The sequence below is a fragment of the Mesoplodon densirostris genome, chromosome 3, assembly GCF_025265405.1.
Source record: "Mesoplodon densirostris isolate mMesDen1 chromosome 3, mMesDen1 primary haplotype, whole genome shotgun sequence".
NCBI classification, from domain to species: Eukaryota; Metazoa; Chordata; class Mammalia; order Artiodactyla; family Ziphiidae; genus Mesoplodon; species Mesoplodon densirostris.
Window position 1 is genome coordinate 107,095,344 of NC_082663.1, and position 143,763 is coordinate 107,239,106.

The 143,763-nt window shown below is 41.8% G+C and overlaps 3 protein-coding genes and 2 pseudogenes across 3 annotated transcripts; 4 read left to right on the forward strand and 1 right to left on the reverse strand.

Annotated features, from left to right (window-relative positions):
- Positions 1–19,023: 19,023 nt before the first annotated feature.
- On the reverse strand, positions 19,024–55,969 carry ALDH7A1 (aldehyde dehydrogenase 7 family member A1). The gene is made up of 18 exons (XM_060093297.1): positions 55,769–55,969; positions 54,225–54,278; positions 53,612–53,677; positions 47,229–47,309; positions 46,531–46,654; positions 43,737–43,869; positions 41,996–42,040; positions 38,716–38,793; positions 36,491–36,588; positions 33,302–33,343; positions 31,270–31,364; positions 29,218–29,302; positions 27,989–28,095; positions 25,714–25,830; positions 24,526–24,623; positions 23,843–23,916; positions 20,894–20,969; positions 19,024–19,296 (listed from the first exon to the last, which is right to left on the reverse strand). Exons 1-18 carry the CDS (start codon positions 55,958–55,960, stop codon positions 19,242–19,244), a joined length of 1,620 nt encoding a protein of 539 aa, XP_059949280.1. The 5' UTR covers positions 55,961–55,969; the 3' UTR covers positions 19,024–19,241.
- Positions 55,970–56,296: 327 nt separating this feature from the next.
- Positions 56,297–64,501, forward strand: LOC132486827 (large ribosomal subunit protein uL14-like; annotated as a pseudogene).
- A 237-nt stretch (positions 64,502–64,738) lies between these two features.
- Positions 64,739–78,086, forward strand: PHAX (phosphorylated adaptor for RNA export). Its single transcript, XM_060093298.1, has 5 exons — positions 64,739–65,267; positions 67,113–67,726; positions 69,813–69,933; positions 71,579–71,662; positions 76,811–78,086. Exons 1-5 carry the CDS (start codon positions 65,172–65,174, stop codon positions 77,078–77,080), a joined length of 1,185 nt encoding a protein of 394 aa, XP_059949281.1. The 5' UTR covers positions 64,739–65,171; the 3' UTR covers positions 77,081–78,086.
- Positions 78,087–79,229: 1,143 nt separating this feature from the next.
- Positions 79,230–83,416, forward strand: SPMIP10 (sperm microtubule inner protein 10). The gene is made up of 3 exons (XM_060091897.1): positions 79,230–79,479; positions 80,066–80,171; positions 83,207–83,416. Exons 1-3 carry the CDS (start codon positions 79,394–79,396, stop codon positions 83,414–83,416), a joined length of 402 nt encoding a protein of 133 aa, XP_059947880.1. The 5' UTR covers positions 79,230–79,393.
- Positions 83,417–88,760: 5,344 nt separating this feature from the next.
- On the forward strand, positions 88,761–89,199 carry LOC132485383 (large ribosomal subunit protein uL24-like; annotated as a pseudogene).
- Positions 89,200–143,763: the final 54,564 nt, after the last annotated feature.

The following is a 143,763-nucleotide window of genomic DNA, read 5'->3' on the forward strand; positions in this document are numbered from 1 at the left end:
TAAATATCACTTTATTAGGTAACTTAAGAACTTCATTCTCAGTCAAACATACTAAAAGGATTCACAATATGCCATCCCATTTGGGCATAAAAATTATTTTGCACTGAAGGCTTTTGAGTCCCTGAAATCCCTTATCTACCAAAAAGCAGAGCCTCCCAAAAGAACTAAATTGTCATAAATTCCCTCTCTGAGAAGAACTCTAATCTAATCACATCCAAACAGACATTGTTGCAAGACTAGCATATCTCCATCTAGTCTCCTAAGGGTCCATTTATCTTTCCAAAACTTCATTTGTTTTCCCCTGAATGCCTTTTCTCTCCCTCCCTTTCTCCTACTAAGCTAGGTATATAAGACTCCAAGTCTAACTGCTTCTTTGGGGTTTTCGCTTTTTTTCTGTGAAGTTCCTCATACATGTAAAATTATTTACATCAGTAAAATCTGTATAGCTTTTCTCCTGTGAAGCTGCTGTTTATCAATTTAATTCGCAGGTCTCATAGACTAAACCTACGAGGGTAGAGGAAAAGCTTTTCCTCCTCTACAATGTCAAGTAAAGTCCATGGAAATTCATGCCATTCATCCAGTAGAACAACAGCAAGAAGAATTTTGCATTTTTAGATTAGAACTGGCCCAGCCAAAGGGCACTGATCTTCTTGATATTCCCAGGAGTTCTTGGAAAAGAGAGATACCCATGACGACAATATTCCTAAACCCAGTGACTCGTGATCTCAAAGGCAGTTATCAAGTGTTAAGAGCATAGATTCTGGAACTCAAATCTCTACATTCAAATTTTTCTTCTGTGACTTACTAATAATAAGGTTTGGCAAAGTTCCCTATCTTTTTGGCATTAGTCACACTGCCTGCAGTCGAGATAATGGCTCACAATTCTGCAGGCTTGTTGGCAGCAGTCAGTGAGATAACGAGCACAATGATTCAGTAACAGGGTCACCGAGTGCTTGGCATTGCTGCTGTTGATGGCATCATGGGAAGAGAGGCTGAGCCTCACCTACCAGGAATATAATATGCATAAGTCCCCCTTTATGATTTTTTTCCCTTGATTAAGGATCACTTGTAAGAGCAGAATGAATGATGTGCCCTACCCTCCCAAAAAAAGATCACTTCTGTTGGAATTGAGCACCTCATAATTTTTTTTTTTTTTTTTTTTTTTGCGGTACGCGGGCCTCTCACTGTTGTGGCCTCTCCCGTTGCGGAGCACAGGCTCCGGACGCACAGGCTCAGCGGCCATGGCTCATGGGCCCAGCCGCTCCGCGGCATGTGGGATCCTCCCGGACCGGGGCACGAACCCGCGTCCCTGCATTGGCAGGCGGACTCTCAACCACTGCACCACCAGGGAAGCCCCAAGCACCTCATAATTGAATGTAATTAAAAACAAACCCGAGGTTTCTCCTTATGAGTGACAAATTATATGAACGTTGTCTTCCTCACGCAAATAGTAACAGGAACTTGTCACAAAGCTCTTTTTTATATAATATGCCTTCAAGCCACAGAAAAATCTGGCCAAAAAATTCATTCCCATATTAGTATTAAAATTTTACAGATGAGGAATCTAAATTCTGAGAAGCTAGATGACTTTCCCAAGGGACTAAACAGCGGGGAAACACACTTGAATCCAGGTGTTCTGATTCAAAATCCCAGCCTCTGCCTCTACCATATGCCATGTCTCATGAGTTTATCCTAAATCCAGACTGCAAAGCCTTTTTTAAAAATAAATTTATTTATTTATTTATATTTTTGGCTGCATTGGGTCTCCATTGCTGAGCGTCAGCTTTCCTCTAGTTGCGGCGAGCGGGGGCTACTCTTCCTTGTGGTGCACGGGCTTGTCATTGCAGCGGCTTCTCGTTGCAGAGCACGGGCTCTAGCATGCGGGCTTCAGTAGTTGTGGCTCGCGGGCTCTAGAGCGCATGATCAGTAGTTGTAGTGCACGGGCTTAGTTGCTCCGTGGCATGTGGGATCTTCCCAGTCCGGTGGTCGAACCCGTGTCCCCTGCATTGGCAGGCGGATTATTAACCACTGCGCCACCAGGGAAACCCCAGACTGTAAAGCTTTGAAAAATCTCATAACCATTAGGAAAAAAAAAAAAACTAATTCCAAAAGATTCTCAAAATTAAAATTACTGTGTAGGGCTTCACTGGTGGTGCAGTGGTTGAGAGTCCGCCTGCCGATGCAAGGGACACGGGTTTGTGCCCTGGTCCGGGAAGATCCCACATGCCACGGAGCAGCTAGGCCTGTGAGCCATGGCCGCTGAGCCTGCTGCGTCCGGAGCCTGTGCTCCGCAACGGGAGAGGCCACAACAGTAAGAGGCCTGCGTACCACACACACAAAAAAGAATATATATATGTATAACTGAATTACTTTGCTGTACACCTGAAACACAACACTGTAAATCAACTATATTTCAATAAAAATTTTTAAATATATATATATATCAAAATACAAAAAAAAAAAAAAAAAGAGAGAGAGAGAGAGAGAAACAGCCTAAAGAATAACCAGAAATACAACTTTTGGAGGTTTATCGGAAGAGAAAGAGCATTCTGGTTTTCCGATGACCAGGACTGGCTCTCTATATAAAGGCCATAAAGTAGTGGGGAAACAGAAGATGATTAGACAAAAAGAGCAAAGGAAATGAGAAACAGCTGCTGCTGGAGAGGAAACAGTGAGTGCTAGGGAGCCAGGCAGTGTCCACTCAGCAGAAAAGAGATCAGAGGCGCCCCACTGAGAGGGTCCCCCTCTCTGAGTGGATCACCCAGGCTTCTACCAGCCCTGTGGGTGCCAACACCAGAGCAGGGAGGTGCCCTGAACTTGGCACATAGCTTGGAGGCCAACCAGTCCCCACTTCACTTTGGGAGGAAGGCTGGGAGCCAGACCAGGCCAGGAGAGACCTCAGACTACAATGTAAGTCTGAGCCCAGGGAGGAAACACAGAGAATGTTGGCTGGAACCATCACAAAGGGTGGGTTAGGCAAAGCCGTCAAAGAGTCCTTAGTTCAAAGTGGCAAACAAAGGAGCTCCATGTGGCCCAGGATTGGGTCTGCCCCATATCCCTGCCACACTCAGTAGGCTAGGAGCAGCCGTGGGCACCTGGCCTCAGGGAACCTCGGTGACGGATGTCAGAGCACAGTGGCTGGGGCCCTTGGTCAGTTATGCTTTCTGCAGCTGGAGGTTTGCAAAGCACTTCCTAGTGGCCACCACGTCCCCCACCCCATTTGATAGGTAGTGAAACTGAGTCACAGAGAAATTAAGTAATTTCTCAAAGGTCAGGGCTAGTTAGAGGAACCAGGGATTTGATGCTCTGGTTCCAGAAGCCATGCTGCTGACCACTACGCTAGGCTGTCTCCTGTCTAAACTCACATTTTCTGCACCTTCAGAAACTGTCCAAAGTTCACAACATTGTCTTTAACAGACAACTGCACATGCTTCACTGGGAAAACAGCATTCAAGGAAAAGAAGTTGTAATAGTTTCAACAGATGTCCAAGCAAAGCACAGTTAATATGTTCACAAACGACCAAATTAGGAGATTATTTACCAAGCCTAGATAGAGCAATCTAAAAAATTACACATCCGGGCTTCCCTGGTGGCGCAGTGGTTGGGGGTCCGCCTGTCGATGCAGGGGACACGGGTTCGTGCCCCGGTCCGGGAGGATCCCACGTGCCGCGGAGCGGCTGGGCCCGTGAGCCAGGGCCGCTGAGCCTGCGCGTCCGGAGCCTGTGCTCCACAACAGGAGAGGCCACAACGGTGAGAGGCCCGCGTACCGAAAAAAAAAAAAAAAAAAAAAAAAAAAAAAAAAAAAAATTACACATCCAGAATAACTCCTGGGCCCATAATATGGGATAATTGAAATTATCACTCTCTTTTTTTTTCCATCCCACCCTCTCTCCCCCTTGGCAACCACAAGTCTGTTCTCTGTCGGTCACTATTGCTTTTTAAGAGCACAAAAACATCAGTAAACTCTACTATTTCATTAGGTTCCTCAAATCTTAGAATATCTGAAATATGTTTTCATTATCTAGGACCAAATGAGACCAAACTCTGAATGAGAAACCAGGTAAATAGTCCTGTATCACTGGATGAGGCTTTTCTTTGTAGGCTTGGAAACATGACTCGACACCCTAAGTTTACTTCCTAAAAGTAAACATTTCTAGAAGAGGTTTCTTTTTCAGAGAAGGGACTACAGAATTGAAAGCGCTGGCAACAAAAGCTGCACAAGGGCTGCCCGGGGCCTTCCATCTCATCTCGGGCTGAACTGAGTCCGCCTGCCACTTGTTGTCCGGCCCCAGCTCTGGAGGTCAGGGCAGGCACCCTTGGCTCCTGCAGCAGCACAGGGACCCTCATCTAATTCCCTCTGAGGCCGGGATTGCACAGCCAGCACCCAGTGCCCTGGAACCAAAGACGTAAGGAACCAAAGCTGCTCCTCATTTCAGCCTCACACACAGGAGTTCCAGGGGCCCAAACTTCCCATTTCTTTAGAGTCTCCTGGGAGTATAAATCCATTAAATTGTTCAAGAATCCATTAGAGTGTTCAAGTGAAAACTCTCTGGGTTTTTCTAATGGTGAGTTTCCTGTTATTGGGCGTTGCTTCTAAGTTATCCCAAATAAGTAGAGTCTCCTGCATTTTTGGAAGCCATTCAGTGGAGAAAATCCACACTCTGGCTTCTATCCATCCATTCAGATTCTGCACCCGAGAGCGCCCGTTTGGGAATTACCGCTTCACGAGATTCTGACTCTTACAAATGGCAGGTTTCTTGTCCTCTTTCTGGGCCTCAGATTGCTTTAATAAAATATATTTCAAATGTCTTACTCCTTCCACATGGGACAGACAACCAGGAAACTTAGGTTTTATATAAAGAAAATGCACTAAAAGCAAAACCCTCTTTGGATTAATTTGATGTTTTTTTCCTTATGATAATTCAGGAAAATACCTGCCAAAAATACTGCTCCCAAATCCTCTAAATCTCAACCTGGTCTGAATTTGCAGTGTATGTGGCCACGCCCCGCCTGCCCCAACAAATCCACACCAATCACGGAACGTACTGGGCTCATGAGACTACAGCTGGAAACAGCTGTCCCATCTCAGATCTTAGGTTTCACCAAAAAGTGGATCAAGCGGGGAATTCTAGCTGGGTGGGGATTGTGAGTGGTTTTCCCCCTCAGACTGTGTGTGTGTGAGAATGCAGGGGTGTCTTTTTCTCACTATCAACCAAGCAAAGCTTTCCAATGCACAAACAAACCTGAAAAGAATTTCTCTTCTCTGACACCTGTGTAAACCCTGGGAAATCACCCACCTATTAAAAAACATCCCTGGCTTATTTTGTTTGTTTGCTTTGTCTTGGGTAAACCTACCATCAAGTACCACCTAAAAAACGCCAATCATTTTGGCTGTACTTGCCTCTCAAAACATTGTCTTTTTCACTTGAGCCTATGAAGTTTGACTAGTCAGGACTGGATATTGAGATTCCCAGTGCTGAAACTCTGAAAGCAACTCATGTCCCAGGTTGGCACATGCCATAATCCCTGTGTCCCTTTTGGTGATTATCAACTGACAATAGTGACAATGACAAAAAAGAGCCTAGCGATGCAAAGCAAACAGACTATCTCCCCAAATGCCCCACGGATATACCAGCTGAAGGGCAGAGGGGCATATTAATTTCTCAGAGAAATCAGAGTATCACTCTGACTAAATACCGAGTTATGTGAGATTCTGAAGAAAATAAGAGTAGATAGATAATGTTATTTTAAGGTGTTACAATTTAACTAACAGTGTTAATACTGTGTACAGGACTTCTCTGGTGGCACAGTGGTTAAGAATCCGCCTGCCAATTCAGGGGACACGGGTTCCAGCCCTGGTCCAGGAAGATCCCACATGCACAGAGCAACTAAGCCCGTGCGCCACAACTACTGAGTCTGCGCCCTAGAGCCCGCGAGCCACAACTACTGAGCCTGCAAGTCACAACTACTGAAGAGTAGCCCCCGCTCACCACAACTAGAGAAAGCCAGTGCGCAGCAACGAAGACCCAACGTAGCCAAATATAAAAATTAAAAAAAATATACTGTGTACAAATTCAATTTTATCCTCTGTCTGGGCTTCAAAGAAGGCAGGAGACAGGCCAGTAACAAAAAAGAATCTTTTCCTATCAGGAAAACGCCCATTTGTGGGATTTTACTCCGTTCCAGGGGAACTACTTTCATAGATGCATACACAGGAAAGTGGCAGCTTTTCTCTTTCCTAATTTGTTTTATATTGGTAGGAAAAGCTAGACTAGTTCTCTCTCTTACAAAGGCAGTAAGGGAGCAGGAAACAGGCTAGGGCTACCTAGGTAAGGACACTCGTGCATCAGAAAGACTATGGACCCAAAACACAGGTATAGATAATTTCAAAGAATAAGTCACAAATGATTATGGGTACAGAATTATTCCATTTTTGCTTTTAAAACTACATATATAATTAATGTCCCATGGGACAGAATTCCAGCTCTCTTCTGAGTCCATGGAAGTGTACACCACGGGTCCCAGTCCACACCCCCTGCCTCACTCCAGACCAACCACACTGGCCTCGCCTCCCTCCGCCTGGAAAGTCTGTCACATATGCCAACCTCCTTCCTGCTGGAGGGGAGGAGGGCCTGCTCCCCCACCGCCTCAGCTTCCGTAGCTGGGGCCTATGAACTGAACAGACAAAAGAGAGATTAACAGTAAGAATTCCCAGGCTTCCCTGGTGGCGCAGTGGTTGAGAGTCCGCCTGCCGATGCAGGGGACACGGGTTCGTGCCCCGGTCCGGGAAGATCCCACATGCCGAGGAGCGGCTGGGCCCGTGAGCCATGGCCGCTGGGCCTGTGCGTCCGGAGCCTGTGCTCCGCAACGGGAGAGGCCACAACAGCGACCGGCCCACGTACCGCAAAAAAACCAAAAAACAGTAACAATTCCCGAAACGACCAACCTAATGACCCAATCTGCTTTTGAGGCAGGGGCATGCAGAGGTAAACGTTCTTATTTTAATGTTCCATGACTCCAATTAGATTGAGAAAGTTCCCAACTTCATGATTGTCTGAGCTTAATGGGAATTCCTGCAGGGGGGACGGAAAACATATTACTCACTTAAAACTGAAGGGAAAGCATTTTCTCATAGAGCCATGGCTCACAAACCTGTTCATCTAGAGGTATAGCTCACAGACTGCCCCCTCTACACTGTCTGCTCGTCCCCATAGCCACCACTCCTTGAAAAAAAACAGAATTTCCTTGTTCCTTTATGGTTAAGGTGAGTGAAACATAGTTTAGACAACCAGTCTATATAGGAAACAACTAGTTCACAAAATAAGGAAACATACCATTATCAAGAAGTTCTTATTCATATGAGCTAAATTAGACTAGGCAGTAAAGAAATTCAAATCCTGTTAAGGACACCAGGAAACAGAAATTGCTTCTGATGACATAAATATAAAAGGGGAAAACCTTAAAACAAAAAAAAAGTAATTGCTTGCTCTTTCCTTATGCCTAAAGTGAAAAATACCAAGATGGGTATATCAGACTTCTAGCTTTGTTGACAGTTGTAGGTGCACAGCTATTTTCAGCCTAATAGGACACACCAATATGTCCACATTTAATGTACTAATTTGTTACTAATATTTCTAATCCAAAGGCTAAGAAGGAAAGACGGGACATAATCCACATTGGTAAGTGGATAAATATGAAATAAATTACCAAAGAAAAATAACCTCAGCTGAAGCTGTCATAAGATTCAGAACACCTCTAACTGGCATGGTTTTCTATGATCATCCCAGCTAGATTTAGATTTCTACTCCCAATCTTTCCCTCGGAAATGCAAATGTTAAACCAACATACCTGTTACAATTAGGTGTGGCTGCAAGTAATAAAACGCCAAAATTACAACAGCATAAACAAGATAGAAGATTATCTCTCTGTTTCAGAAGAGCCTAGGGGTTGGCAGTTCAGAGCTGCACCTAAAAGTCCTCAGGAACCCAAGCTATTTTCACACATGGCCACCCCTTGTTGCAAGAGACTAGAAGATGCTGTCTGTCTTTATTCTAGGCAATCGTGCCACTACAAGAGGGAAAGGATGGATGTTGGATTAGGAAATGAGCCGTCTCTACTACATCCAAATTCTACCGAAAACATGAAAGGGATCACAATATGCCACCCCAAAATATGTCACTTTGGCAGAAGGATTCTTTGGAGCTGAAGGCAGTTGAGAAAAAGCAGACACAGGAAAAGCTCTCTGTCCATCCCCCATCTGCCTAAAAGCTTAACTTGACTTGTGAAGGTGTCCTCCTCTCTCATACCCGGAAGGAAAGAACAACCTTCATCACCAGAGGTAGAGACAGCACCCAGATGAGTCTGCATAAACTAAACCTTACTAGATAACCCTTGTCTTCCATGTTTCCCTCGTATACTTAACATTCCACAATTTACTACGCCTAGAAGCCCAAACCCTTTTCCTTCATCTTGTCACTTCTCTACAATTTATTGCCCTTGGTTAAAATGGAATGTAGGGACTTCCCTGGTGGCACAGTGGTTGAGAATTCGCCTGCCAATGCAGGGGACACGAGTTCGAGCCCTGGTCTGGGAAGATTCCACATGCTGCAGAGCAACTAAGCCCTTGAGCCACAACCACTGAGCCCACGTGCCACAGCTACTAAAGCCCGTGTGCCTAGAGACCGTGCTCCACAATGAAGAGTAGCCCCCACTCGCCACAACTAGAGAAAGCCCACATGCAGCAACGAAGACCTAATGCAGCCAAAAGAATAAAGAAACAAACAAATAAATAAAAATTACAGGTACGTCATAACCATGGGGGTGCAAAAAGAGGGAGCAGTTAATTTCACATTGGGGTGAGGATGATCATAGAAACTTTTCTGTAACCTTCCTTATTGTTGTTAAGGAACACAAGGAAAAGAAATAACAAACCAGAAGTAGACCTTGTAAGTCCAATAATAACCCTGAAGCGAATTTCCTGTAGTGATTCTTTGACTATGAGCCACAGAGCGGCGGCCCTATGCTGCTTAATAGTAAACAAAGGCCAGCCAGGGAGATTTCGCTGGAGGAAATGGTCTGTCCAGTTAAAAAGCCCTTTTTGTTTCTGGAAGCTACTAAAAATCCAAGCCCTTCAAGTCATTTAGGCAACTTAGAGGGAACAATTGGGCTTTTCCCTTCTTCAGAGGATGTACTTTACAGAGATGAATCCTGCTGGGGGAGAAAGAGGACAACACACTGACTAGGTTCTTTATAAAGACCCAGGACTGAGGGGATGTCGTGACTCCAATCACTTAGCCTGAGCAGCACGTAGGCTGTAACATCTTGATGGGGTGGGGACCCTCTGTGGTGGGGAAGCCCTGGGAGGCCCGGCGGAGAGTGCTGCCGGGAAGGCCATAGCAGCCGCCAGCGTGGCTCTGGGCTTCTGTGAGAAAGAATAAAATGAAATCCCTCAAGGAGAAAAGGAGGCAGTGTGGTCACGAGCAAGTCCTTGGTAAATGTGTAGAGGTCAAACAATACAAATGGGGAATGCGGGCTCAGCTTACCTGTATTCACAGGAGATACTGGAATGAGTTGCCACTTACTTGGCAACTAAGGCCAACGGCAGAGGTAGGCAGAGGTGAGAAGACGTCTTCTCTTTGACTCCTTGCTCAGGGCAAACTGCGGGAATAAAAATTCACTGGGTCATTCCCACAGGGTCTACGGTCCAGAAGCTGTAGAAAGTTCCTGGTACTTTTTCCTTAGAGGTTCTTTTCCATTTCAAGAGGTTAAAATCATTTGATCACTCTGTTTTGGGTAGCCAGAGTCTGGATTTAAAATACCAGGAAATATTGCAATGATTATGCATAATTTTTTTTAAGTTGGGGCAGATCATTACTTCAAGGCAAGAAAGAAAAACCTTCAATGAATTGTCTTGGTTATTCTTAACAGTTTGTTGTATTTTTAAAGTGAAAGCTGTTAATTCCGAGGGAAGTAGTATAAAACTAACATCTGATTCTCCAAGTTGCAATTTGAAATAAGACAAGATGTATCCCTAAGACACTGGGCCCTCATGTTATCCCCAGAAAAGATAAGGCAATGTGTCATCTCCTCCCCAAAAAAGGACACGGGCAAAGCCTCTCTCACGGAACATGAGGCTCACAGGCTCTATTTGAGATGAGTGAAGCGCATTTCCTGGCTCACAGCTGAATGTCCTCATGTTAATTGCATACTTAAATGATCCCTAAACTGGAGAAAATGTCTCCTCTTTCCACTCAGAAGATTTTTGCAGCTGAAAGCGGAACAATTTGAATATGAGTTCACCAGCTCAAATCAGGTCAAAAGGAGAGAAATTCAGTGGTATGGTATTTGGCTCACTGCAATCCAAGATCAGACCAGTTCCAGTCATGGTTCTTGGGTTTCTCTCAAAAGTCCTGGGCTAAGATTTCCTTAAAAAGACTCTCAGCTCATCAGAGAAAGCACTGGAGATCCCACCACAGGTACAGGAGCCCAGCCTAACATGCTTCTCTCTGACCATACACCTGAAACATGCCCATCTCCCCCTCCTTTCCAGATAGGTGTCTACTCTAACAGCCCAGGTCCCAGACCTGCCAAATAGGGGCTAACCCCCCCAGACTATGTCATTTCCCCCGACCCTATTTGCCAAAGGAATGACCTCTGAATCAGGAGTGACCCCCATCGGTCCCCCATCAGTCCAGACCACTAAGCCTCTCTTAATTAAATCAGAGCCCTTGGGCTGGCCCAGGCCTAGAACAGCTCCACACAGAACACAGGGAGCTCCATCACTTCAACCAATAATACCAGGTGTCTATTACACTTTACCCAGAAAGTTCTTGTATCGATATTGCATTTGTATTTTACAATAGTTCTGGGAAAATAAGTGTGGTAGGAAGATTATGCCCATTTTACAGAGGAAGATGGGGGCCTTAGTCCAGAGTTGGGAATCGAATCCAGCTCTTCTGACAGCCCCAATGTGATAGATTAAGAATCCAATGAGTCAGAGTAGAAAAATGGAGCAAAGAGGTAATGCAGAAGAAGCTCACATCTGGTTCCCACCCAGCCCCTCTCCCATTTCCCACTTCTCTTTTACCAGCACTGACTTTTCTAGGTCCCACTCTTTCCATTTGGCCTCTTGGCTCCCTACAGGATTGCCAATCTTTGCCAACCCTACCTCCAACTGTCTCATTTGTCCAAACTTACCTCTTGCACCTCCCACTCTGTCCTAATTTTGAAATTTCCCTGACTGGTTGCTTTTGGAAGCTGATTACTTCTATTTTTTTACCAAAGGGATGAATAACGGATAACCCTGGGAAATGATAGCAGGATCTAAATGAATTCTTAATTGGCTGATCATCAGATAGCACAAGGAAGTAAAATGACATGCGACAGAGGATATTCCAGACAGTGTGAGGAGAATATTTTTAACAAATACTGTGGGGCCTCCCTGGTGGCGCAGTGTTAAGAGTCCGCCTGCCGATGCAGGGGATACGGGTTCGTGCCCCGGTCTGGGAGGATCCCATATGCCGCGGAGTGGCTGGGCCCGTGAGCCATGGCCGCTGGGCCTGCGCATCCGGAGCCTGTGCTCCGCAACGGGAGAGGCCACAACAGTGAGAGGCCCACATACCGCAAAAAGAAAAAAAAAAAAAAAAAAAAACAAATACTGTGGTAGAAGCTGCTAATTTTCCCAGTATCCATTCTGTCCTCTCTCCCTCTCTCAACATAATAGAACACCCCAGTTTTGTCCGAGTACACAGCTCCCAAAAATAAAGGTTTTTTTCTCAACCTTCCATTTGACAATATAGTATGTGCTATGTGACTAAGTTCTGCCAATGTGATGTGAGTGGAAATGAGGTATGCAACTTCTGGGTCACACCTTTAAGTGGAAGAGTGCCCTCCCCTAATTATGTAGGTGGTAGCAATGAGCCATCTTCACCAAGCAGAACAGCAACCAGAAGAAGCTTAAGGCCCAGACACCATGGGGTCACCAGTCCACCCTGGACTACTTACACCTGGACTGTTAAATAGGAGAGACAAACTACCTTGTTGAGCCTTCATTCTCTGTAGTCTGTTAGAGGAGATAAAATCATATCCTAAATAATAGCAGGGCCCTTATTGGAAGTCTATAGGCTGTTTCGCTCTTCGTGGTAGAAACACTGTCTTTAGCCAAGAGGGGTTAGAGTTGGGCAAGCCTGATTCATCAGAGCCTAAAGAATAAAGCCATAGATAGACTCCTTGGGCTGGAAGGAGATGTGTGAAAATGGAAAAGATCATCCGAGCTGTGGCCCACCTGTAGCTAACTGGTGTGCACAGCCTCCATCTAAAGAAATTTAAATTTGATTTTTTCTGAAAGCTAACTCCCAAGGATGACTCAACCACTTAACCAATTGTGGCCCATGGACACCAGTTTTTTTACTTCAGATTTGGTCCAGACTATTCATTTTGCAGACAAGAGAGCTAGGGCACGGAGAGGTCAGATTACTCCTCTAAGAGCATCCAGCCCCTTAGAAGCAGAGCTGTGCCTAGAACTCAGGTGTTCCACCTCCCAGACCTCTGCCACCCATTTATCTGGCTGAACCCCTGGGCAGCTCAGCTCCCGGACAAACAAGCGAGGTAGGGGAGAGTCAAGTAACATTTTAATTCTGACTAAAAATTCTACATTTAAGGAAAGGCCAGTTCCTCTTTCTCTACCTCATTTCTTCCAGAACAGTTCTGGCCTAAAGCCATTAGGTGGGTGAGGAGGACATCCATGTGGGAGATGAGACCAGCACCCTCAGAACCAGAAGGTGAGGGAGGTGTCCTCAGAAGGGTGGGAAACAGGTTATTCCAATGAGAAAGTACATCAAGGGTAATGAGAGGCAGTTTCTTACTATCAGAGATAAGAGCTGCAAATACTGAAAAGGAAAAAAACAAAATGAACCCTGTAATGTTGGGTTGAATGTGGAAGTTTTGATGTGAACTCCTGGCTCTCAGTATAAGCAGATAGACTCAGAAGTAAATATAGACATACTTGTGTGTACAGTTGACCCTTGAACAACACAGGCATTAGGGGTGCTGACCTTCTGCAGAGTGGAAAATCCACGCATAAACTTATAGTTGGCCCTCTGTATACAAGGTTCCAATTCTGCAAGTTCAACCAACCATGGATTTTGCAGTACTGTAGTAATGACATTGAAAACAATCCCAGTGTAAGTGGCCCAGTGCAGTTCAAACCTCTGTTGTTCAAGAGTCAACTGTAGGGGGGCTTCCCTGGTAGCAAAGGGGTTAAGAATCTGCCTGCCAATGCAGGGGACATGGGCTAGAGCCCTGGTCCAGGAAGATCCCACATGCCGTGGAGCTACTAAGCCCATGCACCACAACTACTGAGCCTGCACTCTAGAGCCCACGAACCACAACTACTGAAGCCCGAGTGCCTAGAGCCCAGGTTCCACAATAGAGAAGCCACCGCAATGAGAAGCCCGCGCACCACAACAAAGAGTAGCCCCCAGCCAAAAATAAATAAAATTAAAAATAAATTTAAAAAAAAAAGTCAACTGCACATGTATTTCCCAGCTCTGTCCTCTGTGAGGACCTAGGAGCAGTGACATCTTCATGTCAATAGGCATACCTACAGCAGATCTTGGCTCCTAAATACGGTTCTTGACTAAATGGAATCAGGGCTCCTGGGAGAAATGGCTGATTCCGGGGCTGGAGAAGGAAAAGTACAAGAACCACCTGAGACATCTTGTTTCAAATAGCAAAGAAAGAGCCCAAAGAATGGGGACACATCCAAAGAACACAGAAGCCAGCTTGAAGGGAATCCTGCTGGCCAAATCAGGGACATCGAAGTACATTCTGAGCATCCAAATAAGGAATGAAATAAATGGATTATAACTTACTGGATAAAACAGGAAAATAGAGACAAATAAGTGGATAAATGGAAAGTTTGAGGGAGAACTGAACATATAGTTTCAAAGTGCCTCCCTACAAGACATATTAATTTACAAAGGAGAAACACTTCACAATGAGAAAAGCTGGTGGACACCACTCTAGTCAAGATATCAATGGTAACATGAATAACAGACAAAACGCAATCATGCACCACCTGATGGGACTCAGTTAGGGGAACATGGCACCATTTCTGCCATCGTACTGCTAAAAGCGCACAACCTGAACCTCATCATGAGGAAACACCAAGTTGAGGGTCATCCTACCAAGTCAGTGGTCTGTAACTTCCAAAGTATCAAGGCCATAAAAGTTAAGAAGAGACTAAAGGAAACTAAGGAGATATGACAGCACGGCTCCTTTTGCTATAAAGGACTCTACTGGCTCAAACGACACGTGACTGGATCTAAGAATTAGGATGTTAGTAACATCAATTTCCTGCTTTTGATGCTTGTACATGGTTATGTAGGAAAATGTCGTTTGTGGGAAATATACACTAAAGTATTTGGAGTTGATGTGGAATCAGGTCAACAACATATTCTCAGTTTAGGGGGGAAAAGTTCCTTGTGCTGTACTTCCATTTTTAAGTTCGTGATTATGTCAAAAATAAAGAATAATACAAAAGGAAAAAGGAAATATCAGCAATTGAGAAACAGGCAGGCAGGGAAGGAGGGCATTGTAAGAGCCACAGTTTCAGGGACTGCAGTTCCTATCACCAGAGCACTAACCTGGAGCCAGACTGCTTGGGTGCCAATTTCAGCGCCCATCGTTTATCAGTGGTAAGACCTGGAGAAAGTTGCTTACCCTCTCTGTACCTGTCTCATTAGTAAAATGAGGATCGTAATATCTACTTTGTAGAATTGTTATGAGAATTAAATGGGTTTATATTTAAGTGCTATGAAAAGTGCCTGGATCATGGTATAAGTAAAACACAATGTCCCCTGGAGTTGTTAAAAATGGAGTAACCTCACATATCTGCTTACTGTGGGGAGGGGGGGAGTAGATGGAAAATAAAGCTTATTTAATATTTTAAATTTAAAAGACACTACTCGGATTACAGCCATTGTTTTTTCTCTGATATTTCGGGGCTCATGTTTTACTTAAGCATAGTAATCAACTGCAGCAGAAATGATCCGTGTAATCAGAGGGGAGAAGGGAAGGCGGGTAACCAGTAGTGCTGGAATGGAAAGCAGCTCAGAAGAGTGGGACATTAGGGCTTCCCTGGTGGTGCAGTGGTTAAGAATCCGCCTGCCAATGCAGGGGACACGGATTCGAGCCCTGGTCTGGGAAGATCCCGCATGCCGCAGAGCAGCTACGTCTGTGTACGACTATTGAGCCTGAGCTCTAGAGCCCTTGAGCCACAACTACTGAGCCTGCACGCCACAACTACTGAAGCCCACACGCCTAGAGCCCGAGCTCCGCAACAAGAGAAGCCACTGCAATGAGAAACCTGCGCACCGCAACGAAGAGTAGTCCCAGCTCGCCGCAACTAGAGAAAGCCCGCACGCAGCAACAAAGACCCAACACAGCCAAAAATAAATAAATTTAAGAAAAATAAAAAGGACACCCAGTTAAAAAAAAAAAAAAAAAAAAGAGTGGGTCACTGAGCTTACCACATCTGCCTGCTGAACGCAAAACCTTTTCCACGGTGACTTCCTGGAGAGCAGAGTCCACACAACTCTCGGCCCTGCCCAACTGAGGCGCTTGCTCTGACCAACAGCACCACCTACAGGTCAACACCATGAAGACAATTTGATAGTATCTGATTCCCGGCCAGATTTCTAGAACCCTGTAATTGCCAGTGAAAAAGCCTTCAACCAGCAAACAGCAAACACTGAGGAATTATTGGATCTGTGTTCCTATTTTCATACCTAATCTACCTTGGAAAATAAATGGCCTCTGCGATAATTCACACGAGGGAAATCCAATTGACAATGACTAAAATTATAAAACATATAGGAATAAACTTAAAATAATTTTGCCAAGAATCATAAGTATTTGAATTCAATGTACATACCATATACCTAGATTTTAAAAAACATGAGTATTGTAAATTGGTTCTTTCCTATTTATAAATCTGTGATCCTGATAAAAATCTCAAAGAACTTCACTTTTCAGAAACCTGAAAAATGCTTCTAAATTTCACTTAGGAAAATAGACAATATTTAAAAGTGCAGGGGCTTCCCTGGTGGTGCAGTGGTTGAGAGTCCGCCTGCCGGTACAGGGGACACGGGTTCGTGCCCCGGTCCGGGAGGATCCCACATGCTGCGGAGCGGCTAGGCCCGTGAGCCATGGCCGCTGAGCCTGTGCGTCCGGAGCCTGCGCTCCGCAAGGGGAGAGGCCACAACAGTGAGAGGCCCGCGTAACGCAAAAAAAAAAAAAAAAAAAAAAGTGCAAAATACCCCAATAACACTTATTGAGCTCTTACCACTGCCAGGCACTATGTTACTTTTGTAATTTTTTCCTTTAATCTTTACAGTTGTTTAGGATGGGTGTTATTACCATCCCGTACACTGGAAACGCTAATCACAGCCACTCAGGTCCACTGTGGGAGCTGGGAACTCTGGCAGTATGGCTATAACACCGGATGCAGGCAGGGAGGGGCAGACAGTCACAAGGGGCTCAGTGTAACCAGTAACCAGCAGTACAGGACTCCCAGCACCTAAATCACATGGCCAGGAATAACACACACAAATGCAAATTTTAACTTCTGTGGTTAAAAATACTAATAAGTAACTTTCATTAAGTCAGTAAAAAACAGAGGAACATGTAAGGCCAAAATTTTTTAATAAACATCAATGACAAAAAATGTCCTTGGGCTTCCCTGTTGGTGCAGTGGTTGAGAGTCCGCCTGCCAATGCAGGGGACACGGGTTCGTGCCCTGGTCTGGGAAGATCCCACATGCCGCAGAGCAGCTGGGCCCGTGAGCCATGGCCGCTGAGCCTGTGCGTCCGGAGCCTGTGCTCCACAACGGGAGAGGCCACAACAGTGAGAGGCCCGCGTACCGCAAAAAAAAAAAAAAAAAAGTCCTTGTTGCTAGAAACGTGTAGAAAACTTGTGAATTAGTTTCAAAGAAACCTTTCAGAATCAGTTTAACTTGACTTCCATACCTAAGATTAGAGTTGCCAGTCCCCCTCTCACCAGTGTACTAGAGATTATTATTCCATATTGGCCACCATGGCATGGCTTTAGCAAATACACAGGAGGATGGAGAGCCTCCTCATTGGAGAGAATAAATACCTGATTGGAGAGAAATTATAAATGTAAAAATTGAAAAAACACCAACACAGCTCATGTTTCGAAATACTTTTTAAAAAGTAATATGCTTGGAAGAACCAGGATATAAAAAAAATTTCAATAGAAATTAATCTCGATTTCACAAAATGAAAATAGCCTATTACTACATGGTTTCTAAAAACGTTTTAAATAGTGCTTTACTATTTTCTTCAGACATTATTATAGACAGTAAAGACAGGGCTACAATACCTAACATTGTGACTTACAAAGAAAAAACACAGCAAGGTTTTTTTTAAACAAATGCCCAAACTGCGTAATTTTCTTAAGCAATTGCTTGTATTAATCTTGTATTGATACACATATACTTTTTATCTATTTTGTACTTCAACACATGGAAGGAAACTTGGCTTTCAGCACAATCCTTTCATGAGATATTTAAAGAGTCCCTAGTTGAATAACGGGAAGCTCACAAGTGTGCAGTTTGTGTGTGCTGGGGAGAGGGGTGGTGGAAAGGGGATTAGAAAACATATGATTCCAAGCACCTGATTCTCTGACATCATTTTTTTTGTTGAATTTTTAATCAAAGTTATACATTCTCTTGATTTATAGTCAAATAGCTCTACAAGACTTGTTATGGAAGATAATCCCTCCTGTCTCCATGCCCCACCCCCCATTTGCCCTCTCCTGAAGCAATGATATTTTCAGAATTTAGCTCCCTATCTTTTATAAGCCTATGTTTCTATTTCTTGCTTCTGTAATTTTAGGCATTATTGATTCTCCACTACAGAACATAAACTGCCTGCCTCTCTGACCTAACTTCAAACCCTGAACTTTTCCTGCCAACATGCTCTCAGAAGGCCTATCATCCATGTTTGGCTTAATATTCAAGGTTGACAATAGCATACCTGGGTGAACACTAGTCCCAGCTGGGCCATGGAACATGTTATACCTTTCCTTCCCTGATAAATTTATAATTGCCTGGTTTTTTCATTTGCTTGCTTCTCTGCCATAACTTAATCCCAGATTCTTTGCCAGTTGTCTAAATCTCTCCATATATCTTGACACATCAGGTCGTCTACAGATGTCATCTTCTTGCAAGGCTTCTGTCCCAGTCCAGTCTGGCAGGAGTCGACGGGGTGGTGGCTGCTACCCATCAGGGGAGTGAAGGCTGCCAGGAAGACAGAACTGCAGGAGCCAGCATGAGCTCGACAAGGCCCTGGGCTGAATCACTCCAGTAGCTCCCGGGCAGCTTCTCAAGAGAAGGAAGTGGACTCCCAAGAAAGAAAAAGTGAACTATGCTGAGTCCACTGCGAACACAGGCTGCTACACACTTGGTTATTCTGAGAACAAACCTAAGGGCAACTAAAGAAGCCTAACAGCTAAAGAAGATGGTCTGAGGTTGCATAAGAAATCCAGATGTGCTCTGCATAGAATTCCACACAGTCTTCTGCAGGTGCAGGTTCTAGGTAGGGCAGGAGCAAAATCTCCATCCGCCCCCCAAATTTCTTCTGTGGTGACACAAGCCATCCTGAGCAAGAGAAGCTGTGATAATGATGAATGCCCTCAGACATCTTAAACAGCAAGTCGTTCCACAGGGATACTGTGCTATGGTCCTCCATAAACAAGGGACACTCCCTTCAATCACACCCTTTCCAACACCTGCTGAGGAGGGTGACGTGAATCAATACTTGCTACCGATTTCTTTACTTGCTCAGGAGACGTTCCTGCACCTCCTGACAAGACTTCTATTTTCTTCCCTATTATGTTCTATACTTTTCAAATTCCTACCATGGCATGCACTGTATTTTTCTAAATTATAAAAATAATGCTAAAGCTTAAAAAAATCAGTAACTACTAGTAACATAAAAATCCATCTAATCTATCTTTTATTACTTAAGGTTATGACATGAAAATTTTTATTTTTAAAAAAAGTCTCTTGATTTAGGCTTCAGAAGCATAAGGGATTAACCACTGTCAAATTCAAAATGATCCATTTATTCAAGGCAAATAGTAATTTTCTTCGTCTTCTTCAGAAGAAAGAGATGCAACAATGCCTGAAACCCTTGAAATGTCAGCTGAAAGCAACTTTACTGAAACTTGATTCCTTGGGCCAGAGGCAGGTCCTTACTGTAGTTGATGGTACTAAGGGGGGCGGGGAAAAAATGAACAAAATTAAATGGATAGTATACCCGTAATAGAGGAAATTTTATGCCATTAAAAAAATGTGTCGGATCTGCATATATTAACAAGGTCAAATATTCAAGTTATAAGCTAATGAAGAAAAAAATTAGGATACAAGACAACGTTAGTATAGATCCAGTTTTATAAAAGAAAAAAATGAGAAACAAAATTCTGGAAAGACACACAGCATATGTGTTAGTAATGGTTTCAGGGCACAAGAATATGGGGATTATAACTTCATCTTCTTTATGTCTCTCAATAACTTGTACTGAATTAGGAGGAAAAATACAGATATTCCCATTTTGATAGAAATAAAATAAAACTATAATAATTTGGAAAATAAAAGATTCCCTCTTAGTCAGCCATCTGGCTTTTCTCCTGAGAGGAAGTGTCTCCATCAGATGGGTTCCAAAAAGGCTGCAGCTACATGCTTGGTCCCCTAGATCTCAAGTACAAGAAAAGTAAAAGGAACATAACTGACTTCAACAAATGGGAATCAGGCAAAGAGCATGCATGTGTCTGAGAGTAAACAAGCCATAGCCAAAGCAACTCAGGAACTCCTGATATATACTTGAAATTTGCTAAGAGTAGATCTTAAGCTCGCTCTCTCTCTCTCTCTCTCTCTCTCACACACACACACACACACACTGTTGTGAGGTAAAGGATGTGCTAACTTGATTGTGGGAATCTTTTCACAATGTATGTGTATGTCAAATCATCATGTTGCACACTTTAAATATATTACGATTTTATTTGTCAATTATACCTCAATAAAGCTGGAGGGGAAAAAAAATTCCTAACAGACATGCAGTTGCTGAGGAGATAATGAGCGAAGCTGTAGGAAATCCCCCTCCCCGAGAGGTTCCAGAGCCAGTGAGAAGCAGTAAATGAGACAGACGGTGTCCTGGGTTCCTCACCCTGTGCTCTTTCTACAACCTAACACAACATGGGCCTGACCCCACACACTATTTTACTGCTCTTGGATAAACTGATTTCTACCCAAGAGGGAGGGAAAACAGAAAACAAATAAAAAGCAGCTCCTAGCCAGAACGTCCCAGCAACAGCTTCCCTTGCCAGCTACCCTTGTGCTGGGTGAACGTGCTAATTCACTTTCAAAGCTTGTGCTAACTACTCCCAGAGCTGTATCCCCCAGCTCGTTAGCCAGGGCCGCAGCCTGCCTGCCCACCTGCCCATCTCCATGTCCTACTGCCCTGGCAGCCTGCAGGGGTGGTAACTGTACCCAAGGAAAAAAACTGAAAGGACAGCCTCTTCCACTTTCTCCTGCTGGTTGACCCCAAGTGTCCTGCTCCTGTGCTGTCTCTAGACAGAAACCACTACCGAGATGGTTTCACAGTCAGGCGCTGGGCACTAGCTGAAGCTGGACAGATGGGTAGGAAAATAATAGCACCAAAGAGATGCTCTGGGAGGGGAGAGCTGTGGAATGTTAGAAACATAAAATCAAGAGAAACTGCACGAACACAGAGCAGACAGTAGGAGACTGTAGAAGCACATTCCAGAGGCTGTAAGGCCAAACCATTTTCCCAAAGCCTTTTCTTACCAAGTAGATCTTCTCATGTACTGTTTCCAGGCATCACTACCAGACTCCCTGCCACCGCCAGTGTGCTTCTCTCCTCCTAGAGAAATACACAAGCAGCTCATGAATCTTGCGCAGTGCCTCTGTGTGGGCTCCTACTCAGGATCACAGAAAAGAAGACGCCAGGAGACCAGAGCTACCTGACCAGTTACCTTATGGGTAGCCAGAGTATCCCCTCTGCAAACAAATAAATAAAAGACAGAGACCAAACCAAATGGGAAAAAGGGAACTAAGTTGGAAAATAAAGTAAAAGGAATTAACCAGAAAAACAGAAATGTCAGGAAGCACCTTAAAAAAAACCTTACCATTAGACCAAGGTGTTAAGAGTGGAAACCTCTAAATAGTGGAAATGCAATTTTATTTTCCCATTTATGCTTATCTGTATATAATTTTCTACAGTATACATAAACTATTTTATAATAAAAATTTTTAAATGCCGTATTATTTTTAAAGGTTACAAAAAGATAATGATTCCATAAAACAAGAAAAGGGTACTGTTTAAAAGCGTGCCATCAAAGCACACTTAGTATCATTTTTAGTAAGAGCAGGAGAAAAAAACAATAGAAGTGTTAGAAGAAAAGTTTGAGGAAATCTCCCAAAAAGACTAACGAGATGGAAAATAAGAGGGGAAAAAATAACACAATTAGATAATTCCTCAAGAGATAACATTCAAATAATAGGAGTTCTAGAAATTAAAATACAGAAAAATCAAAGGGAAAAAATTGTCAAAGAAACACTATCAAAACAAAATAAAACTATCAAAAACTTCCCAGAACTAAAAACTGTGAGTCCCAATGCTAAGGCCAATTACTGGCCCATTGACTGTCCAACAAAAATGTTTACCAAGACCTCCATTGAGGCATATTACTGAAGAATTTCAGAACATCAGACATAAATAACAGACCCCCAATTTTTTGAAATGGGGGAAAAAAAGACCAGAAATCAAAGTGGATTGGGCTTTTCAACCACAGTAATGGAAACCAGAAGATAAGTAAGTTATAGCTTCCAAAGGCTGAGAAAAACTTACAATCTGTGCAAAAAAGACATAGCAGGTCTGCTTACAATGTTGTTGGCATCTGGAAACTTGTAGACTAAACAGTTCCCTACACTGTCTCACTGAGCAAACAATGTGGTTTATGTTAAATACCTGCTTTCCTTCAGGGAGTCTGGAATTTGGGTGCTTAGGCAGAGGTTGCCTGTGTGACTGACCCCCAATAAAAGCCTTGGGTACTGAGTCTCTATGCTTTGCTGGTAGACAATGTTTCACATATGTTGTCACAATCCGATGCAGGAAGAATTAAGCACATCTTCTGTGACTACACTGGGAGAAGACTTAGGAGCCAGACACTTAGTATCTGGTTTCCTCTAGACCTCACCCTGTGCAATAATGTCTCACAGGAAAAGAGAGGGAGGGTTTAAGAAAGTTAATCTATGATAACAAAGGGTCAGTACATAATGTCTAAAGTTGTGAAAGAGCAGTTAAAGCACATTACTTAGAAAAACTGAAGTAAATTCAAAGGTCAATTTCCTTTTTCCTTCAGTAAGAATCTCAAAGTAGCTGCCTCCGGGAAAGGAGGAAGAAAAGCAAAGTATGGGGCAGAACTGCTCTTTCCATTATGAGACTTTTAAAAACTTTAGAAATTAACTCTAAAGGCTGAAATAAAAGAGTCAATTGGAGAGAGAAGGCATGGGCTGGAAACAGGGATTGAGGGCCTACAGAAGGAACAGACACTCACTTAATAGTGGAGCACAGAGATAAACGGCTAAACTGAAATCAGGAACGTTTATCAATGTCTGTACACTGAATAGTAATTGCCCTCTGCTTTAAAATGTATAGAAGAATGCTTCAAAAAAAAAAAAGAATGCTTCTAATTATTTAAATTTTACAGGTATTAATGTATGTTTGTTTTACCTCTCTCTCTGTGTGTATATATATATAAATAATGCAATCTGTTTTTACTATATTTTGGATAATTTTTAATAAGTTAATACATGATTGTTGGGAAGGCCTTTAAAAAAAAAACAAAAAAAAACTTTTACTATTAGTGCTAAGTTTAAGCATCAAGAGCCCCAGGCTCATTAAGAGAAAAGAGGAGCTGGGCCCAATGAAAAGAAACAACTCAATATTTTATCTAAGATAAAAGATAATGTATAATATTTACTATGCCCACTTTGCAAATAAAAACCAGAATTTTTCATGTGAAATTTTCTGGCTTTAGAGCAGAGGTTCTTAATCTTTTTGGGGTCTTCAAGCATCTCCCAAGAAAACAGATGCCATTTCAGGGGTTCACATAATTCAGGTGAAAGGCCCCTGTTCTAACATGAGGCTGCATCTGAGAATAAAATGTAGGACCTTGGACAATAACTCTGAATATAGAGCATAAGCTCTCTCGAGCATGTCAGACCAGATAAGATTATTATTTCAGTGTCTTGGTCAAACTTTTCTGAAAGACTAGTGCTTTTTCTTTGCCACCTGTTATGGACTAAATTGTGTTCCCCTGCCCCAATTTCATAGGTTGAAGCCCCAACCTCCAATTCCTTAGAACGTGGCTGGCTGTATTTGGCAACAGGGCCCTTAAGGAGGTAATTAAGGTTAAATGAAGTCATAAAGGTGGGGTTTTAAGCCAATAGGACTAATGTCCTTATAAGAAGATAAAGAGACACCAGGGATGTACATGCACAGAGAACAGGCCATGAGAGGACACAGGAGGAAGACGGCCATCTACAAGCCAGAAGAGAGGCCTCAGGAAAAAGCAAACCTGCCAACACCTTGATCTTGGACTTCCAGCCTCCAGAAATGTGAGAAAACACATTTCTATTGTTTGAGCCACCCAGTCTGGTATTTTGTTATGGCAGTCCCGGCAGACTAATAAACTGCCCAACATGAAAAAGGAGAAAGGATTCTCTACGTACCAAATGCACCTCCAATCTCAGCCCCACTCGTTGGAATGTTGATGTTTACAATGCCACAGTCTGATCCTTTTGGGCTGTGTGTGAAAAGGGAGGCAAAAGGAAAGCAAAATATGTGAAAGTAAAAAAAAAAAAAAAAAAAAAACACAAACACACAAAACAAATATACAGAAATGAATAAATAACCCAAACAAAACCTCTGAGACTCTCAATGCTAAACAAAAAAAATAATAAAAATAAATAGGGGACTTCCCTGGTGGTGCAGTGGTTACGAATCCGCCTGCCAATGCAGGGGACATGGGTTCGATCCCTGATCCAGGAAGATCCCACATGCCACGGAGCAACTAAGCCCATGCGCCACAACTACTGAGCCTGTGCTCTAGAGCCTGCGAGCCACAACTACTGAGCCCACGTGCGCCTAGAGCCCATGCTCCGCAACAAGAGAAGCCACCGCAATGAAAAGCCCATGCACCACAACTGCTATGAAGCGTAGGCCCTGTGTGCTGCAACCAGAGAAAGCCCGCGTGCAGCAACAAAGACCCAACGCAGCCAAAATTTTAAAATATAAATAAATAAATTTATTTTAAAAAATATTTTCACCTATGATGGTTTCATTTTCTTTTTTTATCGTCCATTCACCACACAAATCAGACTTACATAAGTTTTCAAAATAGACAAAGTTATACCCAAGCCAGCGAAAGATTCTGCCCAAATCCTTGGTAAATATGCTACTTGAAAGTCCCTGTTTTACTTCATTATTCCATGCAAAGACCTCGTCTTCATTCTAAAAGGACAGACATTGGAAGCTGTTAGATGATACACACTGTTCTGGTCCAAACTGACTAATAGTAAACTCATTTCGTGAAATTTACCAGTATAATTTTAGTGCACAAAAGGAAACTAAGGAGTCAACATCTTCCTAATTCTGTTTATCTTGTACAGTGCTTTGTGGGATTTTCCCCTTACCTGAACTTTGAGGAAAACATGAGTACATTCTTCCATTCAAGCCACTACGTATAAGAGCTGTTATTTACTGAGCTCTTACTATGTGCAACACACTGACCTAGGCACTGAGCATGCATTTATACATTTAATCCTCACCCAGTGACACAGGCTCTGTATTATCCCTAATGTACAGATTAGGCAAGAGAGGCTAAATGATTTGCTCAGGAACTCACAGTCAAACACACAGACACAAGACAAAACATGAAATTACACTCTGTAGTCACATTATGTGAAACAATCATAGACAACTTAAAGCAAGATTTTAATTAATGCAATCATATAATTGCAACAAGGTGTAAGTCTCATCATCCTTTAACTGTTAATCATGGCACAACCAAGCCTTGATTCAATCTCTAGACATCTGCTGGCATGGTAGAGCCTGTCACGTGCTGGGAAGGAGACCCTCTAGTTACCTTTATCTGTTAAACCCTCCACAGTCTGTCCTCTGATACAAGTTGTAATTGTATGTCTACAAATTGCCCGTGTATCTTCTCATTTTGTCCACTGATACTTAGCACTCAGACTATCAAACTACCTGGTCTCTTTTGTGCAGAAGCTGACTTCATAGTCCACACAGCTCAACTGTATCAACACAGCTGATACAGGTGATGAGGGCCACATTCTCCATAAATTTCAATGTTGGCCCTCTACTTGTCTTAATTCCCCTGGCAGCTAGCTTATGCTCTATTGTTTAAAGTGTTCATCTCATCATACTTTGTCCTTAACCTTCAAATCTTTACTAATCGGAGTGACTTTCTAAAACCTCCCTAAAGGCTGACTGAAATTTAATATGCCTTTATTTTCTCCTAGTCTTCTCATTTGTTTCAACGTTGAACTAGAGAAAAGAGAGAAGGAATGCATTTTTTTACCTTGAATTTAAAGACATAAAGAATTGGGGCAAAAGTCTCTGTGTGTACAATGGGCGCGTTGTGGTCAAGGCCTGTCACAATTGTCGGTTCTACATAATTTCCAGGGCGATCCATAACCTGCAGTAGAGAAAGGAAATAAAAACAAGAGCATTTTGTTTTCTGGTTCTTGGAGTCAGAGGATACCATCTTTGTTTATAATTTTGGGAAAAAAAAATAAACACCATTTATAAGTGAATTATTTCTCCAAAATAACTTCCCACCATGAATGAAAATTTTCTCTGCCTCTTATTGGTTCTAACTTAGTTGGTCAGAAAAGAAATAGAATAAAGGAGTCAAGGATAGAGAGCTGTGTCATGCATCATGAGCAAGTTACAGTGAAAAAACGCTGTTACAGGTGGTTATTTTTAACTTCACATAATTTTAAAAGAGGTAATCTATACCTGTTCTGTTACAAACTGTATTGTGCCCATACCCACACCCCCAAATTCTTATGTTGAAGCCTTAAACCCACCCCACTCCCATTATGAATAAATTTGGAGACAGGACCTTTAAGGAGGTAAAGTTAAATGAGGTCATGTGGGTGAGGCCCTAATCAGATAGAAATAATTCCTCATAAGAAGAAGAAGAGACACCAGGGACCTCCTCTCTCCAGGCAGGGAGGAAAGGCCATGTGAGGACATGGAGAGAAGGTGGCCGTCTGCAAGCCAGGGACAGAGGCCTCACCAGGAAGGATCAACCCAGCCAGCACCTTGATTTGGGACTCAGCTTCCAGAACTGTGAGACAAATTTGTTGTTTAAGCCACCCAGTCTGTGATATTTTGCTATGGCAGCCCTAGCAAACTAACACATTAATAACACAGAAATCAAAAGCTCTAAAAGGGTATACTATAGACACTCTCCTAACTAACCTCCACATAACCAAATTACTAGTTCATCTCCACTTCTATAAAATATTCTGATGCCTGCAGCAAGCTGTTTGGCTGGTGGTCAGCTCTCCAAGGTGACTGTGTAATTCTGCTCTCACCCTCTGAGCTGTACGTTTACCAAGAGTCATCTGTATTTACTCCCAACCCTGTATGTGGCAGCTGTATTTGTTATTACAATACCATATTGCATTATGTAACTTAAGTAAATATTACACAAAGGGGAAAAAAGAGCTACTTCTAAAAATTAAGTTAAAATGCTTAAAAAAACTCAAGGTAAGTAACAAAAAGTACAAATACACATACACATCTCTATCCAACGAGATGTGGGTATGTCAACGTTGAGAAACTAGGGAGAAGGATTCTGCTTCTCAGAGAGCTTTGCAAGAGACTTTTCAGTGATTTTTAAAGAAGTGAAAATAAATTGTAGATAATAAATTATATATATAGCTTATTCAAGGATGAAGACAAATTCCTATCATACACGAAGAAAACACGTTGAATCTACATCTCAAGAATCAAACAAATATAGTGTGAAATGAAATTCATATTTTATGGCAAGACAAGAAAAATTTAAACATCAAAAACTTTCTCTGCCCTATGGCCTCCTCTCTCCCCTCAACTGGGCACTGTGTATCTGTATCATGCACCAACCAAACCTCCCCATCGGCAGAAATACCTGCTCAACCATAAACAGCAACATTCTCCTAGCACTACCAAGACAACTCCTTAAAAGGTAACATTCCTTATCTTGTAAGGGGCCATGATGACCCTTAGATCTAGATTGTGTAAACTGTCAAAGATACGTCATTCAATGTACAGTCCTCTGTCTAAAAAACTTATATAAATGCCTTGACTTCTAACAGGTAGAATGGTTCTCGGAGCTTTCTGAGGTGCTGTTCCCGGGTTATAATCCTTGATTTGGCTCAAATAAAAATTTCCATTTCTTTCTTAAATCAACTAATTTTTCATCGATAATAGTAATATGTGTTAAAAATGCTTTTGGTATGTATTTTTTTTGATTCCCTGCCTTAAATGACTTAATAATCACTACTAAACGCGGATTTTCAATTGCACTAAATACAGTCTTCCGTACCGTGAAAAAGAGGTCTCCCTTCCATACAAATTCCCAAGGACTCAATTCAAAGGCAACCCTGGCTCTGAGCTGTGTCTTTCCAGAAATGTTCCATTCATGTTACATTGTCATTCTTTAAAATATGTATTTCCCCGTTATAAAGGGGATGGAGAAAAGAAAAGTGGCAGTCAGGCACCCTTTATCAATTTACCCAGAGCCCTGCTTGTGCGAAAGGAAAAGAAAGAACCTGTCACTCCTGATCTCAAGTTGTCATTACCTTGCCACCATAGACCACGGTGCCACCTTCTTTCTTTGCTTCCTCCACTGCTCCAAGAAACATGCTCACTGCCTGTTTGGTGTGGAGTGGCCCATAGAGAACATTAGCTGGAAAGAAAAAGGAATGCTCTTCATTTCACCCTAACTGGCATCATTTTATAATTAAACAGCTTTCCCAATGAACCCCTTCATATATTCCCTCAGTTTAGAGCAGGAGTCAGCAACCTTTCTCTGCAAAGAGCCGGACAGTAACTATTTAATGCTTTGCATGACATGTGGTCTCTGCCACGACTACTCAATTCCGCCAATGTAGTGCAAAAGCAACCACAGAAGATATGCAAAAAAGAAGGTATGGTTGGGTCCTCATAAGCTTTCTATACAGAAACATGGAGGTCCAAATCTAGGGAAAGAGCTATCAATTCATCAGAGTACTGCAGTACAAATATAGGCTCTGCTTATTTATTACAGGGTGATCATTCTCTAAGAACTTCACAGAACCAGCAGTCAGTGAACAATTTAAGGGGAAGAGGCTGATGCTCCCTCTGTATGGCTGCCAGAAACCAGAGCATTAAAGGTGACCGTGGGACAGAGTAAGAAGTAAGATATAAGTAGGAGGTGGGAAGGGCTGGGCAAAGAGCAGTTCCAGCAGGGCAGAGCCTGGAATGTCCAGAGCACTGAAAGAAGGTTGGAGAAGCTGGAGCTCAGGGAGCAACAGGGCAAATGGTGCACAGCTGGTCCAGAAGGCGGGCAGGGACGCAGCCAAGGTCAGATCACAAAAGACTGTGAGCCTGCAAAAAGGTCTCAAAAGGCATCCAAGTTTTAGTCAAACAGCAGTGAGTGTTTTTAGCAAGAGAGTGAATTATTTAATTACATTTTAAAAAATTACTTTGGTTATGGTGGAAGGCAGAAGTGGAAGCAGAAAAGTCAGGCAGGTGACTCTTGTAACCTTGCATGAGGGAGGATGGTGGTATCTGGGAGGAGGGAAGTGAAGAGGGAAAAGCTTCTCAAACTCATCCCATCTCAATACCATCTCCCAAGCTCACCCACCAGCCCATGTCAAGCACTAAGATCCTAACCTAGGAGCAGACTTGTCACCCCAAATGCAAAATAAACTGCTTTGTATTCCCTCAGGCCTCTCAGGAAAGGGAAAAAAATAAAAGTAGAAAATCACAAACTCTTATAACACCATCTGTCAAAAAGGAACATCTTTGGAATCAACCAGATACTCACAGTCCCATGGGTTCCCAACACGGACCTGTGCATAGGCCTTTTTAAGTCTATTAACAACTTCATCATGAATGCTTTCATGTAAAAACTAAATGAAAAAAGAAACATTCAAGGGATTAGTACATATAAATGGACTATTAAATAGTACAAATAAATGTATGAAATTGTTAAAAATGCACAATTTTTATTTTTTTCCCCAGCCTTTTTTTTTGGGCCGTGGTGCACAGCTTGTAGGTCTTAGTTCCCCAACCAGGGATTGAACCCACATCCTCAGCAGTGAAAGTGCGGAGTCCTAACCACTGGACCACCAGGGAATTCCCTCAATTTTTCTTAACAGTACTGATTTATACAGTTGACCCTTGAACAACATGGGTTTGAACTGCATGGGTCCACCTGTATAAGAATATTTTTCGAGAGTAAATGCTACAGGACTACATGGTTCCCAATTGGTTGGATCTGCAGATTTGGAAGAACCATGGATACAGAGGGCAAACAATAAATCACAGAGAGGTCCATAGTACTGGAATGGATTTTTCTGTATACCACTACAGTTCCTACAAAAATTGATTTGGGTTATGACTAACAGTATCCTCCAATATTTGACACTAAATATAAAGCATGGCTATGTATATTTGCTCCAGGACACAAAGGAAAAATAAAGGTTGACCAAATAAAGAAATGCTTGACTTTAATGTCATTTCATAGTTTACCATGTAATTAAGATTATAATCTTTTGGAGTACCCCTGTTTCCTTCTTAGCCTTAAGGTAATAAATGTTTAAGGTGAACAAATTCAATAAATTGTAAATACAAACATCATAGTTTAGATATTCTATCGTAGTAGGCAGACAAGGTACTTTATTAACTGGTATAAGATGATGCCTTTAGAAAGTGCAGGCTCTGGGTTTCTGCCGGTTAAATCCACAGAGCAACATTTAAATAAATAAATAAATAGAAAAAAAAGAAAGTGCAGCAAGAGAACACTAGAACTATCCCTGTAAACAAGCAAGGTCATACTGCAGTTCATACCACATCAACTGAGTAATATAAAAACAAAGGAAAGATACTCATTCATTGTAAAATACAGGAAAAAGTGAATATGAAAAGTTATGGCAAAAGTCAAGACTTAATTTCCCTATATTTTTTATCTATTCTAATTAATTTAGATTATGTCAACCTTATAAAGAATTTGTTCATACTCATTGTGGGTAAGAGGAAAAACCCAAAGCCAATTCCTCCATAATTCAATTGTAAACTGTTTGTTTGTTTTTTAAATTACAGGAGGAAAACTCAACAATAATAATTTTTAAAAAGGAAATTGTAGCCAAATTTTCTACCTAATCAAAATTTGTTTGGCCCAGTTTTTCAATAGCATGAGTCATGAAAATCAAGGTTGTACCTCATACAAAAACATTTTAAAATCCAGCTCAAATCTAAGTGTGGAGATTAAACTTCCCAAACCCCGAACACTGAAGCGAAACCACTCTCCTCACATGCACTTAATATTTATGTGTCCTATATATATGCATGCAGACTTATACACTTATATAGAGAGAATACACATATATTTACTTTCCAATAAACTACGTCACATCAAGTCAAATCTAAGACTTGATCTATAAGCCAAAAATTTTTAATTTTTTAAAATATTTTACTACTTAAAATGTTTTTACAAGACAGTTAAGACTGTCTACCTTTTAGCAAACAGTTGTGAATTTTTCAAATGTTTATCTTGTTTTATTCTCTAAGTGACATGGGACTTTGTCCACATTGTTCTAGGTGTAGGATTGAAAGCAGGTCTCATCACCCACGTCCAACTCCAGTCAATGAGGACTGGACCACGTTCAGCTTGGGGAGGGAAGGCAGAGTCCCTCACTGACCAGCAGCATCTGCCAGGAGCACAGAACAGAGCAGCAGGGCCACATGTTTGCCAACCACATCCAGGGAATACACGTTTCTAGCAGTGTATCTACGACACCTCCTTAACAGTACAATGTGTTGAAAAGCAGCACTGGAAGAGGAGGACACTCTCATGTGCCCATGCAGACACACTCACCAGGCGCCTCGCAGTGGTACACCTCTGGCCGGCTGTCCCCACGGCTGCAAAGAGAGCTGAGGGAACGACTAAGCTGAGGTCCGAATCCTCAAAAGCTTAGGGAAGCAGAAACACACCCATCAGTGTCGTGAGGTAGGCAGACAAGGTACTTTACTAACTGGTATAAGATGAAAGCGCAGTGAGAGAACGCCAGAACTATCCTTGTAAAATAAGCAAGTTCATACCGCAGAGGCAACTTTTCTCCCAAAGAAAATGATATGAGAATAGAGCAATGAGCTCCCCCTCCTCTGACCTCTTCATCTTTCACCTCTCTGAAGTTTCTGATGCTGACTGAGCCTTCTCTGCACCTTCATGTGGTCTCTTCTCTAAGAACACCACCGTCTTTGTCAGTTTTACTTGCCTTCAGTCTCAACTGCACCACCCATTTAGATGGCAGCTTCCCTGGGCCCAAAGAGAAGTCAGTGGGATCCTTCTGATTTATTACCGTCATCAAACCAAGCTCTCCAACAACCTCTGCACCCTCATCTGCATCAGTCCATTCCCTAAAATGCCTCTTGTTCTCCCCGTTACAGAAGCTTTCTCAAATGTCTCAAACCCCTCCAGCCCTTTAGTCCTGCTCCAGATGACTTCACCCTTTACTTCGAGGAAAATCTCAAAGTGATCACACACAAGGCCCTTTCCTGCTTCCTCTGAATCTCTGAAGAGATCAGTGCAAAATCACTTTCAGATTGCTCTCTACTTTTGTCTATTCCTTCCTCCTCCTCTTCTGCCCTCCGAAGAAAAAACTAGCATAGTCTTTATAAGGTTACCCTTCCATCGATCCATTGCATTACTTATAATTCCTTCCTTTCTATCCCTTCCATAAACTTACAGTCCCAGTTCCCTCTTACATCTTCAATTTTCCCCTGTCCAGTCTAAGAGCATTCTCAGACTAGCATGATGGTTAAGAAGGTGGATTACACAACCAAACAGACCAAAGTTCTTATCCATCACCACCACTTTTTCATTGTGTTATTTTAACCTTTTAAGCCTCAGTTTCCTCATCCATAAAATGGGATAATATTATCTGGGGTACTAATGGACGATAGTAAGGAGTTTTAGGAAGAGAGCTATGCTCTGGGGTCTGATTGCCAGGATACAAATGCTGGCTCTGTCACTTCAGGCACATAATCATTTTAAGCCTCAGGGTGTAACCTTCAAATGAGATTAATAAAGGTATCTGCCTCATGGGGTTACTTTGGGGATTAAATGACATATTGCATATGAAAAAACTGAGCACAGTGCCTGACACATACCCACTGATCAATAAACGCTAACTATATTTTCTAATCAACACTCTCACGAAATCAGAAGTTCATCCAAAACAAACCCTTCACCATATAATTTTTATATTTCTGGTGTACCCCACAAACACATAAGCATTTAAACATGATAATGATGGCAATATACAATTAGCAAGTTTTTACCATAAAAATTCATGATTTTATGAAGTCTCAACCAACTGATGTTCATTACATTATCCAGAAGTTAGGCTGGTAGACTATTTCCTTTTGTGTCAAACAAGTGAAAAAGAGAATTAAATAATCTCCAAGGCTATAGGTAAATGATAAAATGCCTTAAGGAAGTGTTCCTTCCCAATGTAAAAGCACTCAATACTCCACTGAAGACAAACTAATGTTTTTAGAAACAGCAGGTCACATAGAGTTACTTACTCATTTATTCTAGAGAAACATGTGGCCAGTTTTCAAAAAACAGAAGGAAAACAAGAAACAATGACACATTAGAAACTCTCATACACAGATTCTAAGCCCCAGGTAGCATTTTCCGAACATGAACGCCTTTCCCTCCTAGTTATCTCTGCCTTCAAACCATGTGTCCTGTCTCACAAGCAAAGTTCCTAAGCATGGGAATTAGATCTTAGACACACACACAACATAAAAGGGATGAGTTCTTACACAAGTTCTATACATTCAGGATGGCTACTGAAGATATTCTAAACAGAAATCACTCAAAGAAGAAAAGACAGCCTTACCTATAATTGCATTGTTTCCTCCAAGTTCTAATAAACTTCTCCCTTTAAAATATATAAACACAAATTAATTCTTATTTCATTGTTTAATGCACACAGCTACACGGCCTCAAATCATAGCCTATCCCAATTGTTTTATTTTCTGATTTAAAACATCGCATGAACATAAATAAACTGTAACTCAATTAAAAAAATTTTTCAAGGGAAAAAAAAAAGCATGAGCATCGCATCAATGTCTAGTTTCCTGATTTTAATAATTGTATCATGGTTATATGATAGAATATCCTTGTTCTTAGGAAATACACAAAACACATTTAGTGGTAAAGGAATACAATGTCTTCAATTTTCTCAAAAGGTTCAAAAATATGCTCTCACAATATATGTGTGTGTGTGTGTGTGTGTGTGTGTGTGTGTGCTACTAGAGAGAAAGTGATTTTAAAAATGGTACAATTGGTAAAACTCATTAAAGGGGGGCTTCCCTGGTGGCGCAGTGGTTGAGAGCCCGCCTGCCGATGCAGGGGACACGGGTTCGTGCCCCGGTCCGGGAAGATCCCACATGCCGCGGAGCGGCTGGGCCCGTGAGCCATGGCCGTTGAGCCTGCACGTCCAGAGCCTGTGCTCCGCAATGGGAGAGGCCACAACAGCGCGAGGCCCACGTACCGGAAAAAAAAAAAAAAAAAAATTCATTAAAGGGTATATGGGAATTCCTTGAGTTAGTCTTGGAATTTCTCTAAGTTTAAAATTATATCCCCCAAAACTCCAAACAGTTAGTATAAAATGGTGCAGTCACTTTGGAAAATTGTATGACAATTTCCCAAGAATATAGTATTACCATAAGATCTGACAATTCCATCTGTACCTTCCATATCCTTCCAATTCTCTATGTGCTCCCTAACCATGTTCAAAACCACCAACCCCCTCCAGGAAAAGCACCTACAACTTAAGACAGGCAGATGCATCATTTAAAAATTGTAATCCTACTAATGGTACTACTTATAAGAGAACTACAAACTACCGCTTTGAGTTAAAAGGAGGCGTAGGGAGGAGGACAGTTTCTGCTACTGGGAGAAGCAGGATTAACGATCTTAAGCACTACTGCACATACTTACTGGACACTTGTTTATCTTTGAAGAAATTATCTAATCAAATGCTTGCCCATTTTTTAATTGGGTTGTCTTTTATATTACTGAATTGTAAGAATTCTTTATATATTCTAGACATAAATCCCTTATCAGATAAAGGATTTCTAAATATTTTCTCCCATTCTATAGGTTGTTCTTTTCCCTTTTTTGATGGTGTGCCCTTTTTAAGTTTTTTTTTTTTTTTTTTTTAATGTGGACCATTTTTAAAGTCTTTATTGACTTTGTTCCAATATTGCTTCTGTTTTGTTTTGGTTTTTTGGCTGCGACACATGTGGGATCTCAGCTCCCCGACCAGGGATCAAACCCATGCCCCCTGCATTGGAAGGCGAAGTCTCAACTGCTGGACTGCCAGCGAAGTCCTGATCCTTTTTTTTTTTTTTTTTTTTTTTTGCGGTACGCGGGCCTCTCACTGTTGTGGCCTCTTCCTTTGTGGAGCACAGGCTCCGGACGCGCAGGCTCAGTGGCCGTGGCTCACGGGTCCAGCCGCTCCGCAGCATGTGGGATCTTCCTGGACCGGGGCACGAACCCGTGTCCCCTGCATCGACAGACGGACTCTCAACCACTGTGCCACCTGGGAAGCCCCTGATCCTTTGAAACAGAAAAGTTTTTAATTCTGATGAAGTCTAATTTATCTATTCTTTCTTCTGTTGCTTCTGCTTTAGGTGTCATATCTAAGAAACCACCGCCTAATCCAAGGTCACAAAGACCTATTCCTATGTTTCCTTCAAGCATTTTATAGTTCTAGCTCTCACCTTTAGGTCTTTGATATATTTTGAATTAATTTTTGTGTATAGCGGTAGGTTGGGGTCCAACTTCATACATATGTTATGGTTATCTAGTTGTCCCTGCACTATTTGTTGAAGACTATTTTCCTCATTGAAATGTCTTGGCACCCTTGACCATAATTGTAAGCGTGCATTTCTGGGCTCTCAATCTATTCCACTGATTTTTCTATCTTTACGCCAGTATACATAGTCTGGATTACTATACTTCTGTAATAAATTCTAAAATTGGGAAGTGTGAGTCCTCTGACTTTGTTCTTTCCAAGACTGTTTTGGCTATTTGGGGTCCCTTGCATTTCATATGAACTTTAGAATCAGCTTGTCATTTCTACAAAGAAGCCAAGTGACATTTTGAAAGGGATTGCATTCAATCTGCAAATCACTTGGACAGTACTGATCTTGGGCAGTAATAATATTAAGTTGTTTCCAAACAGTGAAAACGGGAGGTCTTTACATTTATTTAGGTCTTTTAAATTTTCTTTCAATGATGTTTTGTGGTACTCTGTGTGAAAGACTTATACTTCTTTTGTTGAATTTATTCCTAAGAATTTTATTCTTTCTGATGCTACTGTATATGAAAGTTTTATGAATTTCATTTTCAGATTGCTCATTGTTAATGTATAGAAATACAACTGATTTTTGTATCCTGCAACCTTGCCAACCATGTTTATTAGCTCTAATAGTTTTTAAATTCCTTTTTAAAAGAATGCCCATATAGCAAAATAGCTGACAGATTAACTATTCGAGTCTCATCTTATGCTAGGGTTAGAGTCTAAATCAGCAAAATAGGCAAAAATTAACCATCAATATTATCCTAGAAAACCTCTTTAATGAGCCATAAAGTACAGCATACAAAGCTATGTCTTACAGCCCTTTTCAGTCATATATGCATGAAACAGAAATGAGAGAAAAACAGATGTAAGTCTTCTACACCACATTCACTCTAGGTCCTGTACTCTCACTGGTCCTGCTTAAATGTCAGTTTTCTTTTTTATTTGCCAAATCAGTCTGATAGAAATTGATAAGTACATTTGATATGATTCTACTATGGTCATTTAGGGAGGGAATGACATCCTTTTCCAAATTATGCTATTAAATCTGCTATCTCCCTAATATTAAGCCACTATTAACTGTACCCTTCCTTTTACTTGGACATTCAAATAAACACAGCTGGTGTCTCTATGGAAAGGGTCAAGGAAAAAAACCCAACCTTTGTTTCATATCCATACCTGAGGGAATTAAAAGCTCGATATAAAGCCAACACTTACCAAACCTCTCCTGCACCATAAGAGCCACTTGTTTTCCCACCTGAGTGCTCCCAGTGAAGGACAGCAGGTTCATTCGCTCATCTTTGGCCATGGCTGTGCTGCAAGGGGAACAGACACGGTCACCCGAGCAGAGAAACCCAGCAATGGTGGCACTCGACGGTGCCACGTCAGAAAACTCTGAAACCCCTGTCATGGAAAGACAGTCAGTGAAAGACACAAGGATCTATCCCAAGGGAGCAAGGGAAGGTCTTCATGAAAATGATTTTCACAAGAAGAACCATATAGCAGAACAGACTAATCCGTTCTGGGAGCTCTCCGTAAACAGAAGTCACCACAAGGACGTTGTTAAGGAAGACATTCCTTCTTGTACTGATGGGTGACTGGACAATACGACCGTAGCAGTTCCTTGATGAGCACCCCAGTTATTTTGCAGTCTCTTAAAACTGATTCCTTTAAGGACTAAAAGTTTAGGGACTTCCCCGGTGGTCCAGTGGTAAAGAAGCCGCCTTCCAATTCAGGGGGTGTATGTGGGTTCAATCCCTGGTTGGGGAACTAAGATCCCACATGCCACGGGGCAACTAAGCCCACGTGCCACAGCTACTAAGCTCGTGTGCTTCTACGAGAGAGCCCATGTGCCACAACTACAGAGCCCACACGCTACAACTAGAGAGAGAACACCGCACGCCACAACTAGAGAGAATCCATGTACTGCGAAGAACAGCCCGCATGCCGCGACGAAGACCCAACGTGGCCAAAAATAAAAAATAAATTTTTTAAAAATATGTAAAAAAAAAAAAAAAAGAAAATTTTAAAGACTGTAGGGAAATATCCTAAGTATCCTTCTTGGAAGCTGACTCAGAAAGAAACTATTTCCAGTTTCTAAGGAATGTAGACCAGACACTACTGATCTGAACCTTCTTGCTCATAGTTCAGTGCTTCAAAGGGCTTGGTGTGGGCCAAGCAAGGCAGCCACAGCATCAGACCAATGCAGGGCTGGAACTGTGTGATCAGACAGTGCATGTGGGCTTCCCAGGTCAGCCCAGCACATGTGAGCACCGACACTCAAGGGAGTTGCTGTGTAAAGCCCTTCTGCACACATTACTGTCATTATCTGAGCTATTCCAAGGCCAACATGAAGGACTGCATGCCCAAAGTACAAGAACAGAGCGGGTCAAAGGATAGACTATTTGTTTTAAATGACAATTTAGATAATACTTCACTATGCACTTTTTATGTGGGAGTTGTATTTTCTAAATAAAATTTCTAAAATTTTCTCACTTATCTAAAAAAGAGGAGTCATGTGTTACACCTTTTTGAGACTGCCCATGAAGTACAATAGTGCGGTCAAAGTGCTGGAGAGGGACTAACACGTTCATCACACCTGTAAGCGTTCTAAGACCTGACTCCTATGAAATGCCATCTAATCAAAGTCAAGGCTGCTAGAACCAGCTTTCACCATGGTTCAGAGACAGTACAGTCCATTCCAGCTGAAAAGATGCTATGACATTCTGCCAAGTGAAAGCAGCTGGATACAAAGGCCACATGATTCCATTTACCTGAAACACCCCGAAGAGGCGAACCAACAGGCATGAAGTCGATGAGGGGCTGCCAGGGGAAGGGGAGGGGGAAATGACTGCTAATGGGTACCAGGTCCCTTTGGGGGTAACAAAAATGTCTGGAATAAGGTAATGGGGATGGTTGTACAACATTGCGACTATTCTAAAAACCAATGAATTGTACATTTTTAAAGAGAGAACTTTATGGTATGTGAATTACATGACGATTTTTAAAAAACAATAAATTAGAAGCTGTGTCTCCAGGGTTCCCTTCTTTGGTCAGCTGAAGAACCCAGAGAAGAGGCTAGGTCCTTGGTGAGGAGTGAGAAACCAGAGCACAATTCCATAGCTTTGCTTTGTAAGTGAGCACGTTGATAAATCAAGCGTTAGGAAGCCATGGGCTGCACAGTGGTACAGCAGGGTGTTATTTTAGGATATAAACACCTTACAATAGTAGCTCTGGGCAATGAAAAAGACAGTTCTCACTCATCCTCCAGCAGACGCTACACATTAATGAAGTAAAGCCCAATGAGATCCGTAATAATGATTCCAAAAAACCACTCTCACATCCTGAGCTATACTGAGTTTCGAAATTCTAGTAAAGCTGATTCTAGTTGATCAACCCAAGCCCTTCAGCAGAAAGACACTCTGGGCCTATTATTGACCTACCCAATATCCGCTCCACCACAAGTCAAGGAACAAATCGCACCAGGCAGCTTGTTGTCCTCCAGAACCTTGGCTATTATCCTAGGGGAAAAAAAGCAATTACTAAGGGAGAGAGTGATTTAATTTCTTACCATTTTTTGAAAAATAACAATAAATTCCAACTATGTGACTACTTTCTTTTTTCAACTTTCTCTCCCATCCCTCAAATATCCAGGCCTAGATTTCTCCTCACATACTACAGATGAGGTTTTCAAACACTTAAAAAGCAGGACTCTTTTTTTTTTCCTAAAAGAAACTTAAGAAGACATGCGAAATAAACAAAACACCTAAAGCACTGGTCAGGAAGTTCAAGTAATCACTGTTCTCAAGTATTTTCTGCCAAACTATGAAGACATATCTGGTTCAAGATGGTAGACTGATTGCAGTGCTTTTTTTTTTCTTTTTTGGCTTCTCACCACAAATCCACTAAAATGATGTTAAAGAAATAAAAAGGGAAACATGGAATAAAACCCACAAAGATGAAGAAAATGAAAGATAGCTCCCATTAGCAAATTAGAGGTTTTGACGCATCTCTGCCAAGCAGAGCCAGCCAGAGAAGTGGTAAAGGATGAAAAGGGAAAGAGGCTCACCAAACCTAGACAGTATGCCGAGAAGACAGAGCAGAAGGCACTGGACCTGCCTGCAGAACCCCATAGAAGTTCAGGACTAGTTTCCACTGGCTTCCCGCCAACCTCTTAGTCAGGGAATAGTGCCCTCCAGGCTAAAGTAAGGTGGACAAACACAGCTTTTTCTTAATTAGTCTGCTTACAACTTAGGCTGTTAAGAGTCAAAATGAGAAACACAGTTCAATGCTACTTAAATCTGATTTTAAGTTGTAAAAAACGGCTCCAGTAGTTCTGATTTCTCTGGAACAGGGTTCTTTCATTGATTTTGAGCTTCCTGAGGAGCATGGGCCTAAATAGAGCAAAAGTTCTTTCGATCAATCATCCCAGGCTACTGGCTACTTTCTAATTAGCTTAACTTAAATTTCAAAAGGATCCAAATCCTATACCCACTTCCATAAAAAAGATACCATTGTCATACCTAAGTAAATTCTCCAATTGTCCCCCAAAATATCCTTTACAGCAGTTTTCTTTCCTCCACCCAATCAAGGACCACATACTGCAGTTTCATGTCTGAGACCAGGTGTCAGGCTGTACAATTCTCTCCAGGGACTCAGGGTGTATCTACTATCTGTACAAGTAGCTGACTGCTCCAGAAGGGTTGTTATTTTGCTTTGGCCTGTGAGTAAAGGTTAACCAAACCCTCTTCCCCTAATGCATGAGAATCTGACCTTGGGTTAACTCTTTAGTTTTGTTCCTCAAGTTACCTGATAAATGTCAGAGTACCAACAATGCTACCTAGACAATATGGCTCATGGTAAAAATGACCCCTGACTGGTCAACTCAATCTAAACTGGAATAACGACCTGAGAACTACAACTGGGAACCCTCATGTTTTTGCCCTTCTCTGAGCGCAGTGACTCCTGTAACTGTATGTCCCTGGTGGGTGGTTGAAAGCCATGTGGACAGAATTGTTACAAGACATTTTCGCACATGTGGGGCATTAGGCTTTTAAGACAGGGCAACCTCCACACCTGTCCAGTATAGATCTCATCTCCTTTGCACTGAATAAACTGCTACAAAGACACTGAATCAAGAGGAATACCTGATGCTATCCTCCTAGCAAACTATGTTCCTGTCCTATATCCTTCTGAACATATCGAGGTACAATATGTGGTCATTTTATGAGTCTGAATATTAGCTGAATTTTAAAAACTCCCAGTGGACACTGCAGCACCCTTGGTTAATTCCAGCACAACTTAGCATCATTTTACTTATTGTATTACATTACAAAATCAGATAATATTCTCAGTTACCTAAAAAAAAATCATCCATGTTCCTATGAACACCTCAAACCCTTCAAAGGTTTAAAGTAAATAAATAAAGCAAATATTTAAAAGCACAAGGCAACAGTTAACTTAGAACTAATATCAAAATTAATAATAATTTAACCAGCTATTAATAACAATTGGCAAGTCAGTTCACTATGTCCACATTAACTTTTTTTTTTTTTTTAAGGATTATTTTTAAAAATTGCCTGTGGGGCTTCCCTGGTGGCGCAGTGGTTGGGAGTTCGCCTGCCGATGCAGGCGACACGGGTTCGTGCCCTGGTCCAGGAAGATCCCACATGCCGTGGAGCGGCTGGGCCCGTGAGCCATGGCCGCTGAGCCTGAGCGTCCGGAGCCTGTGCTCCGCAACGGGAGAGGCCACAACAGTGAGAGGCCCGCGTACCGCAAAAAAAAAAAAAAAAAAAAAAAAAAAATTACCTGGGAAATCTCATCATTTTTATGTGCTTTATATGTCAGTGTTCTTCTTAATATTTAATTTGAACAACTTTGCCTTGAAAGATATTGTTTCCTCAATATCACATATTCCTTTCAAGTAAACACTTAATACACGCTACTCTTTTTTTAGCCGACCTTTCACTTCCTAAGCCAGTGTTCCTAAAATGACCTTCCAACATTAAGGATCCTCTTATGTATAGAATCCATCACAAACTCTCTACCAACAATTCTTTAAATCAGAGAATGTAGACCACGCAAACAATGGAACATCAAGGGCCCACTGTCACCCTACATGGGAAGGCACTCTCTTCTATACATTCTCTAAATTCTGGAATGATAAATTAGTAACACTGATTTTATGACCTAATCAAAGTTGTCACATTTCCAAATAGGAATCAATAAAATAGTAATTTTTTTAACCGAAAGATGAAATACATTTTAGATAGTGTCAGAAGAATCAGTGCAATAATATAATAACCCTTTCTTTCTGCTTTGCTATTAAACAAAAGCAGTAAAAGTATCACAGGTGAGTAGAAATCAAGACCATTAACATGCTGAGTAGTTATAGCATAAAGCCCCTAAATTGCAAGACTATTTCCTTTCCACTGGATTTGTTTTTGTTTTGCAAGTGACAAAAAAAAAATGTTATAAGAGTTCAAGTTCAACATTTATATCAGTATCTGGCATGTTTCCCAAGACTTAAATGTATGGCTCTGAAAAAACTCTGTAAACAGCCTAACGATACAAAAATGTTATTACAACCAAAGAAGAAAGAGTTTATCCAAACTCCATGCTAAAATAAATGACACTTTCATGTCATATTAAAAATTCAGTGCCTATCAATCACCCTTTTAAGACTCTTCCATACCCAGAAAGAAGAAAGTCATACATACTTACTTTGTGACAGCTACACTAATGAGAGAAGTTGTTGGAGCTCCTTTCCTTATAAGGGTAAAAAAACAAAACAAAAAAAAGGCAGTTTAATTTGGTGGAAATCATTAATACCTTTTATTTTCAAGCAGAAGTCTTTGTGAGAAAGTCTTCTCCAATTAAGCAACTTAGCCTAGTAACTGAAAGAGAACTCTATCCTTCAGCTTGGTGCCTCTGGGACCTAAGGAACTATAAAACTTTTATAAATAGAAAAATGGCACCAAGCAATTCTGAACTTGCTTGCTGCACTGATCACAGGAACTGTTACATTAACCTCTGCCAATTATGGAAACTGAGTAAAACAGAAATCAATCAACATGAACTTTCATTGGAAGGCTCAGAGGGCTGAGAAAAACTATACAACTAGCCTTTGGTAACATGGTGCCAGATCATTAATCCTCCCAACTATGCCCTTGCTTTCATACAGTCTTTGAATACCTTCAACTGAATACAACACTAAGATCAGTACATATTAGCGGGACAGATACAAAAGGGGCAAAGACAATTCTCCTGGTTTTCCCGATCTAAGTTCCTCCATTGAACATGAAAGCTAAAAACAAGCAACTGTTTTGCCATCTATAAATACTGACATTATCCCAGCTAGTTTTTACTATCACATATTTTATAGCGATGTAACATTTAATGCATCAATGGTAATATGGCCAAGTGCCTCAGAATCACTTGGGAATTCACTATCAAATTTTACTGAGTTAAAAAAAAGAATCGAATTTTTAAAAGAAGGTTGTGACGTATCACAAGTATCACTTTTTTTCCCTCCTACTTGTTCACTTAGTTTTCTGTTTGTTAGTATAGTATAAAAAAGACTATCTGGTTTTCACTCCCAGTTTTCTGGCACACCCTGTATCAACATCCCTTGGAATTTTCCGAGTGATAGAAGTGTCTTTGTTATGCTAATGAGGTGACTAGTGGGCCCGCCCCCGGATGGGTACTGGTCATTGGTCACCAGAAAGATCAACCATGGGGAGGGGAGGAGGGATGAAGACTTAAGTTCAATCACATGTACAATGATTTACTCAATCATGCCAATGTAATAAATAAAACCCCCATAAAAATTCTGGACACCAAAGCTCAGTGGAGCCTCCTGGTTGTGAAGGCGACGTGTCCTCCCCTCACAGGGACAGAGCAGGGAAGTTCTGCGTCTGGGACCCTTCTAGACCATGCCCTATATGTATCCTTTAAAATAAAACTGCCATCATTAAATATTGTGCTTTCTTGAGTTTTGTAGGCCATTCTAATGAATTACTGAAACCAATGGTTCACAGGAACCTCCAGATTTGTAGATGGCTGGTCAGAACTACAGATGTCCTGGGGACTGGGAACATCTGCAGCTTGCATCTTAAGTAGGGGCAGTATTGTGGAAGACTGAGCCCTTAAACAGGTGGAGTCTGACACTGAGTCCAGATAGTTTCAGAATTGAATTACCGTACACCTGCCTGGGGTGGAAATAACTGGAAGGAACAGGGGACAAGGCTGTGTCAAAAAAAAAGGAGGTCAAAAAATATAAATTTTACCAATGGTAAAATTTGTAATAATTAAAAATCAGCATTTCACAACTACCAGGTGTGACTTAGCTATGTTAATTGAAATAGTAGAAAACATTTCAATACATTTGCAATACTTTCAGTAGTACCTGAAAATAGCTAATTTTACTATCTAACTACTGGATAAGAAAATGAGCCCTTCTTACCAAAGGCAGGCATTCCCACAGATCATGGCGATGGCATTGTTCCAGCCATACACCGCCACAGGGAAGTTGAACGCAGTTATGATTCCAACCAGGCCTACAGGATTCCACTGTTCAATGAGCGCATGGCCAGGTCCTGAGGACAGGGAAAGCATGCAACATGCTTAAGCACATTAATTTCCTGCCTGTCAAGGTAATAAGAACAAAGTCTGCAATCTTTCATTTTCAGAACAAAGGTGCACCAGACCAGGTGGGGACTCCAGATGCCTTGTAGCGGATCACTTTACACAGCTGTGGGATGTTGGGACATTAATTAGCATACAACAAAAGCTGTTATTACTACTACATTATCTTATAAACCATGAGGATATCCATTATGCCTCTGCTCATAGGAACTCGGTGTAGATCAGGGCAGTTTCAGTCCCATCTGGGAGACAAGGAAACTTCAGAGAGTAGATGAGACGTGTACTAGGTGATGTGATTGCCAAGGGCAGGGCACGGCCACAACACAGGAGTCATGACTCTCAGGGCCGTGTTCTTGACGTTCTGATGAAGCCCTCAGCTAACCTCTCTAAGTTCAAAACAAAGTGGCTCCCATACAGGGAAAAAAGTTATAATAATTATAAAAATGTTGAATGAATGAATTGCACAAATCTTTTCATACATACAGGAAAACTGAAAATACAAATTGAACCATTTGCATTTTATAGACAAACTTTAAAGACACCATAATCCCACAAGGGCCTTATTTTAATCAAAGGCAGCTAGAGCAGTGAAGAGCCAGAGCAAGGAGTGTGAAGGTTCACAAAACCTGGTTAAAAGCACTAGGAAGGTCACGCTCCCAGCCATCCACCTTTCTGGCCATGCTCACACTGCTAGCAAAAACAGGGAACCCACCACTTGCTGCATCTCATTCCCAGGCCCTTCCTTAGTCTAGGAACCCCAATCTCCCTGGAGATGAGGTGCTGGTACAGCCTCACAGGGCCTCTTCCTACAGGGCCTGCCTCCTCTTCTCTGCCCCTCCCTTCTTCATCCTCCCCCCAAGTAGGCCAGTGGAGCTCTTATGACATCCCTCCGTAGCTTGCCACACTTTGGTGTCTGGATCAGTACTGGAGCTGCCCTCATGGTAAAGTCCAAACTCCATGAAAAGTCCCTACCCAAGGTTCCCTCTCCACCCATCTCTCCCCCTCACACTGTGCCCTCCAGCAGTGCTGAAGTTAACACAGTTACTAATGGCTAAAGGCAATCGCTATTATGTATCTAATTAAAGACAGTAACTGTACATTTGAAAAGAATCCCCTAACTTCCTACAAGCAGGGAATTTGCCCGATATTCTAAGAAAAAATAGGAAAATACGATTTTTTGGTTTTTTTATTTTTATCTTTTTTGCGGTACGCGGGCCTCTCACTGTTGTGGCCTCTCCCATTGTGGAGCACAGGCTCCGGACGCACAGGCTCAGCGGCCATGGCTCACGGGCCCAGCCACTCCGCGGCACGTGGAATCTTCCCGGACCGGGGCACGAACCCGTGTTCCTTGCATTGGCAGGCGGACTCTCAACCACTGCACCACAACCACCAGGGAAGCCCCGGAAAATACGACTTTAAAAAAAATTTCTTTTCCTGATTATAAATGTAACACAATTCCCATTGTGGAAACTTTGGAAAATATAGAAAAATATAAAGAAGACAATAACAACATCAATAATTCTGCCGTGACAAACAACCAAGTAACAAAGTTACTAGTTTGGCAGACTTCCACCCTGGTACTTTTTCTTGTCTTCATCATTAAGTACAAGGTTGGTCCTTGCAGCACAGTTTAACAACCAAAGACTGAAAATACCCTAAATATCCATCTTTTAGGAACTGGCCATCCTTACAACAGACAACCATAAAAAAAGATGAAGGAAGTACCTTATTGGAATAATATGAAACAATTTCTAAGACACATTAAGTAGTAAAAAAAAAAGTAGAGAACAGAACATACAGTTTGCTAATGTTTATGTTCCTAAAAGACACATATTTGCCTGCACGTGAATAAAAGCTCTAAAAAGATACACAAGAAACCAGAAACATTCGATACTTCCTTGGAGATACTATGGAGTATCCCGTGGGGAGGACAAGAACTTTTCATCCTTTACCCTTTTATTACTTTTTAATTTTGTGATATGAATATATTACCTCTTAAAAAAAATTAAAATAATTCAAAAATAAGTAAATACAACTTTCCTATAAAATTTGGGGTAGGGGAAAGCAAACTTCACGATTTTTTTAATGCCTGCTAATAGACTGCCAAAATTATTTACTCAACTTTTGTCATAGGACTTGACATGTAGGTCATTTCTAATGTTTCCTATTAATAGGACAATGAACATCTTCACACAGGAACCTCAGTCATATTTCAGATTATTTACTTCAATTAGATTCTGGAAACTGGTATTAAGTATTTAAGGCTCTTTGGATAGATATTTTTCCAAATTGTTCCCCAGACAGACTGGTGATCCACATTGCCAAAAGTCCCCATAAAAGAGTGTCTGTCTCACCCATGGACTTGCCAATTTAAAAAAATTTTTTTTTTAAGTTTAAGCATTTTAATCTGATGTCTTCATCTGTTTTAATTTGCCTTTCTTAGTAAAGAGATTAAAGTTATTATCATATCTATGTATTACCTGAAATTCCTTTTTTGCAAACTGCTCACAGCCAGAGAAATTTTTGGAGCTCTCTGTATTAGAGTATGAAACTATTAAAAATAAATAAAATAAAATAAAAAGTCTCTTAACTGAACTGACTTCATTGCTTACTTTCAGAAGGCAGGATGGGTCCCCCAATCATCCGAGATAAGCCAACAGCATAATCACAAATATCCACGTACTCTTGAACTTCTCCCACACCTTCCACTAAGATCTTCCCCATCTCCAAAGACACCTAAAAATACAAAAGACCAAGCCGCATTTTTCCAATAGAATTCATACTTTAAAGATTAAATTTATGGTGGGGAAATCTAAACATATTTTGTTTCTGTTTTGTGATGCTCATAAACTTCATAAAGTCTGTTCTTATTTTTCTGAAGAATTTTAAAACCCAAGAATTGTCTTCACTTTTTCCTGTCCATCTTGTTAATCTTCCCTCTAAAGAAAAGATTTTTGAAATATATAAATTACTCTTCTTAAAAATCACAACCTTGGGGGGCCTCCCTGGTGGCGCAGTGGTTGAGAGTCCGCCTGCCGATGCAGGGGATACGGGTTCGTGCCCCGGTCTGGGGGGATCCCATATGCCGCGGAGCGGCTGGGCCCGTGAGCCATGGCCGCTGGGCCTGCGCGTCCGGAGCCTGTGCTCCGCAACGGGAGAGGCCACAACAGTGAGAGGCCCGCATACCGCAAAAAGAAAAGGAAAAAAAAAAAAAAAAAAAAAAAAAAAAATCACAACCTTATACACAGGAGGACAAGATAGCCTTATTCCTCACTCAAAGGATTGTATATTTACTACAAAAATACTTTACCAAGCTTCCTAGTACTTGGATCTTCTCCCGCAAGGCATCACCAATCTGTCTCACTACTTCTCCTCGCTTTGGAGCAGGAATCTAAGAAAATAATGGAACTTTAGTGTCTGATTCAAAGTGTAAGCTTGTGTCTATAACACAGTAAGTATTAGATAAATGTGCAATAAGAGAACAAAGTACAAGCACATCAAAGACAACTGTTTTGATCCCATCAAGACTGTGACATGGCAGGCCCCAAAGCCCATACCAGAGACCAAAAAAATATCCAGATGATACCTTCTTGGTGAGCCAAGGACTGTGTGCTAAGTACATAGAGAAATTCAGATTGAACACAACTTTTTGGGATGGCTCCAGAAAGCTCAGAATGCCTTACATACCTGTAATCCTTTATGATTCCCAGAGGTATTTTCATATGGGTCAAACTGACTGCATGCCCAAACCCTAAATTCAGCTTACTTACAAAGCTGGTACTCAATAATCCATTCAAATAGTACCACTCGCTCACCACATACTTTCTGAGCACCTACATACTATGTGACAACAGTAGTACTAGGCACCAGGGCTAAAATAAGTGAGGCACTCATGGAGCTAATTATTATTATCTAGCAGCAGTCATCATGCTTAATAACGGGCGGGGAGAGGCAACAAATAATTACGAAAAGCCACAAGGGCTATAAAGACCAAGGAAATAAAGAGGGTTCTAAGACAGAGAAAACAGCAGGCTTGGAGGATAAATGGGTACATTACTTTACCTAAAAGGCTTGTCAGCCCAAATCTCCAAGGTGAGATTTAAGCTGAAACCTAAGGTTGGGAAAAGTCAACCATAGGAATATTCTTCCCAAGGAAAAGAAAAACGTGTAAGAGACCCACGGAAAATAAAAGCCGATCATATATGAGGGGCTGACTGAGAAGGACACTACGCCTACAGCTAGAAGGAGCTTTAGGCATCTGAATTTTACTCCAGGTGCAATGGGAAGTCTTTAATGGTTTTTAAGAGGCAGAATAAGATGATTCGCTTGAACTTTTCTAATATCAGTGCCTGATGGGTGTAGAATAAATTGGAGGGGAAAAGAGTAGAAGCAGGGAGACCAACTAAGAACATGTTCTACTAGCCTAGGCAAAAAAAAACTGGTGACTGAGCCTTAAGACAGAAGCAAGGGAGACAAAAAGTGGATTCAGAATATATTTTGGAAGTAGAATGGACAGAACACACTAATGGAACAGGTATGGGAAATGAAAGCACTATGGATGACTCCCAGGTCTCTGGCTTGAATAGCTAGGTAAATGGAAGTAGAATTACAGGGATGAAGATAACTCAGAAGAAGCATCAGGATCTTTTTTTGGAGGTGGAGTACAGGTTGGGCCATATTAAGTTTGAGATGTGATGCATGAATGGAGACATACTTTCGCCACCTATGATGTCACCCTTTCTCTCCCTTCCAGCTCTTCCTGATTTATTCCACCTCTCCCTCGAAAGGCAACTAACAGGACCATTCCCACACCCTCAGGCTGCAGCCAGTCCCCCCATGCCCTCCTCACAGAGAGGCCTCCCAGAGCTTGACCGTGAGTTCAGGGCTCTTCTTCGCTCTCTCTCCTTCCCAAATGTACCCCAAATGTCTTAGTATAGCTTTTCTGAAGGGTAGCTTGGTATTCTATTAACATTTAAAATGTTCCCTGCTTTGAATAGGCAGTTCTACTTCTGGAAATTGAGTATATACATAAGTGTGCAAAAGTAGAGGTACAACAGCATTTACTGCAGTGCTGTTTCCAGTAGAGAAAACAGAAACCATCTAAATGTCCATCAGTATACGATTGGGTAATTATGGAATAGCCATAAAATAGAATGCTTGACACTCTCTAAGAATAGATTTATAAGGAAAAACTTTTAAAAGCCATAAAAATTGCGAGATAAGCAAAAGTTTACTTACCATATGCATTAAGTTTGAAGGAATATAAAAGATATTAACAGTTGTAATTTCTGGGAAATGGAATCATAAGAGACTTTCATTCTCCACATTTTGTATGTGGATATTTGCCATTTTTACGATACCTGCACACTTTCAGAAACAGTAAACAAAAATTATAACATTAAATGAAGTAGTACAGATCCTTTGTATTTTCTAAGGCATGGAATGGGTTTAATAATGTTTTGATTGAACTTAGCCCACACATTTATACACTTAGTAAATTGGTTAATTTCAACTCAGAATGGCCAACTCAGTACACATAGCTATTCTAAGCACATTTATTCTATCAGTCTTTCGACCACCACTTACTGCACACGTTCTATGTGCCAGATATTGTGTTAACCCCTGGGATACTAGGGAAACAAGTCAGCTACAATTCATGCCCCCTAGAGCCAATGGTCGAGTGAGGGTGGTAGAAACAAAACAGGAGATTACAATTTCATGTGATAAGCACCGTGATGGAGCTAGACTGCACAACTGGACGACCTATGAGTGTTAACCTAGCATTACTTGGGGGCAAGGAGGTGGGGAGGAAGGAGGCTTTTTAAAGAAGTTGAGAGTTTAGACCTAAGACCTAAAGCATGACTGGTGTTTACCAGCTGAAGAGGTAGAGAAAGTATGGGGGACAGGGAGCATAACATACGCAAAGGCTAAAAGACAAGAGAACACGGTGATTTTGGAAAACTATAAAGACTTCAAAGAGGTAGGAGAGGAAAGTAGGGGCCACACTGCAAAGGACTATGTAAAGGATCCAAAGAGCAGTGGAGAAATCACTAGAGGGTTTTATATGGTGGGGAGAAAAATCACAGTGCTTTTTAAACTACCACTCTAAATGTGGTATAGAAAATGGATTGGAGGGAGAAAAGACTCAGGTAGGAAATGAGGCCAGACAAGAGATGGTGGCTGTCTGGACCACAAAAATAGCAAGAGAGAGAAATATAATCCAAAGTGTTTAAGACTTGGTAATTGATCAAGTCTCAACCCTGGCTACATATTAGAACCACCACCCACGGTTTAAACTACATTCCATCCCAGACCACTCAAACCTGGCTTTTTTCTTTTTCTTTTTCCTCCAGCTTCCAAGATGATTAGTAGGAGCAGCAAGAGATGAGAAGAAAGGCAGGATTAGGTATGAGGTGAGGTATGTGAGGTGGGAGCGGGAAACCAGGAATACAGCCATATTCCCCGTGTGGGCTTGATCAGTCCCAGCGTGATGGGGCATCAATAACCTCAGACCCTCCTGAGATGGGAAATGAGAGTCCTTATCCCTACACACCTCACCGTGAAGTCAGATTTAGAATGAGCATCAAAGGCAGCCATAGGAGAGAACTATGAGCACTGAGGGAAGTATCAGCTGAGCCCTTGGGGAAGTACTACAAAGACACCCACCCATGTTGAAGAGTTACCAAGTATCTGGTATCCTTTTATTCAGCTAGAGAAGGCCCATTCACAGTTCCTGTCATCTCTGGCACTTCCTCTCCAGAAATGGAGAGAGAAAATGATGACACACACAGCGGATGGAGAGAGGCAGAAACAGGTGGCATTCAGACTAAATCTAGCTCATGAAAGAAAGCAACAGAGCAAGAAGTCCCAAACAGGTTCCCTGTGGTTAGTTTTAGTTAAGAGAAAGAAATGTTTTTATAACTACCTTTTCATATTTTCATATTTTTTTTTAAGGAAAAAGGAGACAAAGTTCCCTTTGAAAAATTCCAGGTTTAACACAAATGAACTAAATGAAACCGTGGTTTGTCCTCACAGGCAAGGCCATCCAGAAAGGTCAGGACCAAGCAGAAGTAGCCCCACATGAGTGAGCATCCAAGAGGAAAAGTGTATATACCAGGAGGGGATCAAGCTTTGGTCTGTCCTTATTTGAGAACCAGCAGCCCTGCTGGCAGGAGTCCAGAGGCACAGTTAGGAAAGGCTCTGCTTCTTCCCTAAACTTTGGACTCAATTGCTTAACTCAAATTCTAACAAGTGGGATTCCCGACCGATTTTACCATCACCCAGGAAAGCCACCTGTCCCCACTTAGCACCCTGACTCTACTGAGAGGTCTAACAAGTAAAAGCAGAAATAGTAAGAATGTTAGGTGCAGAGGCCGGCCCAGTTGAGTAAAGAGCAGGCACCAAGTAAGAACCTGAGTTCAAAAGTAGCAACAACAACAAAGTACAGCACAATATTAAAGAAAGACATCACAATTCCAGCTGCCACCGCCTCGGGCAAAGCCAAGACTAACCTAAAAGCCAGTTCAGGGAAAGAAAAGACCCTGAATTCACACAAATCTTTTTTCAGACAAGATTGTATTTACTGTGGGTAAAGACACACATATAATGGAAGTTTCTGGTCAAAAGTTTCACTAGCATTCAAAATAGCACATGCAAAGAGTGAATCCTAATGCAAATTATGGACTTGTTAATACTAATGTATCCATATTGGCTCACCAATTAACACGTACCACACTAATGCAGGGTATTAATACAGGAAACTTGCAGAAGTGATGGAGAGTAAGGAACTCTACACTTCCTGATCATCCTTCTGTTGAAGGGGTTCAAGCCACCCCAGAATGGGCCAGTCTGGCATGTTCTTTGGCATTATTTTGAGCTAAAGGCAATCAAATCACAGCAGACTCGGAAAAGATTTCCAACTCCTCCTTAACCACCTACAAGAACTTAGAAAGGGGACCTATACCAGGAGCTACCGCCAGAGGTAACTTTTTATATCTGACTTATCTGCATGAGGGAAAACATTTGTTACCAAACACTTGCTCTTCTCACGTTCCTGAGATTTGTCCTCCTCTTCTTTGAAGCCTCAGGCCCCCATCCCTTCCCTTAGATCAGGATGGTATATAAGCCTCAACTGCCTGACTGCCTTTGGGTCTCATATCTTTGTGTCTCCCCCTCATACACAATTAAAATTTGTTTTTCTCCTGTCAATCTGCTGTATGCTGATTTAATTACTAGAACAGCCAAAGAACCTAGCAGAGAATAAAAAATTTTCCTCCCCTATAGTTTCACCCTAAAACTGCTCTAAAATATAAAGTCTATTAATTAAAAAAAAAAATACAATTGTCCTTCAGTATCCACAGGAGATTGGTTCCAGGACCCCCACGGATTCCAAAACTTGTGGATGCTCAAGTCCCTTACACAGAGTGGCTGAGAACAGTCAGCACTCAGTATCTGCAGATGTGAGACCCACATAGGTGGAACCGGCTGACTTAAAATAATTTGACACAGCTTTGGTCACAATTCTCTATCCTGCTAAGGTGAACTTTACTTAGCACACTGCTTACTTTTGGAAGTGGTATTTTCTTTGTTCAAGGATATTTTTGATTGGATATAATGGAACCCTGAGCATAACTTACAGCCACAATTAAAGAGATGTTCTTCCTGCTTTGCACAGAGGCGGTCTCTTGGCTGACAACAACCCTGCATCCAACCCAGGGCTCTCCTGGAGAGTCTGCCCTTCCCCAACTCCCCACAGCAATCGCGGATTCAGGAGAAAAACAAAAAACCACTGAGGCTCAGCAGTCACAAACCCAGCAGCACATGGTTCCAGAAATCAAGCTCACAGGTACGGAGGTTTGCCCCCATCTGCAAGCATTTTAAATGATTAATTCATTTAACCCTTACAATAACTCGAGAGGTAAGCACACCTGGTCTCCCCTTTTTACAAGACAAAGCACACTAAGGTGAAGTAACAAACCCAGGGGCAGAGCTAGGTTAACCGACCGGATATTCCTGCTGCTTCGGGCCTTCAGCTGAAGACCAAAAGGGATATTCAGGGTGGGGGAGGTGAGGCAGGCCTGAGAGATCCAGGCTAGGCCAGTTCTTTACTCTCCCCTCCTCCAGACCTAAGGCCCTTATCTAGTGATAGCTCAGTGTGGCCCAGCCCAGCTGCAGTCAAAATCCCTACACCAGCTCACAGAACTCCTGGTGGAGACAGACAAAGAAGGCAGAACCGGCCGCAAAGCCTCATCAGACTGTTGAGGAACTGGAGCCTAGGCCCGGTAAGAGGGGCCACTGCCACCACTGTCCTTTGAACCAGGAATGTCGACCTAGTGCTAAGATAACCACCACCCCCGAAAAAACTGGCAGGAAGAGGGAGAAGGGGCATACAGGTATTTTTAGCATAGATATTCCTTTCTCTTTGCTTAATTATAAATTCAAGTAACTTCAGTTGGAGAGTAAAGTGTTCACAGATCAAGTTTATGCCACATTAGTAGAGTTCTATTCCTTTTAAAATTACCGAATTACTGAAGGCCAAATGTGGAAAAGGCACTACGTTAGAACTACAGCAGAGGAGATAGTCGCAGCCCCCAGGAGCTCCTGTTTCAGCAAGGGGGCACTGGCCTGCTCATCAGATGTCTCTTATCTCACCGTCATTACAGTAGGTAATCGTGCCATGGCCTCCATACTTACATCTGCCCAGATTCTCCATGCTTCTCTTGCTTCCTTTACAGTTTCTTCATAGTCAGCCATGCTGGCCTAAATAAAGATTTGGAGGGAGATAAAGGGTAAAGGAAAGGGCAGTGATGATCTTCTAAGAACACAGATTTTTGGAAAAGAATTGTAAAAATCTCTGGTTGACCCTAAGATTTGTGGTTTAAAATGATTTTCACAGCCTACACTTCCAAAAACTTGCTGGAATTCAGTAAGTTATAATCTGTGCTTTTTAAAACCTTGCTTCTCAAAGCGAGGTCCAGGAGCCTCATCTGTGAGCAATACCTGAGGTGTATTAGAAATTCAGGACCTCAGGCTCCAACCCAGATTTAAGAGGTCAAAACATTCATTCTAACAAAAGTCCCCAGGTGATCCAGAAGCATGGCCTTCAATGGACCCCCTCCCGAGTCCTCTCTAGGGTTCACCTTTTCTGGGGCACACACACCCCCATCAAGAGTCTCCCTCAGATATTCTTAAATGTTACATTAAAAAGAAACATTATTCTTTGACTTTGTAAAGTTGTATTGCTCGTCATCACTGGCACAAACTCCCAGTGGGCATTTTGCATTAAAAAAAAAAAAAACCCACTTACCTGTCGGACTCTCGCTATCGGCTCATTGTTAGCAGGACAATAGGTGGTGATAACCTTAAAACAAAAAGATGACCACCATAAATAGAAAATGCAATCCCAAACCGGGGGAGCAGATGAAATGGGGAAAGAAAAAAAGGGAAAAAAAAGACTAAGACACAATATTCAAACTCAGAACCTTCACATTAACTTGTTACAAATAAGCGACTCTACAGAGCTCTTTCATTTTGACCCGAACATTCAGAACAACCTTTTCTGCAAAACCCCCTTCACCATTCTAAATATTAGGTATTTAAACAAAAGCCTAAATGTAATCCATTATTTTGCCTCTTTTCCCATTAACAACAGACCAAAGTTACAAGTTTAACTTATTCCCTCTCTCCCTTACTCTGCCCACCCTCTGATAAGGGGTGAAATGTCCAAAGCTAGACAACCATGGGAAAAGCCTGTGTCCACACAAACGGGAGAGGTCAATTATAAAGAAAAAACCCAGGTGTAGCTTTAAAAAAGGCTTTCAGGAGAGGGTATTTATCCATGAATCTAATGATTGGATACCACAGGGAAAACAGGCTGAAACCACCAATGGGGGAGGGGGGATTTGGGGAACAATTAAAACCACCTGCATCCCCTACTGTCACAGATAACTAAAAGTTGTGTTTCCTCTAACAAAGCAGGTTCATTCAACAAACTATCAGAATGTTACATAACATTTTCTTTAAAAAGCTTTCTTTTGTATGCAGCTCTCAAAAACATCTAGATGATAATAACCTAACCTTTCCATCCTACTCTATAAAACATTTTATTGAACATTAACTGGGTGTCAAGCACGGTGTCAGGCTCTGGAAATAGAGAAACGCTGAAAACCCAGCCCTCAAGGAAGCTCAGAGCCCAATGAAAACATCATAGGATTTCAGCAAGTCCGAGCTTGCATTCCAAAGGATTTCAGAAAAGAAGACAAGATAAAACTATACTGTAGGGCTTCCCTGGTGGCGCAGTGGTTGCGGGTCCACCTGCCGATGCAGGGGACTCGGGTTCGTGCCCCGGTCCGGGAGGATCCCACGTGCCGCGGAGCGGCTGGGCCCGTGAGCCGTGGCCGCTGGGCCTGCGCGTCCGGAGCCTGTGCTCCGCAACGGGAGGCCACAACAGTGAGAGGCCCGCGTACCGCAAAAAAAAAAAAACCCAAAAAACTATACTGTAAAACATTACCTGTGGCGCACCTCACATGTGAGGAGCCACAGTCAAGCACAAAATTCCGATAATTTCCACCGCTAAGCGTGTGGCATTTCTCACTCTGGCATTTCGAACTCTGCCGGCACGGTTTCAAGTATGCGTGGGAACTTCAACCCCAACCAGCTTCAAAATGAACTCGATTCTCCATAACATACGCGACCTAAAATCTAACGGCATTTTTAAGACATTCTACGTGAGGAAACTTTTACTGTGGACTTCAAAACTTCCCACCCAGTACAACCGCTGACAGCGTCCGTGCCTGTCCGACCTCCCGGGGCGAAGTGAGGCCGCAGAGATTGCCCGGGACGCCCGCATACCTCTCCCCGGCCTCCCCAGCTTCCATTATACACGCCCTCGTTTTCCTCGCGGAGCCCCAGCTCCTTGAGCCAAGCATACTGGGGCTGATTGATGAGCAGAGTGGACATGAAGGCGGCAGGCCTGTTCAAAGGTCCCGTGAGCTTGCTCTTCCTTGCGACGTACACGCACAGCCGACAGGGAACACGCCACATACTGAACCAGGGAGGCGCACTGCGCCTGCGTTCCGAGGAGCAGCTGAAATAGGGCCCCGCCCCCCACCCGGAGGAACCCATTGGGCAGGCCCGGTCCCGCCCACAGGGTCCGCCCCCTCCCTCGGCATCTCCCTGCCTATTTGGATCTTCCGCAAGAGCCCGGAGCTGTAACCCGGAGCTTAACCCCGGCCTGAAACAGTGGGGCTGGGAGGAAGTGAACGGGCTACTGCCATCTGGTGAAAGAGACTGGGAACAGCGGCACCAGCTAGAAATTTTTTTTCCGCAAAATATTAGCTCTACAATACAGTAAGTTAGAGCAGGCCTTGTCAGTCTGAAATGTGCGAGTAATCACCTGGCCATCGTGTTAAATGAACATTTTGATCTGGTGGGTCCAGACTGGGGTCTGAGAGTCGGTATTTCATTTTTTTTTCTGCTGTATTTTTTTTAATCTTTATTGGAGTATAATTGCTTTACAATGGTGTGTTAGTTTCTGCTTTATAACAAACTGAATCAGCTATACATATACATATATCCCCATATCTCCTCCCTCTTGCGTCTTCCTCCCACACTCCCTATGCCACCCCTCTAGGTGGTCACAAAGCACCAAGCTGATCTCCCTGTGCTACGCGGCTGCGTCCCACTAGCTATCTGTTTTGTATTTGGTAGTGTATATATGTCCATGCCACTCTCTCACTTCGTCCCAGCTTACCCTTCCCCCTCCCCGTGTCCTCAAGTCCATTCTCTAGTCTGTGTCTTTATTCCTGTCCTGCCCCTAGGTTCTTCAGAACCTTTTTTTTTTTTTTAGATTCCATATATATGTGTTAGCATACGGTATTTGTTTTTCTCTTTCTGACTTACTTCACTCTGTATGACAGACCCTAGGTCCATCCACCTCACTACAAATAACTCGATTTCGTTTCTTTTTATGGCTGAGTAATATTCCATTGTATATATGTGCCACATCTTCTTTATCCATTCATCTGTCCATGGACATTTAGGTTGTTTCCATGTCCTGGCTATTGTAAATAGAGCTGCAATGAACATTGTGGTACATGACTCTTTTTGAATTATGGTTTTCTCATGGTATATGCCCAGTAGTAGGATTGCTGGGTCATATGATAGTTCTGTTTTTAGTTTTTAAAGGAACCTCCATACTGTTCTCCACAGTGGCTGTATCAATTTACATTCGCAAGAACAGTGCAAGAGGGTTCCCTTTTCTCCATATCCTCTCCAGCATTTATTGTTTGTAGATTTTTGATGATGGCCATTCTGACTGGTGTGAGGTGATAACTCATTGTAGTTTTGATTTGCATTTCTCTAATGATCAGTGATGTTGAGCATTCTTTCATGTGTTTGTTGGCAATCTGTATATCTTCTTTGGAGAAATGTCTATTTAGGTCTTCTGCCCATATTTGGATTGGGTTGTTTATTTTTTTTATATTGAGCTGCATGAGCTGCTTATAAATTTTGGAGGTTAATCCTTTGTCAGTTGCTTCATTTGCAAATATTTTCTCCCATTCGGAGGGATGTCTTTTCGTCTTGTTCATGGTTTCCTTTGCTGTGCAAAAGCTTTTAAGTTTCAATGTGACCAGATTGGGCGGGGCGTTGGAGTTGAGATCTCAGTGTCCTTTATACCTACTTCCTTTTTGGCCCTTTCTGGCGTTCAAGATGTCAAAGCGAGGACGCGAGGATGTGGTGGGTCCTCTGGTGCGAAATTCCGGATTTCGTTGGGTCTTCCGGTTGGAGCCGTGATAAACTGTGATGACCGCACAGGAGCCAAAAATCTGTATATCATCTCTGTGAACGGGATCAAGGGACGACTGAATAGACTTCCTGCTGCTGGTGTGGGTGACATGGTGATGGCCACAGTCAAGAAAGGCAAACCAGAGCTCAGAAAGAAAGTACATCCAGCAGTGGTAATTCGACAACGAAAGTCGTACCGGAGAAAAGATGGTGTGTTTCTTTATTTTGAAGATAATGCAGGGGTAAATAAATAAAGGCGAGATGAAAGGTTCTACCATCACAGGACCAGTTGCAAAGGAATGTGCAGACTTGTGGCCCAGGATTGTATCCAAAGCTGGCAGCATTGCATGGCTCTTTGGTGTATTTGTAAAAGAAAAAAATGATAATAAAAATTATTTGCTCCAAAAAAAAAAAAAAAGCTTCTAAGTTTCATTAGGTCCCATTTGTTTATTTTTGTTTTTATTTCCATTTCTCTAGGAGGTGGGTCAAGAAGAATCCTGCTGTGATTTTTTTTTTTTTTTTTTTTTTTTTTTTTGTGGTACACGGGCCTCTCACTATTGTGGCCTCTCCCGTTGCGGAGCACAGGCTCCAGATGCGCAGGCTCAGCGGCCATGGCTCACGGGACTAGCTGCTCCAGGGCATATGGGATCTTCCTGGACCGGGGCACGAACCCGTGTCCCCTGCATCGGCAGGTGGACTCTCAACCACTGCGCCACCAGGGAAGCCCCCTGCTGTGATTTATGTCATAGAGTGTTCTGCCTATGTTTTCCTCTAAGAGTTTTATAGTGTCTGGACTTACATTTAGGTCTTTAATCCATTTGGAGTTTATTTTTGTGTATGGTGTTAGGAAGTGTTCTAATTTCATTCTTCTTCTTTTTTTTAAAGAGAATTCCTTTTACTTTTATTTTTTAAATTTATTTATTTATTTTTGGCAGTGTTGGGTCTTTGTTTCTGTGCAAGGGCTTTCTCTAGTTGCAGCAAGCGAGGGCCAGTCTTCATCACAGTGCGCAGGCCTCTCACTGTTGCGGCCTCTCTTGTTGCGGAGCACAGGCTCCAGATGCACAGGCTCAGTAGTTGTGGCTCACGGGCCTAGTTGCTCCACGGCATGTGGGATCTTCCCAGACCACGGCTCAAACCCGTGTCCCCTGCATTGGCAGGCAGATTCTCAACCACTGCGCCACCAGGGAAGCCCCTAATTTCATTCTTTTACATGTAGCTGTCCAGTTTTCCCAGCACTACTTATTGAAGAGGATGTCTTTTTTCCACTGTATATTCTTGCCTCCTTTATCAAAAATAAGGTGACCATATGTGTGTGGGTTTATCTCTGGGCTCTCTATCCTGTTCCATTGATCTATATTTCTGTTCTCGTACCAGTACCATACTGTCTCGATTACTGTAGCTTTGTAGTATAGTCTGACGTCTGGGAGCCTGATTCCTCCAGCTCCGTTTTTCTTCCTCAAGATTGCTTTGGCTGGGCTTCCCTGGTGGCACAGTGGTTGAGAGTCTGCCTGCCAATGCAGGGGACACAGGTTCATGCCCCGGTCCAGGAAGATCCCACATGCCGCGGAGCGGCTAGGCCCGTGAGCCATGGCCACTGAGCTTGCGCATGTCCGGAGCCTGTGCTCTGCAACAGGAGAGGCCACAACAGTGAGAGGCCCACGTACTGCAAAAAAAAAAAAAAGATTGCTTTGGCTATTTGGGGTCTTTTGTGTTTCCAAACAAATTGTCAATTTTTTTTTGTTCTAGTTCTGTGAAAAATGCCATTGGTAGTCTGATAGGGATTTCACTGAATCTTTAGATTTCTTTGGGTACTATAGTCATGTTGATTCTTCCAATCCAAGACCATGGTGTATCTCTCCATCTGTTTGTATCATCTTTAATTTCTTCCATCAGTGTCTTATAGTTTTCTGCATACAGGTCTTTTGTCTCCTTAGGTAGGTTTATTCCCAGGTATTTTATTCTTTTTTTTGCAATGGTAAATGGGAGTGTTTCTTTAATTTGTCTTTCAGATTTTTCATCAGTAGTGTATAGGAATGCAAGAGATTTCTGTGCATTAATTTTGTATTCTGCTACTTTACCAGATTCATTGATTAGCTCTTGTAGTTTTCTGGTAGCGTCTTTAGGATTCTCTATGTATAGTATCATGTCATCTGCAAACAGTGACAGCTTTACTTCTTCTTTTCCGATTTGGATTCATTTCTTTTTCTTCTCTGATTGCTGTGGCTAAAACTTCCAGAAGTATGTTGAATAATAGTGGTGAGAGTGGGCAACTTTGTCTTGTTCCTGATCTTAGTGGAAATGGTTTCAGTTTTTCACCTTTGAGAACGATGTTGGCTGTGGGTTTGTCATATATGGCCTTTATTATGCTGAGGTAAGTTGAGAGTCAGTATTTCTAACAAGTTCCCAAAGTGATGGTGACTGCTGTTTCCTGGAGTAGCCAAAGGAGGAGGGTTTTTGGTGGAGGAGAGAGGATTTTTTGTTTTTGCCACTTTGTTAAATTATAAATTAGAGTTTTCTAAAGAATGAAAAATATTAAATATTGGCATTTCCCTTTAAATATCCTGCCTGGGTATATTCTCGCTTTTGAAGAACAAAGACAGTTTTGATCAATTTCCTTTATTCTCCATTTCTTCTATCTTCCTGCAATTTTTTGTGGGGGGGTTACTTTTTTTTTTTTTTTTTACAGCAGGTTCTTATTAGCTATCCATTTTATACATATTAGTGTATATATGTCAATCCCAATCTCCCAATTCATCCCACCTCTTCCGGCAATATTCTTTCTACCCCAACCCCACCCCTCCACCATCCCATTTTCCATCTAATTCCACAATAACTGGGCTTACTCTATATAAGGGAAATAGCACCATCTCAGTCAGCATGATTTGGGCATGAGTTAAAAATATACACACACTCTCAATTCAATTGAATTAATAAGGTGTCTCAGTGATTCCAAGTGGACTTGCCTTGTGGCCTTCCACACTGCAACCAGACAGTCATTGTATGTTGCTATACAAAGCCTGTGTTTTCCTCTCAGTGTCTTTGCCCTTGCTGTTCTCTCTACCTGTAAAACCCTTCCTTCCATCTCTGCATTCATGCTTGAGCTTTATCTGTTCCATCCTTATGACACAAATGATTTCAACAAACCATGTTGAAATCGGCATGTATCAAGCACCTATCAGAAACTGTAGTTAAGTGCTGGAGATACCTGAATGATGCTTCCACTTGAAAATGTTATATATTTCCCCATTAAGGCAAGGACCATCTCTGACTCATCCTTGCATGGCTCCACAATTCCCAGAATCCTACCAGGCTCACATACATTTACATCAACGAAAAAATGAAACTATAGGGGCTTCCCTGGTGGCGCAGTTGTTGAGAGTCCACCTGCCGATTCAGGGGACACGGATTCATACCCCGGTCTGGGAAGATCCCACATGCCGCGGAGTGGCTGGGCCCGTGAACCATGGCCGCTGAGCCTGAGCATCCGGAGCCTGTGCTCTGCAATGGGAGAGGCCACAACAATGAGAGGCCCGCATTAAAAAAAAAAAAAAAAAAAATGAAACTATAAACACACCTCTGTGGTAGAAAGCAAGGGTACCCTGTCCAGCATTGGTAATCTCTATCAACAACCCAGCTACCATTTTCCATCCACCCCTAGGACTGAAGAACTAATTTCCTTCATTTTAATTCCCAAACATTTTAATGGAGAATTTAATTCTCCTCACTTTCTGGGCTGCCAGTAAGATTCTTTGTACACGTATCCCAACACCACATCCTTCCATTCTCTTCCCCTCCATTTGATTCAAAAAATGAAAAGGGGACTTCCCTGGTGGCGCAGTGGTTGAGAGTCTGCCTGCCAATGCAGGGGACACGGGTTCGTGCCCTGGTCCGGGAAGATCCCACATGCTGTGGAGCGCCTGGGCCCGTGAGTCATGGCCGCTGAGCCTGCGCATCTGGAGCCTGTGCTCTGCAACGGGAGAGGCCACAACAGTGAGAGGCCTGCATACCGCAAAAAAAAAAAAAAAAAAAAAAAAGAAAAGGCATTTACAGATGCACTAAATTTTAGAAGCAACACACAATGCTCTCAAGGAATGTTAACTTCCTTCTCTTCACTAAGAAGAGAGGTTCATGGCTGTCTCTCTAAACCAGTTCTGGGATGATAGACACCAGCAACTGCCTATACGGAAAATAGGGATTGCATCTCTCTTCTACCTTCTTTTTTCAAAACTCACTTAGCCTGCCAATAGGAGGTCAGGAAAAATCACCAACGATGAATTTTGATGGGGCAAAGCACGAAGAGATAGAATTAAATGAATCATATGAAAGTATATTTCCCACTTGAAAAAGAATTAAATGGATCGTACATGAAAGTATATGTAAAAACTGCAAAGCCCTATAGTAATTTAAATGTACTGACTAAACTCAGGACACCTTGAACCAATTCTCTAATAAAAGTGGGGAAGTTAGCAAATGGCCAATTCTGCTTTTCAAATGACTTATCAAAGGCATCATAGGGTGGTTATAACAAAGACTTTGGAGTCACGGCATAAGTACAAACTAACCTGTGCTTGGGAAGTCTTCATGAATACTAGCTGTCTTTGTTCTTCAACAATAGCTGGCCAGAAGGCAGAGGGATTTGATCTGATAATGCATGCTTGCCCCCAAGGCAGCACTAAACTGGAGAAATCACCAAGGATAAAATTTCATTATTGTAAACTCAGAATCTGATTTATCAGAGCATGAGTGAATGACACTAACTATTGCTCTGGGCAGGCTCATATTAATCAAGCTAACCAAAAAATGATGCTCCAGCTAAAATGCTGGCTTATTACTTAATGGGGAAAATTGTTCTCAGAAAGGACCAACCATTCACATCCTCTAATCACTGCATTCTCTCCCAGGGTATATACTACCTATCTAGTGGTTTAGGAGCCCAGAATTTAGAAGAAGAAGAGTTATTGATTAGCAGTATATGATTCCTGCATTCAATGGTATCAGGCTAAGATAGTCTCCCCAATGTCCAAATTAAACTGTAGATTCAATGCAATCCCAACCAAAATACCAGAATTGGCAAGCAGAGTCTAAAGTTTAAATGAAAGGGCAAAGGATCTAGAATAGCCAAAACAGTTCTGGAAAAAAAAAGAACAAATTTACATTACCTAATTTTAACAATTATTGTAACAATTTTACAATTGTTATAAAGCTACAGTAACCAAGAAAGTGTCACATTGGTGTAAAGATAGACATAAAGATCAATGGAACAGAATAGGGTGCTCAAAAGTAAACCTTCATATATATAGTCAACTTTCAATGAAGGTGTCAAAGAAATTCAAGGGAGAAAGAATAGTCTTTTCAACAAATAGTGCTATATTATTTGGATATTCAGGCACACACAGAAAAAAAGGAACCTTGACTTTTACTTCACGCTAGATATAAGAATTAAGTCAAAATGGACCATAGGCCTAAAGGTAAGAACTAAAACTCTTCTGGTGGAAAACACTGGAGAAAGTCTTTAGCGTGAGGGGTTGTTCTACGCATTCTATGGTATTTAGCTGCCTCCCATACCACATAGTAAAATGTTAATAATAACATGAAAATGTACTCCTACCTCACACCACGCACAAAAATCAATTGTAGGGGGATTGTAATTCTATGCAGAAAAGGTAAAATAATAAAGTTGTCTAAGAATTAGGAGACCCGGAATCAAGACGCAGGTCTTCAATAGCTTAGCTATGTAAACTCTCTTCAGTTGTCAAAATAAATTGGACCAGGTGACTTCTAAATTCCTTTATAGGTATTAAATTCACATTTCAAAAATCTAAATTCATTTTTTTCCGTACAGTCTAGAGACATATCCTAAGGAAATAATAAAACAAGTTTGTAAAAAGACATGTTCATTGCAAAACACCATCAGAGACTAAAAAATGAGGCTACCTTCATGCAATGGAAAACTAGGGAGTCATTAAAAAGAAGGAGCTAGGGCTTCCCTGGAGGCGCAGTGGTTGAGAGTCTGCCTGCCGATGCAGGGGACACGGGTTCGTGCCCCGGTCCGAGATCCCACGTGCCGCAGAGCAACTAGGCCCGTGAGCCACAACTACTGAGCCTGCGTGTCTGGAACCTGTGCTCCGCAACAAGAGAGACCGCGACAGTGAGAGGCCCGTGCACCGCGATGAAGAGTGGCCCCCGCTCACCGCAACTAGAGAAAGCCCACGCACAGAAACGAAGACCCAACACAGCCAAAATAAATAAATAAATAAATAAATACTGATCCCTTAAAAAAAAAAAAAAAAAAAAGGAGCTGGATCTTTATATTCTGGTATAGAAAGGTATCCAGATAAACTGCTTTATTTATTTATTTTTTTTGGCCGCGCCTCGCGGCTTCCAGGATTTTATCTCCAGACCAGGGATCGAACACAGCCTCCAGCAGTGGAAGCGCGGAGTCCCAACCACTGGACCCCAATATTGTTTCTTTTTTAAAGTAGATTGCAGAATAGGAAAAGGTACAAATTACAAGATCCCCTTTACGCAAAAAAAAAAAAAAAAAAAAAAAGTCTAATGTTTCTTGACCATCTTTACATACAAGAAGTCATGTATGTACGCAGGTAGAAACAACGGCGAATAAAACTGACATTTTAGTGGGGAGCTCAGACAAAAAATTTTTAAAATACACATATGACTATTGATACCATGAGGGGAAAAAAAGGGTTTGAGAGTGACAGGGGAGACCCTGTTTTAGTGAGGGTGGTTGAAGAAGACCTCTCTGAGAAGGTGGCATTTAATCAGAATCCTGAATCATGAGACAGCATAACCTGTGCAAGAATGGGGTGTCGGGGTGTTGGAGAGTCTGCCAAGAAGAGGGAACAGCAAGTGCAAAGCCCTTGGGCCGGGAAAGGACAAAGGGTGCCTGAGGAACAACGTGAGCAGCGCCAGCGTGGCTGGAGAGCCGGAGGGGGACACCAGACAGGCACACACCCGCAGCCCTGCTGGCAGTGCCGAGAACTCAAGCCTTATCGTGCGGAGGAAAGCCCTGGAAAGTCTGAGCAGGGCGGTGACCTCACGTCCCGTCTGGAAGGCTCCCCGGGAAGCTACATGCAGGGTGGATCGCAGAGGAGCAGAATGGAAGCAGAAAGGCCTGCCCAGAGCATCCAGGCGAGGGTTGTGAGGCCGAGGGAGGAATCCCTCATGGCTGCCATCCGTGCGCATCTTTAGGTTTGCCGGAAACATGTCGGTAGGGAACGCGCCAGAGTGCTGGGGCAGCAGAGGACTCATTCTCCCAGAGTAGCGTTAAGCGAGCGGGTTGCAATGATGACGCAACATCTGCGAGCCTCGACCCAGGCGTCTGGTTCCACCGGCAGCCGGGGCGGGAGCAGCCCCCTCGCGGGGGCGCCCGACCAGTCACAGCCAGCCAAACCAGCCCGCCGCCCCGCCGGAAGTGCTCTCTCGGCCCGCTGCACCGCGCCGCGGGAAGATGGCGCAGGAGGCAGGTGACATGGAAGATGGGCAGCTTTCTGACTCGGATTCCGACATGACGGTGGCACCCAGCGACAGGCCGCTGCAGGTGCCGGTGAGTGCGGAGGGGGGGCCGGTGACTCTGGGCCAGGAGCGCGGAGCGCGGAGCCCGGGCTGCAATGAGGGGTGGGCGTCCCCGGGCCCGGCGCGCGAGCCGGTGCGGCGGGGAGGGTGAGGGGCGGGCGGGCGTTCCGCGGCCCGGCGCGCGGAGCGAGGGAGGTTGCGGGGATAGGAGGCCGTACGAACCTAGCCCGGCGTCTCGCTGCAAAGCGGAGAGCGCGAGGCGGGCTGCCTCCGGCGGCGGGCTTGCGGCTGTCCCTTCCCCGCCTCCAGTGCTCCGCTCCTCGTTTTCTAAACCTACGGGCTTCCCCACTTCGGCGACGCTAGGTTGTCCCGGAAGGGCATTTGTTTGCCGAAAATGTAGAACCTGGGGACCTCGGCCCACAAACAGCCTGTGGCGCTCATGTGCACGCTGAGCAGAAAGGGAGTGAGTACCAGGGATGAAGTTCATCACTTGCTCAGAGGCCTGGTCTTCCATATTCCCCTGGAACCTAGCTTCGTCATGCCATAATGTGGCACTGGGTTTTGTGTTAGCTTCCCAGGTTTCTTGGCCGCCCTACTAAGTAGCAAGCTCTTTTGAGAAGACTTTAGTGCCAATCTACCCGCGCTCGAATCCTGGCGCCGCCACTGTGTGACCTGTGACAGGGCATCTAGCCTGGTGCCCCCATCTTAGAATAGGAATGATAATAGTACGACAGTAATAGGGTGGCTGTAAGGATTCAGTGGAGCCTGAGTAATGGATGACAAGTGTTAGTGCCATTATTATTTCAAAATAGCAAGACCTACTTTCTAGACTTAAAATACCCCACCCCCATTTCTAGCACCTATTAGGAACTTAAGAAATACTTTGTTTAATGTTTAGTTGAAAAAGCAAAGGTGGTTCCTTTTGCATAGAAATTTCTTAGGAAATCGGTACCAAAATATTTTGTTTTTCAGTCTCTTTCAGTTTGTTTTACATAGATTGACCCATGACTTGGTAAACTTAATGCCACGGACTCTGCAGTTTTAAAAGTAATTTGTCGGAGATTTTTACACATAGGAGTTTACTGTCTAGTCTAAAAGGAATATAGTCACAAAACCATATAAAGGCAGTTGATGTAATCAAATGCATGGCAGGCATCTTTGGAAAGGAAGAAAACAAGTTCTGTTTTAACTGCTAGTAACAATTACCGTGTATGTCATTTTCAAACATTCTGACAACAGAAAAGATTGAAAATCTTCTAAAGGTGAGAATTAAAAGCTTTGGTAATTTTTTAAAAGGGGTCTTAGAACTAAGTGCTGCATTAGCTATATAGAAATATGAATTTGTGGCTTTTAAAATGGAAATTCCAGGGAGTTCCCTGGTGGTCTAGTGGTTAGAATTTGGCGCTTTCACTGCCCGCCCGGGTTCGATCCCTGGTCAGGGAGCAGGGATCCTGTAAGACGCACGGCGCGGCCAAAAAAAAAGGAAATTCCATGTAGACCTTTAGAAATGCAGGGCCTCAGTTGGTTTCAGAGATCTTTGAAGATCATTTCTCCTTCAGAATGGTCCAGCTGAATCCCTAAATAATTTTTTAAAAAGCACATGGTGGGGCTTCCCTGATGGCGCCGTGGTTGAGAGTCCGCCCGCCGATGCAGGGGACACGGGTTTGTGCCCCGGTCCGGGAAGATCCCACATGCCGCGGAGCGGCTGGGTCCGTGAGCCATGGCCGCTGAGCCTGTGCGTCCGGAGCCTGTGCTCTGCAACGGGAGAGGCCACAACAGGGAGAGGCTCGCGTACCGCAAAAAAAAAAAAAAAAAGCACATGGTGTGTGGAGTTAATGTGTTTTATGGAATTGATTGTATTTTCTTTCACTTGCAGAAAGCACTAGGTGGGGACTGTGCAGTGAGGCCCTTCCAGAGTACTGCAACAGTGTGTGCTCCGGTATCACATTATCGGACTGTTAAAAGTGTGGATTCAAGTGAGGAGAGTTTTTCGGATTCAGATGATGATAGCTCTCTCTGGAAGCGCAAACGACAAAAATGTTTTAACACTCCTCCCAAACCGGAGCCTTTTCAGTTTGGCCAGAGCAGCCAGAAACCGCCTGTTGCTGGAGGGAAGAAGGTTAACAACATATGGGGTGCTGTGCTGCAGGAACAGAGTCAAGATGCAGTGGCCACTGAACTTGGTATCTTGGGAATGGAGGGCACTATTGACAGAAGCAGACAATCCGAGACGTACAATTATTTGCTTGCTAAGAAACTTAAGAGGGAATCCCAAGAGAATACAAAAGAATTAGACAAAGAGCTAGATGAATATATGCATGGTGGCAAAAAAATGGGAACAAAGGAGGAGGAAAATGGGCAAGGTCATCTCAAAAGGAAACGACCTGTCAAAGACAGACTAGGAGACAGACTAGAAATGAATTATAAAGGCCGATATGAGATCACAGAGGACGATTCTCAAGAGAAAGTGGCTGATGAAATTTCTTTCAGGTGAGCATTTAAATTTGTCTGCAAGTGAGCACTTGACCAACTATCTTCCATTTATGAGAAATAACACAGATTCCAAATACACTGACGATGGTGTTCCTTTTTGAAATTTTTAAATTCAAGGCATGAACTCTAGGCTTATGTGGTTATATGAATATGGCTGGATGTTCTTAAATTTGGGCAGACCTGATAGAATAATTTTGCAGATTTTTATGAACTTTTGAGCAACTTTTTCCATTTAGTGCTATAGAACTCTTAGGTAAAAACATATCCTTTTAAATCACGTAGGTTATTTGGAGTGCTTTCAAGCATTCATGATTTTTTTTTTTTTTACAATTTTATTGAGGCATGGTATACATGTGGTAAAATTCATCCATTTCAAGTGTTGATTTTTTTAGTAAGTTTATCAATTGTACAACGATTACCATAAAGCACTTTTAAAACATTTCCATCACCCTATAAGATCCCTCATACCATGTGCGCATTTAAAGTTAGTTCCTGTTCCTATTCCCACGTAACTGCTAATCTACTTTCTGTTGCTATCAATTTGCATTTTTGGAAATTTCATGTTAATGGAATCACAATATGTGGTCTCTTGTGCCTGGCTATTTTCACTTACTGCAGTGTTTTTCAGATTCATCCATGTTGTAGCAGGAATCAACAGTTTATTTATTTACATGCACACGCATATGCACGCACACATCCATACTGGCTGTTACCCTTTTGGGAAATTATGAATAATGCTGTTATGAACTTTCACGTACACATTTTTGGACACAGATTTTCATTTCTTTTGGATAAATAGGAGTAGAGTTGCTTAATGTATGGTAAATTTACATTTCATGCATTTTAAACAAGAAATACTAAAAGTTAAAATTTTGGGAATTCCATGGCAGTACAGTGGTTAGGACTTGGCACTTTCATTGCCATGGGCCCGGGTTTGATCCCTGGTCGGCGAACTAAGATCCTGCAAGCCGCCCGGTGAGGTCAATAAATAAATAAAAAGTCGAAATTTTGTTTACTTTTTTATTAGCTCTAAATCACTAGTGAACAGTGTCACAAATCTGAAAACAGGTAAGGTTCAAGAGTAATATAGCTAGTAGGAAAACAAGTATTTACTTTCCAGGCAAGCCTGTCAATACTCATACTGGATTTTTTTTAAATACTGAGGGAGTTTGGAATTTGAGTGCTGGAAAGGAACTTAGAGATTTTGTAAACCAAAGCCTTTACTTTACAAATAGGAAACTGAGGCCCAGTAGTTGTGTGGCTTGCTCATAGTCACAAATTTAATAAGTGTCAGACCTGGAACTAAAGTCTAGCCCCTTTGTTCCTAGTCTACTGCTCTTTCCACAACAGAGAAGAAACAAAAGAAGCCATGGCTGGGTAGGGAACTGGTAAGGCTTCTGTAATATTAATGCTCCTTCATCTCTATGGAGTATGGGCTCTGATATCAGAAGTGCTACCTACTTAGGCTCCCTGTGTTTTTACCTCTCAGTGGTAAAATGAAAATAATAATATCTGCTTCATAAGGTTGTTGAGAGAATTAACTGAGATATAATGCATATATAGTTCTTAGGATTGTGCTTATCCCATAATAAGCCTTTGGTAAATATTAGCTCTTTCCTTGTTCTGAGGCAGGGAGCCCATGAGGGAAAAATCCAATCCATTTTAAAGCTCTTAGACATCTCTAGAGTTAGGAGAGCTAACTTTTAGAAAGCATGGTATATGTTTGCTATTTGTTTTGATGAGAGTAGACTGGTTGTATCTTCTTTTGCTTTTAGGCTTGCATTCCCCTTGCTATGTGTGCATGTTTCTTTTGAAATATGCCATAATCCAGTAAGGCAAAGTGAAGATGCCAGTTATGAGACTTGAGGTGGAACCCAGAGGTTACGATCTCCTTGGGTGACCCAAGATAGGAATGTTTCCATGTCAGTGATTCCAAGGTTAAATATTGGGGATTTTGGAAAGCAAATGTTATTAGAATGAGAAGCTACTTCTAGCTAGGAACTAAATTGGAGACTAAGGTAGATTTCCTCAACTTTATGCAACAAATAAAAAGTTTAATGTTACTTCATTTGTTCCTCATCAGGTTGCAGGAACCAAAGAAAGATTTGATAGCCCGAGTAGTGAGGATAATTGGGAACAAAAAGGCAATTGAACTTCTGATGGAAACTGCTGAAGTTGAACAAAATGGTGGCCTTTTTATAATGGTAAGACTAACTGCTTCATTCTTTCTGGTTTTGTATTATTTCATGTGATTTTTTAATAAAATGCCCTTGTCTCTGATTGTTGGTTCTCTTATTTATAAATTATTACAGTGTGTTTCAGACTTTAAAAAAACCTTCATTAATAATTTAAAAATTCAGGGCTTCCCTGGTGGCACAGTGGTTAAGAATCTGCCTGCTAATGCAGGGAACACGGATTCAAGCCCTGGTCCGGGAAGATCCCACATGCTGCAGAGCAACTAAGCCCGTGTGCCACAACTACTGAAGCCCACGTGCCCTAGAGCCCGTGCTCTGCAACAAGAGAAGCCACCGCAATGAGAAGCCTGCTCACCACCACAAAGAGTAGCCTCTGCTCGCCACAACTAGAGAAAGCCCACGCGCAGCAACGAAGACCCAATGCAGCCATAAATAAATAAATAATTTATTTAAAAAAAAAAAAAAAGAAATGTTACTTTTGGTTCATTTAATTCATGCATTCTTGGAAACTGGTTCTTGGGGGTAAAAAAAACAAAAATCTTGTTATGTAAAAAGCACAGATAAATATAAAGTATATCTGTGAGTATTAAAATTTCATGGGTGGTAGGAGTGAATAGGAAACAAAATGTCTAAAGGGGCTTCTGGGGTTGAGGAAGCAAAAATGAAAAAACAGTTAAAAAATACTTCATTGCTCCAGAATGGCATAAAGAGCACTTCTCTGGTTGGGGCCAGATCACAGCAGTAGCAGTTTATCCCATAGAATGAATGGTTTTGCAGATCTCATTTAATTGAGCTTTCAGCACAGGGTGAGGATGAAGATTGAATGGCTTCCTTCTTATTTGTTCCTCATGAATTTGAATAATAACATCACAAGAGACTAAATCAATATTATTATGCTGTGGAAATGGAGAGAAAAGAAGCCAGTTAGAAGTGATAGCACTGGGTGAGGAAACAGCCTGTGAACATAGGTTCCAAAAGTTAACAACAAAACAAATTATAATAATCATGAATGTACTGGCATCCCTGTTTGTGTCACTGTTTAAGGTACCTAGATTTTCATTCCGTTGAGCGTGAAGTTATAGATTATATCAATATTTTACTTAAAAAATTTTTTTTTTAATTTCTTGCTGTGCCACACAGCTTGTGGAATACTAGTTCGCCAACCAGGGATCAAATCCAGGCCCCCTGCAGTGAAACCACCAAGTCCTAACCACTGGACTGCCAGAGAATTCCCTATATCAAAATTTTAATACTGTAGTAATAAAACCAGTGAGCTAATGGAAATCTACTGAATGTTGGGAAGATACAAGTCCAAATTCACTTTCTTTTGGTACATGCATTCTTTCCTTGTACAGTTCTTTATTGCTGTGTGCCAGGCACTGTTCTAGACACAGGAAGCTTATGTTGTAGTAGGGGGTGGGAGGGAAACAGTCTGTAAAGAATAAGTGTAGTATCTTCAAGTATGCTAGGAAGTGATACATGCCGTGGGAAAAGAAATAGAGCAAATGGAAGTCTGGAGAGGAGAGAAGGACACTGCAGTTAAACTGGAGTGGTGCTGTAGACCTTAATATCTCCTTAGGAATGTCTCTAAAAGTTGCTTTGACCATTCACTGGAAGAGTCTTCACAGGATAATTTTTCTGTTCCTTTTTGTAGAATGGTAGTCGAAGAAGAACACCAGGTGGAGTTTTCCTGAATCTCCTGAAGAACACTCCTAGTATCAGTGAGGAACAAATTAAGGTAGAAACAATAATGTCCTTGACTTTTAAGATCCATCATAATTTAACTCCCACTCAGCCTCTAGCTTCATTTTCTACTGATCTCTGTTACCTTCTCTGCCTTGTACTGACCAATTTTTCATTGTCTCTTTTCAAGTAAACCTTGTGCCTTTGGTAAAGCTCTGCTTCCTCATTTTCTTCCCTTTCAGAGCCAAGGTCAAGGTTTCTTTTATGGCAATTTTTCCTGGTCTCTTAGCATGTAATTATTTTTTTCTACTCCTACAACTTTTTATTAATGAAAAATTTCAAACGTGGAATAGATGAAAAAACAACAGGATGAATACCCATATATCCTTCACCTAGGTTCAGGGGTGGTTAACATTTTGACATTCTTACTTTACCTATATAATTTTTTTTTCTGTACCGTTAGGAAATAAGGAGCAAACATCATGACATTCAGCCCTAATTATTTCAACAAGTATCTCCCAATAATGACAATATCCTACACAGCCACACCTAAGAAAAATAAGAACAGTTTCATAGCATCATCCCAGTATCTATCTAGCCCTTATTCCAATTTCCTGAATTGTCCCAAGAATGTATTTTCTAGCTTTTTTCCTCCCCAAATCAGGATCCTGTCTAGATTTCCACATCCCATTTGTTATATCTCTTTTGATCTGTTTAATCCTACATTTTTCTCCATGATTTAGACCTTTTGATGAGTCCAATATGGCTCTCTTACAGAATATACCACATTCTGTTGTCTGCTTACACATTTGTTTTGTTCATTCCTCTATCTCCTATATTTCTTACAAACTGGAAGCCGGGCATTTTAGTATCATTTTTGTATTACCAGAATGTCATATGGGAAATCTTATACACTGTGGGTTTTTCACAGCTCAGAATTTAGTTACCTTTTAATTTATTAATTAAGGAACATGACTCGCATTTAGCACATGTGATCAAAATTGAGAACTGTCTTCTTGCATAGGAAGGAGATGGTACACATGCAACACAGCTACAATATTTGAGAAATTTTGTATTCTCTTTATTATAACAGTGGGTGATAAAGGTCATAGGAATGTGCTTTAGCCATACTAATGTAATGCTGATGATGACAGAAAAATAAAAACCTTTTCTCTTGAGCTGATGCTACATGTGAGCATATTTTGCATCTGCTCAATGTTTTTTTTCTTTTTTCTGGCTATTCACTTTTAGTCATTTTTTTAAAAATCTGTTACTGAAATTCCTACAGGAACTGTTACTGTTGTTGCACATTTGAAATCTCCACTCTGTAACTACTTTTTTTCTCATTGGAACAATTATTTTGATAATAAATTTGTAACAATGTGAATGTCCTTGGGAACACAAAACTTTTGAGTGGTAGAACAGAGCTTATACCTTAATGATGTTCTCCCTCCTCCCCCAATATAACCCCTGATCAGAGTGTGTACTTAGAAGGAACATTCTTCTTGGGTCTTTGTTTGATAGCAAAATGTCACTCTTTTCAAAGATATAGCATGATGTGATGAAAAGAATTCTCGTAAGATTCAAAATCTAGGTTTTAATCTTAATTTTGCCATTTAGTGATTATATGACTATGAGCAGGTTGCTTACTTTCCCTCAGCCTTGATTTTCTCATCTGTAAAGTGAGGACTTTAATATGTGCTCTGCCTATTTAATATTGCTATAAAAGGGTTAAATAAAATGATGTCTAGAAAAGCTGTTTGTCAACTAAACTTGGACAGTTTCCAGAAGCGGGAGAGAAGAAAATAACATTTATTCACCGTCAGCCTGGCACTATCATTGGGTATTACCCTGATATGCAAATGCAGAGCAATAAAAGGGATAGGTCTGAGATCACACAGGAAGGACTCTTGACTTCAAACCCATGCTGTTTTCACTGAATCACCTATCTTTTAAATTCATTTCTTCTAACTCATTGTGGAGAAGGGAATTTAATGTTAGTAGATTTTTATCTTAAACAACCAGAAACATTGCATTATAATAAACAGTAGAAACGTTTGTAGTATCTAATAATAGGGGAATGTTGACTAATAGGGACATTCTTAAAACAACTATTCTGTAGCCTCTATTTTTGTGAAGCAATTTTAAGAAAATTAGAAAATGCAATAATAACTGAATTTTTTAAAACGACAAAGTACAAGTTTATAAAGAAAAGGAGGCATGGGACAATAGACTGGCAGTTAAAACACCAAAATGTTACCAATGATTGGTCTGTTGTGAGGGGTTATAAATGTTTTGTCTTTTAAGATTTTTCTGGGGTTTTTTTTGCCAAATTTTCTGTATGTGCATGGATTGACTATCTTCGTTACTAGAGGGAAAAGCCTAAGGCAGATATGATTTTATTATAGGTAATTTCATGTGCCATCCACATAATGGTGTTATAATTATTCTTTTAGTCACTATATTGCTAACAATCACAGTCTTTAGAACTAGGAAGCCAGAACTGAACTGAGTGGGCTTGTTTTCAACTTTTTCTCATTTGATTTTGTTTCGGTATATGGCCTTATAATTAGTTTTAGAGAATACAAAGTTTGTGAAGAAAGAAAAAGTAAGAATAGTTAGAAGTTAATTTGTGAAGCGGGGGCCCCTGGGGTGCCTGGCCAAGGCCCCCTCACCCATGCCCACCCCGTCACCGACCCCCTGGTAAGACCTCGGCCCCCAGACCAGCACCTCTCCGGGACGCTTGTCCCCAGATTTTGCTGAGGAGCTGAGGTCCTCGGAACCATCTCTGAGCCCCGGTCTTCTGGAGGAGGATGGAGAGGTGGCCGTGCCGCTTCTGGGCAGGCCCTCTCCCGGCGCCGCGGACCCTGAGGAGGTGGCACTGTGCAGCAGCCGCTGTGCCGTGCGGCTGCGGCGCCAGGGCCTGGCCCGGTGCCCTCCTAGAGGGTCAGGGTGCTTCCCCCGACCTGGTGTGGGGGCCCTGCCAGCTGGCTGTCAGAATTTTAAAGAGGTCCCCCCCTCAGGAGTTCTGGCTGCCAGCTAACTGCCCCCTCCTCAGCCGGCACCTCCTGGCAAGACTGTAGCTAGTGGTGTTTTTACAACCAAAGACTATTTTGTGGTTTAAGGAGAATAAAATTGACTATGTTTAAAAGAAAAAAAAAGTTAATTAAGTCCACCTATAACGTTCTCCCTCCAAAAATGGTATGCACTTCAGGTTCTTAACTTGCAGAGTTAATTATACAGAGAGATGGATGGGAGAAAATAAGTTGCTCTCAGATTATCTGTTGTCTGCATTTATTGTAACAACATTAATAATATGCTACAAAGACATTTCTTTGGGTCATCCCAGTTCTGTTTAAATTCGTAACCCATGAGAATGACATTCCTTTTTAATAAGGATTGCCATATTTGGAGGGAAAGGGGGAACTTCATAATTTTATTTCGTGCTGCCGAGCATTGTACTAGTTAGAACTGTTTTTTATCAAGATGTTTGGATGTGCTTCCATATAAAATGAAAATACTTCTACTATTGCTCCACTTGAAGGTAAGTAGACTCTTGAAACAATTGTGAATTATCACACTCTTGTGAAGGTTTAAGGTTTAAGAATATGGATTTGAAGAAATCATTTATGAGTTTAGACTTTATACCTTTACCTGATGGCTCTAATCTTGAGCCTCACTTTCCTCATCTGAAAACAAGTATAATCCCCACCTCACAGGGTTCTTGTGTGAATGAAAAGAGTTCACACCTGTGTAAAGTTCTCAGCGTAATGCCTGGCACATAAAAGTGCTCATTCAGGAATTGGTAGCTGGCCTCATTTTCCTCTGAATTCACCCTTTTTGTCCTTCCTGCACTTTTTTCTCACATATGTTCCCTCCTTCTCCACCCCCGTCCTCATTTCTTTAGCAAATACTTTTATTCCTTCTCTTCATCAAAGCTCTCATATTCTGAAGCTTTCCCTTATTGCATTCATTTCAGGGTTCCTTACTTCTTCCTCTGCTAATTCTGTGTGCTGGTTTTACTATTTAGCGAAGCAGAGGGCCCCCTTTATCTCACCATCCTCCATATTGTTTTTTATAAACAAGAAGGGATTTGCATTTTATGCACTTTAAGAATGTAATAGGAACTGGCTTGGCTACAGCTTTTAAGAGTCACTTCCTAGAATATAATAGGATGTCAAAAGTGTGTCCTGCCTGTACTAGCTTCTCTTTGAAATCTTCGAATCTTTTTTATATTAGCATCATCATTTTTGCCTTCTCTTTGGATCCCTGACCTTTTTTTTTTGTACCCTCTAAAATTATATTTATCTATCTGTATCAAGGTTCCCAGAACTTATTTTGTTTTTCCATGTAGTGTTTTAATGGAAATGTATTTTCTACTTGAACCGTTCTCATTCACTGGCAGTTTTGCCTCTCAGAGGATATTTGGCAATGTCTAGAGGTATTTTTGGTTGTCACTGTTTGGCGGTGGGGTGGGTGTGCTAGTGGGTAGAGGCCAGGTAGGCTGCTGAACATCCTGCAATGCACACAGCAGACTGCTACACAAAGAATTCCTTGGCTTGCAGTTTTAGTAGTGCCATACTTGGAAAACCCTGTACTAGAAGATTCTCATATTTTCATGCTATAAAATCCTTTTTCTGGCACCCTGGAATCCAAGTGCTGACTATATCATTTTTATGCCTTGTGATAAAAGTTTTTGGCAGAGACTTACAGTCTCACATGTTAATTACAGCAGTGTTTAAGGGCTGGAATTTTTCTTGCGTTGTGTAGGTTACATGATCATACTTAGTCACACAGTTCGGGCCTGGCCAGTTTCTTAGCATATAACATGTGGTTATGATGACATTTCAGAGTTAGTAAATTATTATACCAAAGACTTCTGTTTTGTTGTGATAAATTATATTTTATTTAAATCCTAAACAATATGATTTTCCTACTGTATATTTCTATTTAGAAAACCTTTATAGATTGATGTATATGTTGAATAAGCATGGACCCTAGACCTAACACTAGGCTGAGTTTGAATCATAGCTTCATCCTCTCAACTTGCAATGAGGATTTATTAAATATCTTGGACTCTGTGTTCAATTATGAATCTAATATTTTTTTGTGTGGAAAATGGAGATAATGTAAAGAGTCTACCTTATAACAGGCTTTCAATAAATGGTAGTTCTTGTTTACTAAAGTTGTTCCTTTATTGTAGGACATTTTCTACATTGAAAATCAAAAGGAATATGAAAATAAAAAAGCTGCTAGGAAGAGAAGAACACAAGTGTTGGGAAAAAAGATGAAACAAGCTATTAAAAGCCTAAATTTTCTAGAAGATGATGATACATCACGAGAGACTTTTGCAAGTGACACAAATGAGGCTCTGGCCTCTCTTGATGAATCACAGGAAGGACACGGAGAAACAAAGTTGGATGCAGAGGAAGCCATTGAGGTTGATCATTCTCATGATTTGGACATCTTTTAGGAATTTTGAGAAATAAGCCTTTCTAAGATAACATTGTAATAAACCATTTCTACTGAGATTGCTTTATTTTACTTTGCACTGATAAACCCAAAAATCTGGAGAGAACTGTTGTCTTGTTTTAAATAAAATTGAATATGTGGGAGATGAATGCAATAAGAACATTTAAAACTTTCTCATGTCTGACAAAATACTTAAAAGTATATAGCAGAGGATTTAATTTCTCAATCTATTGCATGTGCTAATCATTACTAGTTGATAATCAGTTTTGTCCAGGTCATTATAACATGCCATTCAAGTTTGTTTTCTTTTTCTGATTTATCTTTGCAGTGAATCATGATTGGTTTCAAACATTCCATTAAAAGATCCTAAGACATAAATTGTTAAGCTATTACAAATGCGTTCAAATCTAGGTTTTCTGTGTTCTAAGAACTCTTAAGCAGTTTTAATAATAGAGACTAAAAATAGGTTTATACTAGTGGCTCTTGCCACTTGTTTGTCCAGAAGTAAATAAACATCAGAAGCTTTACAAAGAAGTATCTGTTCTTAACTTTAACTTTGTTTTTGACCTCTTATTAGTTACGTTGGTCATATATTAAATACTGAATATGATCCATAACTGCATAATTACCATGACATTTAAAAAATTCCCAGTGACGGCCTGCCTAAGACTGTTTTACCTTATGTTAAGGAAGTTAGGTATTAAAAATGTTTCATCTGCATGATGTTTAAAATTATTCATTTTTATTTAAGGAAATAAAGTTTGTTTACTTAAGATGTTCCAGGAGTTGACTACAGTTTACAAAATAGATCAAGCAAAAATATGTAGGGAGCAATTATTAACTATTCTTTGCAGCAGTGTACTTGAAGTCTTTCAGTAGTTTCTGAAATACATGATCATTGAAGTTGGAGCTAAGTATCTAAGCAGGGAAAGAAAAGGAAATGGTAATTGGTTTCTTTTTATTCATAAAGAATACAAAAATAAAATTGGAGTTCTGGCAGTCCTTAATGAGTTTCAAGTGATTTTATTTTTTAATCTCAAATGTTCTTTCATAAAATTGCTATAACCTAGGAAAGAAACATTTTAAATAGGTAAGTATTTAAACATTGTCCCTGAGATTTTTTAACCATTTATTTATTTATTTAAAGAATTTTTTTTTAATTGAAGTATAATTGATTTACAATATTACAGTAGTTTCAGGTATACAACATAGTGATTCAGTATTTTTATGCCTTGTAAAATGATCACCACAGTCCCTGAGATTATTTTATGTAAGGTGATTTTAAACGTATAGTATATCAGGAAAGATAATCAACATTCAGAAATTTAAATGCCACTTACTCATGTAAATATTGCTAATTTTTCTAGTGAAAGTTACAGTTTTTGAGGGACATTAATGCCTCAGGCTACTTCATCTTCAGTGGATTGCTCCTCCCTCATTCCCCCCTTCCCGGATTGTTTTCAATTGTTATTTCCTTAACATTTGCAAACCAGATTTCTGGATCGTAGTACATCCTAATGTTATATATAGAAACCAGTGCTTCAGTTTTTAAGGTTCTGTAAAGTTTTGTGTATTAACATTACTCTTCTCTAAACCTTTCTGACTATCCAGATCTAGGAAGTTCTCTCCAGACTGTTGCCAGATATGTATGCAGTTAATACTCTCACCAAGGCAGTGTACATTGCAGTCATTGTTCCTGCTCAGCCTAACATTTTTCCTCCTTCTGGCTAGGAGTATTAGCAGTAATAACCCTCCATGTCTCTGGCCTAGTAATTTAGGTGCTCATCCTCACTCATAACCTTTCTTTATTAAAATGAGTTTTGTTACCTAAAATACTCTGCCATATAACTCAAATCTTAGGAGATAAAATGGGTTGGATTGGTTTGGGTTTAGGCAAGTTTGATTTACAACTTAAAGTGTGTCTAAGTAATGGTGAAACAAATGGGACACATCAACCACGTGCAGTATGTAAAGAGGAAAATCAGCTAAGGGTACATAGTGTTAATTTGAAGTGATTATTTGCGAGTAATAATTCTTTAGTCCAGTATATTTTCTAGTATCTGTCAAATTTGTAATATATCTGCAAGCATCCTTATTTTTTAAACGTTCATGATAAGAATAATGATATACTCAAGGTGTATTAAAAACACCAAAAATAGCTCTAAGTGCCACACTTAATTAACTGCTAAAGTAACTGCTGTGGGTTGCTATGAAACTAGCAAAACATTGTTAGATCTGAGGCAGCAATGACATCATAATTAGACTAGTAGACGAGTGAAGTTCCAGATGAGAATTCCTGCTACTACTGGCAGTGATGGCTTCAGGCAAAGACACTTGTCTGATCTTACCTAAACTCACCAACAACTGTTCTGATGAGAATTCCTATAAGCCTGCTATTAAGTGAGGACTTAAGGGTTCTGGGTTTTTGGGTGGGTTGGTTGGTTGGTTTTTTGTTTCTTCGTCTTCAATCTGGGAGCTACATAGATGAGGACACTAATTCTGTGCTTCCCCTTGGCATCTATATAGAAAGCTTTATGTTCCAGAACAAAACAATGTGTGTGCAGAGAAAGCAAGTCTGACCTGAGTGTAGGGCACGTACTAAATTCAGAAGCTAAATCAGTTACTGGTTTTTGTGAGTGGCCAGTGATTCCTTTAGGTAATGAGTAGGCTTGAGGTAGATCATGTTGTGCTGTCTTCCCCCTTAAAGTCAGGCCAAGATGAACATCATGAGCAAATTGTAAAGGACAGCGTGCAGTTAGAGCTACAGATACCCAGCCCAGACGCTTGGTCTTGGTGATACTCGGGGATTTAATGGGTTGGTTATCTACTAGGTGAGCCTCAAACAGTGACACAGCTGTGTTCTGCAGCTGCGAGGGTCCAAACCTCACAGACACAACACAACTGCTTCCATTCCGTAAAATGAAGCTAAAATAATTGAACTTAGCTCACAATATACCCTTTCTTCTTGCTTTTTCCTAATCTTCAGGTGTGAGATTCATTTGCCACGGTTTTCATTAAAGCAAGGGATGATCCCAAGACGTTATGTAATGCCTTGGAAACAGAATATGGAATTCAGGAATGTGAATCTGAAGGTATTTTCCTATAGGTATTTATAATAAAAAACCTATACTATTTAATATATCTGTGAATAGACATATATAACTCTACAAAAGCTGCTTTGAAATTTATTTTTCATTTTTTCAGCTTTGCTGAGGAATAATTGACAAATAAGATTGTGTACCTTTAAAGTATACAACATGATGCTTTGATATACATTGTGGAGTGATTACCAAGATTAAGATAACACATTCATCACTTTACATTGTTGACTCTTTTTTTCTTGCAGTGAGAATGCTTCAGATCTACTCTCAGCAGCTTTCAAGTATATAATACCGTATTATTAACTATAGTCACTGTGCTGAACATTAGACCCTTAGAACTTATTTTTAAAACTGAAAATTTGTATCCTTTGTCTCGTTTCTTCCTCCTCCCAGGCCCCGACAACCACCATTCTGTTCTGACAAAAACTATTTGATGCGCCTTCACATAAACTTGCAAACAAAAGTTAAATAGCAATATCTATTCAAATAACCCAATTACAAACTTAAAATAGATAAACCAAAAGATTTCATAAATACGTGTCTACCTTTTTCTATACATAATGGCAACTCACAGCTGTTAAGAAGTTCATCAGAAGTAGGTACCAGGGCTTCCCTGGTGGCGCAGTGGTTGAGAGTCCGCCTGCCGATGCAGGGGACACGGGTTCGCGCCCCGGTCGGGGAAGATCCCACATGCCACGGAGCGGCTGGGCCCGTGAGCCATGGCCGCTGAGCCTGCGCGTCCGGAGCCTGTGCTCCGCAATGGGAGAGGCCACAACAGTGAGAGGCCCGCGTACCGCGAAAAAAAAGAAGCAGGTGCCATTAACATTAAAGCTACAGTACAGAGCATGTATTTTTTTTTAATTGAAGTATAGTTGATTTACAATGTGTTAATTTCTGCTGTACAGCAAAGTGATTCAGTTATATATATGTATATTTTATATTCTTTTCCATTGTGGTTTATCACAGGATATTGAATATAGTTCCCTGTGCTATACGGTAAGACCATGTTTATCAATTCTATATATAATAGTTTGTATCTGCTAACCCCAAGCTCCCAATCCAGCTCTCCCCCATCCACCCTCCCCCTTGGCAACCACAAGTCTGTTCTTTACAGAGCGTGTATTTTTACAGTTTTACTGTACGCTCAGGTTGAGAGCTATGGGAACAGTTTGGCTAGATTTACAGATAAGATTCCTTGCCCACTCAATGCTCTGAATCAGTAGTCAATAGTTTCAAAACATTTTCCAAATTCAGACTGATTGACCATTCACTTGTGAAAAGGTAAGTTGTTTCTTTAAAGGAGATTATAATATTTTGTAAGAATCAGACAATAAGAGGAGATTTCATGTTAGGATTCCTAGGAAGAAATGTGTTTATATAACTAATTTCCAAATTTCTAAAGGATAAGCAATTAATGTTGAATAAGAATATACTTTGTGAAGACAGATATTACAAAATATGAATATTCAAAATATAAAAATATGGCTCAATTATTTTCTTATAAAATACATACAATGTAATAAATGAGGCTGCCATTTGCCTTGAGATGATTATTTTATATGTATTTTTATCTGATATTTTGAAAACAAATATAAAACTAAGGAAATCACGATTCAAATACCAGACTTAAACATCAAATTTGTATGGTTATTAAGACTTTCTAATATCTTAATATTGGGCTGTATTTCATGTAACTTAGTGGCTTATCAAGTCATTTTCAATGTCCTAAGTAGCTTTAGCATGGTGACAATATTAGTACTGACTTTATATTTTTCATTTACTAGAACTATAGGGTATAAACTTTGAGTTGAAGTCAATAATGAAGAACTGTTTTGAATGTATCAAAACATTTCTGTTAGTCTTGCCCTTACTCTTTAGAGCTATGTCAGCATAATTTTTTCATTGTTGTTTCACTTCTCCAATTCAGTTGACAGTGTTCCTAACAATTTAAAAAATATAATTAGCGACTGGTGTATGGAATATTCTACCTTACAGAGTAAAAGTGAAAATTAAATGAGAATTACAATGAAGTGAATGTGCACTGAATAAATGCTAGCTATGCTTTCTTTTCTTTTACCATTTTTCCTGATGATATAGCTCTTTTAACAACATAAAAACGAGAACACAGCATAGGAGAGAGGGAGCGGCACCCCAAGACCAGGCCAGACTGCTGTTCAGTAGTATCAAAGAATCAGAAATAGATGTACAACTAAGATAATCTTAAGTAGCTGTTATCTATCCAGCAGCAGGGTGCAGCAGCAGCTGCATACTGTGTAGCTATTTTACTTAGTAGTTGGCGAAAGTTTTTTCATTCACATAGAATGTTTTATTCAACACTCAAGGAATCCTTTAATCCCATTTTATGTTTGAGGAAACTGAGTCTCACGGTAGGTAAATGACTTGTACAAGAACACAAAAGTAGTGAAGCTAAAAGTCAGTGATCTGACTCCAAGTTTATAGTCTGCAGCCCACACCACGGGCTCTTCCTCTTGGTCGGAAGACACCAGTGAGAGAGCACTGCTTTTAAAAAAGGGATATTGCTCTGCCCACTAGACCTTCCTTCTCAAGAGGAACAGTTAGAAAAACTATTGGGCAACTTCCATCTTAATCTGATAAAGTGGGGTTTTTTTTAATTAATTTATTTATTTATTTTTCTCTGCGTTGGGTCCTCATCGTCGCACGAGGGCCCTCTCCATTTGCAGCAAGCGAATGGGGGCCACTCTTAGCTGCAGTGCGCGGGCTTCTCATTGCAGTGGCTTCTCTTGTTGCGGAGCACGGGCTCTAAGCGCGCGGGCCTCAGCAGTTGTGGCACGCGGGCTCAGTAGTTGTGGCTCACAGGCTCTAGAGCACACGCTCAGTAGTAGTGGTGCACAGGTCCAGTTGCTCCGCGGCATGTGGGATCTTCCTGGACCAGGGATTGAACCCGTGTCCCCTGACAGGCGGATTCTTAACCACTGTGCCACCAGGAAAGTCCCTAATAAAGTGATTTTTGGTGTGATATACAACAGATTTTTTTTTTCTTTTAGCATGCAGAAGCCTGTGGGATCCATGCCGGCCCTTTGGAAGACTCTCTGTTTTTGAATCACAGTGAAAGGCTTTGCCATGGGGAAGATCGTAAAGTTGTCTTGAAGAAAGGCCCACCAGAAATAAAAATTGCAGATATACCTCTGCATTCACCTCTCTCCAGGTACCAAAGCACTGTGATTTCCCATGGCTTCAGGAGGCGACTGGTCTGATGAAAGAAGAATAAAATGATAAAGTATTTCAGTCTCTCCCTGTCTCTCTCCCATAATGTTTAAGTCCTTGTCCATTTGTATTTTGCCTATAGGTTCAATTTGTTCAAAGGCTATAAGTCAACTGCATACTCTTTATATTATACTAGCTTAGAAAGGAAATAGGCTCTGAGAATATCTGAGATGATGTGGGGTAACAAGGAAAACTGTCTCACTGAAATTAATTTCACACCAAGTAGTTAAGAAACAGCAGATGGATCCAGTCCTACCATCTAACCTCACCACACTCCTCTACCTTTCTCTCCTTCTCATTCCACCCTTATTATTCATCCCCTCCAAAACTCAGTGTCAAGAAAGCCAAACTGAAATAGAGTTGCAGGATGTGGAATTATTTTTGCTTCTTTTCTGACTGCTCCAACACACTTCCTTCTGCTCCACTGCACCAACACACACCCCTGAGGCTATAGAGACCGGCAGCTAATCAGCATGGTTATTAGCAGTGTTAGTAGACAACTCTGTGATACATCATACAGTTTTAGCTGAGACATATGTTTCCATATTGGTTCAGTGTATCCAAGTATCAATTTCCTATAGTGAAGGATTGATTCTCATAACTTAAGACATAATAATCACTGTATGCAAAAATGATGCACCACTGTGGAAGACAGTATGGTGGTTTCTCAAACAATTACACTCAGAATTACCTTATGATCCAGCAATTTCACTTCTAGGTATATGCCCAGAAGAATTGAAAGCAGGGATTTGAACAGATATTTGTACACCAATGTTCATAGCAGCATTATTTATAATATCCAAAAGGTGGAAACAAGTCAAATGTCCATCAACAGATGAATGGATTGTTGGGGAGGAAGAAATTTTCCTCTACCCTTCTAGGTTCTTCTGACTGGCTTAAGAATTGAATTGACATGAGACAGATTAACAGGAGAAAGTCAAACAAAAGTTAAATAACATGTATACATGGGAGAGGCCCAGGAAAACTGAGTAACTCACCCAAATGACTGAAACCCTCACTTTGTTTTTAAATTTTATTTATTTATTTATGGCTGCGTTGGGTCTTCCTTGCTGTGCGCGGGTTTTTCTGTAGATGTGGTGAGCGGGGGCTACTCTTTGTTGCGGTGCGCGGGCTTCTCGTTGCAATAGCTTCTCTTATTGCGGAGCAAGGGCTCTAGGAGCACGGGCTGAGTAGTTGTGACACACAGGCTCAGTAGTTGTGGCTCGTGGGCTCTAGAGTGCAGGCTCAGTAGTTGTGGTCCATGGGCTTAGTTGCTCTGCAGCACGTGGGATATTCCTGGACCAGGGCTTGAACCTGTCTCCCCTGCACTGGCAGGCGGATTTCCAACCATGGAGCCATCAGGGAAGTCCCTGAAACCCTCACTTTAAATACCATCTTCAGCTAAAGACAGAAGAGGATTTGGGAAGAGTGATTTGGGACTTCAAAGGGAGGAAGGTAATTGACATGGAGATGGAAAAGCAAACGTTTGGTAAATGTTTGCTGGGCCTGCAGAGACAGTGGGACACAGGGTGGCCTGTGATCTCTAAGAGTTTCCCCCACCACATCTAGCTCATGTTCTTTGCAGACATCTCTGGTGATAGCTCTATTCCTGTAGTAGGCCCTCTTTCTAAATTCCTTTAGGCACTTAGGGGGAAGGTCAAAAGTTCTTCCTGAGTCTTTTGGGCCTTGATTGTTTTCAGCTTGAAATAATCCACATGCCAGAGACATTTTAGGGTGGCAAATTTTGTTTCCCTACAGATAAACAAAATATAGTTTATGAATGTAATGGAATGGATTATTAGTCATAAAATGAAATGAAGTTCTGTTACGTGTTCTAACACGGGGAACCTTGACAACAGGCTAAGTGAATAAATAAGACGTACAAAGACAAATATTGTGTGATTTCACTTATATGAGATACCTAGAGTAGTCAAATTCTTAGAGAAAGAAAATAGAATGGCAGTTAGTTACCAAGGGCTACAGAGGAGGGGAGAATGGGGAGTTATCATTTAAAGGGTACAGAGTTTCAGTTTGACATGAAAAGTTCTGTAGATGGATGGTTACACAACAGGGTGAATGTATTTAATGCCACTGAATTGTACACTCAAAAAGGGTAAAAATCATTAATTTTATGCCATATATATTTTAGCAGAATTTTTTTTTAAAAAGACCAGAGTGGGTCTAAGCTATGCTTCATTCAGCCAAGTGTTCATATCTGATAACAGCACCAAGGAAACTATTACAAAAAAAGATAGAGCTGTCCATCTAATATCAATTTAAAAATCAGTAAAGAAAGCATAAATAAAGTAAATTATTAAGGAAGACAATTTAAGTGATACTGAACTGAAGTTGGGTCCACTTGACAATTTACTGACACTGGGTTGTGGTGAAGGAAAATACAGCATTTATTGTAGGCACCAAGCAAGGAGAATGGGCAGGTCATGCTCAAAAGAACCAAACTCTCCGATGGCTTTCAGGGAAAGGTTTTTAAAGGCAATATTCAGGGTGAGGGTTGCAGTGGGTATGACTTTCTTCTGAATGGTTGGTGGTTGTTAACAGGGTGGTGTTTCAGGAATCTTAATCACCAACCTGGTTCCAACCAGTATGGGGTCTCTATGCTTTTGGTCAGCATGTAGTCACCATCCTCAGCCTGGGTGGGAGTCTTTGTCCCTGCAGAACACCTCAAAGATATGTGTCAGATTGTTGTATATATCCCTTGAGGAGGAACTAGGACTCGTTTTACTGCTGAACTATTGTTTCTTGACTGCTTTTCCTGTGTTTCTGCATTCCCTCACTTCCCTAATGAATAACTGCTTGTGCCTGCTCTTTGGAATTTCGGGAAGGCCTAGGAGACTAAAGCCTTTTTCTACAAACAAGAAATGGGAGACACAGAGGGGCTTTTGTACCTAGGAAGGCTCTGCAGGGTCCTGCTTGGTTTCAGCTTCAGGTCTTCTCAGCTTGTGTCTCCCAGTGTGGAACCACCACCTTATGATCTGGGACAAGGAGAATTAGGGCCCCAGTATTCTCAGAGCCTCTGTGCCCATCCCATGAATTGGGGCTGAGCAGAAAAAGGGAGTCCCCCACCTTTTGGCCACACTTGCATAGAACTTAGCTTCAGAAACAAGTAGCTGGGGTCAGGATGAGAAATGCTGGTATCCTGCCCTGTCTGGGAAGACAGCCCTCTACCTGGGATCTGTGGGGAGAGGAACCCTGTGCTCTTGGCTGCACCAGTCTGCAGTAGAGTTTCCACTGTGGTGAGCTGGGAGGGGAGAGGGGAGAAGTGGGTCTTGGATCAAACACCTCAGGGTTCACTGAGCTTTAGGAGATTTCATTAAATATTTCTTCATTTGCTGTATGCACCCAGGACCATGTCCAGAGACTTTAAATGGCTGTCCTTTTATAATTATTACTGATTTTTTTTGGTAGTGAGTCTGAAGAGCTCCTCACATTGTCATGCTGGAAGTGAAACTCTAGCCTTTTAAAAATTGTTCTAAGGAATCCCGTGGTCCTTTAGATCAAGAGAACATAAAGCCCAGTCCAAAGAACTAGAAGAGATACTAGAATATATCTGTCTTGGACTTCCCTGGTGCACAGTGCTTAAGAATTCGCCAGCCAATGCAGGGGACACAGGTTCGATCTCTGGTCCAGGAAGATCCCACATGCCGTGGAGCAACTAAGCCCGTGTGCCATAACTACTGTGCTTGCGCTCTAGAGCCCTTGAGCCATAACTACTGAGCCTGCATGCCACAACTACTGAAGTCCACGTACCTAGAGCCCGTGCTCTGCAACAAAAGAAGCCACCGCAATGAGAAGCCCGTGCACCACAACGAAGAGTAGCCCCTGCTCACCACAACTAGAGAAAGCCTGCGGGCAGCAACGAAGACCCAACACAGCCAAAAATAAATAAGCAAATAAATGGAAAACAAAAACAAAACAAAAAGAATATATCTGTCTCCTCAACTGACAAGTACTAGAGCCTAAATAAAGGTATGTGAGGAAGAAAACTGTGAAATATAATTTATATAATTATGTCATTCTACCTACACTTCAGTCCAAACTTGAGAAATTGCCAGGAGGACAATTTATACATCTAATTTAAGAAAAAAAGAAAAAAAAGCAGTTCTGAATTTCTAAAAGCTATTTAGGATAAATTGAAGATTTTTGCTTCCTATAATTCCCTACTTTGCCTCTAAAATAGACCTGAGCCAATTAACCCACTTCTTCTCAAGAGTAAGCATTGACAGGACTATGTTCCTGTCAAGTATTTCTCCATTATTTTCTCTTCCATTGAAAACAAAAGAAAATTTGGCTGGTGATGGGATAATTATCAGCAAGATCTTTAAGTTAAAATTCGAGATACTTCTCTGTTTATACCACTCAACTAGAATTTAAAATCCAAGGTGACACCTGAGGCTCAATTTCACAGCAATGAGGAATAGGAATGCTGTAGGACATCCTGAAGAGGTTCACCTCTCTATGAAGGGGTGCCTAGAACTGCAGAAGCTCATTTGAGTAGGGTCTTTGTACATCTCTAAGAATAAACTGAAAAAAACCCTTCAACAAAAGAGTTGCACTGAGCAATGTACAGTGCTTGGTTCTTGCCTCATGAAAACACTTGAGTATATTGTTCTCATCCAATTGTGCTAATTGTGAGGTCTGGCCCAGTGACAGTCTCATCACCCTATGGTATCAATTATTCTGTCCTACTTAATTTTCTCTAATTTTGTGTGGCCCCAAAGTTACATCCCAGGAAGTGATTCTCTTTCAGATTATTCCTCATCTAATGTCACTCTCTTAAATGTAAATTCTAATTTGTACCTTTGGCTTCCTCCTTTCAAAACTCCCCATTCCACTGTGGTTTAGTTTAAGACTGTAAATTTCCTTGCGAGAGAGCAGATTATGATGCTGCATCTTGGCCCAGGTGGGTTAGTCCCAGTGACTGGGAAATCTCTGGGATTTCCAGGGTCAAAAATGCCAGTGGATATATTTTTCACATACTGAGAATATAGGTGATCATATATGGCCTTTACTGATTAGCTTCCAGCAGCCTGAGGGGCCACGAAGAGCAGGTGAATAGGTGTACCCCACACAGGGGAGTCTGGCAGAGAAGGTGAGCAGTGGCTAGAATGGAACCAGAAGCTACACTCCCCAAGCTGTGTGCATCTCAGTGCATAACTGGGGCCCCAGCAACGTGCGGACCAGTACAAAGTCTTCACTGAAACTTCTCTGGCTTTTATGTGATTTACCAATAAAAGCCTTGCTGTCAGAAAGCATCTTTCTTCTTTTCAGAATGTGACCAAAACAGTGACCATTGCTGAAGTACCAGCAGCCAAAATGAAGTTCAATCCCTTTGTGGCTTCTGATCAAAGCAAGAACCAGAAAAGGCACGTCAATGTACCTTCCCACATTCACAGGAAGATTATGTCTTCCCCCTCTTTCCAAAGAGCTGAGACAGAAGTACAGTATTCGATCCATGCGTATCCAAAAGGATGAGGAAGTTCAGATTATGCGAGGGCACTGCAAAGGGCAGTAAATTGGCAATGTTGCCCAGGCTTACGGGAAGCAGTATGTCACCTATACTGACTGACTGCAGCGAGAGGAGGCTAATGGCACAACTGTCCATGTGGGCATTCGCCCCAGCAAGGTGCTTGTCACTAGACTAAAACGGGACAAAGACCACAAAAAGATCCTTGAACATAAAGTCAAATCTCTCCAGGTAGGAAAGGAAAAGGGCAGACATAAGAAAGAAACAATTGAGAAGATGCAAGAATAAAGTAATCTTATATATAACGTTCATTAAAAACTGTTAAAATGGGCCTCCCTGGTGGCGCAGTGGTTAAGAGTCCGCCTGCCGATGCAGGGGATACGGGTTCGTGCCCCGGTCTGGGAGGATCCCATATGCCGCGGAGCGGCTGGGCCCGTGAGCCATGGCTGCTGGGCCTGCGCATCCGGAGCCTGTGCTCCGCAACGGGAGAGGCCACACAGTGAGAGGCCCGCATACCGCAAAAAAAAAAAAAAAAAAAAAAAAAAACTGTTAAAATGAAAAAAAGGAGAATGTGGCAAAATGTGTGTGATAGAACACTAGATGAAAAGTCAAGGTGTACCCAGTGTGAATAAAAAGAATGCATATGACCAGAAAACAATGCTGGAAGCCAGTGCATCAAAATGTGTACTATATTAGTTTTGGACGGTGGAGTTATAAATGATTCTTATTTACATCCTTGTATCTTTGTATATTACAGCAAACATGTATTTTTCTCCGCATGTGTGGAAAGCACTCCTCTCTGTTCTGCTGTCAGAGTTTTATATCCAACATAACTGTCAATTCTTCTATGAAACCTATTTCATATCCTATTTTCTCCTGTACCAGTTCTCTCCACCTTAACCTTTTCCAAGTTGGTTCTCTGCCTAAGACTTCTCCTTCTTGACCAGAAGAGGTCTCTGCTGTGTCGCTCAAAAAAAGTCGAAGCTTTCTTTTTGTTTTTTTCTTTTTTAAAAAATGTTTTGTTGGTTTGCACTTTTTTAATAAGGTAAAAATTCTTCAGTGCCTCTGAAACTAACAAAATTTTCAAATAGAGCATTTTATCAATGAAGGGGAGCTTAAACCCTTTGGGTACCCTCATCAGTGCCTTGTATTTTACTGAGCCACAGAGCAATTTCATCTGTTATGTAAAAATTTGAAAACTAAAAAAAAGAGAAAACAAGGGAGAACACATTTAAACAGGAAAACATATCTTTTCTAGGGACAAATTAAAAGCCATCAGTAAAGCACTTCCGAGAGCATGGACTTCGGTTAGGCTGACCTGGCTTTGAATTCTGACTTCACTACTAACTGTGTGGCTTCAAGCAGCTCCACGCACTGTATTCCTCTCTCTCAGTTTGTCATCTGGAAAATGAGGCTACAGATAGCTCATTCATAGAGTTGTAAATAGTCTGTTAGGGAACATGAAAGCGCTTAGCGTGACACTAAATAACGATGTTTGGATTCTTATTAGGCCTGTGGATAGACATATGGATTGGGTTGGGAGTTAAATTTTAGCCATACCATGGCTAACTCAGTTGCAAGGTAGCTTTTTCCCGAGAGGAAGAATACAGGAATAACAGGAAATAGGAAATCCCCTCACATGGGAAGAGGAATGCTTTTCATCAACCATCTTTGCTTCAAATACCACCACTAAGAAAAAAAACAAAAATTCATATCTCTAATTTCTTTTAGGGGCTAGGCTAGAATTTCTATTCCAAACTGCATCTTTCAAATAATTGTCTCACCAGGAGCCTCACATTAATCAGATGAGCTCCTCATCTTCCCCACTCTTCTTTTCAGGCCTACTGTTTTCTCTTGACTTAACTACTTCTACAAGTTATCTAACATTGGTAAACACCATCACCTAATAACGTCCTATGTTCTGGGTTCTCTGGGTCTCAGAAATCACATTAGATCCCGTCTGCTCCCCTTTGCCCTCCCCGCCAAAGCCATTCAATCATACCTGTTCCTTGTAGGTAGATGGTAGTATCTTTTTTTTTTTTTTTTTTTTTTGCGGTATGTGGGCCTCTCACTGCTGTGGCCTCTCCCGTTGCGGAGCACAGGCTCCGGACGCGCAGGCTCAGCAGCCATGGCTCACGGGCCCAGCCGCTCCGCGGCACGTGGGATCTTCCCGGACCAGGGCACGAACCTGTGTCCCCTGCATCGGCAGGCGGACTCTCAACCACTGCGCCACCAGGGAAGCCCAGATGGTAGTATCTTTAAGAGCTGTCTTCTCTTTCATTGCCCTTGAAGAGCTACTCTCCTCCTTGCACCACATTTCTTATGATTCTGAGATGGGGCCCCCAGATTTGCATTTTTAACAAGCTTCCAGGTGAGGCTTATGTGTGGACCACACTCTAAGTACTGTCAACATGTCTAAGAGGTGCCGCTATGCAAGAAGCATATGTAGAACTTCCTTAAACATTATAGTTTGTCCAAAGGTGATCAAAGCCACAGCCCACGTAGCTGATACAGATTAAAGAATTTGGATCACAGGTAAGTGGTTTTCACTACCTATAAGCCACTTTGGTGCTGCTGCTATTTCATTGGCTCAGGCTGTTCCTTTTTATTGCTGAATAGTATTTCATTGTATGAATGTACCACAATTTATTTGTTTATTTATTTATTTATTTATTGGCTGCATTGGGTTTTCGTTGCTGCGCAGGGGCTTTCTCTGGTTGCGGCGAGCGGGGGCTACTCTTGGTTGAGGTGAGTGGGCTTCTCATTGTGGTGGCTTCTCTTGTTGCGGAGCACAGGCTCTAGGCATGTGGGCTTCAGTAGTTGTGGCTCACAGGCTCAGTAGTTGTGGCTCACAGGCTCTAGAGCGCAGGTTCAATAGTTGTGACACACAGGCTTAGTTGCTGCACAGCATGTGGGATCTTCCTGGACCAGGGATCGAACCTGTGTCCCCTGCGTTGGCAGGTGGATTCTTAACCACTGCACCACCAGGGAAGTCCCCACAATTTGTTTATTCATTCACTCATTGAAGGTCATTTGCCTTGTGTATTAGAGGTCCCCAAGACTACTTCCAGTTTCAGTAATTCACTAGGAGGACACACAAAACTCAGCATGTAGTCATACTCATGGTTTTGATTTATTACAACAAATGGATATGTTATCAGATCAAACTTGGGTCCACTTGCCGGCCAATCTACTGACAGGCCAATCTACTGACACTGGGTCGTGGTGAAGGAAAGTGCAGCGTTTACTGCAGGCCAACCAAGGAGTTCAGGCAGCTGGTGTTTAAAAGTCCCAAACTCCTTGAAGGCTTTCAGGGAAAGGTTTTTAAAGACAGGGTGAGGGCCGGGGTCGTGGGGTGTGTGATCAGCTCACGGACATTCTTCTGATTGTTTCATGGTGAGGTAACAGGGAGTCAACATCATCAACATTCTGGTTCCAACAAGTCTGGCGTCTACATGCTTGTGGGCAGCACACAGTTAACTTCTTCCACCTGGTGGAGGTTTCAGGCTCTGCAAAACAGCTTAAAGGACATGGCTCAGAATATTATCTATAGCCCTTGACCTTGGTTTAATGGCTAAAATATTATTGTTTTGTCTTGATTGACTCTTTTCCTTTCTCTCTGCATTTTCTCACTTCTCTGGTTAAATTTACTCTTTAGAATTTGGGGAAGGCCTAAGAGGCTAAAGTTTTTCTACAGACAAGAGGCAGGCAGGGGACATGTTGGGGTGGGTGGGTTCTGTTCTGGGAGGGCCCCCTAGGGTCCTGCTCAGTTACAGATACAGAGCAAAATCAGCAAAGGAAAAAGGCACATGGGGTGAAGTCCAAGGAACAGAGAGCACTAATTTCCAAGAGTCCTCTTTCAGTGGAGTCATACAGGGCAGACAGACTTAATTCCCCCAACAATGAGCTGTGACAACTCTGTTTTTAATTTGATGAGGAAAAGTAACTTGTTCATCCTTTGGTCTTTCTGGAGATTTAAGAGAATACTTTGCAGGTACAGCAAGGTTCATTGTCATCCAGGTATTGGAAGACAAAAGTCATGTTTGCATTACAGTTTTCTCAAGCAATCGCAGGTGCATTTTATCCTAAGTGATTACTAGATGATCAGTCCTCAACTGATGCTACCTTCCAGAAGAGAGCTAAGCTTTAGAGAGTCAACGAAGTCAGGGTGGTTTCCAGGAGGATGCAGATCTGAGCGACGGGTACGATGTGAGCCAGTGAGAACTGGAAAGGACTTTCTACACATGGGAAAAGCATAAATAGAGGAAATGAGGAAGGGAAAAGCCACTGCATTTACAGAATGGTGAGAATATCCTGGGCAGAGAAAAGTTTCCTGGTGGGAAATAAAAGAAGTTAATCTTAGGAAAAGGGATCAAGCTTATTGAGGACTTTCAATCCCCAAATTAGTGATCGAAATAGATTACTATAGAGAGTTATGTTAATGATCATGACAGAGTTTGAGAAAAATTAATCTGGCAACACTTCAAAGGATGGATTGGAGATTAAGCGATGAATAAACTTGTTTGAAAATAAACCCAGGTGAGAAGCCCCGATTAGGATCAAAGATATGTGGATGGGGAATAGGGGGCTCCCTCGAGACAGTTTATATTGGGGTGAATGAAGCACACAAGCAAGGCTTGAGCACATGGAAATAAGGTCAACCTATCCTGGAGAGGAGTTTAGTTGCACTTGGTAAGTTACCTTTATAAATGAGGTCAGTAAGGCACTATAGAGCCTTTTTTTTTTTTTTTTTTTTTTTTTTGGCTGAGGCTGCTTGTGGGATCTTAGTTCCCCGACCAGGGATTGAACCCCGGCCCTTGGCAGTGAAAGCGCAGAGTCCTAACCACTGGACAGCCAGGGAATTCCCTATTAGAGCCATTTTAACCTCCAAGAAAAGTTATAAAACACTTTCTACTAGAAAGACAGATGATAATGCAGAGGGGCAAAATCAATGTGTGGTATAGAAGTAGCAAGAGGTGCAGTGTTTTTTTTTTATGGTGAAGTATTTTAAGAAAGCCATTTAGGGCCTCCCTGGTGGCGCAGTGGTTAAGAGTCCGCCTGCCGATGCAGGGGATACGGGTTCGTGCCCCGGTCTGGGAGGATCCCATATGCCGCGGAGCGGCTGGGCCCGTGAGCCATGGCCACTGGGCCTGCGCATCCGGAGCCTGTGCTCCGCAACGGGAGAGGCCACAACAGTGAGAGGCCCACATACCGCAAAAAGAAAAAAAAAAAAAAAAAAAGAAAGCCATTTAGTGTGACTAATCTGTTTTCCCTTTCAAAGATAGTTCATTTCAGTATAGCCTAATTAGGAAGGAATAAATAAGGCACCCGAGATCAAGATTGGACCTGCTTTGTTAACTTATAAAAATTCAAGAAAGCAGTAATATCTAAGAGCTCATACATTCATATCTGAGATCTGATACATTCAGAATGAGCTATGAGCTGATGTGGGGCTGTATTTTTTTTTTTTTTTTTTTTTTTTTTTTTTTTTGCTGTACGCGGGCCTCTCACTGCTGTGGCCTCTCCCGTTGCGGAGCACAGGCTCCGGACACACAGGCTCCGCGGCCATGGCTCGCGGGCCCAGCCGCTCCGCGGCATGTGGGATCTTCCGGGATAGGGGCACGAACCCGTGTCCCCTGCATCGGCAGGCGGACTCTCAACCACTGCGCCACCAGGGAAGCCCCGGGGCTGTATATTTTTAACGAAAGCCGAAATGACATTTTTTAAAAATTTTATTTTATTGAAGTATAGTTGATTTACAATGTTGTGTTAATTTCTGCTATACAGCAAAGTGATTCAGTTATACATATATACACATCCTTTTTCATATTCTTTTCCATTATGGTTTATCACAGGATATTGAATACAGTTCCCTGTGCTATACAGTAGGGCCTTTTGTTTATCCATCTGCTAACCCCAAGCTCCCAATCCATCCCTCTCCCTCCCCCCTCCTCCTTGGCAACCACAAGTCTGTTCTCTATGTCTGTGAGTCTGTTTCTGTTTTGTAAGTAAATTCATTTGTGTCATACTTTAGATTCCACATATAAGTGATATCATATGGTATTTGTCTTTCTTTTCCTGACTTTGCTTAGTATGATAATCTCTAGGTTCATCCATATTTCTGAAAATGGCATTTCATTCTTTTTTATGACTAAGTAGTAAGGAATAACATTTCTAATCATGCCACCAACTCAGATTTTCTCAGTGCAAAAACAACATTAACATGCTTTGAAGATGTACAGTGTCTTGAGGAAGTGGTAGTCAGAGTAAAAGCCAGCTGCTGCCTGTGTCGTGCTGCTCTGTCAGATTCGCAAGCTCAGTTTCTCCCTTCCTCTCCTCCTTCAACCCATTCCCCTGGCAATGGCCTTCCTTCTGCACTTCAAACATTCTAAGTTAGTCCCCATCTCAGAACTACCTGCAGTGTTCCTCCCAAGATTTTCCCGTGGCTGCCTCCTTCTCATCATTCAGGTTTTGTTGTTTCTTTTTAAAATAAATTTTATTTATTTATTTATTTATTTTTGGCTGCGTTGGGTCTTCGTTGCTGCGCGTGAGCTTCTCCCTAGTTGCGGCGAGCGGGGGCTACTCTTCGTTGTGGTGCAGGGGCTTCTCATTGCGGTGGCTTCTCTTGTTGCGGAGCACAGGCTCTAGGCACGTGAGCTCAGTAGTTGTGGCTCGCGGGCTCAGTAGTTGTGGCTCACGGGCTCTAGAGCGCAGGTTCAGTAGTTGTGGCTCATGGGTTTAGCTGCTCCGCGGCATGTGGGATCTTCCCAGATCAGGGCTCGAAGCCGTGTCCCCTGCATTTGCAGGCGGATTCTTAACCACTGGGCCACCAGGGAAGCCCCATCTTTCAGTTTTTAAACGGTATCCTCTCCTCAGGGAGGGATAGCAGATGCTGTTGGGGGCCCTGCCCATAGGCCTCTTCACAGGCTGTGCATTCATCCCCCAGATGCTGTGGGTGTTGGCTGCTCATGACTCAGGCCTTTGTCCTTTTACGGGGAATTGCTCTTGGCTGGCAGGAGCCTCCTCACCTGGCCATGGTCCCGGAGATAATGGCGGTAAGTTACCTCTCCCACCCAGGGGAGGGCGGTGGACAAAGGCTAAGTGATGAAAGGATGTAGCATCCTCCTCACCTCTGGGTGGCACAACTTCTGTGGTGCAATTCACGAGTCAGGGCTTCCCATGGGATCTGGCTGAGACTAGACTTCTCCTAAAACCATATCTTTGCCTAACTTCATCCCCTGCTGTCCCCTACTTTTTTCGCCTAATAAGTTTCTCTTTAAGATCATTTAAGCAGGAATTCCTATCTTAGGTTCTGTTCACAAGAAAGACAGCTGGTGAGAGAAGTGGTGCTAGGAAGCCAACTGGATCTAGATTTGGCATTGGATAACTCATCCACTAGATGGCAATGAAAACCCTGTCTTTGGTAGTGAGTGAACTATTGTTAGTGCTTGACTTGCTGTAGGGGTGCAGTTGCTAAGATTTTCACCTGCAGAGAACTAGGACAAAATATAGGTAGAAGAAGCTGCATTAAATTGTGCAGTGGCTCTGGTATTTAACATGTATCAGGAAAACGGGAAAGCTTGGTACACAGGAATGCTTGGACTATTTTTGCCACTTCTTGGGTGTCTGTAGTTATTTCAAAACAAAAAGTTAGGGGGCTTCCCTGGTGGCGCAGTGGTTGAGAGTCTGCCTGCCGATGCAGGGGACATGGGTTCGTGCCCTGGTCTGGGAGGATCCCACATGCCACAGAGCGGCTGGGCCCGTGAGCCATGGCCACTGAGCCTGCGCATCCGGAGCCTATGCTCCACAACGGGAGAGGCCACAACAGTGAGAGGCCCGCGTACCTCAAAAAAAAAAAAAAAAAAAAAAAAAGTTAAAAATGAAAACCAACAAACAGCAATAATGTAAAAATAATATTATATCCTAGGTGGAATGGTAATCATTAGTACCATCATTAAGGACTTCAGGGATACAGAAACAAAGGTTCCCATATACCCCTGTTTGATTCAATAGCTTGACCTCTTCAAAAACCAAATTAATTTTGGCAGATGATATGGACTACCTGAAACTCAACCAAATAACCCCAATTGATGCCACTTCATTGAATGTGGTGCCTTTATTAGAACAGATTAACATAGACTTTGGTATGTGGTGTAAAGCCCTAACTGACATCTATATCCTTTTCTATACCCATCAGAAAGGTGAATCCATAAAAGTTTGCATTCACAAGGAATGGATAATAGTATATACAGTCACAACTTTGCCTTAGGGCTACTTTAACTCTCCTACTCTCTGTCATAATGTAGTCCAAAGGGATCTGGATCATGTGGACATTCCACAGAATTTTACATTGGTCAACTATATTGATAGCATGATGTTAAGTGAACCTGATAAGAAGGAAATGGCAAGTGCTCTGGGATGCTGAAGTACACTTCAGAAGGTGGGGAAAAAATCCTAAAAAAAATAAAGGAGACCGCCACATTGGCAAGGTTTCTAAGGGCACAGTATTCTGGTACATCCTAGGACATCTCCTCTCTGGTAAAGGACAAGTCACTGCACCTTATGACTCCTGCCACCAAGAGAAAAGCAGAGCATGGTAGGCATTTTGGAGACAGTATTTATGACATTTGGGAACACTGCTCCACGCTATTCAGTGGGTGATGAGGAAGTTTACCAGTTTAAGTGGGACTCAGAGTAGAAAAGGGCTCTGTAGCGGATCTAGGTTATGGTATAAGAAACACTGCCTCTTGGGCCATATGACCCCAAAGATTCTAGGGTACTTGATGTATCTCTGGTAGGTAAAGGTGCTGTGTGAAATACTTGGGAAGCCCAAATATGAGAATTGCAGGGCAGATCTCTAGAGTTCTTGGGCAAGACCTTGTTACTTGTAGGAGAGAACTAGACACCATTCACAAAACAGCTTCTGACACACTATTGGGACCTGGAAGAGACTATCTGATTACGAGACATCAAATGACTATGAAACTAGAGTTGCTCGCCACAAGCTGGGTTTGGTCAGACCTACCAAGTCATAAGATTGGGTACACCAGCAGCATCTATCATAAGCTGGAAACAGTATATCTGAAACTGGGCTCAAGCAGATCCCCAAAGCATAATAAAGCTGTGCAAACAAGTAGATCAGAACAACTACTACTTTCATTACTCTTACATAAGCACTTTTCCTTCAGCTCATAGCTGTAGCCTCTTAAAGCTTTCCTAGGACCAGCTGATAGAGGAGGAAAAATCTTCTTCTTGGTATATGAATACACGTTGAAACTAGACTACTAGTACACTACAGCCCACTCGTGCTGAAAGACGGTGGTGGAGGAAAATTATCTCAATGGGTAGAGTTTCAGATGGTTCTCCTGGTTATCTACTTTGTGTGGAGAGAAAACGGGCCCCCAGAAAAGTTATTTACAGATTCATGGGCACTAGCAAATGGCCTGGCTGCTCAGTCAGTGGCTGGGAAAGAGCAAGACTGGAAAATCATAGAGCAAGTCTGGAGAGAGCTTGTGAGTGGATCAGTGGGAGTGGGCAAGAAGCACTGGTTAATGTCCACCAGGGAGTGTTGGCTGCAGGTGAGGCACTAGCCAACCAAGGCACAGGAAGAGTCACCCAGAAGACGTCAGCCAGCTTCTATCCTCAGCCCCACCAGCCCTTTCACAGTTGGCTTATGAGCAGAACAGCCATCGATGTGGGTTATGCATGAATTCACCAGCATGGGCTCTCGCTCCACAAAGCTGATCTAGCTACTGCTGCTGCTGCATATCCAACCACCAGTAATGAAGAGCAATGCCGAGTCCCCCAGACAGCCCAACCTCTTGAGAAAACCAGCTAGCTATATCAGACACCCTTCATGCTGGGAAAGAACAACAATTCATGGTGATATTATCATAACCTGAGGACCACCTGCAACAGTCAGAGTTGTAATTTGTTCCAGTAACCCTTCTCTTATAAATAACAGAAACTGCACCAACCAGAATGTTGGAGGACCTGCGACCAGATGGAGTGACATTACCATGAAAAACAAGTGGCTCTGAGTGGTACAAAGTGTAGACTGTAGCAGATGCAGCTGGTGCCTTCCTAAATCCCCTTTACAGGCTGGTGTGCCAGTGTTGGCTGCTAATGGCTCACACCTGTGCTCTGCCCTAGGGACTTGCATTTGGCTGAAGGGAGGTGCCTAAGTCAGAGATGACTCTTCTTCTCACAGTGTACAGAGACATCTGTCTAGCCATGACTACATTTCCCAGCTTCTCTTGCAACTAGATGGGGAAATACGAATAGTTCTCACTGAGAACTATTGAGGTGCATTCTCTCAAAACCAAGATTAAGAAGCTTTCTCCATTTGTTCTTTCCCCTTCCTCCTCCTGCATGCAAAGGGCATGAAAACCCTGGCAAGAGGAGGTCACAAGATAAAAGGAGCCTGGATTCCTGAGTCACCATGTGGAAGCTGCCACCAATCAGGAACACATGTATTGTTAAATGACTGTGGGTTCTTTTGTTACAGCAGCTGCATTACTCTAATATCCTCTACCTGTGAACTCTAACGGTATTCCTGACATACTATGAAGTGGGACTGGATGCTTCTGAAGGCCCCTTCTGATACAGATTCTCTGGTATATTTCTTCTGAAATTTATGAATTATTGTACTTGAAGGTTATGTTGTTAAATAGTATCACTTAATTATCCTATAGTAAACATAGTAAAGTTTAAAACCACTGAGTCAGAAGAACTGGATTCCAGCTCTGGCTCCTCTACCAGCCTGTTATAGAGTCTGGAAAATATAACTTTACCTCTCTGAGCCTCAGTTTCATCAACTGTAAAATGCAAATAAAATGCAATGTGAATGAGGACAATATGACCTCTAAGGTCCTTTCTAGCTCTTGTAGTCCTTGCTTCTCTGTATAGTATTAAAATAAATCTCTTCAAAGAATGTACAGCAACAGCTCTTTATAGCCTGGGAGAACTGGGAGCACAGAACTTTAGTGCATTATATATTGCACTAAACTTAACCTATAATAAACCCTTTAATCACAGAGTTATCTTTTATTATTGGACTTCAAAATTTGGAGGTGAGTCAAAGACACTGGGTTCTTTGCTTTTGGCTCTAGATATAGTCAAATTGTCTCGAACAGCTCAAATACTCCATTCAATTGAGGCAGTAATTGGGGATGATTTGTATCAGAAGTAGGAAATAGGGCCAAGTGAGTCCAGTGGGAAATGGCTGTTTGGCAATGCCAAGAAACACTCCAGGGCACTGGGCCATGACCATGTCAGTGACACATAGCCCACACTGACAATGAATCCAACAGTAAACCGTAAGCTGATTGAAGTTTTGTTTCCTTTATAAACAAATAGGCGTGGCTGTGTTCCAATAAAACATTGTTTACTGGTTTCGGTTATTATCATTTTTTAATTAACAAACATAAAGAAAGTCATTTAGAACAGGGGTCCCCAACCCCCAGGCCGCAGACCGGTACCAGTCCACAGCCTGTTAGGCACTGGGCTGCACACACAGCAGGAGGTGAGCGGCAGGCCAGCAAGTAAAGCTTCATCTGCCACTCCCCATCCCTCTCCATCACTGGCATTACCGCCTGAACCATCTGCCCCCCACCCCCCATCCATGGAAAAATTGCCTTCCATGAAACTGGCCCCTGGTGCCAAAAAGGTTGGGGACCGCTGATTTATTTATTTAAAAAAAATTTTTTTTTAATTTATTTATTTTACTTTTGGCTGCGTTGGGTCTTCGTTGCTGCGCGCGGGCTTTCTCTAGTTGCAGAGAGCGGGGGCTACCCTTCATTGCGGTGTGCAGGCTTCTCATTGCAGTGGCTTCTCTTGTTGCTGAGCACAGGCTCTAGGCACATGGGCTTCAGTAGTTGTGGCTCGCAGGCTCAGTAGCTGTGGCTCGCGTGCTCTAGAGCACAGGCTCAGTAGTTGTGGCGCATGGGCTTAGTTGCTCCGCGGCATGTGGGATCTTCCCAGACCAGGGATTGAACCCGTGTCCCCTGCATTGGCAGGTGGATTCTTAACCACTGCGCCACCAGGGAAGTCCCTTAAAAATTATTGAGGACCTCAAAAGAGTTTTTGTTTATGTGGGTTTTATCTATTGATATTTACTATGTTAGACATTGGAACCAAAATGAAAAATTAATAAAATAATAATAAACTCATATGTTAACATAATGTTTTTAAGAAAAATAACTATTTTTCTTCAATATGAGATAGGGACCAAATCTGCACATCTTGTTAATGTCTCGTTTAATTGAAGGCAGCTGGAGTCTCATAGCTACTTCTGCATTGACACTGTTGCCATATCACCTAACACGCAGCCTTCAGAAAACTCCATGGTACACTAGTGCAAAAATGAGAAGGAAAAAGTCAAAGAACGTCTTATTATTATGCAAATAGATTTGACTTCCTAGATCCTCCCCAGAAGGTCTTAGGGAGCCTCAGGTGCCCCAGGATCCCACTTTGAGAACAGCTGCCAGATAAAGTGTGTGTATTTGGGAAAGCTTGCCCACATGTGAAAGTGAGAGAGTGCACCCACCTGACTCAGAAGCATGGAGACGCAGCGACCTCAGGCGACTGGCCAGTACTACAACCCACAACGTTTACAACTACCACAGAAATGGTTCCTCAGAATCTGATCTAAAGAGAAAAATTTGACCCTTGCCTTCTCAGTCTGTTCAGTCTTGTCTAACAGAATTCCATTGATTGGGTGAATTAGAAACAAGAGAAATTTATTTCCCACAGTTCTGCAGCCTGCGAAGTCCAAGATCAAGGCACCTGCAGATTTGGGGTCTGATGAGAGCCTGCTTCCTATTTCACGTCAGAAGTCTTTTCCCTGTGTCCTCACACTGGGAGAGGGGTAGGGAGCTCTCTGGGGTCTCTTTTATAAAGGCACTAATCTCACTCATGAGGGCTCCCCCCTCAAGGCCTAATCACCTCCCCAAACCTGCCCCCCCTCACCCGGCCAAATACCTTCCACATTGGTTAATCCACATTTAGCACATCCATTGGGGCTGGGGGACACAAACATTCAGTCTATAGACCTTACCTAAAAAAATATTCTAACTGAAGTTTTAAAAGGTTTTAAAACAGAGATTTAACATGCTCTCATGACACAGAGTCTTTTGGAAATTTAAACAATATTTAATAGTAAAGTTTTTGTTTAAGGCTCCATTTATGACTTTTATTGTTATATATTTTATTTGTCCAACATCTAAAACTTTTATTTTCCCAGATAATGCTTGGCATAGTTTGTGGTATTAATCTTTCCAATGCATTATTTTTTCTGCACTTCTTATTATGGGGTGGTATTTGTTTCCATTCAGTAAGACATGTTTAAACAAGCAGCTTTGGTCAACATTCCGCTACTAATGCATTATATTTTTTAAGTAACTTTTATTTATTTATTTCTAATTATAAAAGTAAAACATACTCATTGAAAAAGATTTAGAAAAAGAAAAATATAAAGTGCAAAGTAAAGATCACATATAATCCCAGCTTCCAGAGAAAACTACTGACAATATTTTGTGGTCTAGTCCTCCAGATTCTATTCTATACATCACATCAATTTGTCATCACAGTACATAGATAGATGTCTGAAAATCAGATGTAGCAAACAATTAAAATGTGGCCCATTTGCTTTAATGTTTGGTGTAAATTGAACAATGAGGGTGACAGACTTTGCAAAAATACATGGCTTTAGTTTATACTAAAAGAGCATCTTGTGAATCTAGGCACTTAGTGTCAGAATATATTTTTCATAATTTACTAAGGCTAGGAAGAGTTCATTTATTGATGTTACTAATCTATCTAGAATTTGGTCTCAAGATCATATTCTTCCTTATGGACAGATAAGCCAGAGTTTACCAATTTGTTGGCAAGACTGTAATTTTGTAAATTACGGGGCCTGATAGAACATCACATAATTTTACACAGATGCTTCAGTAAAAGAAGCATCTGATGAGACCTTCCGAATTAACCAAATATGTTCTTGTATGTCTCACTGTTGTTTAGCTTACCATGTTAATTACCCTTTTCATATATTTACTCTGAGGTGTTCATCCAGTTATTCTCTGAACAGATGGTCCCCAGAAGTTACCTCATTCAGAACAAGGTAATTAAGCATGAAAATTATGATACGAAGTATAGTCCCGTTTTCCACAGAAAATGCTACAAAATCCTGCAGACGGGGTGGATTTAAACAAAGCGTCTTCAGGTGTTGTGCTTAGAACAGAGAGTGAAGGAGGCCCATACTTGGGTAAAACAGGTTACAAGAAGAATAGAAGCTGTTGTTCGGGTATTTCCAGTTAGTAAGGGAAGAACTTTCAGAGCTCACTGGCTATCCAACTCCCTGAGGTTTTTATTGGTAAATCCCAAGTGAATATGTCAGGTTTTTCTAGGGCCTGATCTTTCTGCATGAAACTTTTGAATTACAAGACAGTTATGAAGCATTTTTTGCTTTGGTATATTAAATGTCTGGTTTTTTTTTTTTTTTTTCTTTTTGCGGTATGCGGGCCTCTCACTGTTGTGGCCTCTCCCGTTGCGGAGCACAGGCTCCGGATGCGCAGGCCCAGCGGCCATGGCTCACGGGCCCAGCCGCTCCGCGGCATATGGGATCCTCCCAGACCGGGGCACGAACCCGTATCCCCTGCATCGGCAGGCGGACTCTTAACCACTGCGCCACCAGGGAGGCCCCTAAATGTCTGGTTTTAATTCAGACATTCGGAAATTGTATGAAATCTTCAAGATGTAAAGTTTAGTCCAGTCTAGTGGATGATCTATACAGTGATGGTTAACAAGTCTAAACCCCTATCCTAAAGTGTGTTTTGGAAATTTGTGGGGCTATTTTTATCCCTCACAATGATTGGAGGATGCAACACTAGCATTTAAAGAGTGGGGACCAGGAATGCTAAACCACCTGCAGTGTGGAAGTATCTCCCACAACAAAGAATTATCCTTGTTTTGCACAACTGTCCAATGTTCCACCAGACTAAACCCACTACAAATATAAATCAATGGTAATTTGGTAGATTTTAATAATGAAGAGCTTGTTGCTGTTATTGTTGTTGTTACTTTTACAAGAAGTTACAAAAAATACCCTGTAATTTAGGGGAAGGTGGTGTGAAGAAGGAAACATGAACGGATGAAAGACATAGTCTGAATAATTTACCAACTCTGATCTTCCTTCATACATGATGCATGATTATAATTCTAAAAAGAATTGACAGTAAATAAACTGGAAAGGGAGCTACTAGTACTGATTGAATAATTTCCCTTTTTAAAGACATTTTTAAAACTTGGTAGGCATCCCAATGTGTCGCTTGTAGTAGTGTTGAAATTATGTAATGGCATGAAAAACTGTTTAGCAAATCTGTAGATTTAAAAGTCTGATAGCCTTCGTGGGGTGTGAATTTTTTTTTTTTTTTTTTTTTGCGGTACACGGGCCTCTCACTGTTGTGGCCTCTCCCGTTGTGGAGCACAGGCTCCGGACACGCAGGCTCAGCGGCCATGGCTCACGGGCCTAGACGCTCCGCGGCATGAGGGATCTTCCCGGACCAGGGCACGAACCCGTGTCCCCTGCATCAGCAGGTGGACTCTCAACCACTGCGCCACCAGGGAAGCCCGGGGTGTGAATATTAATACCATTTTTGGGAGTAACCTACCTCCTCATTTTCTCCACTAAGATTGTATGTTGTCTTGGCACATGATCCTTAAATTTCCTTCTCTGATCATCTACAAATACAGACCACATTTGTTCCCCTGCTCTTTCATTTTCGGCTTTTCTTTTATGGAATATCTTCTGATCCTCTTCCTTCTCTTAAATGCAGTCCTATCGATTACAAGGAGTTGCAAGGATCTGACTATTTCATGTCTTTCAGTGCTTCACCACTACTCAAAAGTACAGTCCAAGGACGAGCAGCATCAGCCTCACCTGGAAGCTTGTTGGAATTGCAGAATCTCAGGTCCTTCCAGAACTACTGAATGAGGATCTGTGTTTTTTTTTACAAGATCTCCAGGGCAATCGTATGCATGACTAAAGTTTGAGAAGCACTGTGAGAGTGTAGCCATGCCCGATGGTTCACTTATTGAAATAGTGAAAAATTGCATAATATTTTATTATAAATTATGTTATAGGCTGAATTGTGTCCCTTTAAAATTTCCCCTCAGAATGTGACTGTATTTGGAGACAGAGCCTTTACAGAGGTGATTAAGTTAGAATGAGGCCCTTAGCATGGGACTTAATTCAATCTGAGTGAGATCAAAACAGTATGGTACTGGCATAAAAACAGACACATTGATCAGTGGAGCAGAAAGAAGGCCTAGAAGTAAACTCATGCATATATGGTAAATTAATTTATGACAAAGGAGCCAAGAATATACAATGGGGAAAGGATAGTCTCTTTAATAAATAGTGTTGCGAAAACTGGACAGCTATGTGCAAAAGATGAAACTGTACCCCCTATCTTATACCATACACAGAAATCAACTCAAAATGGATTAAAGACTTGAACATAAGACTTGAAACTATAAAAGTCCTAGAAGCAAACACGGGGGTAAGTTCCTTGACACTGGTTTATATTGCGCCTTTCTCTTCTACTGGTTTAGAAAATATACATGCAATTTATTCTTCTCATTGGTAATTCCTAAAATTTAAATATATTATTTGACAAAGTAAAAAACTGATGATTTTGTTCTCTCCTTGAACAATTCAAGAATTACAGTGTACTTTAACTTTGAGAGCACCACTCTCACCTTTACTTCTTTTGGTTGCCTAGTATTTTAGTATATGGCTCTTGATCTAAGTTACATGAGAGATTTTGTTTTCTCTATTTTTGTGTAGAAGGGCCTTTATTTTGTGATAATGTTAGTAAGTCTAGTTTTACTATATTGTGATTAGGGAATGTGGCCTGTATTATTACTGTTCAAAATTTGTTCAGGTTTTTTTGTGGACCAATGTATGGTCAATTTTCAATGGACACTTGAAAATGAAGTGTATTATCTATCTTAAGGAAACACAGTATACCATGTTTTGTTGAATCTAGTCACAATTTCTTTCTTTTACATTTTAAAATCCCTGCTTGAGATTCATCTTTCAATTTTGGCACCTTATAATTACTTTTGGCCAGATGGCAATTATAATGCACTTCTTATTGCTGGCACTGGCATAAACTTGGTCACTGCTATTTACATCATTGACACTTCAACTGAGTTATGTTTACATTGCTGGATCTATACATGTTGGGTTTAATTACCATTGAAAATGTGGTTGAAAAGATTACAGTGTATTTTGGCATTGAAACTAATAGTTATTGGGTACACAGAAAGGTTTGGAAAGGTATAAATTTGATATTAGTAAAGCAAATATTATTGATGGGAAAATTACTATAATTCCACATTTTCTTGCAAAAAACAACCAAAGACTATACAGAACCTTAAAACAATAAAGGACAATAACTATGAGTAGATGAATCTGTGGGGCATTTTGTTCCTGAGGCAAGCACGAGAGGATACCTATTGCACACGAAGTAAATCAACTGAATTTAGGAGAAATTGCCAAATCTCTCAAAATAGATGAAATAAATTTCATAACAAGCAGAGAACAGTGAGACTTCATGCATTTTGCAGGCCATAGGCATGTGTCATAGTTTAACTGATTATTAAAAATGACATGTTTTACAGTTGACTGCATCTTACATTCAATGAAATGTGATATATTGACCAGCTCTACCTTATCATGTTGCTTATGTTGTCTATATCCTCACATCATTTTTAAAATGTCTGTGATCTGCCTTGGACCAAGAGATGCAAATGAAAGTCTCCAAATGTAAGTGTATCTATTTCCCCTTGTTATCTCCTGTAATTTCTGCTCTTTGAATATTGCTACCATGCTTTAATTGCATGTATATCACAACTGTTATATCATCATTATCATTTAAATCTTCTAAGTTCATATTATAAGTAGCCCTATTTGGTCTCATTTTATGGTTTTTTGGTATGAATTTCTATTGCCTGATATTAAGATCGCAAATCCTGCTTTCTTTTTATTTGCATTTGCCTAGTTTACTTTTGCTCATCCTCTTATTTTCAACCTTGTGAATCCCTTTGTTCTAGGTGTGTTTCTTTTATATACTATAAAGTTTGGGTTCTTGCCTTGTGCTCTACTCTGAAAGTCTGCATATTGCTAAAAGATAAATAAGCACATTTAAAAAAATTTGACTGACATATTTGTCTTTTTTCTGTTTTTTTTATAAGTTTTAAATTCTTTCATGATGTAATTTGTTTTCTTTGATTTTTTGGTAATCTGATATTTGGAGAAGTTCATGGCTTTGTGGCCTTTATAATTTAAAATTGTTACTCAAGAAAATATATGCTTTTGCAAATAATGTATCTGATAAAGGAATTGTATCCAGAATATATTATCTCCCATTCTGAGGGTTGTCTTTTGGTCTTGTTTATGGTTTCCTTTGCTGTGCAAAAGCTTTGAAGTTTCATTAGGTCCCATTTGTTTATTTTTGTTTTTATTTCCATTTCTCTCGGAGGTGGGTCAAAAAGGATCTTGCTGTGATTTATGTAAAGACTCTTACAAAGCAATAATAAAAGACAAAAACTCAATTTTAGAATGGACAAAGTATTTGAACAGATATTTCCCCAAAGAAGATAAACACATGAAAAATGCTCAGTATCATTAGTATTAGGGAAATGCAAATCAAATCCACAGAGATACTACTTTATATTCCCTGTTATGGACCGAATGTTTGTACCCCACCAAAATTCATGTTTAAGCTCTAACCCCCATGTGTCTAAATGTGGAAATAGAGCCTGTGGATGTGGAACCAGGGGTATGGAGGAACGGCGGATACAAAGGGCTGATTATAAGGTACATGTAGATTTTTGACTGGGAAGGGTGGCGTGCACCCCCTAACGCCTGCATTGTTCAAAGGTCAATTGTACTATTCAGAGAAAATTAAGGAAATGGGGGAAAAAGGTAATGATTAAAGCTAGGGTAGTGGAATGGAGGTGGGGCAGGGAGGAATGCTATACAGGAAAGGGAGAACATTCATTCATTCATTGTATATCACCTAGCTCAGCTATGAATAGTGTTTACATAGTCATTATAATGAAATTCTGATTATTTATATAAGCAATCTTACAGTATAACTCTGGAGACAAGGGGGATGAGAAATTGTGTGTGTGTGTGTGTATCTGTGAGAGAGAGAGAGATACAGAGATAGATATACAGAGACAGAACTAGAAGTCATGTCAATCCCTTATCTCCCCACGGTGTGAAATCAATAGATAATGCCTAAAATTGGGAATTCAAGAAGTGATATTATAAGCACATTATTTACAGACACAGAGGTTAACTATCAAAAGAATGAGCAAAAATAGTTAAAAAACATTATTCTGGGAAATGGGAAACAGAAGTGGGATGTTACAGGGATGACATGTTGGGGGTGGGGAATAGCTGGGATTTTTAAAATAATAAACCTTATAAAAATATTTGACTCTACACTGTATACATATAATTTTTTGTAAAATAAGAATGTATGGGGACTTCCCTGGTGGTGCAGTGGTTAAGAATTTACCTGCCGATACAGGGGACATGGGTTCAAGCCCTGGTCCGGGAAGATCTCACATGCTGTGGAGCCATTAAGCTCGGGTGGTACAACTACTGGGCCTGCGCTCTAGAGCCTGCGAGCCACAACTACTGTAGCCCAAGTGCCACAATTACTGAAGACCGTGCGCCTAGAGCCCATGCTCCACAGCAAGAGAAGCCACCGCAATGAGAAGTCCATGCGTGGTAACAAAGAGTAGTGGAATTAAATCCGCTATTAAATCGCGGAAACTAGAGAAAGCCCGCGGTGCAGCAACAAAGACCCAGCACAGCCAAAAGAAAAAAAAAAAGAATGTACAGTCAACTGTGTTGAATGTCACCAAAAACAAACAAACAAACAAAAAACACACACACACAGATTCACTAACAGGAATTAAAAAAAATAGATATTAATAACACTTGCCAACATTAATTTTCCTAAGAATTGCATGTGTTTTATCTTTTTTATGTGCTTTCCCTCATTTTATTTATGTATAGAACCTAGAGGAGCTACCCATATAAATATTTTTAGTTCATTATGAATTACAGGTTATCCATTGCCATTCTCTCTAAAATCATTTGGTTGTAGGAAACTTCAAAGGATAAATAATGTGTAATCTCCATCCCTTCCCACCCAACGGGCTCTCACTGAAATTCTTCACCTGTACCTTGAGGGCCTCTCCCATCAGCTAGATGTGAGTCATTGTTGCTTCGGGGCATGGGTTCCATTATTGGCACGTTAAAGTTATAAAGCCACTGGTTGAGGTGAAGACTGAAAAATCCAGATACACATTTACAGTTCCCTACCCACCTCTCCCCATGCACCCCTTCTGACCTTCTGACCAAGTTAAGATTCCACTGGCGGAAAGAAGAGAAAGAGGGGAGAGACCACACAGGAAGAGGTGGGTGGAGAAAGGCATCAGTGTTCAGCCTGAACAAGGAGGCCCAGTGTCAGCGGCCGGTCAGCTCCCAGAGGCCATCCAGTCTCTAGACACGTGAGGATGGTTCACTGCTCTGCTGTGTTGCCGTGTTAATTATCCTCGTCTTGTCACTCTCCTTCCCCTCTCTGACACCCAGAGCAGTCAGCATGCCACACACTGCTTGTCTGTCAGCAATGACCAGTCTCTTTCCCAACAGAGGCTTTGCCACCTCCCACCCCACAGGCTCCATGCGTTCAGCTGGCCTTTCTGTGCCCATCATTGACAGCCCTCATCTGAGTAAGACCGGACCAGATACAAGGGAGGAGCCTTCTCCAACTGAGTGGGGTGTTGGGGAAACACTCCCCATTGCCTCCCTAACTGGGGTTGGGCCATCTGGAGGGGGCAGAACTTAAGGACAGGGAAGGATGGAGGGGGTCTGCATTTACTTCTCAGCTCACATTTCAAACACCACCAGCTAACTCTGCAAACTCTACCTCCAGAGATGCCACCCAGGACCCTGGTCTCCAGGTAAGGTGGGGAGGAATGGCCAGTCCTGGATGTACCCTGTCTATCTGCATGTCAGTGAGTAAAACAGTTGTCTTCTTGCAGGGTGACTAATTTAACATCAATAGTTTTGTTCTATTATTCAGTATTTTTAAAAGCAGTTTTCAAATGAAACCCTTTGCCTTTCTCTACTTTGAGGAAAATGAAATATTTCAAGTATAAAAACACCAAAGTGGGCCCCCCCCGATTCTGTAATCTTCCCTTTATGGCATTACATGATGGATAAGGTTATGATTAGCTTGAGGCCAAATGTGATTTAAAATACCAAAGAATGATGAAGTATGAAGTAATTTGTTTTGAACTAATAAACTAGTTTCAGCTGAATTATTAGTAAGATTTTTTTTTTTAATGACCCAAATAGGCTTTTAAAAACCCTAGAAACTCGCATACTTGTAAGAACTTGACAAATTCCACTTCCTATGCTAGACAGATATGCAAGCACTGGCAGTTCTGAGCACCGTAATCTCAGCACTGACACTTTGCTCGTGTAACATTGATTTCTGAGGTTTTAAACACTTATCGAAGCTAAACTTAAAAGGGCAACAATTTAGTGCTTTGAAAAATCCGATAAGGTTTCTTACACATTGCTGACTCTTACTTTAATTTTAATCTTTTTCAATCCCTTAAAGACTAAAAGCTGGGGGCTTCCCTGGTGGTGCAGTGGCTAAGAATCTGCCTCTCAATGCAGGAGACACGGGTTTGAGCCCTGGTCTGGGAAGATCCTACAAGCTGCAAAGCAATGAAGCCCATGTGCCACAACTACTGAGCCTGCACTGTAGAGCCCACGAGCCACAACTACTGAGCCCGCGTGCCACAACTACTGAGCCCGCGTGCCACAACTACTGAAGACTGTACATCCAGAGTTGGTGCTCCACAAGAGAAGCCACCACAAAGAGAAGCCCGTGCACCACAATGAAGAGTAGCCCCTTCTCTCTGCAACTAGAGAAAGCCCGTGCACAGCAACGAAGACCCAACACAGCCAAAAATAAATTAATTAATTAATTTAAAAAAAAACCTAAAAGCTGAACTATAATTTTATATTTTGAGTTAGACTTTGTAATCAGAAAAGTAGCTATTTCCCTGAAAGGATCTCAAATATTAGTCTTTAAGCTTAATACAAATATTTACTATATTCTCCTAAGAATCTATTGTTTTCAGAACTGAAATAGTAAAGATATTTCTAAATTGAATCTAAATTGGGGATTTTCCTGGTGGTCCAGTGGGTAAGACTCCATGCTCCCAATTCAGGGGGCCTGGGTTCGATCCCTGGTTGGGGAACTAGATCCCACATGCATGCCGCAACTAAAGATCCTGCATGCTGCAACGAAGATCCCATGTGCTGCAACTAAGACCTGGTGCAGCCAAAATAAATAATAAATGAATAAATAAATAAATATATTTTTAAAAATAAATTGAACCTACATTTTATGTGAAGACCAAAAAATGGCTGTAACTCTTATGCTGTTTCCACATTTGCACAGCAAGGCATAATAATTGCTAAAACATTAGAGAAACTGCCATTCTCCCTGGCATTTTAAAGGGTACTTAATCATTCTTTTGTGAAAGGATACAACTCGTGACTGAAAACGTTAGATTGTTTTGAATCTGGAGACACAGATTTAATAATATTGGATGGACTATTTCCTCTGTTGCTAGAACTTACCCCTAAGGGCATTTGAGTCTCACAAGAGTACAGCAGCTGCCTTGAGCAAAGCAAAGCAAAAGCAGGGTTTAGCAGTAGCTCATGTGAGAATGATTTAGGGAATGCAGGCAGCATTTATATCAGTATACACCCATTTTGAGGTTTCCACCAAAAAAGCAACTATGATCTTGGTCTGCATTAAGAGAAAAGCAGTGGTGACAGCTGCTCTCTCTCTACCCCAGAAACATGACATTCAGTTCTGGATGTCACGTCTCATAAGGAAGAGACAACTGCAAAGTTCTCAGAGGAATCAGGAGCACAAAGGGTCCTGACACATGCCACACAAGGAACAGTTGCACAAACAACCTGAGCGTGTTTAGCTTTGAAAAGTGATGTATCAGGCTGACTGCCTTTAAATTTTTGACGGGTATTTTGTGGGGGATGCATTAGACTTAGCTCTTACTGCCTCAGGTTGTAGAACCAAAGAGTGAACATTACACGGAGACAAATTCAGGCTTAATCTTCAAGATACTATTTTATTAATGTTTCCAAACGTAGAATGAGGTGCTTCAGAAAAGAGTGAATCCCAGTCTTGAGCTCTGTTGAAATAGGTTGGACAACTCCTGGCAAGAAGATTTAAATACTGGGTGTATCGTTAATAAGCCAATCTTTTTTTTTTTTTAAGCCAATCTTTAAAGTCATCACCAAAGTCCAAAGTGTAGATTCCAGGACCTCAGTACAACAGTATAAATGCCCAGTTCTCCTCAAAATGTAACTGAAGGGGCTTCCCTGGTGGCACAGTGGTTAGGAATCCACCTGCCAATGCAGGGGACTTGGGTTTGATCCCTGGTCTGGGAAGATCCCACATGTCGTGAAGCAACTAAGCCCATGCGTCACAACTACTGAGCCTGTGCTCTAGAGCCCGAGCCACGACTACTGAGGCCCGTGCTCCTAGAGCCCATGCTCGTCAACTAGAGAAGCCTTTGCAATGAGAAGCCCGTGCACCACAACGAAGAGTAGCCCCCGCTCGCCACTAGAGAAAGCCCCACGCAGCAACGAAGACCCAACGCAGCCAAAAAATAAATTAATTAATTTTAAAAAATGGAACTGAGGTTACATATGGTGATTTGGGGGTGCAAGCAATGCTTCCCACTTGCATATATCCTCAGATTATCAGCAAGGTCAATTTCTTTTTTTTTTAATTTTTATTGGAGTATAGTTGATTTACAATGTTGTGTTAGTTTCAGGTGTACAACTGTAAGCTCAATTTCTATCCCTCAGCCCCCATGCCCCCCAACCCCATTATGTTTGGGAAACTCTCAAAGTGCTGTTACCAAAACGAGTTTGTTTTGCCTGGCGCCCAGCAAGCCAAATGCTGAGACACCAAAGTTTGAAGCAAATAGAGGGTTTATTCACAAGGCAGCCAAACAAGGAGAAGGGAAAACAAGTCTCAGATCTGCCTCTCCAAAGCCAAGGGGCTGGGGTACTTATGGGACAAAAAATACAGCAGCAGGGTGGTCTGAGGCAAAAGCAGAGGAGTATAGAAAAGGTGATTGGGAAAAGGTGTGTAATCATCGTTCTGAACAGGGGTAACTCATCTCCAGGCCTCTGCATGTTAAAAATGGAGGCACTTAGCACCCTCTGAGGGTGGAGTTTTGGCCCTCTGATGTCAAAAGGTCACTGAGCGGACACCTGTGCATGCTCAGTTGGAGGACCGGCAGTCCTAGCCCCTCTTACCCAGCTCAGCTGGAACTAGACACAGCTGACTCCAAATTCCTGGAAAACAACTCGGACAAACATCTTTAGGCTATGTGCTGCTTGGAGGACACGCAAGTCTTAAAACGACCTCGATTAGTGAAAGCAGGTGAAACGGACTTGACGCAGGGTTTCAGTGCTTTTTCATTTCAAGGGGCAGTCCTCCTTGCTCATGTATCACTGCTGGAGCCAAAACTCAGATGCCCACCCTCCACTCCCCTCTTGTGAGCCTTGGAGACTTCCACATCTGAAGACAGTTGCTCTAGAGTAGAAGGAGCCTCCATGCTGCTATTGCCATAGCCAGAGGGAAGTGGTATCCCAGTTGAAACCTAGGTAATCAAAGAGCTCTCTACTTACATCTGTTGCCATCACATGCCATTGCTAATCATGTCCAAAGCAACATGGCTGAAACTGTGGCTCACTAACACAGACCCTTCTCACACTCTTGGCAGTTCTGAAAGGTGTTTTAAAGAGCAAGGAGGTGGGATATAGAGGGTGGGAGGGAGATGCAAGAGGGAGGGGATATGGGGTTATATGTATACATATAGCTGATTCACTTTGTTATACAGCAGAAACTAACACAACATTGTAAAGCAATTATACTCCAATAAAGATGTTTTAAAAAAAAAAAACAGAGCAAGGATGAGTAATACTCACCCTGGTCAGTTATAGAGCCTGAACTCCCAATTGAACAGCATTTTAGACTCAAATCACCAGCTAAGTTCTGGTCTATATGTCCCCAAGACTTATTCTCTTTACGTTACACTCGGCTGCCAGGAGAGATTTAATCAGGAAATGTGGAAAGACTTGATGCATCCCCATGAAGAGTGCTGCTAAAAAGGGAAAGGATTCCCATATCATGTTATCAAACCAAGTTAGGAGAATGGGAGCCACTTTGACCCAAATGACTCGTTAGGTTTATTGTGAATTTATTAGCCAACTGGGAAATTGCCACTTAGTGGTTAGGACTGGGGGTTCTGGGGCTGGTCTGCATGGTCACATTACTCCTCAAAGCCTCTGCCTCCTCATCCTTGTATTAGAGATGATAACAGCATCTACCTCACTGGGCACTTATGAAGATTAAATGAAATGATCCAGATAAAAACAAGGTTAAGAGATTAGAATTCAATAAATTTTAGCTTTAAAACAGATTCTTCGGGACTTCCCTGGTGGCGCAGTGGTTAAGAATCCGCCTGCCAATGCAGGAGACACGGGTTCAAGCCCTGGTCCGGGAAGATACCACATGCCACAGAGCAACTAAGCCTGCGAGCCACAACTATTGAGCCCAAGTGCCACAACTCCTGAAGCCCACGTGCCTAGAGCCTGTGCTCCGCAACAAGAGAAGCCACCACAAGGAGAAGCCTGCGCACCACAATGAAGAGTAGCCCTGGCTCACCGCAACTAGAGAAAGCCCACGCACAGCAACAAAGACCCAGTGGAGCCAAAAATAAGTTAATTAATTAATTAAAAACAAAACAAAAAAATCCCAGATGCTTCTCGAGAAGATTCGCTGTGCTGGGAATCCTAAGATTCCCAGTACAACCTGAGAATACTTGAACAGAAGGCTCTCTGCTAAAAACTTACATTAGTAATTTAGGGAGTCATTTTCTACATTATCTAGTTATTTCCTTTTTCTTACTAACATCTTTTGGACTGTACTTCTTCCTTAGACTTATCTTTAGTATACCTGTACTCAGATATCCTTGTACCCATAACAAGACTGCTGAACTCACAGGGGAAACAAAGCTTAAGATGGATCATCTTTGAAAAGCTTTTTGGATTTGATCCAGTAGTTGAACCAGACCTCTCCTGATAGGTCCCTCCCTGTCCCAATTCCCCCTTCAAGTGTGCTCTGTGTACCCTGGAATTCCCTGGCCAAATTGCCTCAAGAAGCTCATTTTTGAGACCTGACTGACTGGGCCCCATCTTTGGTCCATTCTCCCAAGAACGGGCCACACCACTGGTGTGCTTGCTCTTAGCTCGGAGGGGTGGGCAAGCATGTGGATAGAGCTTGGACATGAGGATGACATGTTCCCACAGGTGCACACAACCCCCTATGGCCAGAATAGAGCTGGGAGGAGGGAGAGAAAGTAGATGGGCCATGTGGGGCCCAGAGCTGGGGCTGGACTGGCTCTTCCTCTTTCTCCAATCTGGAGAGAGGAGGATGAGGAAGAGGAGGAAAAGGAGGAGGAAGATGGAGAAAAGAGGAGTGGGAGCAAAAGGAGAAGAAAGAGAAAGTAGTTTCCTACTTAAAAGACAGACTACTTGTTGTCTATTGGGGCCAGGTCTATTGTCTATTCTCTCTTGTCTAATTTCTTCCCTTTACACACACAAGTCTTTGTTTTCAGCCCTGCTTATTTTCTTAGGCCAAATCCCCAGAAGTAAACTGCTGAGACAAGGGTAAGAACATTTGTTAAGCCTTTTAAGATATAAGATATATTATCAAGTTCTCCTGCTGCAGCTCCTGTGACCTGGTATGTGGTGCTCTCTCCTAGACTTGATTCAGGCCTTCTACTGGCCACTCAGCTTGCCTTGCCCGTGTCCTGTTCACAAGACTTTTGTGAGATAAAAGCTGTTCCCTGACACCTTCTCCCTAAAACAATCTAGAGACTCCTGTGGTAGATGAGCATAGAGATCACCTTGCCATATTGCTGGCCTTAATGGGATTGTTTTCTGGTGTTTTACCATTAAATAGAATGTTTACTTTTGGTTTGAGATATACACTTTTTTTTTTTTTTTTTTTTTTTTGCGGTATGCGGGCCTCTCACCGTTGTGGCCTCTCCTGCTGAGGCGCAGAGGCTCCAGACGCGCAGGCTCAGCGGCCATGGCTCATGGGCCTAGCTGCTCCGTGGCATGTGGGATCTTCCCAGACCGGGGCACGAACCCGTGTCCCCTGCATTGGCAGGCAGATTCTCAACCACTGCGCCACCAGGGAAGCCTGAGATACACACTCTTTAAGTCAGGTCAAGAAGATATTCATCTTGGACTAGTCAAAATTCTTAGTTTCAAAATCCCAAACAGAATCTGGGTAACTTATGGGAAGAAAATTTTGGAAGCCTATTTGGTAGCCCATGGAATCTCTGGGAAAGCTGAAGTTCCAAACTCGGCTCATAAGAACAAGAAAGATTAGGAATTATAAAATTGGGGGTTCTTTTGAAATTTGGGGTTTTGCTTATTTCTGGACTGAGAAACATCCAGTAATAAATCTCCAGTTTGCAAATATGAATTCATCTGGTCCAAGTATCCATCTGCTATTTGACTCTTCACTGCAACATTCCTATCAAGTGGAGATCAATTAGCCTAAAAGCCAGTAATGGTCTTGCCAATTTTCTTTGACTTCCTATAGCATTTACCCATCGTTACTAGTTTTATGTCTTGGGTTATCAGAACAAACCCAATGCATTCTGTTCCCTCTGCAAAGAATGCTTTTTTCCCACCTTCAAAAGAAAAAATACTACTGATCTTTTAAATGTAAAATAAAATTATATCTGTTCTAAAAGAAAAAAAAATGCTGGGAAGCCAGATTGCAGACAAAATTAGGCCCCAACAGGAGTCAGGTTGAGACTGCCTCCTGCCACCCCTACAGACCCTGAACACTGCCCTTCTGTTGCCATCAGACGGTCTATTCACCTGGACTTCTTTGCATTACCCACTTCTGACTCAGAGTAGCAGGTGAGGGTCTCTGGTTGACCAGGTTTGGGTTGGTGCTTGCCCTGTGTCTCCCAGGGTCAGGAAAAGCAAGTGTCTGGCTTTTCTACTGGGACCCCATGTCCCACTAAGATTCACACAAACTCCATACCCCAGAATAGGAAGCTGATGCTGGTTAGCTAAAAATATAAATGACAAGTGTCTACCACTCATCTATTCTGACTTTACTAAAAAATTTCACCAGGACTCAATACTGATTACCTTTCCAGCATTTGAAATGACCATATGATTTTTTTGCTTCAGACCTATTACTATAGTAAATATATTAATAGATTTCACTGAACTATCTTTCCAATTTTGGAATAAAACCCACTTAGTTGTGATATTGTATTATTTTAATGTACAGCTGGATTCTGTTTGCTAATATTTCATTTAGGATTTCATGGTTAATTCATAGGTGAGGTTGGTGTGCATAAACCTTTTCAGGATTTGATATTCATATTTTGATTCCATTATAAAACACTTTGCATGATTTCCCTCTCTATCCTCTGGAACAGTTTAAATACTTGCAAACACTTACATATTACATACCATGTACTTCTAAGTGTGTTACATGTATTAATTAATTTAATCTCTGCGACAAACATATGAAGTAAGTACCGTTATTTCCATTTTACACAAAGAAAAACTGGGAGAGTGATTTAGTAACTTGCCCAAGGCCACAATGTTAATCAACATCAGGATGACATGTTCATTGAAAATTCGAAAGATTTTACCTGCAAGATATATCCAGGAATGGTATTTACTTGGATAAGGAGCTCTTTTAAAATTTTAAAAATAAATTCCAAAACAGGGGGTCTCACAGTGTGGTCTTCAGACCAGCAGTATCAACATCACTTAGAAAGAGACCTGCTGAATCAGAAACACTGGGTGGTCCCCAGAAATCTGTGTTTTAACAAGCTCTCCAGATGTTTCTGATACATGTTAAAGTTTAAGAACCAATGAGCCAGAAATATAACCATATCAGTCAAACGTTCAATGGAACATGGCTGAACCAAAAGGTAAGGGCAGATCTGAATTTGGAATCTTCAGGAATGTCTTTTGGTTTTGTCTATGTAAAAAGCTCTTCCTTTGTGGAACTCATTCTCTCCCACAGCAATGCAATCGTGTGATTTTGGTGGGGCTGCTAAAACCAGGACCCTGTTCCACAGTGGGCACAGAACATTCCTGATATCCTGCTTACCTGGCTTTAGTAGGCAAAGGCATGCAACCCAAGTCAGGCCAATGAAAATCCCTCTGGGATTTTACATTTAGAGTTGGAGGGGAAAGTGCTTTGCTTTTCGCATTGTGGAGGTGGGGGCAGATGTTAACTGGGGGACTTTGTCTGATAATTTGCCTGCCATGTGGGAAAAAGCTCACCTGCACAGAAGAGAATAGGTCGAGAACAGTGAAAAAGCATAGTTGAGAGACCTGACAAGTTCATCCAAGACCTTGGATCTGTCATCCTGAAACCAGCCATAACCCGAAATTACCAGTTACAGTAAACTTACCAGTAAGTTTTTTTATTTACTGGTAATACCAGAAATTACCAGTAAACTCTCTTATGCTCAGACAATTGTACATTGGGTTTCTGTCACTTGCAAAGGAAAGCATTCTGCTTAGTACACTAGAGGCAGGGAGTGTATGGAGGGTGTTAACGTATTTCATAATCACAATATTTTAATTTTCAAATCTACTAGCATTTTGGCAACACCAAAGGGCTTATTTAAATTATGCTTTTATGCTACTTCATACCTTAAGCATTGTGTAACTAAGGTAACTTGCTTTTTGTATATTGTTGGTCCATAAACTTGCAATTTTTTTTGAACCCAAGCCATTACTTCCATCTGTCACCAGTGAGCTATGACACTTTATTTCCCTGCAGCTGGCAGCTGCTACAGAAAACATCAAGTCTAAACTGTGGACTCCTTTGGGAGTTTGTTCACTTGGAAGAAAACTGAACAGGGCAAACCTTGGCAGCTCTCTTTCCTCTGTTTGGCTTAACCAAAAAGAAACCCTAACACATAGGAAGCACTCAATAAATATTTATTGAATACATAAAATAGAACACATTAGAAACTTAACAATTAAAAATGAAAAACACGGGCCTCCCTGGTGGCGCAAGTGGTTGAGAGTCCGCCTGCCGATGCAGGGGATACGGGTTCGTGCCCCGGTCTGGGAGGATCCCATATGCCGCGGAGCGGCTGGGCCCGTGAGCCATGGCCGCTGAGCCTGCGCGTCCGGAGCCTGCGCGTCCGGAACCTGTGCTCCGCAACGGGGGAGGCCACAACAGTGAGAGGCCCGCATACCGCAAAAAAAAAAAAAAAAAAAAAAAAAAAAAAAAAAAGAAAAACACTGCAGCTAAATTTAGTATCTATGCATGAATTTAGGAAATATATTCACTTCGGCAAATGTTAAGTATCAGGGGTGAGTGTAGTTACAGTAACAGAGATTGGATCATGGTGTCTTGAAGCCTTAGACAGGAACAACCAGAACACCTGCGCTTCACAGCCCAGCATCTGGGCTTGTCAGGTGGAAGGTGAACTATAAACATTCAGCTGGCGCTGCTTATCTCTGACCCAACTTCACCCTCGCAGCTGTCCAAGTGGATTACTGTATTGTCTTGGCTCCTAGCCGAGGCTGGCTTAGATGTGTATTTTTGAAATGTTTATGGCTGGTGAGATTCCAGCCTGAGTGGTGCTAAGCACTTACTCCGCTGAGATATCATTCCTAATGGGATATACATTCCAGTGAAAAGGAAGCTCAGGGAGACCTATTCATTCCCATTGGAGTACTAGAAAGATTCCCTTCACAGTTGTGGTTTTTTTTGGGTTTCTGGCATTTTTGAAAATTGGCCTTGTTTACAATTAGGTCTTCTGGCAAATTCATTTGTTTTTTTCCTAAAAGCAAATTTATTTAACCTCCAAATATGAGTATCCTTTGGCTACCTGAATCTAAAAAGTAGATGCTTTAAAATATGAGCCCTTGGAAAAAATCCGTAACGGAAACTTTTATATATCCCAGCTGTAATTTGCTAACCCTTTCTGGGCATTCTGGACAGTCATAGAAAAGAAAAGAATATGTCTCATGTTTTGAATCAATCTGTTTTTTAAAAATTTTGATGAATTGATACTGCCACTAAATCAACACTTTAGTCTGCTTTTGATGTTTCCTTTGGGTTATTCCTTTAAATATCCTAAGGTTTTGATTCTAAATGGATTTAATTAACTGAAAGATTCCAAATATTTAAAACGTGAAATCTAGCCAATATTCTTCTAGAGTTTTCATTGGATATCATAACTGTAATGATCCATATAGTAGACCCTCAATATTTGCTGAGTCGGTCCAATTTCTATTTTTTAATAACTTTATTTATTTATTTATGGCTGCGTTGGGTTTTTGTTGCTGTGCGCGGGCTTCCTCTAGCTGCAGTGAGCGGGGGCTACTCTTTGATGTGGTGTGTGTGCTTCTCATTGCGGTGGCTTCTCTTTATTGCAGAGCACGGGCTCTAGGTGCGTGGGCTTCAGTAGTTGTGGCTCACGGGCTCTAGAACGCAGGCTCAGTAGTTGTGGTGCACAGACTTATTTGCTCCGCGGCATGTAGGATCTTCCCGGACCAGGGCTCAAACCAGTGTCCCCTGCATTAGCAGGCAGATTCTTAATCATTGTGTCACTGGGGAAGTCCAAATTCTTGACTCAAGCAGATTATACAAGTGGCTATGTTTGAGGGATTTTCTGTAAATCCCACCTCAACACAACCAAATTGATACAGCTCTCTGATGACATTTATCTTTTGTTAAGATAATAAAAAAATAATCCTGTAGATCTGTTTCTGCAGATTGGATATTGTTTGATTTGGGGGAGTAGACAATTTCACCTTTCTTTAAGTAGTTGAGAAACAAACGGAATCACATTATTTATCATGGAAATATACAAGCTCTAATTTGCCAAAATAAAGTGTCTGACACATACTGGGGAGGTTTTGGCATGCCCTAAAAATGCTGTAGGCCTTCTCTATACATTTACCAAATGATCATGGGTGTCTTCTGAACCATGTCGCAGGCACTCCCTTTTGGGAATGGAAAGCTTTGGGAACATAAACTAAGAAAACAAAGACAACACCTCTTCTTACAGAGTATTTTACATAGATATGTACTATTACAAAATAGAAGTCAGTTCCTCCTTAAAACTTTGTCACATAATACCAAGGATGATGACAATGTTAAAAGATTTTTAAGAAAAAAATTTTACTTCAAATACAAATATCCAATAGACGCCCCTCTTTAATTATGTATACTAGCTGTCAAGCTGAGTTCAAGAGCTTTAAACCTATATAAACACTATTTTTCCAAACTTATTAGAAGTTACTGACTCAATCAGCTCTCTCAAATAATTGAATCTAATTCTTTTTTGGTTTGTCAGAGCCACTTGTCTCTGCTCCATTCTACCCTATGTTTTGTGACATTGACCTCAAAACCTCTTTTAAACTTTCTTATTCTTCCTATGTGTTCTATTCTGGAACATTCCAAAGCATTCAGCCTGACCAAGCAACATTCTATTAGTAGAATGTAAAGCTCTGCTTTAGGCAATTACTAAAGCCTCTGAAATTGCTCCAGAAGTTTCTCATTCCTCTGCTGTATTGGACGCGTTCCTTATCCTTACCTTCTCTGGCATCTGACTTCCCTGGCTCTGCACCTCTCCCAGTTCCTGTCTTGGGCCACTTGCTCGCTCTGATAATTCATTTTAGACACACCTCCCCGGATGGTGCTCTCTTGGAGGGACTGAATCCATACACTGTAGCTGGGGGTGAAAAGTTCTCATCCCCAACCTGACCCTGAGACCAGCAGGACCAGAAGTTTCAACAGATCAGCCCTGCCCAGCTCTTTTGGATTCTCCGCCTTTGCTCTTAGCTGTTTCTGATGAACACTGTCAGGCTCTTTGTGAGTGAATAACTCAGACCTTACCTTTTAAAAAGTAAGATAAAAAAAATCACACTACTTAACACAAAAATTACAAATTAAACATAGATTTCTTTAAAATACCTTTTATTGTGTTAAGAAGAGCTAAAAGAGATTCCAAAAGGTAGTTGATACATGTGAATAAGACTGATCTGCAGGGCTTCCCTGGTGGCGCAGTGGTTGAGAGTCCGCCTGCTGATGCAGGGGACACGGGTTCATGCCATGGAGCGGATGGACCTGTGAGCCATGGCCGCTGAGCCTGCGCGTCCGGAGCCTGTGCTCTGCTACGGGAGAGGCCACAGCAGTGAGAGGCCCGTGTAGGCAAAAAAAACAGAAACAAACAAACAAAAAACTGATCTACAGATCTTATTCAGATTTTTCCAGTTGTCAGAATAATGGCTTTTATAGCAAGAGAAAATTCTAGATCATGTATTGCTTTCAGTTGTTTTGTCTATTTAGGCTTCTTTAATCAGGAACAGTTCCTCTTTTTTTTTTCCTTTCATGATAATATATATTTTAAAAATTTATTTATTTTATATATTTATTTTTGGCTGCACTGGGTCTTCGTTGCTGCATGTGGGCTTTCTCTAGTTGCGGCGAGCAGGGGCTACTCTTCGTTGCAGAGCGCAGGCTTCTCATCGCAGTGGCTTCTCTTGTTGCAGAGCACGGGCTCTAGGCGCACGGGCTTCAGTAGTTGTAGCACGTGGGCTCAGTAACTGTGGCTCGCGGGCTCTAGAGTGCAGGCTCAGTAGTTGTGGCACACAGGCTTAGTTGCTCTGTGGTATGTGGAATCTTACCAGACCAGGGCTCAAACTCATGTCCCCTGCATTGGCAGGCGATTCTTAATCACTGAGTCAACAGGGAAGCCCCATGATAATATTTTTGAAGGGCCCTAGTCATTTACTTTGTCCTTCAGTTTGGGTTTGCTTAGTGTTTCCTTAAGATTAAAATCAGACTGGGGGCTTCCCTGGTGGCACAGTGGTTAAGAATCCGCCTGCCAATGGAGGGGATGTGGGTTCAATCCCTGGTCCGGGAAGATCCCACATGCCGTGGAGCGACTAAGCCCGTGCGCCACAACTACTGATCCTGCGCCCTACAGCCTGTGAGCCACAACTACTGAGCACGTGTGCCACAACTACTGAAGCCCAGGCGCCTAGAGCCCGTGCTCCCAACAAGAGAAGCCACCACAATGAGAAGCCCGGGCACTGCAACGAAGAGTAGCCCCTGCTCGCGGCAACTAAAGACAGCCCGCGTGCAGCAGCGAAGACCCAACGCAGCCAAAAATAAAATAAGTAAAAATGAAATAAATTTTTAAAAATTCAAAAAAAAAAATCAGACTAGGTACTTTGGGCAGAAATTCCACAGATTTCTCAGTGTACTATATCAGGAAGCACATGAAGTCAATTTGTTCTCTATCTAATGATTTTAACTTTTATCCCTGGATAAGAAGCTGTTTGCCAGCTTTCTCCACTGTAAGGCAACTAATTTTTCTCTTAGTAATTAAGAAGCATATTGTAGGGACCTACGTGTCTCAACCGCCAAGCCCAAGCTCCTCTTGGGCCAGGTGGGAAGCGTAAGGGTGCATAGGGGGCCGCTCCCGCAGCTCACCTGCTTCTCTGCCCCGCCCAGCCTGCACCCCCAGGTCTCAGTCCCGCCGGCCCTTCCCCCGCAGCTGCGCCCTCAGGGTCCACCACCTTCCTTAGCTTTCAAGGCGCTCTGCTTCTCCACGCTGCCTGGCCTGTGCTGTCATTTGTCCTTCTGTACATGGTTGCATAACGGTCAGTAGACTGCTCACTTCTTGGGGGCAGGATTGGGTTTTATTTATTTTTGTGTCTTGGAATGTGTTAATTTGTTGCTTTTTTCAATGAATGGGTGTTTAGGTAGGGAGAGACCCAGGAAAAGTGATTTGCTTGGCTTTCAGTGCTTGTGTCATGTCACTGGGCCTCTAGACTTTACTGAATGGTGAAATGTGAAAGCAGCTCTTTTGAAAGATAACAATAAAGATGTAAATGCCTCTTGCTTTTAAATCACACAATTTACTTCTTGTAAAGACCTAGGTGACCAGATATTCCAATCCTGGAGTTTTATTTTTTTTACAAAGGCGTAGAGAGGTTAAAGGATCCCCAAGATGAAGCACAGCTGGCACTATAAACTCAAGATTCCGAGTCCAGGACTTCCTTACAGTGCTAAATTCCTTTTGGTCTTGTCCAGCCCTTTACAGACACAAAGTAGGATGGACAAATTTCATGACCCTGGAAAGACTTTAACAGCAAATTAAGGTTGCTCCACTCTTTTAAAAAATTTTTTGGCCACACTGCCCCACGTATGGGATCTTATTTCCCCGACCAGGGATCGAACCCGTGCCCCCTGCAGTGGAAGTGCAGAATCTTAACCACTGGAGATCCAGGGAAGTACCCCCACACACACCTTTTTTTTAAAATTGGGGTAAAATTCACATAACATAAACTTAATTATTAACTATTTTAAAGTGTACAGTTCAGTGGCATTTGCTGTATTAGGTTTTTGTTTCTTGTTTTCTTACTTAAAAAATATCACATGTGGGCTTCCCTGGTGGTGCAGTGGTTGAGGGTCCGCCTGCCGACACAGGGGACACGCGTTCGTGCCCCGGTCCCGGAAGATCCCACATGCTGCGGAGTGGCTGGGCCCATGAGCCATGGCCGCTGAGCCTGCGCGTCCGGAGCCTGTGCTCCGCAACGGGAGGGGCCCCAACAGTGAGAGGCCCTCGTACCGCAAAAAAAAAAAAAAAAAAAAAAAAAAAAAAATCACATATGAGATCCCATTAGACCTGGTCCCACTTAAACTTCAGATAGAGTTATTTTCAGAGGCAGATTAGTGAAAGCTTGTGTAGAGAAGGAAGGAAGTCAGTACTCCTGCTCTCCCCCTCCTCTCACACAAACTACAGGGCGGGAGAGACGCTGAGTTAAACCCTTCAGTAGACACTTGCCAAAGACAATAAATGTCACTCCTTCGAGCGCACTGTTTTATTATGAAGGGTTTGGGTGTTTTTTTTTTTTTTTTTTTTTTGTCTTTTTATTCTCCCTGTTATGCCTTAGGTGCAAAAAGAACGGAGGGAAAAATCTTAGCAGCTTTGATGACAGTTTTGGTTTGACTCATCCAACAGACGAGAGTGGGGTGGTGACTATTTAGGAAGCTCTGTGGAGGTGGGAGTGGTCTGACTCTCATCCAGTCACTGCAGTTCCAGTGGGTTCCACCTCTCACCTGAGGCTTTCCTCGCAATCTCCAGCCCCACCACCCCTTCTTTGGGGACTATTCATCTCGTTCCAAGTGCAGAGCTCTGAGTTTTTGAGTGGTCTTTTTATATACCTTGGTTCAGCTGCTGCAGTTTGACTGAAGACTCTATTTTTGAAATCTCTTTGTATTTGCCAAACTTACTACTTTTTCTTTTTTTAAAAATTTTAATTTAATTTTGGCTGCGTTGGGTCTTTGTTGCTGCATGTGGGCTTTCTCTAGTTGTGGCGAGTGGGGGCTATTCTTCATTGCAGTGTGCGGGCTTCTCATTGCAGTGACTTCTCTCATTGCGGAGCACGGGCTCTAGGCGTGCGGGCTTCAGTAGTTGTGGCACACAGGCTCAGTAGTTGTGGCTCGTGGGCTCTAGAGCACAGGCTCAGTAGTTGTGATGCACGGGCTTAGTTGCTCTGAGCATGTGGGATCTTCCCAGACCAGGGATCAAACCCATGTCCCCTGCATTGGCAGGTGGATTCTTAACCACTGCGCCACCAGGGAAGTCCTAGTTTTTCTTTAATTTGATGAATATGTGTTGTGATATGTCTTAAGTTCTTTCCCTGGGCATGAAATTTGTCTGTATTTCATGGAATCTAAAGTATAGGTCCACATGGTTCTTACTCCCTTTGAGAACTAAATTCTAATAGGAAAGATAAATAAGATATGTTCATCTGACAAATATTTATTGAGCTTCCTTCCTAATAGCCCACATGATGGCAGATGCCAGGGATGCAAAGATGAATTGAATGGCACTCAAGGACTCATTCACAGCATGATGAGAATTGGCAGTTTGGGCTGACAATAAGTTCACCCCTGAACTTAACCAGGGGACCCTTAGGACATGTTTGAATTTCTCATTTAGACCAGGGAAGGTGTGGTCTTATAAGACATCTTCACAAAAATGTAGGCCTAAGAATTCTTTTAATATCTTCTCTTATAAACAATTACTTGAGTGATAAAGAACCTTAATGAACTGGTGGGAGGGGGTCAGGGTCAATAAAAGGATGTTCTAGTTAGGGACAGATTAAAACTCTAACTCAAATCACCATGTCTAATCTTACCCAACACTGCCCCCAGGGCTTCCCTGGGGGTGCGGTAGTTGAGAGTCCGCCTGCCGATGCAAGGGGCGCGGGTTCGTGCCCCGGTCCGGGAAGATCCCACATACTGCGGAGCGGCTGGGCCTGTGAGCCATGGAAGCTGAGCCTGCGCGTCCGGAGCCTGTGCTCCGCAACGGGAGAGGCCACAACAGTGAGAGGCCCGCGTACCACACACACAAAAAAACACTGCCCCCAGTTTTAGGCTATTTATTTTTGGGCAAAAAAGGAGATCAGATACATTTTATGATGCCTACTTGTGCCCTCAATGGAGATTTTTCAGGTACAGAAAGATAGTGCTGCTTCCAGAAGAAAGGGGTGGGCCTGGGAGGAGCAGAACCATGCAATTAGTTTTCATGAGAGAGATCCTGAAGAAGAACCCAGAGCTGCTTGCTCTGATTTTAGTTTAACTGGAAACACACCCTGAATGTTAGACAAAACCAAAATGGTTCTTTCATCTGACCTTGAAAAGAATTGAAGACTCTGGGTTTAATTACACTGCCCACACCCACACTAAACAATATGCACCTATTAATTCCCCCAGAGTTAACTGGGCCTATGAAACAATATAATCCAGCCCAGTGAATGTGGCAGAACAGGATACTATGTATTTTGTAGCTGCTCCTGTAGTCTGCATGTGTTGGTAAGAGTTCTGCTCTATTTCCTGCTTTAAAAAAATTTTTTGAAACATCACTGCCATATAATGACTTAAGACTTTTAAATCCTGAGTAGGCGAGCAAGGACATGTATATCTGGTGCTTAAGCCAAAACGAAGACCCTCCTTTGGTTATAGGCAATTGAATGGCTTTTAGTGATAGTTCACAAATAGTCTTCTGTGTGATGCTGGGATTCTGAAAGGAAGTCTAACAGACTTTTTTATTTTTTTAAAGTCAGTGTTCAAGTTAATAAGCCCCACATTTCCCCACACATTCCTTAAATCATTTTCTCTCATACTGCTTTAACCTACTTCAAATAATTTGGGGTTCTTCAGAAAGGACAGTGTCAGTGTCAGATGGAAGATGAGTCTATGATCTTCATTCTACCATAAACCATAAATTCCAGGTTAGCACTGAAATAATGTCATATTACGTATGTGTGTTGTGTTGTGTTAAATTGAATTTCCTCTGTTTACAAGTGAGCAAAAACAAAGAGAACTTAAGCAAAAAAATCCTGAAGGGTGGAGGCCCTTGTGGGAGAATACTCGAGTATGGCCTTGAATGCAGGGAAGAGTGGGTAGCAGCATAAGCAGGGCATCTCTGGGGACCTTGGTGAACCCAGACACAGTCAGAGACTCTCTCCTTAGAGGGCTTGCTGCTTCAAACACTCCTTGGTCCAAATGTACTTCCTGGAGAAGAGAAGCTGATTGTCCCTCTTTGCTCGGGGTTCTGCTCTGGACTGGTCAACTATTCTCGTAGGACAGAACCACACAGCAGAAACAAGACTTAGGATAACCCACTCATCTGGGGACAGTGGGAAGTTCTTTTTTTTTTTTTAATTGTTTATTTTATTTATTTATTTATTTTGGCTGCGTTGGGACTTCATTGCTTTGCGTGGGCTTTCTCTAGTTGCAGCGAGCGGGGGCTACTCTTCGTTGCTGTGCGTGGGTTTCTCTTTGTGGCGGCTTCTCTTGTTGCAGAGCACAGGCTCTAGGCATGCAGGCTTCAGTAGTTGTGGCGTGTGGGCTTCAGTAGTTGTGGTGTGTGGGCTTCAGTAGTTGTGGCTCACGGGCTCTAGAGCGCAGGCTCAGTAGTTGTGGTGCATGGGCTTAGTTGTTCCATGGCATGTGGGATCTTCCCAGACCAGGGCTCGAACCCATGTCCCCTGCATTGGCAGGAGAATTCTTAACCCCTGTGCCACCAGGGAAGCCCAAGTGGGAAGTTCTTAAGGAGAATGGCAGTGAGGGAGGCAGGGATGGGGGGGTAGGGAGGGGTGGGGAGCAGTCCACTGCCCCCCACACATGGAGTTTAATACAATAACCATGGATTACAATTAAAGGCAAGCTTTGTTTATTTTCCATAGCAGAGGGATGAACACATTAAATGATCTGTTCTCTCCTAATACTCTATTTTCATGACTTTACAAAATTAAGGCTTAGTTCAGTGATGTGAGTCAGAGGCGTGACCAATGGAAAATAGAGGATGAGTCTGGCATCTTGATATGCAGTGGAAGATATGTGAGAGGCAAACAACTTGCAGTTATTACTATAAACATACAATCAAAGACAGACCTCTTATTTAATTAGCTTTTAAAATTATTATTTGGCTGCTTTGGGTCTTAGTTGTGGCACATGGGATCTTCGTTGTGGGATGTGGGATCTTTCACTGCGCCACGTGGGCTCTTCATTGCGGCACGTGGGCTTCTCTAGCTGTGGCGTGGGCTTCTCTCTAGTTGTGGTGCAGGGGTTCTAGAGTGCGTGGGCTCAGTAGTTGTGGTGCGTGAGCTTAGTTGCCCCGTGGCATGTGGGATCTTCCCCGACCAGGGATGGAGCCTATGTCCTCTGCATTGGAAGGCGGATTCTTAACCACTGGACCACCAGGGAAGTCCCTAATTAGCTTTTAAAATAGAATTAAAAATTTTTTTAAAGGTCTAAAATGTATCATTATTGTTCTATGCCACAGATGTTAATTGGCTTCTATTCTTGAATATGTGTATATACATATAGACACATGTACATATATTTTAACATCACTGTCCTTCGTCACACCCAAAAATTATGCTACGGGCTTCCCTGGTGGTGCAGAGGTTAAGAATCTGCCTGCCAATTCAGAGGATACAGGTTCGGGCCCTGGTCCGGGAAGATCCCACATGTCACGGACCAACTAAGCCCGTGCGCCACAACTACTGAGCCTGCTCTCTAGAGCCCGCGAACCACAACTACTGAGCCCACGTGCCACAACTACTGAAGCCCACACACCTAGAACCCACGCTCCGCAACAAGAGAAGCCACTGCAATGAGAAGCCCACTCACCGCAAGGAGGAGTAGTCCCTGCTCGCTGCAACTAGAGAAAGCCTGGGTGCGGCAATGAAGACCCAACGTAGGCAAAAATAAATAAATAAATAAATAAAAATTTATTTTAAAAAACACAAAAAAATTATGCTATTACAGTCTTTTTAAATATACAGATGGAAAACCATAATTAAATATGCCTATATTATGTACATGTAAATGTAGCTGTTGGAGTCACTAGTTTGGTAGCCTGTGCTTGTTTAAAGATCCATTTATTTATTTATTTATTTATTTGTCTCACACAAATGTCCTAAGTCTGTTTCCCATAGCTATATGATACATTGGACATGATACATCTAATGCAAGTCCTGAGGTGAAAAGACTGTCAAAATGTTTTTCTGGAAATCCAGAGAACGGCTCAGCATGCCTGCAATGACCCCAGATTTGAACACTTCATTACTAGGAACGAGACTGTGTCAGCCCCTCTCCATCCCTAGTTCCTGGTGCTGTTAGAAACTGTGAACGAGGCCAAGAATGCACATATAGCTTCCTGCTTGGTTAATAAGTTGTCTTCATTTCTAGAGACACATGTAAGAAAATGTTTCTCCCTCTTCCAGAACTTAATATACATGGGAGTCCTGGAAATCCTCACTCCAGACGGCAACAAACACTATATTTCACATAAATAAATGAAGATGTCCTTTCTTGAACTATTTATCTCATCATCACATTGGCTGGGATTTTTTTTTTTATAGTTCTCTAAAAAAATTAACTTTGGGTTTTTTTCCTTTTTCTTCCATTATTTAGTAATAGAAAAGGTACCTATTTTATTTCCTCTGTCAACCTCAACCCACAGATGGTGAAAACACATTAGTCACCCAATTTACACCTCTGAAGGAAAACAAAACACCAAATAGAAAAAAAAAAAATCTATCAAAGCAAATTCAATGATTCTTAGATCATCAGGTTTTTCCAAACAAAGTTGACATGTTTGTACCTCAACCGCCAGACTGAAATCCCAGAAATCTGGGGTAACAAAGCAAAAGAAAGTGACTCATGCTCTCATTGGAATCTGCAGTGTTCACGGGAAAGCTCAGTCTTGGAGTCTCTAGCTCTGTATGTATGGCTCCCAGGTTCCCCAGGGAAGCAAGGTTAATTTCTCCCACAGGCCTTATTTCTGCCCTTTGTTCTTGCAGTATTTTCCGGGGGGGCCTACAAAGAAACTGGGGTTATCAGTCAAGCAGGCCTGGATTCCAATTGCCCCTCACGCCCCCTGCTGTGAGGCTCTGACTGTCCTGTCCTTAGTATTCGCTTCTTCCTTAAACTGGAAATAGCAATATTTGGTCCAGGACTGTGGCAGGATGGTAAGCAATAGTGTCAGTGGCACCGGGAAGGAATGCTGGAAGTGATGGTGGCTGCTAGTGGCAACCCTGGGTTCTCCCTGTAGACACCTTCACACCTGGGGGGTGTGGGTACAGTAAGTGCCACCCTGAGAAATTTAACACTTGTTCCTCATTCCATAGACTCCTGAGACTTAACTTTTAAGAAGACAGTGGGAGATGGGGAGGGAAGGCCTCCTGCTCTGGCATTTCTTCATTTGTGTTGTGCCACAGAGAAATGCTTTGAAAGGGGTTACAGGCAAATAGATCAATACCAGAAGTATTGATGCTTCTGCCCTGAGGGAGGCTGCATGGATGAGGCTGCAAGAGTCCAGGGACCCGTTTTCTTCCAAGGAGCAGCGTCACTGTTTCACCCAAGTGTGCTGTACAAATACTCACATTTTCATGCCAAGTGCTGGTGGCTTTGTAGGCCTCTAGGAAACCTTATGTACAGCTTCTAGATGAGCGTAGGCAGTCTAGAGAGCAGTAGAGGGTACGTCATTGTGATAAATGTCGAGGTACCCTATGACCCGTCAGTTCCCTCTCAAGGGGCACGTACGAGAGTATTTACCATGATAAGGTGTTCAGAGACAGGGAGCCGTGCAATCAAGGTGTGTGTCTCTGGGGATGGGTGCTAATGTAAGAGATGCCCACCAAGAAGTCCTGAGTAACAGACTAGATGCGCACACAGCAACACTGTGGGTTTCCAAAGCTGTGCTGAGGAAATGAAGGAAGAAACAGAATGAGATCTGCATCCTGACATCACTTACATAAATTAAAAATGCAGGAGTACAAAATAACCCTACATTTACAGTAAAACAGAAAACAAAATAATATACATTAAACATGTCAAAATGGTTGCCTATGGGAACTGGAAATAGGAGTGGGGAATGGAGATAAAAAGGGATAGAGGGATGGATGGATGAATGGATGAATGAATGAATGAATAAATAAATATGCTCCCTGTGCTGAGGGATTGGGGATATGGTTGACTCAGCCTTTTGCTTCTGTATTCCTAAATAAAAAATTATTTTGATTGGTGTGACTTTTAGAAGATTGGGAAGCAGCTGTTCTAGGTAATGCAAACATTTCCTTGGAAGCCACCAAAAGTAGCAATTAATAGCAATTCAACAAAAGTTAAACGTCAAACCAGGAGAGAAAACAATGTGCATACAAGGTGTTTTTCCCATAATATTTAATTATAGAAGAATAATTTGTAAAGAGAGGCCATTACTTTGAATTAAGATGTTAAAACCACTAGCTATGTTACGTAAGTAATTATTTAAAAAATGCCTTCTTTGATATTGAAAGAAGATCATCAGGTGATCTAGGAAGTCTAAACTTGTAGAATGGTAGGGAGCAGTAGGGATAGTATTTTCTCTTAATACAATTTTGCTGGTCTCCCCACTGCCAGCGATGAGAGTCATGTTACACTTCTGGTCTCCATTCCCTACCCCCTGCCTGGTCAAAAATATCTGAGAGATGTGTCTGCAATCATCCCTTTGAAATCAATTTGGTTTTTCTCAGCAGCATCCCTCCTGCTGGGCCCTAGGAAAGGAGAGAATGCTGTTCTGGCTGAACCTTGAGTGATCAGTACGATTGGGAAGCCTGCAGATAAGTGGAAAGGACATTCCAGGTGTAGGGAACAGCATGAGTGATGGCACAGACGTAGGAATGTCCAGGGCAGATACAGGGATGGGTCTGGAAATGAAGAAACTACTCAGCAGCTGCGATGTTTGGCAGGCCTGGGCTCCCGCCACAGCTCAGACCCTTCCAGCTGCGGTTGATCCAGTCCTGGGAGCTTTCAAGTGTGCTGTGTTACATTTTGTGGGCCTGGAGTCAGCAGCTTCTCCTTTAAACCTCATAGATTTAATAATAATAAAAAAAAAGCAGGGGCTTCCCTGGTGGCGCAGTGGTTGAGAGTCCGCCTGCCGATGCAGGGGACACGGGTTCGTGCCCCGGTCCGTGGAAGATCCCACATGCCGCGGAGCGGCTGGGCCCGTGAGCCATGGCCGTGGAGCCTGTGCGTCCGGAGCCTGTGCTCCACAACAGGAGACGCCACAGCAGTGAGAGGTCCGCGTACCACAAAAAAAAAAAAAAAAAAAAAAAGCAGCCAATTACTGCCAAGTGTGGTTTTCATTTTCACTTGAATGTTCTCAACTTCCCTCTGGCAGTGCTGCCAATTTCTAGGTGAGCTGTCCATCTCTGGTAGATTCTTGTGATTCGTTATATTTTATTTCTTTTCAATGCTAAACCTCTGATGTATTCCAAATCTTGGGATGTTTGTGTTACTATTGTCCCAGATATATGCCTCTAACGTGCTGTGAAAGGGAAATGACTGGTTATCCATTAGACAGGAGGAACAATTTCTCAGTTCCCAAAAGGTTGCAGTGTTCAGCACCAAGTGCCAAACGTTTGAAAGTGAAGATCTTGGGCTACCCTGGTGGCGCAGTGGTTGAGAGTCCGCCTGCCGATGCAGGGGACATGGGTTCGTGCCCCGGTCCGGGAAGATCCCACATGCCGCGGACCGGCTGGGCCCGTGAGCCATGGCTGCTGAGCCTGCGCGTCCGGAGCCTGCGCTCCACAACGGGAGAGGCCACAACAGTGAGAGGCCCGCGTACTGCAAAAAAAAAACAAAAACAAAAAACAAAACAACAACAACAAAAAGTGAAGATCCCTAAACACTTACAATAATTTTTTAACTGCTTTTTTTTTGAGATATAATTCACATATGATACAATTCACCCATTTAAAGTGTACAATTCAATGGTTTTTGGTATATTACATTATTAATATTTTAAAATTGTGTTAAAGTAAATCTAAAGAAATTTGCCACATTCACCATTTTAAGTGTACAATTCAGTGCGGTTAATTACATTCATGATGTTGTATAATCATAACCACAGTCTATTCCAAACTTTTTCATCACCCTAAACAAAACTGCTCACAATATTGCAATGGTATAATTAGGTCTAGACTGAAAGAGTTTTGTTTATAAAAGAGGGTGTTTAATATCATCACCCTCTGCCATGGTTCCCAACCCCAGGTGTTCTTACAACCCCCTGCTTCCTGTTGGTACCTGAGCTGGGAGCACCAGCCTCGTGGTGAATCCCATCAATACCTGCAGGCTCCTCTCCAAGCCCAAAGGATGGGCCGCTGGAGTTTCTTTCTCTCCTGGAGATCTCAGAGGCAGAAGAAATGGCACCAGGCATGTGGGCCAGATGCTTTCAGATAGAAGCCCTGCATTTTGCATGAGTTTATTCAACCATTCCCTTTTATCTCCACTCCCCACTCCTATTTCCAACTCCCATAGGCAACCATTTTCATGTGTTTAATGTACATTATTTTGTTTTATGTTTTCTTAAAATGTATACAGTTTTGTACTCCTGCATTTTTAACCTGTGTAAGTTATCTAGGCCTGGACCTAGATAAAGGGGTAAGCCTTCCCATCCTTGTTTCTAGACTATCACTGAAACCAGCCTTTCCCCATATATCCTGGACACACACTCCTGACTTACAATAAGGGAAAATATGCACATATCTCATCACTAATGAGCTTACCTTCAACTCTTTTATGAGCCATATATAGCTTACATGAGAAATTGTTATCCATTCCCTGGTTCCTTTCTTTTAAATTCTATGTCACTATTCCAGAGGCTCTGTGTGCCTTAAGGTTCTTGACTATAAGCAACAGAAGCTAATTCTGACTTAAGCAGAAAAGGAAAGTACTGAAAACATATTGTGTAACTCACAGAATGGTGGGAAGGCTAGTGGTCCTAGGTCAAAGGAGGCTTCATATCAGGGGCCCAGAACTTGTCTGGGAAGGTCGTTAGTGTTCCAAGTAAGAGTAGGTTCTGTAGCTGCTATCCACAAACCGTGCAGGGAGGATGGCACTCTGTCCCCAGTGCCTTTGGGAAACTGAAGGTCGATACCAGAATGGATTTGCCAGTCTTGCATTGCTTTGGGTCAGATTCTGGACCTGCTGCATCTGATTGGCTAAACCTAGGCCTGAAAAAGAAATGGCTGGCTGGCTGGCATTTTTTAGCATCTAGAGTGGGAGGCAGACCCTGTCTCTTGCTAAGACTCAAATGGTGAGGAATTCCCCAAACATAGGAAGACAGTTCAGAGTGAGCAACCCAAAAAGTTACAGATGTCCTCTACAGGTAGGAAGCATCTGGTGTTCTGTACAGATCTGAGTCACAGCTTAATTTTATCTGTGTTTGAAAAATACTCTAAACTGGTTTGTTGGCCTCCCTTTCTGTTCTTAAAAAGATACACTTGGGCAATTTATTTTAGCAAGTTCTTTTAGAAATGTAAAAATTCTGACATCAAAACCTCACAGTATTTTTGTCTTTTTCAAGTTTACATTATTGTGTTGAAATATAACTATGGAGCAAGTCTTTTTATAGTAAACTTAACTATAGCTTACCTTCAAGATTCTAATCAGGTTCTTATTCTGACCCAATATTTACAGTTTTGTAATTTTCAGAGTTTGTTTTCTATTGTCTTTCTTCTTTTAAACTGGAACAGTTAGATTTTCTTAAAAAAAAAAGTACATAGCTTGTATTACTACAAGGTAGAAAAAGAGAAAAAATAAGGCAGAACAAGAGTGAAGTACAGAAAAAAAATAGTTATTTTTGTAACCAAATCCAAGGTTAACAAGGATTTTTGTTAGTGAAACATCAGTTTATCCAGATTGCGTTATTTCTCAGGTAAATAGAATCATATTTCTTGTGTGTTAATAGCTAGTCTGTGTTTGTTTACTAGTTCAAAGACTATTTATTCTTTTTTTTTTTGCTGTACGAGAGCCTCTCACTGTTGTGGCCTCTCCCATTGCAGAGCACAGGCTCCGGACGCGCAGGCTCAGCGGTCATGGCTCACGGGCCCAGCCGCTCTGTGGCATGTGGGATCTTCCCGGACCGGGGCACGAACCCATGTCCCTTGCATCGGCAGGTGGACTCTCAACCACTGCGCCACCAGGGAAGCCCCGACTATTTATTCTTTAAAGTCTCAAAATCTTAGTCTGCTTCATTGATGTCCTATTTATCTGATATCTTTTTAATGAGAAATGACGTTTGAGCTGTCCCTGCCGTTTCACATTGAATGTACCCTCTCATCATTTCCTGTGGCTTTATGGTGAAAGATACTATATTTACTTTGTGATTTCCTATTCCATCTCTGCCCCTAAAACTAACTGCCCCTAAAGAAACTGACGAGAGAGCCTCAGTTTACGAATTAGGTACTTGCCTATCAGATTATTGTTCATTACAAAGTGGATTAGATCCCAGACCTACCAATTTCCTTGAACAGGGAAGAAAAGATGTTTCAAGTAAGATTTCATCAGTGAAAGAGAGCACCTTTGGTGGGAGTGGGGGAGGTAATTTGTGTAATTTCCTTTCAAATTTTAGAAATTCATGGCTCAGGATGCTGCTGAAGTCCATTCTTGTCTCTGGGACTGGCAAATGTCTCTAACCTCCCCAAGCCATAGGATGCAGAAAGAAGCTGGTGTGAGAGGGAAGGGAAGGTCAGCCAGATGGTGGAGGCGTGGAGAGAAGGGTAGGGGGGAGGAGAGGAGGGAGGGTAGAGGTGTTAATTAGCTTTCCTTGGCTCACCCAGAGCCAGTGTCAAGCAGATGGCTGCACCCTTAATACCACCCTTTTTTTTTGTCCAGCAGGCAGTAGTGGTTGAACCCTGTGGTCAGGCAGAAAGCATGCACTTTTTAATTTTTTTTTTGCGATACGCGGGCCTCTCACTGTTGTGGCCTCTCCCGTTGCGGCGCACAGGCTCCGGACGCGCAGGCTCAGCGGCCATGGCTCACGGGCCCAACCGCTCCGTGGCATGTGGGATCCTCCCGGACCGGGGCACGAACCCGTGTCCCCTGCATCGGCAGGCGGACTCTCAACCACTGCGTCACCAGGGAAGCCCTGATACCTGTTTTTGAGGAAGGGAAAGGAATAAATATTTACTAAGCACTGACTATGTAACAGATATAATTTACATACAGTAACATATTCAATTCTTTCAACATCCCTACATGGTAGTTCTTTCTCTGCTTTTTATAGATGAGGAAATGGAAGTTCACAGATGTTAAGTTAATCGCTAGAGGTCACATAGTGACTAAGCAGAATACACACTTGGGTATGCCTGACTCTACTGTCCTGCCTTTATTCTACCTGAACCCCAGTATCTCCATTGGTCCCCCCAATATCCTCAGTTTTATTTGTCCAGTGATTGGTTGAATCAGCCTACTCTACCTCTAAAGTAGTCTCCTCGTTCTTTCTTTCCCCCACCCCAATGGCAGACAGAGATCTGGCATCCAGGTCTTCAACTGCTTAACTCTCTTGCACTAAATCATTTTTAGAGCTTTAAAAGACAAATGGGAAGTGAAACAGTATATTGCTGGTAATCCAGAACAGAGCATTAATTTGATCCCAATGTACAATTCTGCAATTCCCTTCTACCAAATTTTCAACCTTCACATTCACCTTGTACTTGCTAATATGTGACACATGGATCTTATTCTTGTATTTGATATTTATCCTATGGGCTGAACATATTTTAGATCTAGCGACGTGTTGGATGTTAGCTAGATTCCATTTGGGGCAGATGATACATCTTTGGTTCTCTTTCTCATTGCTTAGCATCAATTTTTTAAGTATGCATTTTAAGGAATTCCCTGACTGTCCAGTGGTTAGGACTCCATGCTTTCACTGCTGAGGGCCCAGGTTCAACTCCTGGTTGGGGAACTAAGATCCCACAAGTTGTGCAGTGTGGCCAAAAAAAAAAAAAAAAAAAAAAATCAAGTGGTCAAGTGGTTGATTTCCTCCAATTTCTTCATGATGAAGTTTCCTGGAAGCATTTGAGATGACATAGTAAACCTGAAACTGAAATAGGCTGTTCATATTTAAGGAGAAAAAGTCTTATATTACATATTGTTATTTACTATATTTGGTACTATTTTATCAATAATAGATAGATAGTCACAGAAATAAACATTATAGATCAGACTCTTATTTTCAGGAAAAAGTTATAGAAAATAAGAAGTTTTCCAAATGGAATTCTTACAAAGTCTTTAAATAATTGTTTTGGGAAGTTTTAAGAGTGTCTCTTGACTCATGCCTATTAGAGTTCTTTGCTCATTTCCTCTTAGATGAGGTAGACTCATTATGAGAAATGAGAGATTGGTGAAAGGCCAGGACACTTAGATTATCCATTGTTGTATATTGTTCTACTCCCATTTGGGAGTTGTGGACAGAAAAGTGACAACATTTCATCATTTGCACTGTCCCTCAGGGAAATTCTCCTACCTTAAAGAATCATGATTTGGTCAAAATAATGGACCAAAAAGCAATATGCTTGGTTCTGAGTGACTGCTATAGATGATCATGCCATGGGGGTTCATAGGAGGAATGACATTTTAATTATTTTAGGGTGAAGCAGACATTTTGGATTCACTTTACTTTTAAAAATAATGATGCTGGGCTCATCGCTGTAACTTCTCTTTTCCCTATGACGGTTGAGATCTTGTTTCTACATCCCTCACTTTGAGATCAACCCAACTTAAATCCCTTAAAGGAAGTATATAGTAAATGAAAAGAACTGAGAAGTTAAGATTAGAGAAATGAAACCAATTTCTTTTAAATGACAACACATTTCTGAAAACCTTGTGAAGGAGTTGATTCAAGTTACCACAGGATGACTTTTCCAAATGAAAGTCACAGTGACGGAACTTTTCTGCAGTCATGGTTGTCATGGTGGGTTGTCTGACTTAGTTACTTCAGGTATGTAATGGTATACAAGCTTGTATTGTTCTGGATGTAACTCAAGAGCCCCAGTGAGACCAATGGCAGGAGCTATGTGCTATACTTCCTCTACGTTCTCCACTGCAGTGTCTCATAACTTTATCATCCCACGATCTCTTCTGATAAGCATAAAAATCTCATCTGCGCCCGCAAACCTGAGAAAGCCCCTTATAAACAGGGTGCCTTCTGTCCTTCCCCACCTTCAGTTGAGAATCACAGCTTTTACAAAGCCTGTCTGGCCAAGAAGATTTAGTCAAACTTTTAAATGTTTATTAAAACAATAGGTATTTTTTTTTGCTATCCTAGATTTTGATAACTCCCATTTTTCTTCCCTTCTTCCTTATCCTCATCCCCTTTGAAAATTTCTTCTCTATCCTTATTTAATTAAACTTGTGGTATGTCTTTTTTGTTTAGAAAGTTGTTACATTAATAAAAGAATTTAGGTCCTTGGATTACTAGAAATCAGTATTTATATCTGATCAATAGAATGATCAGTGTCCAAATATGTCAGCTTATAAAACAAACATAGTAGTGAAAAACAGAATTTCATAGGTAGAAACTACTGTTTTAGGTTTATTTCTTTCTTTAGAACTTTATTAAGTTCTCAGTTTTTTAGTATTCTTATTCCAACCTTTTCAAGACAAAAATGGCAGTAGCTCTCTTCAAGTCACCAGTTTCACCCTTAACACCTGGCTTCATTACTCAAATACATCTTTTATTTATTTATTTTTAAAAAATTTTCGGCTGCATTGGGTCTTCGTAGCTGTGCACGGGCTTTCTCTAGTTGTGGCGAGTGGGGTCTACTCTTTGTTGTGGTGCACGGGCTTCTCACTGCAGAGCACAGGCTCTAGGCGTGCGGGCTTCAGTAGTTGTGGCTTGTGGGCTCAGTAGTTGTGGCTCACGGGCTCTAGAGTGCAGTCTCAGTGGTTGTGGTGCACAGGCTTAGCTGCTCCGCGGCATGTGGGATCTTCCCGGACCAGGGATCGAACCCATGTCCCCTGCATTGGCAGGTGGATTCTTAACCACTGTGCCACCAGGGAAGGGAAGCCCCTCAAATACATCTTTTAAATCTGATTAAGTCATAGGCTTAAAAAAAAAGGTTTTATACAATTTCTGACTCCTGAGAAATCACACAGGTTTATAGCATAGGTATAAAAAATGAAGAGTCCACAGAAAATTTAGAATTCAAGCAACAAATAAGGTGGAAATGGTATCCACTTACCAAAAAAAAAAAAAAAAAAAAAGGAGAAAAAGCTTCCAAGTATACCTTATGAATTTTTAAATCTAATCTGTAAGAGACCAGGTTATGTTTTCATCGTGGTAAAATGTACATATAGTGAAATGCACAGATCTGAAGTGTACAATTTAATGAGATTTGATTACTGTATTTATCCATGTACCTGTGACCCTATCATTCCAGAAAGTTCCTCAATGTCCCCTTCCAATCAAGCCTCACTACAGTAGATGACCAGTGTTCTGACTTCTTTCACATAGATTACACTTACTGTTCTTGAATTTCATATAAACCAGTCACATAAAATGTGCTTTGTATTGCTTGTGTGGTTCATCCATGTTGTTACATGTAACTGTAGCTCATTCCTTTTAATTGCTCAGTAGTACTTATACCATGATTTATTTGTCTATTCTGTTGATGGGCATTTGGATTGTTTCCAGTTTGGGCTATTTTGAATAAAGCTACCACGAACTTCTTGTGCAAGTCTTTCAGTAGACATATGCTTTCATTTGTCTTGGAAATAGAACTGCTGGAATGCAGGGTAGGAGCATTTTTAACTTTATAAGGAGCAGTTAAACAGTTTTCTGAAGTGGTTGTACTATTTTATACTCCCATCAGCAATATATGAAAATTTCAGTTCCTACTTTACGCACTGTACATGTAAATCAGAGAGGTCACTAACTGCTTTCAATGTCATCTCTTTTCAGTGACTTTAACAGAATATTTTTGATATTGTTAAATCCCAAGCACGTGGGTATCCAAATTCTGGATAAGTCTTGCCCAGTTTCTAACATACATACTAAACATAGACAAATACAAATATTTCATGAAAAATATAGAATCATTTCACTTTATGGGATAGTTCTATTCCTGAAAAACTGTGTGTAAAGATTTTTTATTGGGGGGGCCACAGCATGTGGCACGTGGGATCTTAGTTGCCTGACCAGGGATTGAATCCGCACCCCCTGCAGTGCAAGCGCGGAGGTTTAACCACTGGACTGCTGGGGAAGTCCCTGTAAAGACAATTTTTTATAAATCAAATCACTTACTGGATAAGACTTTCTCTACTTCAGTGTCTAGTTAACTCCTCTTTTTTCACATTGTCCTCTCATCCTCTAATTTCTTCATTCTCTAAATTTTAGCAGCCCCAGAGATTTGACACCTGTCATCGATGTCATTCCTTTGGGTCTTTGTCACTCATGGCTTAGTTTCCTAACCTATTTATTCGCATGTACACATTTCATTTCCACACACACAATACAACACCTTTATGGAGGAAATGAACCACATTTCATACTTAAAAAAATTTTTTTGATAGCATGTGGTGCTGTGCTTTGCACACAGGAGTTACTCAATAAAACTTCCTGCTTAGTTGGTTTTCTATTTTTGTTTTGCTTTAGGCAAAAGGCATAACATTTTACGACTCAGCTTCAGTAATGTTTTAATTATATGGTAATTTCCTCAATTTTCCATTTTCTTGACTAATGTAAGCCACGTTTAAAGTTAAGATTGTTGGGACTTCCCTGGTGGTGCAGTGGTTAAGAACCTGCCTGCCAATGCAGGGGACGCGAGTTCAAGCCCTGATCCGGGAAGATCCCACGTGCCGCGGAGCTACTAAGCCCATGCACCACAACTACTGAGCCTGCGCTCTAGAGCCCATGAGCCACAACTACTGAGTCCGTGTGCCACACCTACTGAAGTCTGCCTAGAGCCAGTGCTCTGCAACAAGAGAAGCCACTGCAATGAGAAGCCTGTGCACCACAATGAAGAGTAGTTCCGCTCGCCACAACTAGAGAAAGCCCGCATGCAGCAGCAAAGACCCAACAGAGCCAAAAATAAATAAATAAATTTAAAAAATAATAAATAACAAAAATAAAAACAAACAAAAAAAGTTAAGATTGTTGACTAAAATCTGCTTCCCTTACCACCTTACTAATTCCTAGTTTAAAGCACCCCCTACGCAGTGTGGTTTGAAATAAAAAGCACACCACAAGGAGGTTAGGGATTCCATCTGGGGTTTCCCTCTAATTCTCCCTGGAGATGTGGGTTGCTGGAGATGTGGGTTGCCATTTACAGGTCTCCACTGAGTACCCGATCCATTTGCCAGTCCCTGAAGACTGACATTCTTACCAGCCCAGCTCAGGGATCATCTGTCTGTGAGTGGTTTCCTCCTCCCAACTCAGAGGCCTGTCTGGTCCTTGTTGAACCTACACTACCTTGTTCATGCCTTATTTTTAGTACCGGGCACTGTGAGGCAGAATTTATTTACATGAATGTTTGCCTGTCCACCACAGGACTGGCAAGCTCCTCAAAGCAGGGATCATGCATGGACTTCAGTCATCCTTGCTCTGCATGTAGTAAGTCCTCCACAAATGTTTGATGAATAAATGCATGGATTAATGAGTGAGCAAATGGGCATGACTTTTTAGGTATCCTGAACCTTTAAGAGTTTCTACTTTAATGTTTTTTTAATATGCAAATTTATGGAGAATTTTAGGCCAGAAAAGCACTATTTATGTTATTTCTTTTACTCTCCTTCCATGAGGTAGATATATGCTGGGGTTTTTTTTTGTCCAGCATCCTTTCATTCCTGTTTAGGATGAACTCTTCATTGCTGATGGAATCCCATCCTTCATGGTCTGGTGAGGCCAACCTTGACTCCTGACTCTCTCCCACCCCTGACTGTCAAACAGGTGATTTTGGGATTGGACTTGGTTAACCAGAGTACATCCTAGCTCTGGACACAGCAGTCCATTCAAGGCTGGGCATGTGACCCAAAGAGGCAAATCAGTTTTCCTGACATTTGTTATATTGTGACTTAGTAGAACTTTGGCTTCAGTGTTTAGAAGCCAGGTTTTCAACCTTGTGGAGAGAGCTCATGTTAGAATAAAGCCTACTTGGGAGGAAAAGCAGTGTGAAGACATCTAGAAGGAGACCATTCTGAGGATGGGATTGCAATCTCCCAGTGGCATGGACCAGTTGAGGTTTATATATTAATTATATTCGAGTTTAATACTCCAAAGATTTTTCATCTCATCCTTTCTGTCCTGAGATTGATTTTAAGTCCAAGGAGGTTCTTACCAACGGTAGGGAGAGCCATCTGCCTCTTGGTTTTGCTCTGTCTCCATTCTGTGCTGGCCTTTTCTATTTGTGACTTCTTTTAGTTCCTGAGTACGTTGGCCTCTGTCACGTCTGTCTTCAATGCTTCTGCTGAATTGTCTGCAGTTCCACCATGCCTTGAGTGGCCAGTTCACCCAGCTCAGTCTGCAGCATCCCTGTGCAATTCACTCAATTCAATCTGTTGGCTTTCCTTAGCTCCTCCACATCCTTCTGATGGGCATAGGAAAGGTGTACGTAAGGGTTCTCCAAAGAAACAGATCCAGTAGGAGGTGTATATATAGACAGATTTATTTTAAGGAATTGGATTGTGTGATTAGGGAGGTTAGCAAGTCCAACATCTACAGGATAGGCTGGAAGGCTGGAGATATAGGAGGAGCCAATGTTGCAATTCAAGTCTGAAAGCTGTCTGCTGTTAAAATTCTGTCTTGCTTGGGGATATCAGTCTTTCAGGCCTTCAACTGATTGGATGGGGCCCACCCACAGCATGGAGGGCAACCTGCTTTACTCAAAGTCCACTGATTCAAATGTTATTTTCATCTAAAACACCCTCACAGAAATGTCCAGATAATACTTGACCACATATCTGGGCACTGTGGTCCAGCTAAATTAAGACATAACATTAACAATCACAGAAGGTTAGGCTGTTCTGCACTCCCCTTGTTGCTCTTCATACCCCTTGTTGCCATTGTTTTGAGGCTGCTGTCTACAGTGATTCTAAGGAAGGCTGCTCTTGGCTTCTGTTCCGTTGCCTCAAGACAGAAGGAAACAAGAGACTTTGTTGTGAGGCACAAACCATCTCTACTCTTGGATCCTTCACCCCTATCCTCAACTCAGCTCAGGAATGGGACAAGGGACCATGACAGTGCATCTGGCTTCAAACTCTC

Excerpts from the sequence above, each read along its gene's own strand:
- ALDH7A1 (XM_060093297.1), bottom strand. The coding sequence starts at position 55,960 with ATGTGGCGTGTTCCCTGTCGGCTGTGCGTGTACGTCGCAAGGAAGAGC. Across the intron at positions 53,678-54,224 it reads CGATAGCGAGAGTCCGACAG|GCCAGCATGGCTGACTATGA; the intron begins GTAAGTGGGTTT and ends ATCTTTATTTAG. Across the intron at positions 29,303-31,269 it reads GTACCACTGCGAGGCGCCTG|TTTTTACATGAAAGCATTCA; the intron begins GTGAGTGTGTCT and ends TTTTTCATTTAG.
- PHAX (XM_060093298.1), top strand. The coding sequence starts at position 65,172 with ATGGCGCAGGAGGCAGGTGACATGGAAGATGGGCAGCTTTCTGACTCG. Across the intron at positions 67,727-69,812 it reads GCTGATGAAATTTCTTTCAG|GTTGCAGGAACCAAAGAAAG; the intron begins GTGAGCATTTAA and ends GTTCCTCATCAG. Across the intron at positions 69,934-71,578 it reads ATGGTGGCCTTTTTATAATG|AATGGTAGTCGAAGAAGAAC; the intron begins GTAAGACTAACT and ends TCCTTTTTGTAG.
- SPMIP10 (XM_060091897.1), top strand. The coding sequence starts at position 79,394 with ATGGCTTCAGGCAAAGACACTTGTCTGATCTTACCTAAACTCACCAAC. Across the intron at positions 79,480-80,065 it reads TCCTATAAGCCTGCTATTAA|GTGTGAGATTCATTTGCCAC; the intron begins GTGAGGACTTAA and ends CCTAATCTTCAG. Across the intron at positions 80,172-83,206 it reads TCAGGAATGTGAATCTGAAG|CATGCAGAAGCCTGTGGGAT; the intron begins GTATTTTCCTAT and ends TTTTTCTTTTAG.